The sequence below is a fragment of the Chenopodium album genome, chromosome 22 (genome assembly GCF_948465745.1).
Source record: "Chenopodium album chromosome 22, dcCheAlbu1.1, whole genome shotgun sequence".
Taxonomy (NCBI): Eukaryota; Viridiplantae; Streptophyta; class Magnoliopsida; order Caryophyllales; family Amaranthaceae; genus Chenopodium; species Chenopodium album.
The window spans coordinates 2,250,201-2,360,107 of record NC_137855.1 but is presented as its reverse complement, the minus strand read 5'-3'; the positions used below and the strand labels follow the sequence as shown (position 1 = coordinate 2,360,107).

The 109,907-nt window shown below is 34.3% G+C and overlaps 13 protein-coding genes, 1 long non-coding RNA gene and 1 other non-coding gene across 23 annotated transcripts; 8 read left to right on the top strand and 7 right to left on the bottom strand.

Annotated features, from left to right (window-relative positions):
- Positions 1 to 2,829: 2,829 nt before the first annotated feature.
- Positions 2,830 to 8,135, bottom strand: LOC145604668 (F-box protein At2g32560-like). 2 transcript variants are annotated; one of them, XM_081660579.1, is made up of 5 exons: positions 6,178 to 8,135; positions 5,980 to 6,059; positions 5,485 to 5,663; positions 4,373 to 4,447; positions 2,830 to 3,408 (listed from the first exon to the last, which is right to left on the bottom strand). In XM_081660579.1, exons 1-5 carry the CDS (start codon positions 6,853 to 6,855, stop codon positions 3,218 to 3,220), a joined length of 1,203 nt encoding a protein of 400 aa, XP_081516705.1. In that variant the 5' UTR covers positions 6,856 to 8,135; the 3' UTR covers positions 2,830 to 3,217. The 2 variants fall into 2 exon arrangements, with proteins under 2 accessions (XP_081516705.1, XP_081516707.1); XM_081660581.1 differs by having other exon boundaries at positions 2,830 to 3,405; positions 6,178 to 8,117.
- Positions 8,136 to 12,699: 4,564 nt separating this feature from the next.
- On the top strand, positions 12,700 to 13,809 carry LOC145605808 (uncharacterized). Its single transcript, XR_014105144.1, has 2 exons — positions 12,700 to 13,148; positions 13,538 to 13,809. It is a non-coding gene; the product is annotated as an uncharacterized LOC145605808 (long non-coding RNA).
- A 6,513-nt stretch (positions 13,810 to 20,322) lies between these two features.
- LOC145604789 (heat stress transcription factor B-4-like) lies at positions 20,323 to 33,833 on the bottom strand. 4 transcript variants are annotated; one of them, XM_081660742.1, is made up of 6 exons: positions 33,631 to 33,833; positions 31,659 to 31,717; positions 29,186 to 29,324; positions 25,228 to 26,223; positions 22,747 to 23,051; positions 20,323 to 21,063 (listed from the first exon to the last, which is right to left on the bottom strand). In XM_081660742.1, the coding sequence occupies exons 5-6, from the start codon at positions 22,966 to 22,968 to the stop codon at positions 20,491 to 20,493; spliced, it is 795 nt and encodes a 264-aa protein (XP_081516868.1). In that variant the 5' UTR covers positions 22,969 to 23,051; positions 25,228 to 26,223; positions 29,186 to 29,324; positions 31,659 to 31,717; positions 33,631 to 33,833; the 3' UTR covers positions 20,323 to 20,490. The 4 variants fall into 4 exon arrangements, with proteins under 4 accessions (XP_081516868.1, XP_081516869.1, XP_081516870.1 ...); XM_081660743.1 differs by having other exon boundaries at positions 29,211 to 29,324; XM_081660744.1 differs by lacking the exons at positions 31,659 to 31,717; positions 33,631 to 33,833 and having other exon boundaries at positions 29,211 to 29,331.
- On the bottom strand, positions 30,642 to 30,713 carry TRNAP-UGG (transfer RNA proline (anticodon UGG)). The gene has a single exon. It is a non-coding gene; the product is annotated as a tRNA-Pro (tRNA).
- Positions 33,834 to 35,279: 1,446 nt separating the features above from the next.
- LOC145605844 (uncharacterized) lies at positions 35,280 to 42,986 on the top strand. 4 transcript variants are annotated; one of them, XM_081661906.1, is made up of 10 exons: positions 35,285 to 35,481; positions 35,587 to 35,678; positions 35,997 to 36,068; positions 36,977 to 37,083; positions 37,343 to 37,398; positions 37,840 to 38,014; positions 39,388 to 39,483; positions 40,256 to 40,555; positions 41,323 to 42,218; positions 42,368 to 42,986. In XM_081661906.1, the coding sequence occupies exons 1-9, from the start codon at positions 35,332 to 35,334 to the stop codon at positions 42,186 to 42,188; spliced, it is 1,914 nt and encodes a 637-aa protein (XP_081518032.1). In that variant the 5' UTR covers positions 35,285 to 35,331; the 3' UTR covers positions 42,189 to 42,218; positions 42,368 to 42,986. The 4 variants fall into 4 exon arrangements, with proteins under 4 accessions (XP_081518033.1, XP_081518032.1, XP_081518031.1 ...); XM_081661905.1 differs by having other exon boundaries at positions 41,323 to 42,986; XM_081661907.1 differs by lacking the exon at positions 39,388 to 39,483 and having other exon boundaries at positions 35,280 to 35,481; positions 41,323 to 42,986.
- A 4,534-nt stretch (positions 42,987 to 47,520) lies between these two features.
- LOC145605896 (uncharacterized) lies at positions 47,521 to 56,790 on the top strand. Of its 2 annotated transcripts, XM_081661961.1 has the most exons (6): positions 47,551 to 47,597; positions 47,769 to 47,856; positions 49,619 to 49,791; positions 52,025 to 52,632; positions 54,699 to 54,874; positions 55,996 to 56,790. In XM_081661961.1, the coding sequence occupies exons 4-6, from the start codon at positions 52,030 to 52,032 to the stop codon at positions 56,516 to 56,518; spliced, it is 1,302 nt and encodes a 433-aa protein (XP_081518087.1). In that variant the 5' UTR covers positions 47,551 to 47,597; positions 47,769 to 47,856; positions 49,619 to 49,791; positions 52,025 to 52,029; the 3' UTR covers positions 56,519 to 56,790. The 2 variants fall into 2 exon arrangements, with proteins under 2 accessions (XP_081518086.1, XP_081518087.1); XM_081661960.1 differs by lacking the exon at positions 49,619 to 49,791 and having other exon boundaries at positions 47,521 to 47,597.
- A 514-nt stretch (positions 56,791 to 57,304) lies between these two features.
- On the top strand, positions 57,305 to 62,209 carry LOC145605256 (dihydropyrimidinase-like). The gene is made up of 13 exons (XM_081661302.1): positions 57,305 to 57,606; positions 57,763 to 57,933; positions 58,717 to 58,768; positions 59,089 to 59,358; positions 59,434 to 59,645; positions 60,093 to 60,213; positions 60,308 to 60,395; positions 60,502 to 60,580; positions 60,825 to 60,912; positions 61,015 to 61,055; positions 61,152 to 61,204; positions 61,276 to 61,432; positions 61,810 to 62,209. The coding sequence occupies exons 1-13, from the start codon at positions 57,532 to 57,534 to the stop codon at positions 61,999 to 62,001; spliced, it is 1,599 nt and encodes a 532-aa protein (XP_081517428.1). The 5' UTR covers positions 57,305 to 57,531; the 3' UTR covers positions 62,002 to 62,209.
- A 2,819-nt stretch (positions 62,210 to 65,028) lies between these two features.
- LOC145605543 (putative pentatricopeptide repeat-containing protein At5g06400, mitochondrial) lies at positions 65,029 to 68,418 on the top strand. Its single transcript, XM_081661613.1, has one exon. The coding sequence runs from the start codon at positions 65,108 to 65,110 to the stop codon at positions 68,231 to 68,233; it is 3,126 nt and encodes a 1,041-aa protein (XP_081517739.1). The 5' UTR covers positions 65,029 to 65,107; the 3' UTR covers positions 68,234 to 68,418.
- Positions 68,419 to 68,986: 568 nt separating this feature from the next.
- Positions 68,987 to 72,908, top strand: LOC145605653 (rhodanese-like/PpiC domain-containing protein 12, chloroplastic). The gene is made up of 8 exons (XM_081661726.1): positions 68,987 to 69,370; positions 70,167 to 70,280; positions 70,368 to 70,459; positions 70,751 to 70,851; positions 70,946 to 71,056; positions 71,864 to 71,972; positions 72,067 to 72,117; positions 72,689 to 72,908. The coding sequence occupies exons 1-8, from the start codon at positions 69,055 to 69,057 to the stop codon at positions 72,767 to 72,769; spliced, it is 975 nt and encodes a 324-aa protein (XP_081517852.1). The 5' UTR covers positions 68,987 to 69,054; the 3' UTR covers positions 72,770 to 72,908.
- Positions 72,909 to 73,370: 462 nt separating this feature from the next.
- On the top strand, positions 73,371 to 75,977 carry LOC145604530 (calcium-dependent protein kinase 17-like). The gene is made up of 8 exons (XM_081660418.1): positions 73,371 to 74,171; positions 74,278 to 74,421; positions 74,510 to 74,662; positions 74,772 to 74,887; positions 75,095 to 75,262; positions 75,351 to 75,478; positions 75,616 to 75,715; positions 75,803 to 75,977. The coding sequence occupies exons 1-8, from the start codon at positions 73,484 to 73,486 to the stop codon at positions 75,896 to 75,898; spliced, it is 1,593 nt and encodes a 530-aa protein (XP_081516544.1). The 5' UTR covers positions 73,371 to 73,483; the 3' UTR covers positions 75,899 to 75,977.
- Positions 75,978 to 76,485: 508 nt separating this feature from the next.
- Positions 76,486 to 83,417, bottom strand: LOC145605898 (endoglucanase 8-like). Its single transcript, XM_081661963.1, has 7 exons — positions 83,164 to 83,417; positions 82,051 to 82,461; positions 81,041 to 81,133; positions 80,460 to 80,621; positions 78,293 to 78,404; positions 77,988 to 78,151; positions 76,486 to 76,938 (listed from the first exon to the last, which is right to left on the bottom strand). Exons 1-7 carry the CDS (start codon positions 83,353 to 83,355, stop codon positions 76,615 to 76,617), a joined length of 1,458 nt encoding a protein of 485 aa, XP_081518089.1. The 5' UTR covers positions 83,356 to 83,417; the 3' UTR covers positions 76,486 to 76,614.
- A 2,036-nt stretch (positions 83,418 to 85,453) lies between these two features.
- On the bottom strand, positions 85,454 to 92,142 carry LOC145604534 (protein CLT1, chloroplastic-like). The gene is made up of 10 exons (XM_081660422.1): positions 91,653 to 92,142; positions 89,215 to 89,360; positions 89,051 to 89,088; positions 88,638 to 88,753; positions 87,846 to 87,945; positions 87,679 to 87,714; positions 87,166 to 87,216; positions 86,922 to 87,045; positions 86,093 to 86,218; positions 85,454 to 85,917 (listed from the first exon to the last, which is right to left on the bottom strand). Exons 1-10 carry the CDS (start codon positions 92,075 to 92,077, stop codon positions 85,757 to 85,759), a joined length of 1,323 nt encoding a protein of 440 aa, XP_081516548.1. The 5' UTR covers positions 92,078 to 92,142; the 3' UTR covers positions 85,454 to 85,756.
- Positions 92,143 to 95,507: 3,365 nt separating this feature from the next.
- Positions 95,508 to 100,645, top strand: LOC145606207 (protein HAPLESS 2-like). Its single transcript, XM_081662250.1, has 18 exons — positions 95,508 to 96,029; positions 96,130 to 96,273; positions 96,489 to 96,577; positions 96,720 to 96,759; positions 96,880 to 96,937; positions 97,030 to 97,090; positions 97,278 to 97,356; positions 97,462 to 97,596; positions 97,707 to 97,901; positions 98,132 to 98,212; positions 98,290 to 98,390; positions 98,532 to 98,649; positions 98,748 to 98,780; positions 98,876 to 98,969; positions 99,083 to 99,171; positions 99,301 to 99,416; positions 99,976 to 100,076; positions 100,173 to 100,645. Exons 1-18 carry the CDS (start codon positions 95,781 to 95,783, stop codon positions 100,643 to 100,645), a joined length of 2,256 nt encoding a protein of 751 aa, XP_081518376.1. The 5' UTR covers positions 95,508 to 95,780.
- Positions 100,646 to 100,791: 146 nt separating this feature from the next.
- LOC145605531 (pentatricopeptide repeat-containing protein At1g62350-like) lies at positions 100,792 to 103,362 on the bottom strand. Its single transcript, XM_081661598.1, has 2 exons — positions 102,762 to 103,362; positions 100,792 to 101,555 (listed from the first exon to the last, which is right to left on the bottom strand). The coding sequence occupies exons 1-2, from the start codon at positions 103,182 to 103,184 to the stop codon at positions 101,139 to 101,141; spliced, it is 840 nt and encodes a 279-aa protein (XP_081517724.1). The 5' UTR covers positions 103,185 to 103,362; the 3' UTR covers positions 100,792 to 101,138.
- Positions 103,363 to 104,371: 1,009 nt separating this feature from the next.
- Positions 104,372 to 107,477, bottom strand: LOC145603456 (uncharacterized). Its single transcript, XM_081659369.1, has 2 exons — positions 105,024 to 107,477; positions 104,372 to 104,881 (listed from the first exon to the last, which is right to left on the bottom strand). The coding sequence occupies exon 1, from the start codon at positions 107,251 to 107,253 to the stop codon at positions 105,061 to 105,063; it is 2,193 nt and encodes a 730-aa protein (XP_081515495.1). The 5' UTR covers positions 107,254 to 107,477; the 3' UTR covers positions 104,372 to 104,881; positions 105,024 to 105,060.
- Positions 107,478 to 109,907: the final 2,430 nt, after the last annotated feature.

Sequence of the window (109,907 nt, the reverse complement as noted above, 5' to 3'; positions counted from 1 at the left end):
AAATTTGGGAAATGGGCACTAGAAACTCTCATGATACATGGGATGTGTCAAAGTATATGATTTTGACCAAAATAATTTGCCTTATTATGTTCCAGCAATGAAGCCATAATACCAGGAATAATTTAACAATTTCACAGTTCACACTCCACTAACAAATCACCCACGTACATATTTATTTTTTATTTACTCATCTTACTTCACTAATAATTATTTTGTTTATATTTTTGTAACACTAGTTTACATGCAATTGGTTCAAACTTTTATTTAACACAAAGTATATAATATCCTCCCTCTAATTCAGGAACCTATGTTTTCGTTTGAAATTTCAAAATTTCATGCACTATACTATACTTCTATATATATGTATAACTTTGCACATTTTTTATTGAATTTCATTCCTAGCCAAATAAACTCACAATTTCTAGCAAATGGGAAGTATTTCTCCAAATACAGATGATTTCTACTCTTACTACACGAGTGCACCAACTAGTCCTAGGAGATACAACCGCGAAAATGATTTCTTTTTTCTAAGCATGCCTACTAGCCCCTCAAGGAATTCATCTAGGTTCAAGTCAGGATCAATAACACCCGTGATATCCGAAAATTACTCACCTTACGCCGATTTTGAATTTGAGGGGAGTAAGAGGTTTGACCCCTATGAAAATAATGGGTTTGAAAAGAGTGGAGATCTTTCTATATCATATGCTGATGAGTTGTTTTGTGATGGGAAAATGGTTCCCTTAAGGCTCCCACCACGAGCCCACGACACGAGGGTTGATAAAAGACGTGGTAATCATTCGACTGCCTCGTCCCCCGGGGGAAGAAGCTCTAAGCTCAAGGTGCCATTCTTGAGGCAAAGGAGCTTGTGGAATGATGGGTTTGATCCATTCTTAGCTGCTTTGAACAAGGTTAAGGAAGAAAAAGATGTGATGGGCTCAAGTGAAAAGAAGGCCCAGCTTAGGCGGTCCAAGTCACTCTCACCATTTAGAAGGCCCATTGGCTTAGCAAGATGTGATACCCATCATAAACATAATAAAGTGGTTCTAAGCCCAAAGAAAGATGATTTTGGGCCTTTTGGCCCATTTAATCCAAGTGACTTTGGGCCCGTCCAAGAACTCAAAGAAAATATAGGAAAATTTGAGTCTTTAGAGTGTAAGAAGCAAAGGATAAAGAAATACTTATTAAAGAATGCATCCTTTGGGAAGAATGTAAATGAGGAAAAGAAACAACATAAAACTCCTTTGTTGCTGAGGAAGATGCATAATTCTCAGATATTTGGCTCGAAAAACTCAAACGCAATATTCAGGATATCTAGAGGAATGAAGAGTTTGGTGAAACACAGAGCAAGAATTTTCTATTGTTTGGCAAAGGGTTTTGGTATTAAAGGCACAACAAAGATGAGTTAGATATTTTATAAATAATTATAATATATTTAATCTTGATTAAATTTGAATCTACTTGTGTAAAATGCTAGATTCGCCACTGGTTTAAGTGGCCATGAAAAATTTAATTTGGCTTTTTAAATCGTTTGAATTTAGTGCATTTTTAATTAAAGGGGATAGATTGAAGTGTTCAAGAGATTTAATAATCAATTGAAAAGCATGAGAAAATGTAGTTTTGGAGAAGCTTTAAAAATACCCCTAATAGCGTCAATTAACATAAATGAGAAAGATTTGTCGCGGTGTCTCCTTTTCGGAAAGTCATACTCATTGTATGGGCCAAAACATCCTATTTGTCATGCTATTGATTTGCGAGGCTGAGCGAAAAAGTCTTACCTCGTCAGAGACCCGTTACTACTACTAAGAAAAATTAAAAGAGGTTGTTTTGACAAGGGCGAAATAGATCAACTTAGGTATTGTTGTTATGTTGACAGAGTATATATTGAGTTCTTACCTAAAAAGGGGAAAGTCAAAGTTGATTGAGGTTTGAATGCTCGTGATCTACTAGTTGGTTAGGGTGAACCTTATTTTGCGTATATGTTACAGTGATATGGGTTAGAGATATGTTTATTTGTTTAATTGAAACCTTAAATATATGCATGTGGTGTATACAATGATGTGGCCTTCTTATTAATTATACGTGCGTGTTCTTTTATACACTGTATTATGTTATTTACAGACTTGGTTACAAGTTTGATATCTAATATCTCTGCAAACTGTTGTTTGCTAGAAGAAAGCTTGGGTGACTAATTTTGCTAGCTAATTCTTGCAAAAAAAGAGATACAAATGTCTTTCACCTCACCATTTTTGTGGTAAGAATGAAATTATCTTCAAAGGCGTGAGTGCTAATCCAATTTCATTAATGGAAGCAGCATAGTCACACATCACAAAATGGAAGCAGGCCAGTCATTTTAAACAACACATCTCAACACAGCAAAGTGAACAAAGAAAGGCATCCATACTTCCTTTCCGGACCAAAGGAAAGACAACACAAAACCATTTTATATCCATTTGTGTTGATGCGCTCGCTGCCCGGAAGAGAAGAAAAAAGAAAAATGTCTATTGCAGTCATAGCTTCTATAGCAGAAGGTAGCAGCCAGCAGCTATTTCAAGGGGCTTTAAGAGTATTTGCAACATCACCCGACCAAGCAGAGGGACTAGCAATTCTTTGTGCATATAGCAACCTTCCAAAGCAGAGGACGAGCTAAAAAGTACAGTTAAGGACATCATCAGCTAGGCCAGTAAAAGAGCCTTTGTAATATGTATTAAGGTGGGTAGAAGCAATGTCCATAGAGCCCACTGCCTAGCAGATAGTGTGTTTGTTCTCTATCTTTTTCACCAAAAAACAAAAAATAAAAAATAAAAATAAAAAAAATAAAATAAATCAGTATGATAAAACTAACAACTGTTATTCATTCATCATTGTAAAAAGGTCCTTTATAGCTACAAAAGATTTATGGTATGTCGCTAGTTATAGTACATCAAATTCGCATCCATACAGATGCAATGTGGCATGGAATGAATTTCACAAGAGCAGCCATTCACTACCCCTTATAATTCATCCATGAAAACTTTTGGTGGGAATAAAATTGGAGGCTAAAAAGATGATATTCATCACAGTAAATGCTAGCCTGTTTCTGCATGTTCTCATCACAGCTTTCACAAAGCACAAAAAATAAATTTCATAGCAACTACTGATATGGTTAGCATACTTGTGAGCTGCTTCGGTTGTTTTGATCTGACGCCTAGAGGGAAACAAATTTTCCCGAATACGTTCACTACTCCAAAATTTCCCTAGGCCACAAACTCTTCCAAGTAGCAATTTCATCGTTCGTGTGAAGCTTTCTTATGCCTCCATAAAATCCATCTCCTTCATTTCCTTCTTCTCTGTGATCCTTCCTGTTAACAATTGTCCTTCTCCACCGTGATCCAGGTGTATATTGATTAAACTCGAGCACAACAGTGCCTGCTTTCAACCAAAGAAGTGTGTCAAATGACTAAACCAAACATAGTGGACGCAAACCTCACAAAACTAACATTTGTTAGAATATGCTGAAAGTAAAGACTGAACCTCAGGGCTAGTCTATTCATTAGAGTTTCTAGTTGTCAAGACGCGTATCCATGTATTTACGGGCTCTAAATTAAGCATGGAAGGAAAGCACAAACTTGCCAAGATTAGACTAATTTAGACTTTTAAACTTTATCTAAATAAATTATGCCTCTAGGGCCTAGAGGTATAGGTTTTTGAGGTGATTAAATGGTCCAACACTCTCCAAACACTCCAACCAGAAAAAAATGGTGGTGGAAAGATGTGAAACAACATAGAAGAAGATATAACAAAAGGACAAATGGGTCAGATTGCAACTTGATAAGAAATCATTATGCAACCATTGTTGTCAAAAGGCGAAAAACATGAGATATCCACCCAAGTGGGGATCCGATGCAACCAAACAGAGCCTCAAGGAAGAGGACATCAGTTGCTTTCAGTATGCCTGGCAATAAATATTCTCTTGAAACAAGAGGTCAGGCCATTGCCGGAGAAAATTAAGACACATAGACAATGATATGTCTTGGGGACCAATGACTCGGAAAGAAGATGACCCATATGCTTGATGATCATCACCAAAATAAGTTTCAAGGAGCAACTTATGGCATTAATACCACTAACCTAAAAACAGCATCAAACCACACCCTCCAACCAGATATTTGACATATATCACTTCTTCCGTGTCTAATGAATAGGCCACATTTCAAGTAGTATTCCGTATGGTATATGCAGTAGAATATGAAATGCTAATTAGTAACCAAAACCCCATATTTTTTAAATTGGGAAAGAGCACAATGGATGAAATCCCATGCAGAAATTATAGTTCACGTTACTTGCAGTATGCTTAAAGTAAAGATTCAGTGATTACAGGCATTAATTTACTCACCACTACAATGACATCGGCAATAATTCTCATTCCCATCACATGACTCCAAGTGGCCAACGACACCATACCACCATCCTGCGATAAATATGCCGAACACTTTTGTTAACTTATATAATTTTTGGATTTTTCAATGTTAAACTTCTAAGTTAGTTATCTTCAACCAATGATTTGTTAAAGTATGCATAAAATACAATAAGAAGAATGATTGAAGTATCAGCCAGAACACTGCAAAAGATCCAAAACTAAGCTTAATTATATGGGACAGAGAAAGTATTCATTAACTAAAAGTGCATCAGCAATTTAGTCCTAAGTACGATTTTAAAATAAGCAATTAGGCCTAAAATATGTTCTGTTTTCAGTATCCAGTAAGAAAGGACCAGAGGATCTCATGGCCTCATGCGAATATGGAATTATACACAAACATTGTTCAATGTAGTTAATTAAAAGCGGCTTTAGCATCTGCCCCTGTTGACATAATCGACCACCAATAGAAATTCATAGTTCCAGTATTTCAGCCACATAAAAATACACATTAGTGCAACACTCATGATAACACCCCTCTTGACCATCCAAAGATGCAAAACAACTCGTACACCGTTTGGATAATTTGGAAGGTCATTAACACATTTACTCCACTAAGAAAATTATTTAACTCAACCTGTTTCTGAATAATAAGCCACCTTTATTATTTAGATTGTCCCAAAATAATAGGCCAATCTCTAATTTTGTTAAGTTAAACTGTATGTTTCCGTACATTAAACTTAAACAATCCTATACTCTCAGAATTTCACAGGAAAACTAATATAAATCAAAGCTCAACTACATCTTCATGTTTGTCTGAAGGGGTATTGTTGTGTAAAGTTTCACGAAAATTTCATCTCTACTACGAGCACTACCTTTTCACGTCAAGGAAAGTCTCAGAAGGCCAGCTACCATAAACAAGTTGCTAAACTTTTATTGTTAGACTTGCAAACCTAATTACAACCAATCAAGAGAAAGATCTAAAAAAATTAAGTCAAACCAACCTCTATCTAGTATCCAGCTGCACAAATTAAACAAATAATCACACGACTACCATAATGACACCCAATTAATTAGATTGTGGAACGTACCGTAAGGGAATTCTTTATTCCGTCTCCACTGGATCTCTATGTGATCTCCAGGGTGTAGATCATGTAGGCAATCAGATGCATGAAGATCATGAGGTAGAGTATCCACTGGTGCTGCCCTTAGCCTTTCCCATTGAATACCACTCTCTATCGCCACTGCCCTTCTTCCATGGGGAGGATATCTGCAAGCATAAGTCCTTTTAAACATACATAATTTGACCATAAAACATGTCTATGGCGTTCTTTAAATTTTCCATGTACATGTATGACTCCATTAATATAATATATGTTCTTCAAATCTTCCATGTAAATGCATAATTCCATTAATCAAATGTATGCTGTACTTCGATTTTTCCATGTACAACTTCATTAATTAAAAAGTTTTCCAAATATTCCATGTACATATATTACCTGAAGTTTTTTTCACCTTCCATTAATCAAATGTAGTTTTTATATGGAAGAATATCTAGATTTCGAAGCTTAGATTGAATTCCTTACCTTGCCTGGAACGTGTCTGTTTGGGGATCATAACTAAGCTCAGCATCATAGCAGGATAACATAAAACCAACATGACCATTCTGGCAAAACAATAGTAAAACAGAACTTTCTTCAGTTTCTAAAAGAGAAAAAATGACATATTGATCATAAAAGAAACGTCAAGCACATATTCAGGAAGAATGATTGTAATCAATATACCTCACGGTTGTAAACTTGAGCAGGGAACCAGAATTTGCCACTTTCAAGAGCCAAAAACCAGGACATAACAGTATCAACCAGAGGAGAAGCAGAATCCTTATTATTAGACTTATCAAATTTTGATGCTAACCATGTCAAAGGCCATACATACCAAATATATTTCATAAAACCTTGTGATTTTTTCCCAGCAGAAACACTCGAATTTCGTCTAGAGGCAATAAACCATTGCCATTCGCGGTAAGCTGCAGGACCTAAAACCCTTCCCCATTTATGCTTCATGTGTCTATCCCAAAGGTGATCACTGATGCATCTCTCCCTCAATGAGCTACAAACAGCAGCCATACTACACAAACCGGCAGGCGAAAGCTTCTCAAGAATACAATCCAATGCTAGTTCAGGCAAATCCAAGACTGATAATTGCTCATTTTCATGAACATTCTCAAATTTAGAGCTAAAAGTGCCCTGTTTTATTGCCATAATAATAGATGGAAATGGAATATCCCAAAAAACACCAAAAATTCCTTTTTTAAGAGCTTTGCAAATGGGAGAGAAAGACAACTCTTTCCAGAAGCAGAGTGGTAAAAACCTCACATCACTAGCCCAAGGTGGAAGTGGTTTTAAAGATAAGGAGTTTAGAAAGAAGAAGAAGGAGATGCCAGTCACCAACAAGAAAAGCATTTAGAATGATTTATATTTACTAATAATAATAATAATAATAATAATGGATAATAATCTAATTCAAGGTATTAAAGATAAGGACACACCCAAAGCAAGGAACCCAATTGAGGCAAAAGCAATTACAAGCCAAGAATTAAATTATAGAAATTGATGAAAGGTCTTACTCTTTCTTCCTCAACACCCCCCTAACTTTTTCTTACAATAAAAAATAATTAAATGGGGTGAATGGGAAGAGGATCTTCAAACCTCACACTTCCAAGATATGGGTTTTTATTGGTTTAATAGAGCCCACCAAAACCCAGAAAGTGGACCACCCTCTCAACACTCTAATCCAATCAATATAATGGTTTGTTTAAACACTCCGCTCTAATCTCTATGCAAATAATGATACGGCTTACTCTAATACAAGTTGTCTAACTCTCATATATATCGTGTACTCGTACAATAATACAATTACGAGTACAAGTATACCGTGGTATCCTCTATTATACGCGCTCTCTATTCTTTATTAGTCTAAAAAAGGACATAATAAGGTGGACATTCATTCACCTAGTTGACACCCAAAAGGTTGCTTACTTGAGCTTCTTCTTACCTTAATAATAATAATAATAATGTTTACTACTAAAGCTATCACCTTTACCTAAAAAGCTCATCAGATAATCAAAATAGATACGGAGGAAGATGATCAACAATAATAAAAATGGTTTTTTCAATTCAACTCAAAATCAAAATGGGTGTTTTTCTATTTTATTAATCTGACACCTTGGAATACATATAGGTCCAGATACAGAAACCCTTATCTTCAAAAAAGTTAAATAAGAATTTCAATCTAGCAAGAAACAGATCTTTCTTAAGAACAAAATCCAACAAATGTAGCAACGCAAAACAAAACCCAGATCTGGGTAGTTGAAACTAGTACTTAAGCAGCAAAATTAGGTGTACCCAACTTCTGTAAACAATTAAAAAACAAAAAATTGACAAAAAGATTGAAATCTTTTTAGGGTTAAGGGTAAAAAAGAAGAGAGATTTAATGAAGATTGCTGGCAATGTAGGTGAAGTTAAAGGGCAAAAGTGGGTGCCTTTTTCACCTTAATTTCAGCAAAATCTTCTTCTTGTTCTTCTTCTTCACCCAAAAAACTCCATTATTATAGTATTAGAAGCAAAACCCCATCTTTTTATTTCTTTGTAAATTTGTTAATATTCATTGGGGTAATTCAACAAACAGTTGGTGGGCAAACAATTAGAAATAAGAAATACATTGATGGGGAATGGTGGGCGGTGATTCTTTACCTCGAAAGAAACAAAAACACAGTCTTTCTCTCTCCTCGAATTACAAGTGGGAGAAAAAACCGCGAAAACGCTGTATTTGACCGTTAGCAGATGCCCATAAAAACAACTGAAAGTTGGTATTGGTAGTTGCTCTACTCTACTTGTGAGAGTGGTTGTTGCTCCCATCTTCTTGTTAAGAATTTGAATTTTGCAAATTAATCAACAGTTAAATTAGTTAGCTAATATTCAAGCCTTTAACTTATTGGATCCCAAATGATAAATAGTAAGGGATTAAAGGCGAGTTTAAATTTATTTTGTTTCACTAATTGATCTCATCTTATCTATCTTATCTGAACTAATGATACATAAAATAAGATGAATAGAACATGACTTAAAAGTTTTGATGGTGACTCTAAATAATACAAAACTACAAAAGTGATTGTATAAAAAGGAAGTAATACGAGTTTGAATGATCAACTATTTTAGTTGGTTAAAGTTTTGAGCATGATACTTATAATATTTACAATGATCATCATCCCACATAAGTGACCTAACATACTAGTGTTTCAAATTGAGACACATAATTATGTTAATTTGAGGATAAAAAAAGCTTAAAATATGATTCTCCCTTTTTTTATTACCACCAATGAAAGCAAGTCAATTGGAATATTATTGCAATAACATCATTATCAGAAAATTACAATTGATTCAAAGTTTCAAACCATTTGTTTGAGTGTTCCACAATACAAGCAAGCCAACTGAATCGGATCCAATTAATCAAGTCAATCATCAAGCAATGTTGTGTGTACTAGGTTGGGAATTTACATTGTAATCTTTAAGGCAATAATGTCGAATTTCCTTCCTCTTTCCATCACCTTTAAGTGGCTACAATGTAGATAATAAATCAAAATAAAGTCGTGAGATTGAAATCTGGTGAATATATTTCTCTATCACCCACTTATAAAGTTACAACACGGAGTAGAATCTTTGATTTACGGTGATAAAAAAGGACCACATCCCACACATATTACTTTTACATAATTGGCTAAGGGTGGACCATCTTAATTAGACTTGTAAATTTTTGTTTTGGCCTTTTAAAGACAATCATGAGTTATGGAAATCTATATGGGTTATTTGTGGCTTAAATGATGCTTAAACCTATGTGCGTGTGTGGGGATTCTAAGCCTCGTATTATAGACAACCAATTGGATGTGAAATTCCTTTCCAAAAAAAATAAAATTAGATGTGAAATTAGGAAACTATATACGAGTAGTATGAAACAATAACAATAATGATAATAATAATATTATTTAATAATAATACACTTATTATATTGGTTTTATTTATCTTGGTGTTAAAAAGAATTAAATTAAACAGGGGATCCACCAATGAAGGAAGGATTCAGAAATTTAAAACTACAAAATCTATTTGGCCAATGGCTGGCATTGGGTTGGAATATGGGCGGCAGTTCATACTTGATGGCATGTGGTTCTATAATTTTTTTTAATGCTACATGGCATTTTATTTGGATACTTTTAAAAGGGAAAATGATAAACATAATGGATACGGAGTATGATTTATAAGAAGTTAAAAAGGAAAATATTGAGGAAAAATTAATATTCATTACATCGATTTGTGCGTGATTTTATCATGAATTTTCAACTTAATTCCATTTTAGAAAGTCTATTAAATGCTTATATATAGCCCTAAGGGCTACATATAATATTACCTAGTTTTACATTTATTTAACAATATTTTACACGATAATTTATACTCTCGTGTGATTTTATACACATGTACACGAATAAAATTTAGATAGTGTTGTTTCACTTTTGCACAATCTTTTGTACACTAATATTTAAGCATGAATCTTTTCAAAATGTGTTACAGTGTTAAAAATCATAAAAATACATTCATCGTGCATACGTGAGTACAAATCAAGCAAATTGTCACGTGTTATATTCTTAGCTATAGATTTATGGAGAGAGTATTGATTTAATTTCATTTTTATAAGAATGTATATAATCATTTCAAATAGGACTCTAATTGATTGCATTCATATATTCTCATTTTCTTTTTTATTTGTCTCGTGAGAATTGTCTACTCTACAAATCGACCAAACGATTACAATGGTAAATGTTAACCAAATATGTTCCTAATAAACCAAAACAAATAGACAAAGACTTAATTCTTTGAATTGATATCAATCACATTAATTGGCCTACTAAAATGAAATATGGAAGCCATATTGGTCCTACACTACTTATAAACAAGCTAAGATAAGGGAATAATGCAAATTTCTAGACAAAGGATGAAAGAGTTAAGGGCTAATGATGAGTTAGCACTCAGCCTGACCTCTAGATTTACTCTATTATGTACCCGAGTATAAGATAAAGTTAAAGTGTGCATCTAACTCGAATGCAAGAACTTTCACTTTAACTTGTTGATGGTGAACTTTTATAGTAGTTGTGCCAAACCCAACTTTGAGGGTATACATGTCATTGAGGAAAATTTTAGTGTGACCATTCAACTAATAATATATTTTGTTTAAGAATCCCTACATTATTTTTGGAAATCTAATTAATAAAGAATAATTATTTTTTCAATTGGCCGGTGTCTAACTTTATAATAGATCAATAAGTTTCTCCACAAATTTGACATGATGAGTTGAAGACTTGAAGTACTCCTAAATGAATATCCAAGTGGGGGTAGTGGGTGAGCTCAATATTACAACAATCACTCCCTATCTTCTTCTTTATTTTTGATATTTTTTAAACAATTATATTCATCGATTTCATATCCCAATTTCACTCCGATAATTTATATAAAGATTAAACTCATTTATTTGACAAATCTGATGAATTTTCCCTTTACTTCGACTTTTCTCCTCTTTCAGGTCATTAACGAACATCAATTCTCAAAATGAGTTAAAAGTAAGAAAAAACACATATACGTTACACAAAGTGATGATTGACAACAAAAACATAAATGACGATGGAGCTAGTAATATAAAATTAGAATTGAATAATGTGAGAATATAATCTCAATCCGATGCAATCTGATCATTGTTAATAGAAATCTCAATTATTGACGAGTTCACACTTCACATACATCATTGAGACAAGTTTGTAGGTGTGATAGGTCTACTACCCCAAAAAATTGAAAAATTGATACGAAATTACTTAGCAAATTAAAGCCAATTCAAGGTCCCTACTTGAGATTTGTCAATATATAGTGTGACTTGTGGGCACTTATTAATGACTAGTAGGAGAAACTTGACTCATTTTTATATCAAGAACTCATGGACCACCCTTATTATTACATAAATTATTAACTTGTTAGTTTGGTTTCCTTATTTATATGATTATTAATTAGCGTGTTGTCTTAACCTAGCTAGCCTAAACAAATGTTGTGTTTTATTTGTTTTCTTCGAATTGAAGATCTTCATTTTGTCATACTATGCTACATAGAAGATATACATATCTCACATGATTGAATTGAACAAGTCTTACACTCTTATATTAGACACTAATAATATAAATAATGCAAAATATTCGTCCTTAAATAATAATATATAGCTCATATATATATATATATATATATATATATATATATATATATATATATATATATATATATATATATATATTTGAAAAATCTCAAATAATACACGAGTAATATTTAATAATGTTTAGAAATATTTCAAAGCTAGGCTTAACATTGTTTGATAATACTATGCATCGGGGTAATATATATTTAAAAGTATAAGTTAATAAGGGAATATTTTTTGTAATTGCTACTAAAAGTGGTAGTAACTTTTGAGCAATGCGTGATTATTAGCGTTACAAGCAAAGTTAAAAGGCCTAAAACAAACGATAACCCGAAACAGACATGGAGTAAAGCTAAAAATATATACATCATTTGTCAACCACATCAACATTTAATACGAAGTAGTATGATTTATCAAATTAAAAATAAATAAAAGTCGATATTTGTTAGGTCGTAGGTTGAGCAAACTATGTTCAGTCAACTTACTATATACTTGTATTTATTTTTTCAAAAAAAAAAAAACTTAATATATATTTATTTTCTTGAATAATATATTACCTACAAAAAATATTAGTAAACTTGAAGGTACATATATGCCTAATTCACTAAATACATACATAATAACATAAAAACATAATACTATTGCGTAATTCGTATATTGTTACAATATTTTCAAATTTAATTTTTTTTAAAGGAATAACCAAGGACAGCTAACTTGAAATCATGAAAAATGTCATAAAATGATAATTGTAAGATTAATGTAAATTAAATGTTATGCTCTTTTTATTTTATATATATTATTTTTTTATTATTTTTGAGCTAACACCGTTATATAATTAACTTAATTAATACATTTTTTGCATCACAAGGGCTAAAAATTAAATTTGCTATACATTATGGTCAGCAATAGAGAAAGATGTGACATTTGTAAAGAAAAGGTACAATTAGGGCTGGCAAAAACTGACCCGACCCGAAAACCCGACCCGAACCCGACCCGAAAAAAGCGGGTTAGGGTTGAGAATTTTGACCCGAAAACTTAAATGGGTCGACACGAACCCGAACCCGAAATTAAATGGGTTAGGTTAAGGTTGAAAATCTCAACCCGAAGACGACCCACTTAACCCGAAATAAATTTCAGGTCATAATCAGGTCGGGTCAACCCGAACCCGACCTGATAACCCGAATTAGTTTAAGTTTAAAAAAAAAAAAACGTAAAAAGCTTTTATTAGCCCAGCCCAAATGCACAAAGAGGCTTCCTATATAAATTCAAAACCCTAAAATAATCTCATTTCCCCTCACCTCTTCAGCCGTTTTTCCCCTCATTTCGCTCTCTTTAATTTTCTCTCTCCTCAAAAACTCATTATATTGTTGAATTTTCTCTTTAATTTCCTTCAGTCGTTTACCATTGTCAATTTGTCATCTCCTTCACTCCTTCACAAGACGCGTTCCTTAATTCTTCTCCTTCATCAATCAAGGTATCTTGCTTCTTAATTTATTTTCTGTTTCTTTTTTCGTGTTTTTACATGCTATTTTTGTTTATTTTCGTATTCTTTTGTTGTTAATTTTATAATTACCTGCTTTCGTTTATTTTGTTTTTTTTACATGCTAATTTTCGAGTGTTATTACTAATTTATGATGTTAAATGTTGTTGTTTATGTTATAATACGGTTGTTTTTGCTAATTTTCGAATGTAATGCTAATTTTTATTGTTAAATGTTGTTTATTTAATGGTGATTCTTGTTATTTTTTGTTTTTCATGAGCATGCATGTTTTAATTTAGATCTTACTAGTTAGATCTAGACAATCTAGTCTGATTTAGATTATTATCATGTTTTAATTATATTAGTGTTGTTTTTCTTTATAGGTTTGGCAGCAAGAAGTAATCACCCATGTTCAATTGGAAATGTTGTGGATCAATTTTAAAGCTTGAGGTGGTGAACAAGGATGACAACATGATAGATTGACAGTCTCAACATCGCCCGATCTTAATTCAAATGAAAATCTTATTGCATCTTCTATTATTTTTGAGAACTGTAATTTGTGTTAAAAAATCTTTTGAAACTTGGTTTGTAATTAGTGAATTGCACTTTTTATCGGTTTATAATCGTTAATTAGGATTGTTACTTTGTTAGACTATGCCATTTAATTTTGGTTTGAATTAAAACGCTCAACCTCTGAACAACTTGTGTTTGAAATGAAAAAAAAGTTAATTCAGGTTAATTTTGGGTTAACCCGAACCTGAATATATCAGGTTTGGGTCGGGTCAAGTTCAGGTCAAAGAAACCTGATTTTAATCCAAATAAAAAATCAGGTCAAGTAAGGTCAATTTCGGGTTGACCCGAACCTGAAAATATCAGGTTCAGGTTGAGGTTTTCAACCCGAAAAGTTAAACGGATCAGGTTCGGGTTGGGGGGTAGCTGACCCGAAATTAGGTGACCCGAACACGAACCCGACCCGACCTGATCCGTTTGCCAGCCCTAGGTACAATTATATATTCCTTACTTTCCACAATCCGTATTAAATTAATGATCATTACTAAACTTAGCAATGTCAAAGTATGAGACATATATTATCAGAAATTTTTATGTTCTTCATTTTTGTTAGTGGGGGAGGTGCTAAAATATGTAATCTTAGTACATGTCAATTAATTAATTAATTAATTAATTAAAAGAAAACCTAATCTCTTTTGGTCAATGGACATCTGCACATTTAAGTGCCAAACTAACGTGTCGCATGTTTCCAGAATTTCGTTGTGAGCCCCTAATTAATCTTATCTTGGTATTAATTTCATTTAATTAGCTCGCTCCACATCAAAAAGTTTGCTTTTTTTGTTGGGATGAATTATTTCATGATCAAGGATCGAAATTATATACTCTAATACATTTCTAAAAATAAATAATTATAAGATATGTACATGCATAAAGTTAATGATTTGTTATTTGAATAAATCATCTTAGGTAAGGCGGCTTGACGAAATCTTCTACTTGTATTTTAACTAATGTAAACTTAATTGAATTCTTAAACTTACTTGAATATATTATAATTTATGTTGGTTGAAAGTAAACTTTATAGTCCTTATTTTGGTTGGAAAAAAAAAAGCGAATATAAGGTGAGCAATAATAGGGTGTTAAAAGTGCTTACCTTTCGATATTAACTTATATTTTGCTTAACTTACAAAGGTATATACTAAACTTATAATTGTCATAATTTAGGGCATGTTGATTTGACTTGTATAGACAAAATAAGTCTAAATTTTAAGTTTTAGCTAAAATTTTCACTTTGATCGTTTCATATCTTAATTGACTTTTACCTACCATGAGTCTAGCCTACTAAATCACCACTCTTTTAATTTATTATTGTGTATCCGATCCAAAGAAGCGTGTCAATTATCCGAAAACGAAACAAATAATTACATTATACTTGTATTACATATTGAACTAATTAGGTTTTTAATGGAATGAAATAAATCAACAAAGCATATTCTTATTTCCATTTATATAATTGATTACCAAGTTTATGGAAAGCATTACGTCCATTAATAGTTTGCCCCCTAAAGTAAGAGCATCCCTTGCTATCACAACAATCAAATTGCCCTCTATCTCTCAAGTCCAAGGCCCCACCATTTTGTCCTTTGAATAGTTCTTTGTTGGTAATTTGTCAAATACTAAGAGAGTTGGGACCATTTTTGTATTTGGGCCTATATATGCCTCTAATATGCTCCTACTAAATTAAATTCTTCCAATGGCAAACATACTTTTAGAGTGTGTTTTTCACGTCCTTTCTCCTACAATTCTAAGTGATCATACAAAAATTTTCAACTAATCTATTATTTTAAAGGTGACATTCATCTCATGAGATAATAATAAAGTTTATCTTGTTGGTAGAGAATTGAAATTATAAACTAATTGTAGTTACATATTTTTAGTTCACTTATAAGAAACTCTAAATATCACAAGATCTAAAAACTCTTAAAATCTACTCCGTATCTATAAATAAATTGTCGCTCTTTTCTCCCTTGCTTACGAGTTCACCTACACTGTAGGTCTGTAGATATTACAACTATCTAGATTAGACTAAACTTTCAATCAAGGTCGATCAAATGATCTCTCAAGGGAAATCAATACCAACGAACCTTCTTGCTTCAATTTGTTTTCTACTTGCAATCTTCAATGCTATGCTTCCATAGAATACTAATGAGACACAATATTCATCAACTGATTCAACTCTAATACCATGTTAATTTTTTTTTTCTTATTATGTATTAATGACCTTATTACACAATCACATACATGCACAATCTTAAATTGAAGAAGATTTTGTCCACGTACATATGTAACTAATTTGATAGTTTTATCTCTCATTTTCAACCACGATCCTTGCGAGACAATTCACATGTAAAAATTTCTTGGAACTCTTTAAATTAATCAACATAAAATTGATAAGAGGTAAAGAAAGCATGAATTTAAGGGCCTGTTCACATTTACTTAATTTCAGTTCAGTTCAGCTCTAATCAGTTCAGTTCAGTTCAGCTCCAATCAGTTCAGTTCAGTTCAGTTCAGCTCTTAATTTCCTCTCTCATAAAATATTCATTTTAGCTCAGTTCAGCTCCAATCAGTTCAGTTCAGCTCAATTCAGCTCAGTTCACTGTATGTGAACAGGCCCTAAGTCATGGTCATATAGTTATATTCTCTGTAAATAATAATAAATAAATAAAAAAGTGTTTGAATATCAAACTTATGGCCAAATTCGTCTCTCGGACTCTTATTTGCTGAAGAATTGGGCTCTAAACGGCCAATATTGGATCATTAATCGTGAAAATAGTGCAAAGTACATGGGCTTTTGTTGGACATTAAAGTTTTCCCCTAAAAGGCTAAAAGTCCTTTTTGTTTGGCATGAACAAGTAGGATTATTGGGATTTTTTATATGAGGCGACTCATCCATTTGTTGGCATGAACAACACAAAGATAGGCCCGTTACCCCTTAGACTCATAGTCCATAGAGAACATACAACTATACAAGTAGGATATTAGAACTGAAATATAAACGGAACCGTGTAGGCTAGGTGCTTAGAAGAGAGAGGGAGGGGAAGGGTAAGGGATCCTCACCTCTAAGGCCCTAATCACCTGCAGTTGATTTGGGAGGATTCGACTTTTGTAACCTCAATTTTAAAAGTTTAACTAACTACAATAATCGAGTTTAAACATAAAATACTTTAGACTCCATACTATAATAATTAAGTTGGAACCCCCACCAACTACATATGTTAAAGATTTCCTTACCCCCCCCCCCCCCCCTACGCTCAAGTATTAACCTGCAGTGTTGGGTTAAAGGTATTTGTTCAATAGGGTCTTTTATCTTATCTTAAAAAAAAAACTTCAGATTATACTCTCCATCAAGATATTAGAGAATTTTGCTTTTAGGTTTCCTTTTTTTGCATCTTACTTACTAGTTTATTATGTATTATGCTCACATTGAGTATATATGGCTTTCTTATTGAAACCAAAGAAAAGTTAGGCAAATTGTTATATTACACATATTAATTACTCACTTCTCTTTAATTTAAGAATTAGATCATTTAAAATAGTCCCTCGAATAAACACATTTTTATTCCAATGTTGTGTACTTGTGTACATACGTACTTGCATTATATTGCTCTTAGCTTTAACTATAAATTTAGATCATTTTAAGATAGTGCTCCAAAAAAAACTTTCATATCTTAATGTTTAATTTTGTACAGGTACTTTACATGTTACATGTCTATTTTTTCTCAAAATGCACAAACAAGTTAAATACTAATGAATCCCCACGAGTACAAAGGTCAAAGAGGAGAAATAATGAAAGGATGGCGACATACCAATGACAAAAATAATCCTAAAGGTAGTATTTGCTCTTTTCTACTTTTTTTTTTCCTTCTTTATTTAATTTAATTTAATTTATTTTATTTTTATTTTTGGTAATTCTAAATGACTTTTTATTTTATCATCTTTCAATCTTTCATGCATCCAATCCCTTTATCACCTTTCCTTCTACAATTTTTCCAAATTTTTAAAAAAGGAAAAACAAATAAAAAAGAGAAAAAAAAAAAAAAAAAAAAAGAGGGAAAAAAAAGCTAGGGAAGAAAAAGAGAAATATGAATCTGATTTCACATGATAAGAATATTAAAGGGCAGATGAGATGAAATGATTCCCTTCCATTTGCTTCCCAAAAAGTGCAAAAAATCAATGATTAAAACATCTTGAAGCATAGATATTGAAATCTAGTGGAAGAATTTAGGTAACAATTATAATTTGTTTGAAGCTAATTTTGATATACACGATTTTGGTACTTGAGTTGCTTCCATTGAAAAGGACATCATAAGCTCATCCTTGGCTCCTTGCACAATTGTTGCCATCATGTTCTTTTACATGTTAGAGAGTAATTTCATGAGAAAACTATCTATATCCCATGATTGGTAACAGTTATTATCATTTGTTACAACAGTACGTAGCGAGTCATGATAAAATGATAACTATGGTACGTATGGCCGGCCTTATTTTACGTGGATGAACAAAATCATTCAATCTTGGAATTTTTTTTTAATAAATTTTACTTTAATGGCTTTACAAAAGCATTATTTCACAATAAAATGAAAAGTTATGGTATTAATGGTAATGAAAAATTGTTGAAAACAAGTTTTTAAAAAAATTTAGATTGGTGTACATCATAGTTCATAGAATCATAGCAACACCCCTCTCCCTTCTTACACTAAGAGCAATTATATAAAGGCGTGGAAGAAATTTCTCACATGATTCTTCACTTTTCCTATATTTATTATCACCCATCCAAAATTAAAACGAACAATCATGACTACAAGATTATTTGTGCTAATGGCTTCAAGATTGATTGCAATTACAAATTTACAATTACTACGCCTACATCATTACATCAAGGTCACTAAGGGACTTAATTATATGACTGTTTAATTGGTCAAAAAACATGGATTATACCCTTCAATTAAAGACAATTTTGGATTTTTTCAGATGCGAAATAAAAAGAGGTCGAGGTGTTTTCTATGGACCTCTTAATATCCCAAGAAGCCATATGAGTGGTTGGAATTGTCCATTTTGCCTTTAAAAGCAGTCAATATGACTGTTTTTATATACACCTCCTTTAATTGGCTATAGGCCACCACAAGTCTTTATGTTTCTGAGTAATGGCCGTATATGGTTCAAAACGCTATTATATGACCCCGGTATGTGTCCCTTACAATTCCTTGAGTTTTCAACCTCATGTCCCGGAACTTCTGAAATTGTCTGATTTTGTGTATTCTAGCGTTTAAATTTGGCTATTGGAATTTTTTTTTTTGGCACGACAAGATTATGCGCCGAGGTGCTTTGTGGGGTTTCCAAATGGCCCTATGAGTCTTACTTGGTGCCCAGAATCATCGCATTCATGTCTTACTCCACCTTTAATTATCATGTCTTAATTAAGATTATGCCTTCCCTTGTCTTGCCTTGCAATTGGCTTTGTTAGCTTGATTTAGCCTTGCATTGCCTTTGTTTTAGCCCTAAGGCATGCCAAGACACTAACTTCAATTGTCAAAAATAAGTGTTTTCAAGGATAAGGTGTTTTATGTCTTGTCCTTGTGACCTTGTGCACGTCTTATGCCAGGCCACAACCTACAACATGGTCGTGCCTTGACTGGGATGCACCATCCAATACCCCAACACTTAGGCGTTTGCCTTGGCCCAATCCCATACTTAGCACCTCATTTAGTACGATGTAAGTGCGGAGCAGCGGAGGTTGAGTTTGCAAATAATATTGTACAAGTCCAAGCGACATCGTAGAGAGTCATCGAATCATAGATTGATTGATAAAAGCAAAGGGGGTTGCATGGAGTTTCAGATAGAATTTAAGAAAAAGCAAATGATTCACAACCAGATATTGGTACGTTTAATTGCAACTCATAATGCACTTTTAATTTGAAGAGATAGTCAGCCAACAAAGAAACTTCAAATCAATAACAAAAGAATTGCAAAAGGAAGATAAAAGCATCCCTTTTTTTAAAGTTTTTTTGCCAAAGCAACTTTATTGCCATGATATATGGATAAAATTCAATGAGCTTTCTTTTGGATTTATTTATAAAGCAGGAATAAAATCAACTAAAGCTTTCTTAACACATTTTGACCCTAACATTTTTTTTTCTTTTTGTTAGAAATTTTAAATAAATAAATAAAATAAAATCAGCTTTCACCCTTGAAAACTTTACCAGATACTGGGCCATTAAAGATCTTTATAAGTGGCCCCTGCTTTTGAGGAGGGAATCATGGCATATACAATAGTATCAAATTTAACATACCTTGTAATTATTGCCATGCACAAATTTTGTAAATCCCAATTGAAAGAAAGAAGATGCACTAGAATATTTTTGGACCAACAACAAGATATACTTACATTTATACACCAAAGTCATTGATTAAAGTCATAGAACATTCAAAAAAAAAAGGGAGCTTCATTCCTGTTACAAAAATATAATTATTCTCCAACAACATAATTAGTGAATTAGTTCCTAAGTTTTCAGACACATGCATGCCACTAATGGAATACTTTATCAGATAATACACTCCAAATTTCATGCAGTAATAATCCATGAAAATGATGATGATGAGCTTAATGAATTAAGCACTTCTTTTTATGTAATTAACAAAAACTTCACATCTGATGATCATACAAAGTAAAAGTGAAAACTCTACTAGTTAAAACCTAGCCATCTAGCTAATAACAGTGCTTAACATAATACTAGTACTAATTAATGTTCGTCGTCTTGATCATCATATATCAAAGGTTTCCTTCTGCTAAGTGCATTCTCTTCTTGCTCTGAAGAGGGACTCCAAACAGCTTGATGGTCTCTCTCTTGCTCGCATCACCTTGATTATCTTGATCATCCAATTCTATGAGCTTAGGAGGAGCTGCTGCCATTGCATTATAATTAGGAGGGCGATTTTGGTCATTTCCATTGTTAGGCACTGCTGGTTTAACATGGTTTTGAATGAAGTAGATAATGTCATTGTAAAGGGTTTTCATGTGGTTGAGCTCAGATAAGAGCATGAAGTTCCTCTTCCTTAGCCTTTGGTTGTCTTCCGTTAACGCGGTTAGGATGTCGTTGTTAGGCCCGCCACTTGGCTTTGGAGAGGGTAACGGAGAAGACTGATCAATGTTTATCCAAGATCCATGTTCCTCGGGCGGTGAAGGAAGATACTGTGGTGGAAGTAATACTTGGTCTTGGTAGTGAATTTGGTGGTGGTGTTGTGGAGTTTTTCTTCTATGAATTTCACATAATAAGTGTTTCTCCCCTTTCTTGAAGTACTCATTTGCAAACTCCCACCTATCTGCAACTACCTTCTTGAAACCCTAAAAAACAAGAAAAAGAATGTTTATTACTCAATCTAATGGAATATTAATAGTAATCAATCTCAATAATAGTTAGGAGTTATGCAATTCACTATTTATGAAGAAATATGTATGAATGCAAATTGTTTCTCAAGAAGTACTTTTTCAATATTCCTTTGTCCAAAAATAATTATATCATCATGATAATTTACAAATGTGACAACGGAATCTAAATGGAAGCAGTGCATAATTGTGTCACTTGGAACTTGCAGACAAGAAATACATGTACTGTAGATCCAATGGTTATAGTTAAGAGTTGATGGCTTTCTTATAATGAATTATTGTACTGCACATTTCTTTTTTGTCTTAACTATTTCATACGTTCGTATGTATACAATCCCGCTACATCTCATAGATAGATACTAGCGATGAATGTAGCTGACTAGCCGTGTAGGCAACAAAACTGCCGGACTGAGATCATAGAGGTGCTCCCTTATAGCAGCCTCCACCACTGTGTGGTGTTTTAAAGTGGAACATGGATAAGTTAAAGAGTCAAGAGAAACATAAAGTATAGAAATGTGCATATACTAATAACAGAAAGTTGTACGTAGAATAATATTAGTAGGATAAGATACAGATGCATAAGGGACAGTAATCAAGACAAAGAAGCAAGAGAATCTTGAGATCTCACTAACAGTTCACATGGTATTTCAAATAAATATGAATATACTAACACTAAAAAACTCATTAGTCATTAGTAGCACAAATCTATATGTATATAACAGACATTTCTTACCAAATACCCAGAGAACCAAAAGTCTACATCGATCCAAACAAAATCATCAAACAATTATTCCCTTGGGAAATAAAAATGAAAATAAACCAAGCTAAGTATGTACAAATTGGGTTCATAAATCTAACAAAAATAATGCACCATTTCTAAAGTGAAGTTTATTCAAACTGTGATCAGATCACCAATTCAAAATAAATTATTCTTCTTAAGGCTCTAAATAGAAGTGTACAAAAATATGCAAAACTTAATTTAGTAAAAAATTTAAGGATGAAATAATCTGGTTCATCATACTCCACCACTACATTTGAACTTTTTATTAATCTTTTCTTCGTTATTACTCAGACTCTTCGTTTCACATTGGTTTATCCTAATACATTATTTAGGATACAACAAGACAAATGAAGACTCCAAATTAGACACAGATATACAGACAAATCCCTAAAAGTAACTGAATCTAAACCCTTCAAATGCTTTGATATATGTTTCAAAGATTCCATCAGAGTTCAAGAAACATGGTTATTCACAGCATTTTGTTTCTCTTGAAACACTGCATGACTTAGGAATGCTTCTTAACAAATAGCACAAAAGTGATTAATTCAATAATCTCATAACATATGCTTGAACTCATGTGCATACATTCATGCTACATTACCCAGTATATTCATTTCATCTTAAATACCCATATCAAGCCCTTTGATGATAACTCTAACATGGATATGAACACTACTCGACACTAAAATTTGGACCAAAAACATTGATAGTTTACAAAAATAGCCAAGTCAGACACTACGACATGTGCTCATCTCCGACACATCATCAACTCGAGTTCTCGAGTAACCTAGCATTAATGCATGTGAAATATGTGTGTTAGAAAATGAATGTTGAGTAGAAGTAGTAGTAGTTAAACATACATAGGTGTTAAGCTGTCTGACAAAGCTGGAGAAGTTGTTGTGCTTGAAGTAATTAGGAAGAAGATCTCTAGCAAACTCAGGAGGGCGCCAAACAACAAAAGTGGTCTCATCTTCACCCCAAGATACAATGTGGTCGGTACGAGGATCGTCAACAAGTTGGTAAGTCTTAGTTAAGAAAGGAGCAGGAACTGATTTCTGAGACTCTGACACTGAGAACACCATTTCCTGGTGTTGTTCTTGATTAAGATGATGTTGATGAATGCTGTGATGATGATGGTGGTGAAGAAGAGGATCACTCCTTTCTACTAAAAATGCCATTGTAGTCAGTAAATTCTTTGAAATAATGTAAGATGATAAGATCTTAGGGCATGTACTATGATATAAAGATGATATATGATGATGATATAATATATAGTATGATGGAAATGAGAATGAAGGGGATTATATGATATGATATGATATGCTCTCCAGCTGCTCTACTTGTTGCTCAGCTATTGCACTCACTACTATTACTGCTGCCTAGCTAGTGCTATTTACATACTCCTATTCTCTCTCTATCATCATAATTTTCTAACTTTAAGAAGCAGAAACATATGACAAAAACACTAAAATAAAAGCAGTGATTCTCTCTCTCTCTTTCTCTCTCTTACTCCCCTTTCCCTTCTCTATTTCTCTTTCTCACTGGCTTTCTAACTTTAAGAAGCATATGACCATGTCAGAAAAGTCTAGGGTATTTTTAATTTGGCTATTATGAGATCCAATCAAAGTTATTAAGCTATTGATTGCCCCCCTTGGAAGCTGTAAATATATAGAAGATTTTGTTTTACTGTTAAGCAAAAATAGTATAGAAATTACACTTCCCTTGAAAACTAAAGGGATGGGACCTCAACTCAACTTATTCGTGTTACACTGGCTTAAATGAAATTCGGGTTCAATCCTTACCAACCATAAACTTATTTAAATTTAAGCATATAAAGACATGCTCACCAATATTTGTTCCTCCTGTAGGCCCGTAACTAATAGTTATTGATATACATATAAAAGCATTATCCCCTAATCTTAAATGGTGATTACACAACTTTACCTCACGGTAATAATAAAGGAAAACACATTTTATATTCCTAAAGATACTAAATAGGGGCCTGTATCTTACTTTATAATTTACCCTTTTATATTTTTACCATCACCCTTTTTAAAGTTTGTATCTTTCTATTCTTCTTTCTTCTTCCACTAAAAAAAACTCCAACATATTTTTCACATAACATTGGAGGTAAAATGAATCATTGGAATCTACATATATACACTAGGAATAACAAACTAGCATTATAATTAAGAAAACAAGGTACATTCTGCAATATTCTTTGGGTCATCCTATATTCAAAATAGAAGCAAAGGACAATGGATGAGAGAGAAAGGGACAATATTATTCCAAGTTCTATTAAATTATTATAGCATATAGTAGCTCAAAATTCATTTTTATATGAAAAAAGTTATAATAAGGAACATTCCTATCTCCTAACATATGATATGAGTTTAGTATACAGTAAGTAGATATCCCAATCTTATTATTAATTCATTTGTTTTTTCGTTGTTCAAGGTACACCCGTGACTCTACAAAGAGAAAGAGAAAGAGAAAGGGTTGGAACGTGTTCCTTCTCTCAACCCTTTGCCTTAAAAAATCACTTTTCATCTTCTCTCTTTCGGCCACAACTCTAGTGGGGCGTGGGACTATGTCCTAACAGCTGCTTCCCTATGTGGGGGGTTAAACAGTTCTACTGTAACAAATGAACTCATCTAGATTCTCCTAAGTAGGGTCCATATTACTATTTTGAATATGAAAATTACTTCAAAAACCAACAAAGCATCCTTAATCATAATCCCCATTCTAATAAAAGTTGATAAAAACTAATATGAGTATTTGGTAGTACGTTATAAATATATGATCGACTAGTAGATGTATAGAAGGTTAGTCATGACATAAGAACTCAAGTATTCAATGTGTAGTGTTGTACTTGATCAAGACTACAAGTAATTTAGTGATTTGTACTATTTAACAGCTTTTTATGAATTTGATACAGAAATAATAATGAATTCAGAGAAAGTAGTGAAGAAAAAATATACAGCATGATGAATTACCTAGTTATTGACATCATCATTTGATGGAAATGGTAGGCTATACTTACCCCCTCCTCTTTTTAATCAATAAACAATCTCCCAAAAAACCAAAGAAATACAGAAACAACTGATTACATCACATGCGATTAGTATTCTATTGTTTCTTAATTTCTTTTGGAAAAAGGTTAGAGAAAAAACTAACCATCTTCTTAAGGGTTAAATATGTAACTAACTCAACATACTCAAAAGTAAACTAAATAATCTAAAGCACACTTCAAGTTAGTGAAGTAGTTCATTATAACATTAGTAGATAGGGATTAACTTATGACAACTTCATCTCAAAGAAAGGCAAAATCATTCAAATACCTTAAAATACACCATCCAACCATCCATGTTAATGCCTCCGGAATTGGATCATATCTTCCAGGCCATTCTCTAAGATGGATGTACATCCCTCGATAGAGACAACAATGTAAGATCTTAATGAATAAAAAAACCAAAATACACTATAACTCACACAAGGTATGTATGTTGTTCTGCAAGCGGTTAATGAAGTCATTTTTAACACCCATAGCATATACATACATACACATTAACTTGTCTGAATCAAAAGCCCATCACTAGCTGTCAATGTTCCTTGGTCACCTTATCCTGGAGCCAATCTCACAACAAAACCATATCTAGCACAACTAATAATGTCAATGTCGTCACTCGGCCACACCATCCTTCCATCCTTCCTCATAAACTTATTACTAGGTTCTATCTACCACCTTATTATAACATGAACAAGTATATATCAAAACAATCACTTTTGTCACTTTCTTCTCCGAATGATCAAATCACTAGACTATTAGCTCAAAAAAATTCAACACAAGTAAAGAACGAACATCCTAGATATGTATGTATCCTATTCAAATCCTAATTTTTTCCGTTGAGAATAATTTTGTTTTCTTTCATCTTGTCTAAAAAAATTTCACATCTTGTATGCAAGTAACGTAAGAGTGAGCTAGAAAAATAAGGAAGATTCTATTCTGGATTTGACTGATTCATTGTAGGCTCAGAGAATACAGTGTTAAATTATGCATTACATCACATGACCAATCTCTCTCCATGTGATAAACTGCACTACTTCCATATACCACAGACAAACATACACACACTCATTTACCAGAGTGTGGGGTCACAAGAGAGAAAGAGTTACCTCAATATGTGCATGGATTTGGACACGGACGTGGACCTCAGTGCAGACCTTTTTTTTTTCTTTTCTTTTCTTTTTTTTGGGTTTCCTTTTCTGTTTGTTGCTTTACGTTCACAGCATTTTCTCCACATTTATTGCTGGCCACTGTCACAACTATCTTAAACCTGTATGCATTACACGAACTATAAGTCAATAAAAATCTTATGTTATTTAAGTCAGTGGAACAAAAGAAGCATACCTATAATTAGAAATCTCCTTATTCTTGTAAGACTAGTTGTTCAAATTAATTACAAATTCAATATGCAGAATAAAAGAGAAAGAATACTCAGGGGGAGGGAATATATCTGCATATGACCCAACAATCATAAAGCAAGATACTTTTTCAGACGAACTTTGTGTTTGTGTAATTGTGTTGGACAATAAGTCAAACAAATGCCAAACTTTGGGCTACCTATGTTCAATATGCAACGATAATATGTTTAGATAAGGTGAAAGGAATGTAGCCTAAACAATAACCCGTAGTCTCTTGCATTAGTGGCAGCCATATAGATATGCACTATGTACTCATTTACTAGGGTTTTTTTTAAACCCTTGGAAGTATTTGTTTCAGACACATATCCCATACTTCGAAAGTTTGTCATCATAGAGTAACATAAAGAGTGATTCTATAACACAACAGAGATTCACCTTGTATGCTTTAAGCCAACCGCAATATTGAGTTACTAACATATATGTTAGCAAGCAAGCTAGACTTAGATGCCTAACATGGTTAAAAATGTACATAGATGAATAAGATGGTGCATATGCTGGTCTTGTTCAGTTTTTTACCATTCCTGAGAATCAAAATGGATAGTTGTACAAGACTATTTAAACATTAGGAGTACGATCAAAAAGAGTCAAAAGGACAAATTACAGCAAACATCAAAAGTGTTTAATTTAACCCAATTGTGGTCTATGAACAGAAAAAAGATGTAATCAGACAATAAAACACAGAAATATAAGACAAAATTATTTAAGTTCCTGAAGGGAAAGATTTTGATCAGAGATTCAAACCCATTACACAATTTTTCTTTGTCCTTTTATAAGTTTGTAGTCAAGATTGTATCAATAAGAGTGCAAATTAAATATCTCTAACAGCAACTTTAGAGTTCATTTGCAAAACAACAAGCCCAACAGCTCCTAGTTGATTTCAGGGATCAATAAAAAAACTCAAACCCTTATTTTCAAAGACACGTTAGATTTGTAGGTGCTACTTCTAAGACTTGCCGCGATACATAATTGTGGTGGTGTTTTGGACGGTTGTAGTGATATTTCAAAAAGATCAAGTGGTACTTTAGAGGCTTATAAGTGGTTTAAGAATAACATAATTTTACCAATTCCCGAGACCAACCTATTAGCTCTTAAAAGGTGCCCTGGTTTAATAAATAAGGTTTAATAGTGAAGGCTCCATGTAGCAATGTACAAATTAACAAACGTTCGTGCCAGAGAAATTATGAAATCTCACATGCTAAGGATCTGGTTAAGCCTAACTTTTAAAAATAGTACATATCATAATCAATGTCCATATCATACTCTTCAAATCTAGAATAATGGGACGAAAGACTAAAATTATACTAATAGTAAAAAACAATCTTTCTAACAAGTGTGGATTTGTGAGGCCCACTAAATTTAGCTGTTAGTATATTCAAAGATATCTTTAGTCTTTTCCCCGCTTCTGAAAGTGAGCATAGAGATGCTTGAGTTGAGAATATCAAAGAGAAGGTCAGAAGAAAGAAACAGACTATATGTTATATTATATTCATATAATTTTCTTTACACTTATACACCTTTTATAAATTACTCGTATATTATATAGTTTTCAAAGGAAGAAGATAAAAAAAGATACTCTTGTGGTGGATGCGAGTTTCAAAGACAAAAACAAAATATGCTTTAGAGAAGAACATTTCTTCTTTTTCACTCGTAGGAAAGACAAAGCATATGGGTCAGTCAGTAGCTCCTAACAAGGCATTAGAAAAATTCATGGATTGTTGTGAACTCCGGAAAAGAGATAGAAAAGAGAAATTTTCATATGATTTTCTTCTTCTTCAACCCCTCCTTTTTCCCCACTTCTTCTAGAGATCTGTGGATAATAAGCAGTGGCAGCCTTCAGTTTTTGTTTTTGTATGCATGTATATTATACTAACTACTAATACAGGCTAGCACGTGCAAGCAATTTCATTCACTTTGGAAAGCATCTAGGGATGATGGTATGTTTTTAATAGGGTGTAGTGTTAATTCCCATCTTTTAGCTACTACGGTAAGAATGTCTCTGAGTTACTCTCTCTTTTTTATTATTTTAGGATAAGAATTAGAATCTTATTATAAAGAATAATCGGATAATGTAGGAGGGTACACTTCCAGGGAAATTTTGGGATTCATTTCTTAAGAAATGTAAAACAGCATCATTAATGAAAGAAATTGAAGTTAAATTTATGTGAGAGTTAAAAGTTCCACTTTGGGATTCATTTCTTGAGAAATATAGAAAACAGCATGATTAACGGAAGGAATTGAAGTTAAATTCATGTGAGAATTGAAAATCCACTTATTTAGCTAGAGTTTTTGTCAACACAACAACTTTTCGGTATTCTACTTCCCATGAAGTTACAATGTCTTAACTTGGAGTAAATTTTTGTGCTTGTGGAGTTGTGGTAACTTCTTTTATATGTAAAGAGGAATATAATCTGACTAGGTTGAACGTTGTGGAGTGAAGACAAGATATAGACATGGAAGAAGCTAAGGGGTATCATGGCATACTAAATTTAAAATGTTGGGTGAAGACAATATATAGACATAAGAGAGGGGGTGTCATGACATGGTTGTTTGTTACTTCATGGATCAACCCACTAGAAAAGACCATGGGTAAAACAAAATTCAGCACATTACCATATAAAACGACAGGTTTGGTGAGTTTCTAATTCATCTTGAACAGTACACTAGCTACATCAATCGACTAAACTAGTATATAGCACTACATATAGTTCAATAGATGTGATAATCAAGGAAGAAATCAAACACATCAGAGTGACAGTGATAAATAACAACATTAACTATGCTGGTAAGTATATCAGGGTTAAATTTGTTACTTACTTTAACAGGAAGCGAATTTACATACCCATGTCTCATTTATCTTGACAGCCTCGTCCTTGTTCAATTGGTCCCTTAACCATCATCACAACCATCGCTTGTTTCAATCCCACCAGAATGATGACCCAGGTAGCTATCCGAACTGCCCTAATCAAAAAATGCTTGATTGGATTAGTTAATTTGGAATACAAATCTGATTCTCATATAATCCCATGTCAACGATGTTAATCACACAAAAGTATTCACTTTCAAAATGCACCTTATGATTGAAGAAAATTAAGGAAATACAAAGTAAAAGTTACAGTATTGTTTAAGAAAAAAATGACTGAGACTTGACAGAAACATTGAGTGGTGGGACTACAAGTCCATATTTGCACTAGGTGAGCCAGAATATCCCCTTTGCAACGATTTAGGCAGCCTTAACAACAGATACCACACCAAAGGTAAAGTAAACATAAAAGTGATAAAACCAGTTAATACAAACCCTCACCTTTGGTCCATATGACTTCTTCTATGAGGGTGTTTGATGAAAATCAGATGCACGAAAAGGAGCAGATAGTTAATGTTATTAGTCAATCATAGGAAAAGATTAATACCCAATAAGCCATCATAATTAAATTGTTCCTTAATTCACTAATCAAAGTAAAACATACTAATCTCCTTGTGTATAGCTCCTAACATTCAAATAAACTAGCTCATGATTTGTAGCTACAAGTACTAATTTTCACACACTCTACTACAGAAATTTGGGATCATATCTGCTATGGAGTATTTGCTAATTCTACCTGCCAATAATCAATCAGCTATCTACTCTGCATTTACTAACTGCTAAAGGCCAAACAAGCCTAAAAATGATAAGCACTTGGATATTCAAACTGCCAAGAGAAGGGTCCTTCACATGAAACATGATTTGTTAGGCCTAGGCAGACTAAGATGTGGTACCACACTATATCATGTCTTCTACCATTTACTGAGAGGAGCATACAGACAAGGAGAAGATGGAGTTGGACCATAATATAATTCAGATAAACGTAGTAGTATACTTTCAATTCTACACAACGAACCAAGAATGAAGATTTCCAAATCTAACACGGAGTTATATTTAACAAATTAATACTTTGAATTAACGCAGCATGGGCCCTTACATATTAAGTGAAGTGAACTATAGAAGACACTGCTATCAGCGGTCTGATTCTCAATCTGTGACCTGTTGCTAAACAAAACTCATCACCTAAGGGCCACAATACCCCATAACATGTTAAGCAATATAGCTCCAGACGACCATGGAGAAATTCCGGAAAAAGGAATGCTTTCTGTGGGCCCTCATAGATAAAGTAGCCCAGCTCTATAACGTTAGAAAATGGAAGTTTCAACTAGCTAGTTCGCACTAAAACAAAACTGCCAGATTTTCAAGGCATACAGAGTGTGACTTGAAATTCCCCAAAATATGTGCTAAGTTGGGGCATTCCGAGAATCGAACTCGGGACCTCTCGCACCCAAAGCGAGAATCATACCACTAGACCAAATGCCCACTCTTTTGATTGGTCCAGGGTTTTTTAATCCTAATACAGAATTAAATCATATACAAATGATTCTTCTGTCATCGTTGTTTAACTAGCATAATAGCATCATATATAAAAATGTATTCTACATTATCAAAGCAAAATGACCAATCATCCAAGCAACCTAAGAAAACAAAAGAGGTGACCCATAAAACAAAACCATACTTTGAGAAACGAGTCACCATCCTCAACAGGACACCGAGACAGTTCTTCAAAAAGCCCTTCTTTTGTATTAGCTGACACCTAGCTTAAAACCTTATTAACTATTCCTAAAAATCATTAAGACAGAAAAAGCAGTTTATGGGAAACAGAAGAGCCCATAATACATCGAGAAAGATGAAAAACTATCTTACAATAATAGAAAGGAGTAGAGTTACCTAACTAGCGAGTATTAGACCTCTCTAATATAATTTGTCTTTTACAGTACGCGGAACACAGGGTAATTAGAGCATAATGTAACAGTGAAAGGAGTTCCATATCAATGAATGACTACGAAGAGAATGGTAGAGCCACAGTTAACTCATAGAGAAATTAAGATATCTCTTGTTTGGTACATGTGCTTAATAATTCTTGTTAAGATAGACTTGTAATCCAAAAAGTGGACATTAATAAAGAGACGGAAGGAGTATTAGATAGCAGCAGCAGCTAATCTTAGCAACATCATGTGCAAGTTAAAAAAAACATAATGCATGCAAAATGATAGTTTCAGGCATCTAGTCTCAATAAACTGCAGCAAAGGGACAGGAAGCATCTATTTTTTCACATAATTGTCTTTATCTCCAAGCTCTTAGGCCAATGCTAAACCATTTGATCCATTTGATGATGATAATAACCCAATGATCCCTTAATTAACACTAAGATAAGACTGCAATTTAAGATGTACAGCAACTGATGGGGGTGGGAAAAGTAAATACCTGATTTATCTCAAAACCGATGTTCCAGAATGCTATCTAAGAGTCATAATGCTTTGTAGCTGTCAGTTAAATGGAGAGGTAAATAATTAACAAGTATAACATGACATGGAACATAAACCTTAGATAACTTTCTATGGAGAAGACCATAAAACAAGTACTATTAGATGCAGGCTAACAGCACTATTACGTAACAAGAACAGGCAAAATTTGAGACATTCATGATAAATGCAGAACACAAGTTGATAAAGAAAAAACTTAAAAAAAAAAAAACAAAAAACAGAAAAGAAGTGAAGAATAATTGAACACCGAGCAAAAAATGAATCCAAATGTTCAACATCCTAGGAACAAAAAACAATTTACAAAACAATAAGTGTGGTCAAAGGTCGTGCAGGTAGACATTATGGTACCAAAGCACATATAGAGGTGTATCTTTGTTAGACGAAATCAAGAACCAGATCTTTCCGATTAATGGCTAAACCTGGCAGTACGATGTTTAAAAAACACAAGACATGACAGATAAAAAAAAAATAAAAAAAAAAAAAAAAAAAAAAAAAAAGGAGCTAACCAAAAGAATAAATATAGAGAGTCCAGAAAAAAGGGCAAAGTGAAAGTGGTAATTAACATCATTGTTTCCTTTCAGGCTTTGAGCATTAACATAAACTGCATAGCCTATTTATATTTTGTAATTCAAGAGAAATCAACTAACAGGGAAAGTTAATGATGCATTAATTTTGGACATCACTGTTCAATCTTGGCATAGGTATATAATTTTCCAATAATGGACTAATTCAACTCAATCACTGTTTCTCTGATCATCAGAAAACAGGAAAACCCAGGTGATAAGTCTGCTAAAACATCATGTGACTTGATTTAACAGATTGCCAGACTAAATGGCACAAAATGAGACGTAAAACAAAATGGCTCAAAACAGATTTGCAAAGAGTGACAAAATATACAATCTTTCTCAAGTGAACCTACCAACTAGCAATAGTTAATTTGTAATACACATCACTCAAATAATAAGCATTAGCCATAAAACAACCACACACATTATGCAATCCATTGGAATTTCGAAAGAAGGAACAACATCATACATTTTAGCATGCTGACAGGCTTCACAGAAACAGATGTAATAATTCATTACTCAATATTTAAGTTCATGTAAAGATTGATCAAATTGCAAAACAAGAATAAGTTTCCGCGTCTATTGATCTAATGAGACACAACCAGATAATATAACTCAAAGGGTCCAAGACTCAACTCAACATACAAGTGTAAATTACCTATCAAAGATGTAGCTACTGAACAAACCACATATACCTTAACATGCTCTAGAAAACGGCTATAAAAGCTCCAACAGCAGCATATTATGCATATACTCCGTATTATTCAACTTTAAAGGAAGCAATAGTGTAAGAAATTACAACAAACTCAACTCAACATACAAATATAAATTACTGTACCAATCAAAATGTCTTCACTCAAACCATATACACCTTTTACGTGTTCTAGAGACGGAATTCCTCAACGAGCACGTAACAACAGCTATAAAAGCTTCCGCAGCTTATTTAAAGCATAATTATGCATAAATTTACACAAAAATAATACAATGCCGAAGTACTATATATATGTGCTATGATTATTATAATTCAATTTCGGAAGAAGCAATTAGGGCAAGAAATTACAACAACTCCAAAAATTATCTCAATTGTATTAATCATCTAATCACTACTGAAGCTTAATATAGCATAATTCCACAAATTAAAATTAACACCAAATGATTAACAAAAACCTAAATGTTCCACTGCAAAATAACAAACATATACATGTATAAAGAAATTTTAGATTAAATTCAATGAAATCAAAATTCCTAACAAAACCACATGAAATTCTCAAAACGTTATCCACCGAAGCCATAATTTATGTATAATCAAAGGCAAATTTTCAAATTCAACCTAAAATTGAAAATTACTTGTAACGCATAAATCAACGTGATTCGTGAAAAGTAGCAACGCAATTTAGTAGTTTGAGTATGATAAACCGATAATTCGTCGTCGTAATCAGGGAGAATGATGACCTTCGGTGAGAAACCCAGGTTGTCTCTTCGCATCAGTTCGACATTATAGTGGCGCGCAATTGAGTTCGAAAGGATACCACTAGTAAAATAAATACGACTACTCTGTTTTTTTTTTTTTTTTTTTTTAGGAAATCTAAAATCTATTTTTCACCGCAATCTTCTAGTGTTGATCAAAATGAGCCGGGACCGCTGACCCGGCCCGAATTTGGGCGTGTTTTGGGCGGAGTTGTTATGCATTTTATGCAAATTTAGTTGATTTTTTGGCCTAGTAAACTTGCACGACTCGGCAAGTTTTGGCGGGTTTGGACACATGATTTTTGGTCTGAAGTTTGGCTCGGTCCGGACCTTGAGCTTTATTTGGCATTGGCCAGCCCGATCCGCCCAAAGATCGCCTCTACAATCTTCCAAACTAATACCCAAATCCTAGGCATTTTACTTTGTGTTATTAAAACATGATAAAAAGTTTGTTGCTTAATTCATCTTCAATCACGTTTAGAGCACCCTCTTACCAAATTCTAGTATAATAATATATTGGGTAAAAGTAAATTATAAAACATGTTGCATTGTTGGCTTCCATAAATTTAATTGAAAAAACACACAAAATGAAAACATGTCATGACACGCCTAGATATGAAACCCCATAATCTATGTTTTTAAAGTTGCAATGACAAACAAACTATCACCCTCCAATCTCCCGCTTACCCGTGTATTTAGTCTAATAACTGCTAACCTTATTGATGTATAGCGTGGCTTTGTCTTTTGTTATATCAATTTCTGAAAGTAATTTAACTTCACATAATAGAGTATCGTTACACGATCGATTTATACTTTTTGCTTGGTACAACATACTTTTTAGCCTACATGGCTATACCTTGTGAGCACATGGACAAATAGTGACCTTGTACATACCTTGACTTGTACAATTGTTATTTAATGAATTTTTCCATTACAAAGTTGAGTTCTTTTGTAAACAAAGTTAGGTACTCTGTATTCTATTTGCTTACCTAATGTTTTTTTAAATTCTTACTTTTTTTTATTGTATAGTCTCTTTGTCCTTAATAATTTGTTCCATATCCATATATGTTTTTTTTTTTTTTTTTTCTTTTTTTTTTTGAGTTTTAGTTGAGTGGAATTGATGAACGAAAATAGTAGTGGGACGTAGAGTAATTTTGTGAGAGTAAAGTGATCCTATATACATTTACGATATAGAGCAATTTTTAAGAGACACCATTTTATGAAAAATAGGGCAAACAAATAGAGAAAGAGAAAGTACGTTATTTTGATTTAAGCCGCTCTAAGCTCACCCAATAACCCAACGTGGTGCATGTATGTTTTGAGTTTGTGAATGAGTATTAGAAATTAACTTGTTAAGATTTCGAACGAACATGCTCTTAAAGTGTCTAATCCGTTGACTAGGATTTGATTAACTAATGTAAGAGCCAAAGGATAGTTTTCTTAGATATAAAAAAAAAAAGTTTTTAAGATTAGAGTTTACCGTTTAGGTAAAGAAGGGTTTAGGGTTTAAGATAAGAGAAATTCAGTAAATCAACCAGCTTGAAGCTTGAAGCTCGAAGCTCCTCTTGAAGAACTTCGTCAATGGAGTCATTGCTAGGGTTACAGGAGACGAACTACAACCTCGACGAAAATCACAAATTAGTTCCATGGTTAAATTGGGAAGAATGGGATTTCGTCAGACTTTCTCTCTTCTCTTCTTCTCCCGATTCCATTGCTAAAGCTCTTCGTAGAGTATGAAAAACCCTAATTCCTCTTTTATCAATTTCAAATTATTAACTTTTATTGTTTCTGATTTCAGCATAAATTGATTTGATTGTGTTTATTGGGGAGGAGCAGGTAGCGGCTTGGCGATGCAGAGGATGTTTACTAATTGTGATTGAATTTACGGCTTCGATTGTCGAAGTTCAGCAAAAAGATCCTTATTTTAGGTGATTATGTGTTTCTAATCTTGAAATTTAGTTTGATTTCCATTGTATAATTAGGCTAACTAGCTGTGTTTATTTGGGAAGCTCGTAAATAGGTGAATGAGCAATATAAAATCGAGTGAGGTTGTACCGTGTGTCCGTGTGCGTGGTATAACCGGTTGTACTATGGGCGCGATGTTAAGTTTGTTAGGAGTGTTTGAATAGAAACCGGAATGTAACATTGTAAATTGACAACAATAAGTTATTATTGCATTTGAATATGTGATTATGTATCTTATTGGTGGTTGTTTAATTAATTGCTCTTTGTTAATTGGATTGCAGGGAGGAGTTGAGTAATGGAGCTTCGGATTCAGAGGATATACTGGCCATGCTTTATACCATGGCTATTATGAGGTGAGCTTGATAGGAAGATTAATTGGAATTATATACCCCGAACATTAGTGTCATTTTACATGTTTGTGATTGCTTAGCCTCTTGAATGACATTTGTTGAGAACACTTTTATGTGAAATTTATGGAAAAGTAGAATTGTGGAAAACTCTAGGATATTGTCAAAATTACTGGTTTATCTTGCTTAGGTTTTCTATGTCATGGACGACAGAAAAAGAAAAGTGGTTTATACAATTTTGCATGGTTTGCTTATAAAGAGGAAATCGAAGTCCAATTTTCAGTTAACTAACTATTAATTTCCAAAGTTATGCAGACAAAGGAAGTATAATTAAGTATTCCCTCTGCTTGTCTTGTGCACACATTTTTTATTTTTGTAAAGAGGTGAATACGAAAAGAAGACAGTGGGGTCTGGTTGATTATGAATGAATTTAATAATGGATATAATAAAGAAGACATGATTTAAGGTGAATAATAAAGAAGACAATGGAGTTTGGTTGATCAAATTATTGAAGGTGAATAAAAAAAGACTGTACATAGTAGAGCAAATGTGAATTTTATTTAAAGAAAAGATTTTTGGGTCAAATGGGACCTTAATTTGGGATGGAGGGACTAGGGAGGAGTACCAAATTTCCACTGTTTTTATTCAAGTATGAAACACAGGAAATCCATGTAATTTACACAATTCTTCATGGTTTGGCTTTAAAAGAGAATTAAGCACAATTATACAACCATATGCTAATTTTCTGCTGTTTCCAACTGTCTTGGCATATGTCTATGCTATTCGATGGTACATGGAATATTGGAATTCATGATTTTTGCCTTGGCTCAATTTTTTTAATTGTACTTGCAAATTATTTGCAGTGGATATCCAGTGTAATGGTTGGCTTACCTACTTTACTTTGCTATTATAAGGCTTGTGAATGGAGTTATTGAGAAGACACGTAGCAAAGCTGATATGTCAATAGCTGATGGAGCTGTAGAAATCGGCATGCCACGCATGCTGGTTGATGTTCGTCATGGTAAGATTCCTGTGAGAAATGCAATTTGGCTATAATTCACTATTTCATTTCTTCTGTTGTCAAGTTAATATGTAATCTGTAGTAAGTATGCGATTACCCATTTGTTTTTTGACTTATTCTATTAAACTAATTATGGGTTGTCTTCTAGGCTTGATTGGTAGGTTGTGCCCCATTGGTTGTTGGGCTTGTGCTGTTTTTCTTTTTCTTGTAATGCCTATGAAATCTGACTGATATTAGTTGGTTTTTCCGCCTTATGTAGAGGGTTCACACCGGGAGCTTCCTTCCCTTCGGATACTTCGTTTAGCTTCTACTAAGGTATGGCCTTCCTTCTACCTATTGCATGCCTGAATGAGGAACTTATTATTTGAAAGCTTAAGATGCACTTTTTTTTGGTTTGTTGATGATAAAATAACTTATACAAAGTATTTAATAAGGATGACTTTGGCTGTACATCATGAACTTATTTGTTCCTGGATCTGCATTTGCGTAGTGAGTTTCTGACCTCTTTGTGCTCATTGTCAGCCTTCTGACATTTCAAAAGCTACATTGCACTTCATAGTGTAGGATTCACATTTTATGGAAGCTTCTGTTAAAGCTTACAAGATATGATAACCCAGCACATTATTTATAGTATTGATAAGCCGTCTTTGCTGTCAGATGCTTATTCATGATATTTGGATATGTGTTATAGCATAATCATAGTTTAATATTTACTGAGCAGTTGTTTTAATGTCTTGCCTGTATTAACATATCCAGGCACTCAATTGGTTGAAATCCTTCTATTGGGATCCTCAAAAGAATGCTATTCCATACCTGAGTGGGAAAAGTATTGATGTCAGGAAGGAAATCAGGTCCAAGCTACGTGATCTAGCCGTCAGTTTGAAAGTCAAGCAGAGCTCTGGATCAAATTCTTCACAAGTAAAGGAGAACCGTATGTCATCAACCTTGTAATCTTCTGGAGAATTCTTGTGTACCATTGCTCCACTCTTTTTTTTATTGGTTTTGTATGCTGTCAGGATAATTTATCATATTGTTGCCAACTTTCTATTTTGTGATTGCCGTATTGCCTTGCTTATCTTGAAAACCTTTGTCTTATAGGACCTGAGGTGCTCACCATGTCTTTTCTTAAATCATAGCTTAGCTAGATTCACTTTAACTTTTTTGCCGGAACTGCGGAACTTGGAGATTGTTACCACTGTTAGGTATTTGAGGTCTATTGATTGATTGCATAAGAAAGTATTCCATGAGCAGTTCAATTTATAGGTTTGGTCATACGGGAGCGCTAAAGAACCTAGGCACCTAGGGCCAGGGGAGAGGAACAGACTTATTAAGTTTAATAGTTTTGGATTTTCTTACTGGGTCTTAGATGGCATTTGAAAGGAAATGTTTTTGATTTGCACTTTTGCAGACATGAAAGGTCAGGGTACTTCTTTTGGTCTAAGGTTCTGACTTTTAAGCTCTAATGGAAGAGCTAATGATTGTATATTGGGGTTGTTTCTATCTGATTGTTGTGGTCTTTTTTATGTTATCCCATAGGCATGTGAATTATCAGAGTAAATGAAGGAGGAGGGTGCAAAAGTTAAAGTTGCAGACATTGCAGCTGATAGAAACCTTACTCAACTTCATAGTTAAACATTGCTTCATTATTATCAGACTGCATAGTTATGTACTTGGAGTAAGTTTTTTCACTATCTTTTGGTAGTATGGTTGACACTTAGGCATTTGTAGACAATGTAGTTCATGGGAATTGACATGGGGATTGTGAATTACCAAATGGAGGGTAGGTAAGCCACTTCCCATGTCCCATGGGAATTCCAACCTCTCAAGGATGCTCCACTCCCCATTTCAACCATCTTATGCCAACCAAACAACATCTCATATATGCACTTACGAACTCACAGTCCCCCCTATATTTGCTTGCATCTAAACAAGCACATAGGATATGCAGGTATTTTCCCTTGCAATTTAACTTATAGCTAATTAATTAGCTTTTTGCTGATCTGTACTAGTGAATAGTTCTTTTATGTGACATGATGGGCCTGCTGGTATATCTTACTTCCATCTTAGGTAATCTTCATGCCTCTATCTTCACAAAGCCATGAATACAGCCCTTTTAGTATGCCTCTTCTCGATCCTGTGTTTGGTATGCAATTTGTGTAGTTTGTATTAGATATGGTATATTCTATATTTCTTCCTTTGAAGGAGCGCATCTGCATTGCTGTATATGCTTTATAATGTCTCATTTTGCTTACATACTTTCGTATAGCGGCTAGGGCTTGATATGATATAGCCTCTCTTATATAGGTATTAAACATCGTGAACAAATAGTAGGTGCTTTTCACGGACGCAATAAATTTTTGTCCGTTGTGGCTAAGAAAGTCCAATCCTCTAAATATGTAGGTAAGTCATTTTTGGATTGCTTTGTACTAATGTACTGTATGCAGCCCCTCACCTTTTAGAACATTATATTGCAATGACATGACAAAATAATGTTATGTGTATGCAAGTATGTGATTCTGTGCTGTTGATATTATTTGATTATCTCATCATCTGAAAGTATTTTCTGACTTCTATTGCACACATTTTAATTTTCAATTTTGCCCCTGGCAAAATTCAGAATCCTCTACTTTTATTGTCATGCTTATTTTTATTTTTCGCACTGGTTGTTGCCGAATTGGAGATCAGAGACCATACATACCATCTAATGTCCCAACTTGTGTCACCTTTTTGTGAATTTTATGAATTGTTAACAATTTTGTGTATACTATAATTAATAAAATGAAATTATATCTTGTCATGTATACATTCTTAAACAGGTGATATGCCAGAAACAAAATGAAAGAGAAATTCCCAACTGCTCCCCACAACACACTCATACGCAAATGCACACAATGTTTAATTCCTAGGGTCTATTAATTTGTATTGTAGTTGAACCTATAAGACCTAAAATTTCCCTAAAACTCATCACATGCTTTCCAACTATGAAATTCTTTTGTTAATGGTGTATACACAATCTTATTACTGATTAGGTTGGTTAATTAGCTTTTTTCAGTTAGAATTGGTACTCTTTCAAAAGGTATTTTGGATTTTGATTGCATTTGTCAAATGCTTTAACAATGATAAACTACTACACCCTAGCATAGTATGACTCTTGTTTTCTTGATGTTTTCAGGATCTAAGAAGCAGATAAAGAGGGCTTTAAAAAGCCTTGTTAGATTATATTCTTTCTTTTCATCAGATGTGGTCGCAGTGTTGCTGGAGTTCTTACTTAATGCATCAAACTCAATAGACTTGGTGAAAGCTCCAGAAGAAATTCAGATTAAGTTGAGCTTAGATGTTGCTGAGGCTGTATTTGATGAATGGAAACCTGTGATAAGTAAGGTCTCCAAAAAGGAACCAGAGCTACTTCTGAGTCTCTTAAAAGCAGTTCTTGACATGATTGAGTCTCGAAAACTCATTAGAGATGATTTTGGTAATTACTAAGCCTTTCGTTTAATATTGTTGTTTTGATTTGATGTCCTTTTCTGTGTAGTGATAATAGAGATATCAGCAACTTTTTTTGGATCTGCTAAAACCAAAGTTAGAGTTATACCATTTTGTTAAGGGCCTTTCCAATCCTATTCAGCTGAAACATCCTTATTGCATTTAGCTTGACACCACCTCTTCATTGCAATTATTTTTCTTGGCAGCAAGAGATTGTTTGACCGCCTTATTTTAATCTCGGTACTGCAATACTGCATTATTGTGATCTGTTGTCACATACAAGTGTTTTTATGCAATTATGTCTCTTTGTAATCAAGGTTATCTAGTAGATGGGATTAATTAGATGCCTTCTCTGATGTTAGTACTCTTCTTTTCCTCTGATTTGATTATTTTTATTTATTTTATTTATTTTTTTATTTTTTTTATTTTTTATTTATATATACAAGCCTACTGCCATATTCTGTTAATTTAACAACATTTGCTGGGTAGATCAATTTAAAAGCAGCCTTACTCATGAAATTTAAGACTAGACTACTGTCCCTTTTAATATTTTTTTATTTTATTTTTTTTTATGAATTTTTGCTGTTATACGGTTAATTAACAATGAACTGGGCAACCAGATTAGACTGGGTAACTCAATTTTAGTATAATTCAGTGTATATATGATAGTTATCCGTTGATTTAATACATTACCAAGTTGGTCTTCCATTTTTTTTTTATGGTTGATTATCTAAACATCACTTTATGCATCTTTAGGCAGTGAACATTTCAGCCTACTGCAGTATGATCCAGAGATGCAAAGAATTGGAGTTCTATCTTCGCTATTTAAGTGGCTGGTGCTAGTTCTCAAAGGTCTTAAATTATTTCAACACGAAGTAACAGATGGCGTGGGTTGTCTTCCTAAGATATCGTTGATTGAGCTTGTGAGGAGATGCTTTCACATCGCAGATCCTGAAAACCGGGACCTTCTGGATTCAGCCATGCTGCTGGCAGAAATGGTTCGAGATAGCTATCTGAGTGAGAAGCTTGGCAAATTGTCTTCCCTCACTAAACTTTATCCAAGACTTGCTGAAGATGGTGCTTCAGATGTGAACCCCAATGAGCTTATACATCAAGACAAGTATATTCATGAAGCTGCTGAGAAATTGGAATTGATTAAACGTCGTAAGATTAACAATGCAGGTATTTGTTGCAGTCAAGATGACATTGTGGAAGATTCAAATATTTGGGTCATTGCTAAATCATGGAAACCATGCCCTATAGGAATGTTGCCTCGTGATGTAGGTTCGTCGGGATGTCCACCTGTCCTTGACCATGCTGTTGAATGTGAAAATGAGGGGCCTTTGAACTCAACGGATGCCGAGAAACATCTCGAATTAAAGAGTTGCAGTAAAAGGAAACATAGCGGTAATACTGAGACAATAAATGACTCAAGCAAGGAGAGGATGAGAGAGATACAGAAGTCTGATATCTGCAAGTCAGATAATTCAAATTCTATTGCAACATCTGATGGGATAAAAGGTCTACTTTTGATTGGTGGGGATTGGCAAAAGGTGGGATATCAAGAGCTTCAAGACATCAAATCCCGCATCAGCATTTTAGTGAATACGAGAATGAGTTGACCAACGGACTACTCGTATCCGAATTTTGTCGTAAGTTAATCACATTTTAGAGTTTAGTTTTGGTTTTACGTTGGGTCATTTGCTACCACAGTTTTTTCCAATGATAAATTATTTGTTGTTATGCATGCTCGTCTTTAAAATTACCTTAATTACATGTACTTCTGAAGAAATTATACCAGTTATTGCAGTTTTATGAACAATCAGTACCTCTCAGCCAATGTCAAGTGACGTGGATCTTGAACGCCGGTAGCTGTATTAAATCGTCTGGTGGAAGAAGGCCGGCAGGGGCGACCTGAGAACACATGAGCAGCACAGGATAGCAACCTCCCCAAGAAACGTGAATCCAAATCACCCATATATTGGTGATCTGGTTTGGGAAGGGGCAGAATGCCTCATTCATGTGTTCTCATATCGCTCCTGTAGGACTTCGCCACCTGTAACTCGAACCTCTTACTTAATCTTGTGATAGTGTGATGAAAGGTTGCTGGTGATTATAGCTGAGGATTTGTGTGTTGAATTTATAGTGCAACTAGGAAATCTAGTACATGTGTACTCCATTAGTCCAGTGTACTGCATGATATAAAATGGTACTTAGTTTAGGGAGTTGTACAACATAGTCATCTTTCAGTTTGTACTGCTGATGATGATATGGTACTAGCTTTGGAAAGTTGTACTCATGTTATCTTTCAGTTTGTACTACTACTGGTCTACTGTTGCTTTTGTAACTTGTACTTTGCTGACTTTGAAGTTGTACAGGCACTGTACTTTCCATAAAAAAGGGGATTGTTAGTTTGTTAATGTTGTTTTCCCAAAATACCCCTCGACTCTCTCCACAGACTCCACCTATTTGCCTTCCATCTTATAGGCATGTGCAGTGTACCCCTTTTAATGCTCCAAACTAATGTGTGTTCCAGATGATGTCGCAAGTTAGATTAATGTGTGATATGTAATCACATAAAAGTGTTTGGAAATTAAAATTAGCTTCAAATTACTCCGATATTTCCAAGGAATTGGAGTAGAATAAGTCTATAATACTATCTCAAAATTACGAGATATACTTGTTTGATACTCGTAATTGATATTTTGAGGGGCTCAAGTAAAAATCACTAGGAACAATTGTATGCGAGGAGATTGTCACACGAGACATAAACTTTATTTCTTCTAAATCATTTTTTTTTTTTGGTTGTAATTATGTTTGTTTTTCATCTGATAATGTTAGACATCATAGCTCACAAATTGGTTTGTAAATTGAAACTAGTTTCAAATTTATCCCTATTATTACAATTTACATAAGTAGTATAAATTAAATTCAAATTCTACTTAAAAAATTACAAGTTCTAACTCTAATAACCACCACCCTGAAAACCGCCATTGTTGCACTTTGAGCTTTCTCCTATCACTCCAACTAGTCTCGTGGCGCTCTTCCTCGCTTCTTCTCCAAAACCCTTCCTTCTTCCATGGCACTCTCTTTCTTCAACTTCATTTTTTGCATTTTTATTCATGCTATAATCAAATTGCGTTTCAATTTTCATGTTTTTGGAGCTAAAATTGGATTATGAAGTGTCAATTTTAGGGATTGTTTATTTCACTTCAATATTGACTTAATTGGTACGACATTGTGCAATTAAAATGCTTAATTGTGGAAAAAAAAAATTATATTAGTGCATATAAGTGTAATTACCCAATTTTTGGGCTAAATTGTCCCAAAATATGGTTAGAACATAGCTTGACGAGTGAGCGAGAGTGCGAGCTCTAAAGGGAATTGGAGTTGCCATCCTCAAGGACCTCAACAGTTTGACTCGTGCTGCTTCTCCACTTGAGTTATAGGTCAAAAGGATTGTTAAAAGGGCATTCATATCAAATGAGGGATTGTTTTGGAATAAATTTAAAGTGAGATTGTTTTCGAAAGACTGGGCAAAGCTTTTTGGTTGTGTACTGTGTTCATGATGCAATTGTACTAGTATTCCAATTTTGACTAGTTATATCTAATTTTATTGTCAGAGGTGATACAATATTTCCGAATCTGCCATTTAGAAAAAAAATGTCTAATCTTTGTAGACTAACGAAAAATTCTTTCGGTAGTACCGTACTCAACACATACTACCACAATTTTTTTTTTGGAAAAATTGCTCCCATTAATCTGAACTTTGCCTCGTCCGCCGAAAATAATCCCAACTTTCGTTTATTATCTATTGAACCCAACTTTAGGGGTATTAATTTCTATTGCACCCAAATGACCTGCAACTGGTAAATCAGGTAAACAAATCTGATTTTTTTTTTGCACACGTGTCAACATGTAATTGGTTGAAAAAAATAGGAAAAAAAAATTAAAAACATAATTTAAAAAAAAACCCTAACAGCCACCCTTAGCTTCTCTACCAGCCACCAGCACCACCATCACCAGCCTTCCTCTCTCCCTACCCCACGGTGCCGGCCGCACCCACATCCCCTCCCTCGACGCGGACCCCCCTCTCCTGCGTATTGTCCCCTCCCTCGCTCTTCCTGATCGGACCAACAACCACCCTCCCCGAAACTCTCCCCGAAATCCTACCTCTCCCGCAAAACTACCTAAAACCCATCCCCCACCCTCGAAAACCCTAATTGGACCTCCCTAGCCATCGCTAGGGGTTCAGTCAGGGTTTTTCGAGGGTGGGGGATAGATTTTCAGTGGTTTTGCGGTGGAAGGAGATTTTCGGGGGTGGGTGAAGGGAAGGGGTTTTCGTGGGTAGGGGAGGGGTTTTTGGGGGTGGGGGAAGGGAAGGGGTGGGTTTCAAGGGAGGGGGAAGGGTTTCTGGGGGTGGGCGGTGGTTTCCGGCAGCAGGGGAGGGGTTTTTCGGGGGTGGGGGTGTGGTGGCAGCCGCTGGGTATGGGTGGTTTGTGGGGGTTTTTTTTTTGTTTTTTGTTTTTTTTTTAAAATTTTTTTAAGCCAATCATACGCTGACACGTGTCCAGGTAACCTGCTGCATCAGGTTAGAAGACCTGTTGGGTGCAACGAAAATTAATACCCCCAAAGTTGGGTGCAATAGATAATAAACGAAAGTTGGGATTATTTTCGGTGGATGAGGCAAAGTTCAGATTAATGGGAGCAATTTTTCCTTTTTTTTTTTTTTCCAGGCAGTTTGTTTGTAACTTTGTATACATACCAGCTGATTTCACTACTCAATAATTGCTTATAAAAAATTTATTGTGGTAGCTTATTATCTTTCCTAGTTCATTATAGAGACCGCATCGATTTGGGAAAAGTTATGATGCAACATATCTTCAACAAAGCTCTCTACATTTATAGATAACAAGCTTCTGCTTGAATAGAACAATGGTGAATTGTGCAAGTGTTTGTGTCACTGTCACAAACCTCATAATTCAAGTTTATATTTGTTCGATGCAGCGTAACAAGTACTTGAAACCGAGTATTAGGCTATGCCGGGTTGGTCCATGGGCCGTTATTCAACTACCCGATATAAGTGAATATTTGATTAATCAATTATATAGATACGGACACTCCTAGCCGTCACCTCCCTTTTTTTTTTCTTTTTTTTTTTTTTTTTTTTTTTTGTGTAAAGACAATCTTCTTTTTATCGTGACATAGATTAAAAACAAACATATGTAGGGGACAATTATCGAAATCTAGATATTATTATATCTTTTTTGTGTATTCAATCTTTTTTTTTGGTTGAGAACTTAATACTCGTTGTGATAATATGATTCACCTCCTTCTTCACTAATGTACAAATAGAGATATAAAGCATAACTTTAGAAACTTAAGAATTTAATTTCCATTGCTACGTTTTATGAAGATCAAAAGTGTTGGTCAATAATTTTAGGCAAGTTTCCAAAAAGAAAAATAAAGGCAAGTACATACATCCTTGCAAGAAGAGTGAAGCGAAAGTAACTCCAAACAATGAATACCCTTTATTTTTTTTATTTTTTTTGGAGGAAAACAATGAATACCCTTTAATTTACACGCAAAATTTATTACTTCCTCCGTTCTTTTTTACTTGACCCGCTTTGACTTTTACACTATTCATCACCTCTCATTTGACCGTCGTTTGTGAATAATATGTAAGGAAAAACATATTCATGTAAGATCTTTTTGGATTCGTCTCAATAAGTACTATCATAATATGTAAATTTTATAATTTTTACTTATGAAGAATTAAAGTTATTGTTCGTTAAAGTTTTGCATTGGCAAGCGTGATAAAAGAAATAGGTCAAGTAAAAAAGAACAGAGGAAGTAGTTATTTTTTTTTAAAAAAAAAAACCCACAAAAAAGGATTTTTTTTTTTTAATAAAAATAAAATAAACGCAAGTACTAAATGCAGTACAAAATAACCTAAATGCAAAAATTAATTAATGATATAAATATAATAAAATGACTTAAACAGCCTTTTTTAAAATGTATTCGCCATTTCACCAGGCTTTTCGTTTTTACATTTTTTTATTTATTTTGCAATTCATTTTACTTGCCAATTTTTTTCATTTCGGTCACCATTTTTTTTTTTTTTGCAATTCATATCATTTCACCATTTCTCTTAAAATTCTTCAATCTGAGCCCTAGAGATGAAGAAGTTGTTCATTGCTCATAAACCATCCGGTCTTAGGTTTTTTACGTTTCCGGCTATGTTTTTCGGGGATACTAGAGACCCCCGGAAATCTTAGTCGAGGGGTACTAAAGACCCCCGGAAATCTTAGCCGGGGGGTACTTAAGACCCCCGGAAATCTTAGCCGGGGGTTACTTGAGACCCCCCGAAAATCATAGCCGGGGGTTACTTGAGACCCCCGGAAATCATAGCCGGGGGTGCTAGAAACCTTCAAAAATCTTAGCCGTATAAGATGGAAAATTTATTTTGTTTGATTGTTCATCTATTACATCACATAATTTTCATACCTCAAAAAATAACGTAATGCACTTTATTATTGTCTATGAATTTGTATAGTATTGATTATAAATAGGATACAAGAATGAATACGTTAGAGTATGGTTGTAAATTAAACAGTTGGGATGATTATATAGTTAGAAAGGTACAAGATTTAATTTTAATTATTTACAAAAAGTGTAAAGGATTAAGTCAAAACAAGGACAAAATTGAAATATAATCTTTTTTACAAAAATAACTTATTCTGCATTTAGGTAAAAATTGTCCTTGCATTTAGTACTCCCAAAAATAAAAACCCAAGTTTCATGGGGTCTACTCTTTCTTTGTTTCCTATTCTACATCTCCCTGATTCTTTTCTTCAAAATCTTAAAAATAAAATTAAATCCCAATAAATGATAATAAAAATAATAAATATAATTTTATTTATTTATTAATTTATTTTTATATATAATGGGGTATAAATCCAAAAATCTCATGTCACAACAAAGCTTTCTTCTTCCTTCTCTGTGGCCTTCTCTCCCCACAATCGTAACTGGTGAGCAAAATTTCACCAATTTACTAATTTTCTTTGTATTTCCATTAGATTTTAACACAATATTAAGAAATTATAGTTAATACGAATTTGATTTTATGGTGTAATTTGGTTGATATTTTAGTGGGTGATTTCTTAAAAAGGGTTTTTGTTAAATTGTTGGTAATTTTACAGGTTTAGAAATATTTTTGGTGGGAGATCTGATGTTCGCGCTAATTAATCTTTTTGACTCACAAGATCATGATGGCCCTTGATAATCGAGGTTAGAAATTTTTATATTTTTCTTATTTGTCATTAAAATTAGAAATTGTGTTTAATTTTTTTTTTTTTCAATTTTATTGGAATTTATTGAAAGTTGGGATCTTTTTACAGTTATGTTTGTGACAATGTCAGTGTTTGTGGTTTCTAATTACATGGGTTTTTGATTTTTCTGGGGTTGGAGTTGGAATTACTATCTGGGTTTCTCACTGATCAAGTTTCTCTTTTATGTTTACTTGGATGTCACCTCAATTATCTACGTGTTAGATCTTTGACACTCGGACATGGATATGGACACTTTAGACACTTCAAATTGGACTTATCTTTTCATAATATAGTCGAGTTAGATGCTTGGACACTTTCCCGTGTTTTACATAATTCAACTGAGTTATATTGCTTTTATTTGTGTTTGAGTTAAGTGACATTGGGCAATACTCAAAGGAAAAATTCCCTTTCTTATCTTTGGAGTTTAAAAGAATTGCATATCTATGTCTCATTCTCTATATTAATTGGAAGTGAATTGCCTTCTCTTGGGGTTCGAGGTTGTTGAATGAGTTATTAGAAGCAAAATTGATTTGATTTTTTTGGGGTGATGAATGCTTACTGCAAGGATGGAATTTGATGCTTTAGTGTTAGTTGGAGTGATGAGTTTATGGCGGAGGCTAGAGGTGGCTGTATAGATTTTAGTTTTGCGCATTTCATAGGGTCATCATTGAAGGTTAGCTATGTGATTAAGATTATATCCTTTGCCTGTAAGTGTTAAGTTAAAAAGATGAGTATGTAGCTGACATAAGTAGACTTGGATTTGATTAGCATTTGTTAATTTGTGAGCTTGCATTGTGTTCTGGATGAATGATGTCTTGTTTGTCATATGTTGCTGGCTATTTATAAACCTTATAGGTATTTTAAAGGATGGCTAAACTTTGTTCATCATTGACTCATCGTTTATAGATTCAAGCCATCAATTATTTTTGGGGTTGCTGAGCATTTTGCTCACTGAAGAAATTGTAGCAGGTGTAGATAAGTTATTATACGGCTTTCTATCTTGATGTACCTATATCCTCAGTCCTCACATCAACACATGCTTAATGAAGAATAGTTTCCCGAATGTAGGCTTTTTTGTGTTAGGCCTTCTATCCTTTTTTTTTTTTAAAAAAATTTATTCATAGTTTTTTGGGGTGTCCCAAGAGCTGTCTATTCTTCAACATTCATAATTGGAATTAGAGCACCTTGGAAATGCATTACCGTCCACTTCCTGTTCAATGCATTAGAAACGTAAACTTTTTCTTTTGGATGATTTGGGTACAAAGTATTGGGACGACGCTGGTTCAGCATGTGGATTTGCAGACAATTCACATGGTTAGTTTATATTTATAGGATATAGTTATGCTTTTCTTACAATGATTTTTTGTGGAACTTTTGTATTTGACATTGATGACAACACCCGCTAGCTAGACCTTCACAAATTCTGTGTGAGTGAGAGGGCTGTTTTTGATTAGAGGTTTTTGATAATTGCAGCGACAAAATAGTGCAGCTGATGACTGATTTGGATCTGACCAGTTGTTCTGTATAATACTAAGATCTTTGTATCACCAATAGAGAAACAAGAATGTTAGAGCTTTATTTTACTATTATAGTTATGAGAAGAGTGTCAAAGTTATCTCTCAAAGATATATATGACTCAGTAATTAAATACCAGAATTAAGCTGCAGTAGACGGATTGCTAATGTACTGTCACAATTTGTTGGCTATGTTTGATGATGAAGGGAAAGAAGCGCTAGGAAGCTGAAATATGGGCTGAGTTTATCATCATTCACTTTACTGTGACAAATTGACAACCTAAATCTTTTAGATTTAGTGAAAAGCTGTTAAATCTACCACAACCTAGGCAAGAGTGAAGAGCTTCATCGGAAGCACTGGAGTATTGGTATAAAATGGGGTGAGCAGCTCTTATTTAATTTAACTCAATCTTTTCCTTCCTCCCTTTGCCCTATCTAAATTGAAACGGAAAAAGGATCAAACCACTTGTTTAATGCGCTTTGGAACCATGGTTGGGTAGTGTCTGAACTTACAAGCATTTGTAATTACCCACTTCTCTGTCTCTTTATTTTGAGTTTGAAATCACCAACTTTACCATAATGCCAAAACCATTGAGGTATTTTTTAAAATTCTTGAATATTTTTTTGGGGGTCCTAAATGGTTCGGGTAATTTTTTTTTCTTAAACAATATCTTATCAGCCAAAACAAAAACAAAAATAGTAACTTTGTACTGTAATTTAATTAGCTTTTGTGATTGACTTTTATGATGTAATACAATCATGTGGGGATCTTGTTTAAAACATCTCAAAGTATGCAGCAAATAAGCTACAAACATGATATTAATTCACTTGTATATCCGTCAACATTATCTTATATCTTCTGAAATTGGACGAGATCCTGCATTTCTATCCGAAATCTCAAAAGGAAATAAATCTACAATAATTAGTCCGGGAATCTCATTTTTTTTTTCCCGTGTTTTGGAGTGCCCATCTGTCGTGATGGAAGCTTTAATTGGTTTGGTTTGGACAGTCTTTCATGCATCTTTGTTATATATCGTTTTTGTCATTTTTGTTCAGAATTCATCTCTAGTCTCAGGTTCTATGGGCAGAATCAGCATTGGTAAGTGGCTATTGCATACCCATTAAAGTTCATTTATTAGAAGTATTAGATTCGTAGTGTTTGGCCTTGATTTTTTGAAAGGCCATTCTACTCTTATTTGTTTACTTAATCTTTTGAAAAAAAAGACTTGTTTTGTGTATCCGTAATTGTTATATATGTGTTTTTTAGCATTAAATTACTTCCTTGTGCATCAATTGCCAAACTGAATTTGACGTTTCAACTTTTTTCCGTTGAGCATTCACCCTGTCTTATATAGACCTAATATCCGCCCCGCACCACTTCATCCTTTACATTACCCTCTTTCTCTCAAGATCTATAACAATCTGTGTAAGTGATAGATCTGTTGAAGATGAAGAATTTTCAATCCTCAATTCCGCAGCGTTTTAAACTCCAAGATGACTTTAAGCTTAAGTCTGTTGATCACTTTCCTGGTGAAACTTCAGGTGTATCGATTGTTTCTGTTGATTTCTCTGTCTCCCCCCCCCCCCCCCCCCCCCCCCTCCTTACACCTATTTATGTTATCTTATTTGATCGTCAAAGGACATACTTTTTTTTTGATGTTTGAATCCCATAAACAGTATTTTATTTAAATTCCAAATGATCTGTGTCGCTTTCAATGTTATTAGGGTTTAATTTAATTGACATTTCTGCATGATCTGTTAGCCTTTTTTCACCTATTTATGTGATCTTCTTTGATCGTCAAAGGACATACTTCTTCCTTGATGTTTGAATCCCATAAACAGAATTTTATTTAAATTCCAAATGATCTGTGTCGCTTTCAATGTTATTAGGGTTTAATTTAATTGACATTTTTGCGATCTGTTAGCCTTTACACCTATTTATGTGTTCTTCTTTGATCGTCAAAGGACTTATTATTCCTTGATGTTTGAATCCCATAAACAGAATTTTGTTTAAATTCCAAATGATCTGTGTCGCTTTCAATGTTATTAGGGTTTAATTTAATTGACATTTCTGCATGATCTGTTAGCCTTTTATCGTTTAGTGGCTTTGCCTTTTCTGTTATGTGTAACCTTGATTGAAGTTATTGGTTTTCATTTGATAGCCCAACATACAATCAGGATATCTATGGTTGTCTAAGAAGTATTGTTAGGGCTCTACCATAGATTGTATTAAGTTCGAGACTTTTTCTTGTTGGTCGTTCTATCTGTCGCTCTATCCATTGATTGATGTTGGCTATCCCCTGAATATTTGCACCAATTCTATGATTCTACTTCTGATGCCTACCTCCTGTTATCGGATTTTCCCTTTCTGAACACAGGACACAATTAATAGATTTGAGTTTATTGATATAAAAGGAAGTAAAGAAATTTTAAAAGTTTTTAGTTTAGATGATACCTGCTTGTTTATTGCCTTAGTTCTTTCCTGTATTAAATAATAGCTTGGCTAAGTATTATATCTTGCCTTACACTATTTCAAATAAGATTCAACTAAGACATGATACTTATTGTCTTCTTTGTATTTGTTCCATGGCTGACTTTTGTGTTTCCCTGCAGACGCTATGCAGAAGGGCCTTGAAGCATCCCTTGGATGCGTACAAGCTAAAAGCTTTTTGTATGGCCCTACTTTTTCAAGGAGTTTCAGTGGACAGACTATGGAGTTCAATTATACTTATGGTGGAAAGCAAGCAAATGCTGTCTCTGATTATGGAGCCTTGAGTCATAATAAATTAACAATCCCGAGTGATAGTTGTGGTAGATCAGTGAGACAGGAAGATCATTATGTTTGGCCAGCAATGTCACCTACTATTCTGAAGGATGTGCATGGCCAGTCCCATCCATTTGATGGCTGCTTTTACCCAGCATATTATGGGCACTACTTCCAAGCTCACTTGTTTCCCCAGATCCCTTTGCAGATGTTTCCACAGAGCTACTCACCTGATTATATGCTCCAAGATTTTGAGTATTTTGTGGTCATCGATTTTGAGGCTACTTGTGATAAAGAAAGAAACCCTCATCCGCAGGAAATAATTGAGTTCCCATCTGTGCTGGTGAACAGTAGAACTGGACAACTGGAGGACTGTTTTCAGATTTATGTGCGTCCTACTCATAATCAGCTTCTATCTAACTTCTGTAAAGAGCTTACTGGCATTCACCAGTCTCAGGTTTGTTTAATAACACCTCTTGTTACTATGTTTATACACTATCAGTTCTTATCACTTGAATACTCTGTATATGATTTGTATTTATGTGAATTTTGATTTATCTTAAAATCGAGTCTTCTAGTTGGTGTATTTTTGTATGTCAGCAAAAGTGATAGCTTGATGCTGTTCTCATCTTGGTAATGGTTTTGGCAATGAACATCTTTTTTTTGTATGATGCTAACATTAATGCTGATGAAAGTGTATCTGTAGATTTTTGTTGTCCCTTCAACTTTCAGTGGAAACTGAATAGTCATTTGGCAAAAATGCATCTTTTCTCTGTATGATTCTAACATCTTTTTAGAAGCAAAAATGCATTGGTGATTTGTGGATGTAGCTGCATTTATCAAATACCTGATGGCAATCTCTTTAAATTTAGGCCTATTATGTGGAATAAACTAGTGTAAAATATCACACACCTTCGCACATCCTCTCATGTATACTCACATGATTGTACTATTAATATTATAGCTGTTGGGTTTTGACTGGCCATGAGTTGCCTTTATACTGCCTTTATAATGTAATCATATGTTGGTTATTCCTATTAATGTATTCATATGTGGAATCAAGAAAGTATGTATTTTCTGTCTATTGGTATTGGTAATCAAATTTGATTAAGTTAGGAAGTATTATACTACTAGTAATATACTAATATGGAACAAGAAAAGTAGGATAAACAACATATGTTAAAGATAGCAAAGAATGCCTATTCTGAATTTTTAAGTTAAAGATCAGTATTTTTTTTTTTTTTTTTTTTTTTTTTTTTTTTATTATTATTTTTTTTATACCATTAGGATCTAGTAAGTCTGTTCAATTGTCCACTAGCATGACATACTTAGTTGATTGATTCTTTCTTTGGTTAACCTCCTTGAACTTCTCATGTTGCCACCTCAAGAATAATAGAATGTGGGTCTTGTATCTTTTTCTACCCTTGGTTCTTTCACATCCGGTGGTCTTCCAAGTAGGATAAGATGATGAATATTTGGCTATCTTTTCACAACTGGTATTAATGTACTTATGGCTATATATTAGTTAATTTTGTGCATATTGTCTATATTAGGATGTATGCACTGGTGCAAACTTAGTTGATGCGTTTAGGTGATTTACAAGGTTCTGGAAAACAGTTGGTGAAGCAACTTCCAAACAGCTTTTAGAACTGAATTGTTGCACCAATTGATGTGTCTTAGGCCAAACAAAAGTAGTTGCATCACCAAGGATTTGTATTGATGTGTCTAAAGGGGGTTTATTATAGTAAACTGTTTACCAACTTCTAAAGCTAACTAAGGAAAGCTAGAACACTTGGAATTAAGAGATTTAATTGGTTCATATTTTTTATAAGCAAGCAATTCTCACACTTTATTAACTCCGGGCTTAAATCTCTGCATAATTCATGAAATATTCCCCCTTGTTTGTTCGTGAAAAAGACCTAAGCAAACTTAAGCTGAAATATCTCCTTTTAGTTTTGAAAAAGAACTTACTGTGCACAAATTACAATAAATTCCTAAGAATATTAGTTATTAATCTTCTAATTTTATTGCATAAAAGAAAATATTTTCATTGGATTCTTAATCTTACCAAAAGTGTAAAATGATTGCGTTTTGTTCCTAAGACAAGCTCCTTTATGCTATCATTAATGTTACTGAGGCTCGGCTGGAAGTGTAAGTGTTGGACCCAGGTATATGTACAAGTGTTAGCCTAAACATACCATTATATAATATTTCTGAATGATTTTGGTCTGGAACTGGTACGAAGTATATAAGTGGGAGTGTGGGACAACGATGTCCAATCCGACACGGGTATTTGAGGTGAATTGAAGAAAAGGAGTAGCTTAGCTTGTGCACCAATTTTTTATAAGAACTTCAAATTTGTCAAAGGATTGCCTTTTGGCCTATTTTGAATATTGCAGTTTTTTAATTTAGGATTATAATGATTATTATTTATTCATTAGCATGCCATGATGATTTTAAATGATGCACTGGTTTGAATTGCTTGTATCAGTTGTGTGACTGAATTTTATAAACTGATTTCAGGTGGACAAAGGTGTTATTTTGAGTGAAGCATTGCTCATGCATGACAAATGGCTTGAAGACAAGGGCATTAAGAACACAAACTTTGCTGTAGTTACTTGGTCCAGCTGGGATTGTCGAGTGATGTTGGAATCAGAGTGCCGATTCAAGAAGATAGAAAAGCCACTATATTTTAATCGGTAAGAAAAGAAGTTGAATTTATCGATTACATTCATTTTGTTTTAGTTAAATCTCAGGCTTTTAATAGATGAAACAGAATTTTATGGTACAGTTTTTAGTTTGCTCTTTGTGTAGACTGTAGAGCCCTGCATGGATACATCTCTCTTTGATTTTCTAGCTGAAATCATCATCATAAGCTGCAAACTTCAAATTATGGCTCAACCGCTCAAGTATGAGCTGGCTAAAGAAGAAAGTATATAAAATAAAGGATAATGATACAAATATAAGAATTAGAGAGAGAGAGTTAGATTTTTTTTTTTTTTTTTTTTTTTTTTTTTTTTTTTTTTTTGAGAGGGGGGGGGGGGGGGGGGGGGGGGGGGAATGAGTGTGTGTGATATCAATAAAAGTCTAGCCTTGGAATGAGTTAATGAGCAGCTAGGACCTCTATAACACTGATTACAGCCGTATACAATTTTTTTTGTTGATAGCCCCTTTAGCTTAACCATCTTTCTGTAAATAAGTATCTTTTAGATTGTTGGTGACAGATCCCATTGAATTTGCTGAAGACACTATCTATCTGATTGAAAAACCTTATTTAGGTAAGATCAACCTGCTTTGGGGGAGTCACTTTCTAAGTCTCTATTCTACTAGCATGCTCTTCCAAGTCTTGACATGCTTAACCAGTGTGTTGCACAAATACTAAACTGATTACAGGCTTAATATGAAGACAGTGACTTGGCATTAGTAATCATTCAGCCTCTTACTGTGTTTTTCTACTTTGAACCTATTAATTTCGTTAAGTGTCTTGCTAACAACGGTTGTCCCTTAATGAGTCAATGTAGTTATCAGTATATACCATCACCATAAACTTGAGTTTTAAAGTGAATTGAAGAACCCATATCAGGTACTCGTAATGTATCATAACTGGGTGTGGATTCTTGGAGATGTTTCAATTTATATCACGAGCATGCCAAGTATTCTGAAACTGAGCAAGTCAATCTTCTATAAATAAACTTGTTGGACAGAATGTTACATTTATGAATACTATGGAAGCTGTATAAAAAGATGTAATTATTAGTTTGATGTTTGGACTTGGATAGCATTCTCCTTTGTAATGACATTTTGGTTTGAATTTTCTCAGGTGGATTAATTTGAAAATCCCCTTTAACAGTATGTTCGGACCTGCTAAACGTAACTTGAAAGAAGCTGTGGAGCTTGCTGGGCTCACTTGGGAAGGTCGTGCCCATTGTGGACTGGATGATGCTAAAAACACTGCTCGCCTGCTGGCTCACCTTATGCATTTGGGACTGAAATTATCGATAACAAATTATATTTGGTGGCAAGTTGCTGATGAATCTAATGCTGTTCCCCAGTACCAGCAGATGCCTGCTCCTGAAAGCTATCTAACTTATCAAGCCCAAATGTACAATACTTCCCCTTGGTTCGCTGTCTTTCCTTTTCAACCGCTCCAAGCCGGCAATCCTTTGAAAGAGCCTTATGTTTACTGCTATTGCGGGGCAACAAGTATGAAGCGGATGAACCATAACCCTGGACCTAATCATGGTTGTTTCTTCTTCGGTTGTGGCAACTGGACTGCTAACAAGGGACCTGCTTGTCAGTTTTTCAAGTGGGTTTCTGCTTCTGATTCTGCTAAGCCTGCCTAAAATCAATGTGCCCTAGGGATAAACTGAAATCATGTTCAGCTTGCTGGTATGAGGAGAAAGTTTAGTGTCATCATCTCATGTGGGAATTCATGGGTCTTGACAGTAATGAATTTGATACCGTAGCCTCTGCTTGTTAGATTATGTTAAACGCCTTCGTTAGTAAAGGGACAATGGGCTTATACAGGACAATGTGCAGAGATAATGCAAATTAACATGAATTTCAGTTTGATTCTAAATAGTTTGATATATGAGATAGCGTCTATTTATATGCATCCTTTACCTCTATATATTGTTTATGGTCTTAAACTTGCGTTTTGCAAGTGAATTGCAGGCATATCTTGTTGGCGGCATGATACCGCCATTCACTCAAGGGTAAGTATTGGTGTTTGCGACTTTGCTTGCGTGCCTTGTGTCTTTGTACCATACATCATTTGAGTATTATGAGTTTGGATTTTTGCAAATCATAATTGAGAAAAAATGAAAAAGAAAAAAACAACTCTCATCAAATGAGAGATTGTCACTGTTTACATTACAGCTCGGATGTACTAAATCAATAATAATTTCAACACCAATGAACCCAATTTCAACACCAATGAACCCAATCATTTTTGTTTGTTTTAATATAAATTTTAAGGTTCGGTAAAATCATTAACGGTATTAGCAGTTCTATCATGAACGGTCCATATTTTTGGCCATTTATTTCTAAGTTTGCCATTTAATAAACAAACCCGTGTTCATAAATTATCAAGTGGGGCTCAAAAATTATATTATACTCGTAGAATAAAAAATTAGGAGCAAATTCCAGGAATCAATAATATGATTGGCTCATTAACCCAGAAAGAAAACGTCAACAAAGCATCAAAAATCCTCTTCCCCAAAGTCTTAACACTCAACGTCAGTTACTCAATTTAATTGAAATCAAATCAAATCAAATGAATTCACTATACTAACAAAAAGAAATTCCAACTTTTCTCAAAATAAAAACTTCTCCAATCTTTGGGTGATTAACTAGGATGATCACTCAGTTGCTAATCTTGGTGAATCTCTTTGCAACTTTCTCTTTCCTACCTGCAACAGCCACCAATCATGTAAGTTCCTCATTTTTCTGCTAATAAAATTGTTAATTTATTCTGGGGTTTTGATAAGTTTTATGATTTTTGTCAACTTTCATATAATCTATGATTTAGCAGCTATTTATCATGTTTTACAATATTAAATTTTGATGGGTTTTAATTTCTGGGTAGTTTTGTGATGCTGGAATTGATTATGGAGAAAGTGGGTGTCAATTTTCATCATCATCATCATCATCAAAGATATTGATTAAAGGAGGAACAGTTGTTAATGCCCATCATCAAGAAGTTGCTGATGTTTATGTGGAAGATGGTTTAATTATTGCTGTCCAACCCAATATTAAGGTAATTATTGTCAACCCATTTTTTACCCTTTGTTTAATTTATGGAGTATTATTTTGTAATATAATCACCAATTAGTGACCTAGATGATGTTCTTGTAATTGTTTTTGTTGTGTGCCAATCTTATGGTGGGAGGGTGGGACATTGGGTTCTAATTTTTCCAGTGATCATGTTGTTAAGTTTGTTGGCCTCATTACTACATTGGGAATTTTATTTACATATGTTGAGATGTTCGGAAAACGTTGTCATATATCGGAAAGTAGTGATGGACTGTTGTTGATGTCTCATGGGTCATGACTATTTCACTTGTAATGAGTGAGGGTTAGAGAGTGCAATAATGCATTGATCATAGCTGAGGAGTGTTACAAAACTTATGTAGTATCCATGATTATGATTTAAATCGGACGAGGGAGTTGTTAGAGCAATTGGTGAGTAAACAAAGAACAATTGAGAAATTTGAAAGTGGAGAAGACATAAAAGCGTGGAGGTGAAAAAATTCAGTCTTAAGTATTGATACAATCTGACAGACACAAAGAAGCTATGTCATATAACATGCACAAAAACACAGTCGTAGATCTGGAGGCATAACCAGTGCAGAAACTCTACGAAAACTATGAGAGGCCTCTCCACTGCGTTAGGGGAGTTCCTGGTAAAAACAAATCTGAAGGAACTAGGAAAGGCCTCTCCTCTTGACATAATTGGTCTTAAGTTGTCCTGCCTCAGAATGTAGAAGTACTCTTTATTTTAAATCTGAACTGTGAAATCAAATTTTTATTCTGCAAACAGGTGGGTGATGATGTCGTTGTGCTTGATGCAACTGGAAAGTATGTCATGCCAGGTACTTCAAACTTATCACTCCTTCTATCCTTACATAATAAGCCACATATGAGCTCATTTAAATGAGCTAAAAATACTACAACTTTTCTTTACTAATTATTTTCTTATGTCTCCATCATACCAATCTGTTTTCTCTTTGGAATTCTTTTAAGGCATTAAGTATAATGTGGACTTTAAACTTTGTTTTGCTAAATTTATAATGTGACCTGTTATTTTAAGAGCTAAAGTGGCCTACCATTTTGGCTCAGAGGTAGTGTAAACTGTATGATACAGGAAATAACGTGTATCATTAGCTTACTTCATGTATTAAACACTTAACAGGAGGCATTGATCCTCACACTCACCTGGATATGGAGTTCATGGGTACTCAGACGATCGATGACTTCTTTAGTGGTCAAGCTGCTGCATTAGCTGGTGGTACGACAATGCATATTGACTTTGTCATACCTGTTGATGGAAGCTTAACTGCCGGTTTGAAGTTGTACAAACAAAAGGCTCAAAAATCATGTATGGATTATGGTTTTCATATGGCAATTACAAAGTGGGATGAAGTTGTTTCAAAAGAGATGGATTTGATGGTAAAGGAGGAAGGTTAGTGCTTCAGTTTCTCAGGTTTATATCTTTCATAGTCAATGATTAAATTTTAAAATGCTTTGCAAATTTCAGGTATAAATTCTTTCAAATTCTTCATGTCGTACAAGGGGTCTTTCATGATAAATGATGAGCTTTTGATAGAGGGGTTCAAGAAATGCAAGTCTTTGGGTGCCTTGCCTATGGTTCATGCAGAAAATGGTGATGCTGTTTTTGAAGGACAGAAGCGAATGATAGAACTTGGCATCACCGGTCCTGAGGGACATGCTCTTTCAAGACCTCCTCTGGTAATTTCTTAGCATCTATTCAGTGTTTACGACTTTTGAATGCTTTCTTATTAGTTGAAGAGCCTCTTGGACTTCAAATATCTGTTTATTATATTTTTCTGTATCTGAGTCTGACGGAGGGAATTGCAAATTTTAACCTACTTCTTTCACCTGTTTCTCATTCACCGATCTTTTTCCTTCCTGGAGTTATTCTGTGCATCAACTTTCTATTTCTGAAGAGTCAAGTTAAATTGTTATGAACTTTATGAAAGCTAGGAGTTTGTTTTATGGTTCCTCATCATTCCTAGAACATTCTATACTTCTCCGTGAGGCATGGGTTGATATATTTGTAGATAAAAAGTATAACCAGCACATTATAGCTAGTGGTTACAAATATCATTGGGATTCTTTCTCTGAAGTTGCATGAAGTTTGTTTTTCAATTTGTCATATCTTTCATGGTCATTCAGCTTGAAGGAGAGGCAACAGTTCGAGCTATTCGATTAGCGCGTTTTGTAAACACACCTCTATATGTGGTTCATGTGATGAGCATTGATGCCATGGAAGAAGTAGCCAAAGCTCGAAAATCAGGTTCACAGTTTATGGTTATTTTTGAGGATCAGGTGCTGTCAATTTTTACAATCCTCTTATACCGACTACTTATTGTCTCTCTTCTTGGTTACAGGGCAAAGAGTCATCGGCGAGCCTGTGGTTTCTGGATTAATCCTGAATGATTCCGTGCTTTGGGATCCTGACTTCTCCATTGCATCGAAGTAAGTACCACTTTTTATCTGCTTTATTTTCGCTCTGTCAAACTACCAGTTTTATTCACCTATTTTTTGTTCTGTATTTTTTTTTTTTTTTTTTCGTGGGGATCAGATATGTCATGAGTCCTCCTATTAGGGCAGCTGGTCATGCTAAGGCGCTTCAGGGTGCTCTTTCATCTGGAGTCCTTCAGGTTTCTTCCATTGTTAGAGAAAATTTGATATTGATTCCGTGGGAAAAGAAAAAAAAACTCTGCCGTTTAGGAACATGTTGACTCAAAATTTCACAAAAAATTTCCAATTGAGCATCTAGACTATTTTGTTGGTTATTCTATATTTTGGATGATGCTCATCCTAGTAAAGTTGAAGACATCTTTTCATTCTGGATATTAATTTATAAACATAAGATGATGAACATTGTAATTTACCATGCTGCAGCTAGTCGGAACCGATCACTGTACATTTAGTTCAACACAAAAGGCTTTCGGAATTGATGATTTCCGAAAAATTCCAAATGGTGTTAATGGTAAGCGCAAGATTGATACTTTCTAGTTTCTACTTTTCTAACAGTAATCATATTTGATTGAATAATTCAAATATGAATTTCTCGCTGTTATCTCATCCTTAGGACTTGAGGAGAGGATGCATCTAGTCTGGGATACAATGGTGGTAAGCTTCCAAAGATTGTAGCATCCATGAATATAATTTTGCTTAAAAAAAGCTCAAAGGTTTCAATTTTGTTTGATTGTGCCTTTGTTTATTCAGGAATCTGGGCAGATATCAGCCAGTGATTATGTTAGGATAACCAGCACAGAATGGTATATATCTTGACACTTAAACATACGGTTCCTAATTTGTCCGTTCATTCTTGATAAGTTTCTTTATGCAGTGCAAAAATCTTTAACATATACCCAAGAAAAGGAGCAATACTCCCAGGATCTGATGCAGACATTATAATACTCAATCCTAATGCAAGTTTCACAATTTCAGCAAAACTACATCAATATAGGACTGATACAAATGTCTATGAGGGGGTAACGGGAAAGGTAAATCTGCTGCTAATTTTAATATCTTTATGTTTTATACTTTCTATACTATCATATGGATATTGAGAATTATTTTTGCAAATCACAATCATAAACAATTTATCTTTTTATTGCTTTGGCTGTCCCTCTGCTGGCCACTATTTTATTTGTCTGCCCCAATTCAAAATTATATCATCTGGATCTTGTGAGTTAAAAGTCAAAATTCGCATACTACACTAAATGATACACATCTCCAAAATTTTAAACATATCGGTGTAGTGATGTAAAAGTGAACCTCATTGAAATATGAACTGTTATATAGGGATGGAGGAAGTGTTATGTATAAAAACCTTGCATTTTTCTGAACCTTTTCCTGTTGGGTTTGCCTATTTTTCTAGGGAAAGGTTGAAGTGACTATTGCGGGGGGAAAGATTGTCTGGCAGAATGGGGAGCTGAAAGCCTTCCCAGGTTCTGGAAAATACGTAGAGATGCCTCCTTTCAGTTATGTTTTCGACGGTATTGAAAAGGCAGATAGCAATTATCTCTCTTCTCTCCAAGCTCCGGTAAAACGATCCAGATCTTCCACTTAAAATTGCAAATACTTTGTACATAAAGTTTCACCTTTGTTTTACTTGCATCAGTTACATGAACTGAATTTAAGCATGAGCAATACACGTCATTGTTGAATTTTTTGGATCATGCAGGGGAAAAAAAGTTCCTGTGGCGTGACACAAACTGCAAATGCATTTTAATTTTTCTGAATTTATCTAAGTAAACAAAATTTAGTGAGATAAAAAATGACCAAGCCTTGATTTCAGTTGCATAAAAATATTATTTACTGATTCATATAACAGATGTCTGCTTTTAATCACCTTATAGTAGCTATGATTTTACACGAATTTGACAATAATTGCAGCAGGGATTCTTCTTTTTAGTAAGGCATTATGCAACAGTACGCCATAATTTTGTTTTTCTTCTGCAAAAAAATAGTGTTTAGTATCAGATTGGGAAATGCAATTTACACTTTATGATCATAGAGTGTGTTTTTATTTACAGTCTTTGTTAGGGTCATACTTGATTTTTGTATTGATCTAAGGACACTATTGATCAATATCAAAATCAAGTACAAATCTAATTTCTCTAATAGTTGATCATGGGTCGGGTCAGGACAGGCTCCTAAACGGCTAGCTGGTTTTTGAGCCCAGCCAGAATTTGAGCTTGAAAACAGTGGCCAAACCCTGTAAAATAAGGCTTGGCTGAGCTTACTTGATCAGCTTACTACCCAACTAGCCAACCCTATGTCAGTAATGTTACTGCTGCTGCAGCATTAAAATTTCTGTGAAACCTTGCACAATTTATATGTTTGGATGAGAGAGTTACCATGGATGTAGAATCATCTTGGTGTGTATTTTGGTGATTGTGGTGGTGATGGACATGAGGATTCGGTGGAGCTTTAAAGATCGGTTCATTTTTTAGGCCCACATGCTTAACATCCATCTTGGCTTGTTTTCGTTGAGCTCGTGCTTGGCCAAAGACCATGGAATAGTTTGGACTTATCTCTCCTTTTTGATCCCAGGCTCCGAACTGAGGGACTGATTTCCACTCCTTTTCCTGCATGTTTCATTTGTTTAGTTAGTGGAAAAAAAGTTGAAGATAATGTAATTAAGTGTATTGTAAATTTGTAATGCATCATAATTCATCTTGTAAAATATGTTCATTACTTAGTTACTTGGGACTTTGTAATGGTTTATACTTAATACCCCTTTAAACCATAAAATGCAGATTAACCGATACAAACAGAACACGCATCTATTGGCCTATATCATGACATATGAAGCATAAAGCTTATTTTCTTGCATCATGCATACTAGAGATGGTTGATGTATCGATAATTATGTATGGCACAACCTGACCGACAGATTTTTACATGGAATTATTCTGATTCTGTTTGATTCGGGCTAACATTTCTACTTGAAAATTAGCATGGCATATGTATAACTCGATTCTACAGCCCGACACATAATACTCTGCATGACATATATTCAACCATTTAGCGAATAGAGTTGCCAGACATCACAGGAATGACAGACAAACAGTTTCATAAACATAATACGTGAAGATCAGGAAAATTAAAGAATTTTATAGAAGGAATGCAAGGAAGAGGAAGAATGATGCAAAGAATGTTGGTATATGTTGATGGAATTTACTTACTTTACCACGGCCTTCCATGGCAAAGCGGCGAAGAAGAAGAAGAAGAAGAATCTGTACATTGGTTTCATGTCATCAATGATATTGGAAATCTTACTGTCTAAATTTGGTGATGATGATCTGTGTGTTAGCTTGACAAGCGGGATTGTTTTTCTCCTTTTTTGAGCTTTACTATTGTTGTTTCTGTAAGGACTGGTTATTTAATTACCCCAAAATTGTAGAGATTTACCGCCGTTGTTCCTTAATGTTGTCTTATAAATTTTTTTTTAACCACATTCAATGCATATCTTCTATTACTCCGTAGTTATATCTTTAATTACGTATATATACTCGCATTTTTTTTCTTATTTACTATGTATACTCAACGAATAATCGTGGTCAAAATTTCTCTTTATTAAATGGAATAGACAAAGAGAAGAAATTCTAACTAAGTTTTACTGGTTTTTATATATATGGATTGTTCGGCATAAGAAAGTATGTGGATTGTTCTCTTTATATATATGGATTGTTCGGCATAAAGTATAACATAAATATACATAAACGACATCGCACAAAATTAAGGAAATATATAAAGTACTAAGGAAATTTTATGAATTTGCAACACAAATTGTGAATTTATAATCAAACTAATTGTGTTTCAAAAAAAAAAAAAAACATCAAACTAATTACGGAGTACAAAAAAAATTAATACTTTGTATCTCATTAGCGGATTGTTTGAGCTTCACAGCTCACACTCACAATAAATTGACACAAGCTAGGCATGTCACCTTTTTTTTCCCTTGGCTTGTTCTATAGCTCAACAGTCAACACCAAGCACGAGGTTTGTTGGCACAACACGCGAGCTTATCTTACCCGACCTGGCCTGGGTGATCCGTAACTCTTGTGTAGGCCTTGCGCTTTGAGTGCATCTCATACAAATTCTTAAATGAACCTAGTTCACACTAATTATTGTGGACCACTAACATTAGAGATGACTGTTTTATTAATAAAAAAAAAGTCACTATAATAAAATGAAGGTCACTATGTTGTAAATAAAAGTCATTTTGATAGTATATAGGCTATAAGAGGTTAATTTTTTTAATAAAATATTTTATAAGGTCAATATAAATAATAAAAGTCACTATGTTAAAATTAGGGTCATAACGTCGTATTTCAAGTTCACACTAGTATTAAATGTTATACAACTTTAATAAAGGTTACTATGTTAAAAATAAGGTTACTATGTTAAAATTAAGGGACACTATGTTTAATATAATGTCAGTTGCGTGTGTATAAACCCCGGGTCCACAATAATATTATTGTGGACCAGGTCCACGCAAGTATTTCTGTACATCTCAAGCTCTTCTCACTATTCCCTCAAAAAAAAAAAAAAAAAAAAAAAAAAAAAAAAAAAAAAAAGCTCTTCTCACTATTGTTTTTTATACTGTACTCAGACTACTCACTAAGTATATACAGTGGCTGGATCTTTTTGGTTTTCATCAAGAAGAGATGTCAATCACCCGCGTATCTCAATTCAACAAATTAGCCCAATCACGCAACTCTCAAATATACCTCAAATTTTCAACAATTTCACAGAGAAAAACCCAATCAAAATCTCAGAATACCCAGAAACCTAGACATAAGAAGCAAGCATTGTTGAAAAAAGATGATCATGATTCTTTGTTTAGTGAAATTACTGAGATATTGGGTACTGGAAATCTTGCCCTAAGTAAAATTCCATCTGGTGTTTCTGTCCCTGTTGCAATGACTCTAGATCTTTCTGGAAATGGGGATTGCACACAAGGTGTTTGTGAAAATGCCCAAGAGAAAATTGAGGGTAAAAGTGAAGAAGTGTTTGTTAATAGTGATAAAGTAGGAAACTTGACTGGAAATGATGATAACAGTTTTGTTGTACAGAAGATAACAGAGATTGTAAGGCAGGGTAATGTTGGGATTTCGATGGAACAACGATTGGATGATTCGGGCAGTGAATTTAGTTCCGATGTTGTTGTAAACGTGTTAAAGAGGTGCTTCAAAGTCCCACATTTGGCTAACAGGTTTTTCAGTTGGGTGAAGTTGAAGAATGGGAGTTGTCTTACCACTGCAAGTTACAACACAATGTTGTATCTAGCAGGGGAAGCTAAAGAGTTCGAGTTAGTTGAGAGGTTGGTCGAGGAAATGGAGAGTTTTGGTTGTGAGAAAGACATTAGGACTTGGACCATCGTATTAATGCATTATGGAAAGGCAAAGATGGTTGGGAAGGCCTTGCTGATCTTTGAAAAAATGAAGAAATCGGGTTTTGAACCTGATGCTGAAGCTTACGGATGGTTGATTCGCGTACTTTGTCAATCTAGGAAAGGTGAAATTGCGTTGGAGTTTTACAAAGAGATGGTCCAAAAGGATTATAGGCCTGATATTAGACAGTATGCAATGCTGCTCTATTGTCTTGCTGGTTGTGGAGATATTGATGGGATTTACTTAGTTGCAAATGACATGATTAATGTCTCTCAGATTCCGGAGCAGAATGTCTACTTCTTTGTCTTAAAGAGCTTCTGTATGTCAGAACGCATAAGAGAAGCTTTAGAGTTGATTCGTGATCTTAAGACTAAGAATTTGACGTTAAACTCTGAGCATTTTGAAATCCTGGTGAAGGGACTTTGTAAGGCTAGTAGGATGGATGATGCCTTGGAGATTGTTGATATTATGAAGAAAAGAAATGTTGTTAATGAGGTGGTTTATGAAGCTTTGATTAATGGGTACTTGAGAAAAAATGATTTTGCTAGGGCGTTGGATATGTTTCAGGGGATGAAGGATGCTAATATTACACCCTTGACTTCAACTTACACAATGTTGATGCAGCATTTCTTTAGCTTGAACGAATATGAGAAGGGATTTGCTCTTTATAATGAGATGCTAGATAGAGGCGTGAAGCTGGATTCTGTGGCTTACACAGCATTAATTGCAGGTCATGTACGCAACGACTCTATTTCTGCTGCTTGGAAACTATTCGAAAGTATGGAGGAGGAAGGAATTAAGGCCACACAAAAATGTTACTTTGTAATCATCAAGGAGCTCTGTAGGAATTCAAAGACTGATGAAATGATCAAGGTTTTGTATCAAATGCAGGATAATAAAATTAAGATTAGTAAGGAAATTTCCCATTGCGTTGTATCTTATTTGGAGAGGAAAAGGGAAACTAAGAAAGCAGAAGAGGTGAAGAAGATGCTAAAATATTGGGGGGATTACTATGAAGCAGTTGAACCATCTGAAAAAGATGATTTTTCTGAGACGAAGGTGCATAATCTGGAGTCGAATAACATTGAGCAAAATGGGGACTCTCTGTTGTTAGAGCCTTTACCACGATCTTTCAATAGCGAAGATCTACATAAAGTCTGTGCCATTTTGTCATCACCAAAGGGTTGGTATGATATGCAAAAAGCCTTGGAGGAGTTCCAAATTTGTTATACACCAGATCTTGTGACTGAGATCCTACGCATTTGCAGTCAATATGGTTATGCTGCCCTACAATTTTTCTCATGGGTTCGAAATCAGCCTGGTTACAGACACACAACAGATTCTTACAATGTGGCAATGAAAATAGCTGGTAAAGGAAAAGATTTTAAACACATGAGAAATCTTTTCTTTGAAATGCAAAGAAACGGTTGTTTGGTAACACCTGATACATGGACAATCATGATATTGCTATATGGTCGAGTGGGCCTGACTAATATTGCATTGATGAACTTCAATGATATGAAAGCCAGTGGTTTGAAGCCAACAGCAAGTACATACAAGTACTTGCTTTTGTCACTCTGTGGGAGAAAGGGTAGGAAGTTGGACGAAGCCATCAGCCTGTTCAAGGAGATGATTAACACAGGGTTAGTGCCAGATAAAGAATTGGTTGAAGTTTGCTTTAACTGTTTCTGTCAATCAGGTAAATTGGAAGATGTGAAGAAGTGTATGGAATATATCCAAAAGGTTGGTTATGCTAAGCCTCTGAGCTATTCCTTGCTTATCAGGGCTCTTTTTCGGTGTGGGAAAGTAGAAGAAGCTTTAGCTCTAGCAAATGATGTCAAAGAAGAGCGCTCTACACTTGACCGTTACATCTATGGGAGCCTAGTTCATGGTCTCTTACAAAGCGGAGAGTTAGACAAGGCATTGGCTAAAATAGATTCTATGAAACAGGTAGGCGTTCATCCAACTGTTCATGTTTATACATCGTTAATTGTACATTACTGCAAGGAAAAGCAGATGGAAAGAGCATTGGATATTTTTAAGACAATGTGGCAAGAAGGCTGCTATCCTACCGTTGTTACATATACAGCATTGATACGTGGGTATATCAACTCACAAAATTTTGAAGATGCTCGAAAATTGTTCCTTCGTATGAGACTAAAAGGACCACTTCCAGATTTCAAAGCATACTCTATGTTGATCACGATTTATTGTGAGATGGAAAAGTCTGAAGTTGCAATGCAGTTGTTATCTGAAATGTTGGATGATGGTATTGTTCCTAGCACTGTTAATTTTCGGACTGTATTTTTTGGTTTGAATAGAGAAGGTAAGCAACATTTGGCACAGAGAATTATGCAACTAAAGCATGCCGTTGCAAATAAACGAAAATTCTCAACATAGTAGTGCCTGAAGGATGATGCAGCTTTGTTGATATATCCTTGTTGGAATTGGACTCCTAAATTGTACGGAGTATGTTACATGGAACTGATGGAAGGTATCAATTTCCATGCTAAATTGCTAATGAACGAGCTATTCAATTCTTTTTTTCACTCCACTGTGATGTCCTCTATGTATATTATGAAGTAACTCAGTCTTTAATTTTAAATGCATATGGCATTATGGCATATTCCAATTTCGTACCATAAGCGAGATTTGAATCTTTAGATGATGTATTTTCGGCTTTTTGCTAATCTAAACGAGACACTTCTCTTCATCCCACACTTGACTGTTTTAAACTTTTAACCACTTTTAAAAACATGTGCCCAAAGACTGCAATTGATGAATGATGATAGATGCCACAATAACCACCAAGACCCACAACAGTTCTTTGGAGTGAGCCTTTTAGTCTTATAGTTACAATAACCCTTATTCACTTAATCATACTTCATATCAACTTGATCATTGTTGAGCGCAACGATTAAGAGCTAACACGTCTATGATACTCTATTACAATTTATTTATCCAATCAATTATTTCTTCTTTCAAGGTCAAATCATATAAATATCATAATCGTCAAACACCATGTTAAATGAGACTTAGCTCGAGTTCAAATAAAGTGTTGCGAGTCGAACCCAAACTAGCCTAGCTCGGTATCTCCTCGGCTAGTTAACACCCCTAATAGCCTAATTACACTCCTTGTCTCCTGTTCTTCTTCTATTGCATTCGAACACAACAAAAAGAAGAAAACCATCAAAATTTGAGCAGCAAAAAACGCAGACAAAATGTTGAGCAGGGTATCTTACTCTCATCATCATCATATACCCTCCTTCGCATTTTCATCATCTTCCTCGCTTCCCTTTTCTGCATTTAGACCTTCTTTCAATTTACTCCCCAAATTTTCACTTTCCTCAAAACACCCTCAAAAGTTTCAAATTGAAAACATCCGATTTTTCACTTCTTCAACTATCACCAGTAAATTCAGTTTTTCTAGGTCTTTTGATCGTAATTCCTACAAACCCAGTTCAAGAATTAGTGTTTCTTCAATTTCTGGAATTTTTAGTTCATCCCCAACAATGCTGGGTCGTCCTTCTTTCAAAGGTATAATCTTTGTTCTTCATTTGAATTTTTATTATACTTTATAATTGTCCAAATTTTTTTTTCGGGGTCTTATTTTTCAGTTCATTTCGATTATTTCCTATTGCTGTTATACTTAATTAATTCCTGTGTTCTCAAGTTCTGAAAATGGGCCAGTGGAAAATTTGCAATCCATTGACAATTTTAGGTTTTTTCTTACATATTTTGACATTTCTAATAATAAATTAATAAAATTTGTAGATTTTAGCAGTTGGGTTTCATTTTGAGGACACCCAGAATTGTCTGTACATTGAGAACTGCAATCCTTTCCTGATGGCAATGTGCTAATGTAATGTGTCCACATTTCTTCTGCTTGTACTGTGAAACTTGAGTGTTTATTGTTACATTAGACCTTTACTGCTGAGGTATAGGTTCTTCAGAGGGGGAAGTTGCCCCATTGGCGAATCTGTATCGTATATGCCAGAATTACAGAAACCTTTGTCTATTGTTACAGTGCTATCTACAATGTTTTGGCAACAAGATTAAGACAATAATTTGTTCGAGGAGTCGGTCTCTGCCATTTATATACATTTTGCTTCTTTATGGTTTGAATTGAAGTGTCAATGTCCATCAATATCCATGTCTGAGTATTGAGTATCCAACATTAGTACTTGAGGTGTAACAAGTAATGATGAAGATGAATGTTGGTGATGGAGTTACATATATTAATTGGATCCTTTTTTTGATAGACAGCCTAGTTTATGTGATGTGATGTAATGTGAATAGATTTGATGATGATGATTTTGAATGCATTTAACAGCATTTACAGCTGGAAGTAGCTCTGGAGGTGATAGGGAACTATTGGTGCAGCACTTGCTTGTCAAAGAAAATGACCTTAACCTTTTAGTGGAACTTCAAAAAAGGGTCGCAGGAGGTATGCTTTTGCTGAAATTGTTATCAAGTGATTGTGTATGTGGATATGATTGATGGGCTTATGATAATTTCTGTTGTCAAATGCTAGGGGAGGATTTAAGTGATCTTGCTGTGGAGTACTCTATTTGTCCGTCAAAAGAAGAGGGCGGAGTGCTTGGTTGGGTCAGAAAAGGACAAATGGTATGCTGATTGTTTAGGCACTTGTTTCTTGCAAAGCTATCAGATAAGTTGTTGTTATGGATATTGCTTAAGAAATTTGACCCCTATATTATCAATTTGTGATTGTTCTTCACCTCCCTTAATACCCTATGTTGTTTGGAAGCAATTGATACTTTTCTGTATACAGAAAACTTATCATGTTTCCAAATTATTTATTTGGAGAAAGCTTTTTATGTTTCTGAATGTTTTGTTAAGAGAAAGCTATTTATTTTTCCGAATGAAAGCTGATTTGAATCATCCTCCTCTTACTAGGTACCAGAATTTGAAGAGGCTGCATTTTCTGCACCATTAAACAAAGTTGTAAGATGTAAAACAAAGTTTGGATGGCACTTGCTGCAAGTTGTATCTGAGAGGTTAGTTCATTAAAGATATTACCTTTTTTTGAGCTCCGAAAAGTTACTGATTTACCTTCTTGATTCTGTACCTTATTATATGCAATTGCTTTAGGGAAGGGTCATTGCTTGGTGAAGTTCAACCAAGTGAGTTGCATGAGAGGTTGCAAGATCCCAACTTCATAGAAACAGTACAGCTGATTGATGTTCGAGAGCCAGAAGAAGTGTATGTCTTTTTCCTGCTGCTCTGTTTGATGATTTTATGTATTACAGTTTGATCAATTTCTCTTGGTCCCTGAGCTGTTTTTCTATTATAGACTTACCCATTAAACTTCGTCATAGACAATGCTTTGGTTTTAAACAATTCTGAGATTATGATGTTGGTGACACACAAAGGTATCTATACTTGGTCACTGAAAAATGTGAGGCAGTGATATGTTGAAATTTAAAAGTTGAGCTTGTGGTTCGAAATTTCTTTTCAGGAGTTGGGGTAATGGGAATCTTGAGTTGAGCTTGTAAGATCAGAAAATAGATCTAGTCACAAAGTAAAACTGTTTTCAGGAATGGTTTTGTCTATCAGGATGGTTGTAGTTTGAACGGGATCCCTAGTCTATACCATTTAGAATCTTAGGACAAAGCAGCTTTCTGAATGCCAATATTTTTTACTCATTCAAGGTAAAGAGGGATATACTGTTAACATAGAGCAATATTTGGCATGTTATGGGATCATCACAGTCATCTTGCTGTTTAGTATAAATGCTCAGTGGTTTAAATTATCTGTTAATTGCCGTTTTGGGAAGTATGATAACTGGTGAGAGCATAGCTTGCAACTAGTAACTTTGATATCTTTGGAGTAAAATCCTTAGCTTCCATTTACTTGAAAAACTAATACTTCGTGCTAAATAATATCACCCTTGTTCCTTCAAATTTCACTCCTTCACCTACTATGATGTTGGGTGCTTGTATCATTGTATACACTGATCTGTTCTTTAAACTTTTGTATTCATTGACAACTTTGTTGCAATGGTTGCAGTTCCAAAGCATCGTTACCAAGTTTTCAGGTTCTTCCTCTTCAACAATTTGGAACTTGGGGACCCGAGATTACAACCAAGTTTGATCCTGACAAAGATACTTATGTTATGGTTAGTAGAATAGTAGTCTATTTCATTCACAAGTACCCATCTTAAATTTTTATTATCTGCGTCTAATGCACTAACACTTTTTAATTGGATCCAGTGTCACCATGGGATGCGATCAATGCAAGTTGCCAGATGGTTGCAGTCACAGGTAACCTCCTCTTTAATTAGTTTTATATGCTCCCTTCGTTTTGTCTTATCTATCTACTTTACAGGAGTAATTATTTTAATTTTGTATTATTTGTCACTTATGATATCAAAATTTCATTACTTGTCTGTTTAAACTTTATGATACCAATGCAATAGTTTCAAATTCATGAAAATAACTCATAACTTTAGTATATAAGGCACTCATTTTGGAACGGAAGGAGTATATTTGTTAGGCTAATTTTATGTGATTCTCGATTGATGCTGCGGTTTAAGTCTGATAGTCTTTAAGCATGTCGTGGCGTATGCTTGTTTTCCTCTTGTTAACTTGTTGGCTTAGTGAAATTGGTGCTTGTACTCTCAACTACCATCTTTTTTTTGTTTTGCCATGGCCTTTAGGGATTTTTTAAAAAAGCTTTTACTTCTTGCTATTGATTACGGGTCGTATCTAATTGAGATATTGATTTCAAGTAAAATTGAGGATTATTGTATCTTTTCCTTCTTAATCCTGTTTGTATCTTTGATTGTAAAGCTTACGAAAAGTTTTAATTAATTTATTAATATCTCTTGTTCAGGGCTTCAAGAGAGTGTTCAATGTAGCTGGAGGTATTCATTCTTACGCTGTGAATGTCGATCCTTCAATTCCAACCTATTAGGAAACTAAGAGGTAGCAGTAGCACAACCAAAGAAATCGCGAATTTTGTTTTGGACTTCTAGTCCTTTTCTCTTAACCATCAAAATTTTCCAATATAATGCGCATAGTTTGTTTATTTGTGAACCCTTACTTTGATAGAATTGTAATGTCACTGATCATGATCTTTTTTTTTTTTTTTTTTTTTTGAATAAATTGGATAAGCAGTAATTTCTTTTGTTTTATGATACAAATGATTATTAACTGTCCAATAATTCGTGGTAGTTAATTACAGGGTATTTATTTGTACAAAACTATGTATGTTCCCAAAATAGGGAAGAAACAAAATGAGTAAAATTTAAGCTTAAATATGTTGATATCTGAAAAAACAAACATGCAAAAAACAGTCAGATTCCCGCGAAATCCTCAACCAAAATTTAAGGGGCTTTTTTCTCAAAAAAAATTAAAAATTGCTTATTTTTTCCTACAATTCCTCAGCATCAACCCCTTCTTCCTTGCAAAATTTCCTTGAATCCAACCTGTATCTTCCCTTATTCTTTCGCTACGCTTTCTCTCTCCTCTTCCATCCTCTAATCTTTCGACGTCTCCCTTCAAAAAACGCAGTTTTCCATTAATTCTCTTACCCCCTGCCCCCCAAAGAAAAGATTAAGAAAGAAAAGCAACCCCTCATCTTATTCCTAAGCATCCGATATTCCTCTGTTATCTCTGCCTTTCTCCCATGGGCAATTGTTGCCCTCGAGGCAACGCAGCCCCTACCGAACCCTTGGATAATCAAAAGGGTGTCACCTCCACCTCCGGCAATGCTGCTAATAACCATAGCCCCCATAAGGCAGAGGCTTCCACTAAGCCATCTGTTCCAACATCTTCCTATAACAAGCACTCCAAGCCTACCCAAGTCGGGCCTGTCTTAGGCCGGCCTATGGAGGATGTCAAGTCCACGTATAGCTTTGGGAAGGAGCTAGGCCGAGGGCAATTTGGGGTGACCCATTTTATTACCCACAGGCAAACAGGTGAGCAATTTGCATGTAAGACCATTGCCAAGAGAAAGCTGGTGAATAAGGAGGATATTGATGATGTTAGGAGAGAAGTTCAGATCATGCATCACCTAACAGGTCAACCTAACATTGTGGAGCTTAAAGGCGCGTATGAGGACAAGCATTCGGTGCATTTGGTGATGGAGCTTTGTGCCGGTGGGGAGCTGTTTGATCGCATTATTGCCAAGGGTCACTTCACTGAACGTGCTGCTGCTTCGTTGCTTAGGACCATCGTTCAAATCGTGCATACTTGCCATTCTATGGGTGTTATTCATCGTGATCTCAAACCTGAAAATTTCCTACTCTTGAATAAGGATGAGAATTCCCCACTCAAGGCCACAGATTTCGGTCTTTCTGTCTTTTACAAGTCAGGTAAATGGATCTTGATGATCATGCCTTTGCTCCATCTAAAAAAATAACAATGAAAGCACAAATGTTCTGCAGTATTTATTCTTACATAATCTTGTGTTTTCGGCAGGTGATACATTCAAAGACATTGTTGGGAGCGCGTACTACATTGCACCAGAAGTTTTGAAGCGAAAATATGGGCCAGAAGTTGATATATGGAGTGTTGGGGTCATGTTATACATTTTATTATGTGGTGTTCCTCCCTTCTGGGCTGGTAATTTTACCTATATGTTTTATTTTTAACACCTTTTAATGTGCCATTAGAAAAATGAATTGAATTGTGAATCTTCTGCTTTTACTAGAAACCGAACATGGTATATTCAATGCTATCTTAAGGGCTCATATTGACTTCACAACTGATCCATGGCCATCAATTTCATCTCAAGCAAAAGATCTTGTTAGGAGGATGTTGAACGCTGATCCAAAACAAAGGCTTACTGCTTATCAAGTTCTCAGTAAGTTGCTAGGACATTTTATTCTGCACTTTCTCAAAATCTTTTCATAAATTGGCATCCTGTATAGTTTTACACAAGTCCTAACAAATTTTGTGTTTTTCTTCATTAGATCATCCATGGATTAAGGAGGATGGAGAAGCTCCTGATACTCCTCTTGACAACGCGGTCCTTGATAGGTTGAAACAGTTCAGAGCAATGAACAAGTTCAAGAAAGTTGCTCTAAGGGTCAGTTCATTCTCCTAAACCTTTTTTTTACATGATGAAAATCTTAATGATAAAAACAAACTTTACTTTTATAAAATATCTTTATTTTTTCATAGTCAATTTGCTAGTACAAGAAAGAAAAGTGTAGTTCTGATGAATTTTCAATTGGAAATGTTGTTAGAGCTCTTGAGAAATCATAGGGACTGAAAAACATGTGTAATGATATAGGTTATTGCTGGATGTTTATCGGAGGAAGAAATCATGGGACTTAAAGAGATGTTTAAGAGCATGGATGCTGACAACAGCGGGAGCATAACTCTCGAAGAGCTAAAGCAAGGCATGCAAAAGCAAGGGACTAAGCTATCCGAGTATGAGGTCAAGCAGTTGATGGAAGCTGTGAGTATTTTTTTTGCTCTAAACTCATGCATATTGCTAACTTTCTCTTAAAGATGAGGAAATGACTTAATGTTCTTTAAAACAACAGGCGGATGCAGATGGAAATGGAACTATAGACTATGAGGAGTTTATCACAGCGACAATGCACATGAACAGAATGGATAGAGAAGAGCACTTGTATACCGCGTTCCAGTACTTTGACAAAGACAACAGCGGGTAATGATATAACATTTGACATTTTTTTAGGCCTTGTTCTTAGCAGTTAATGTATTCATGATCATATTGAAAGGGAATTTGATCATGTTCACAAGAAATGATACATTATTTCCTTCTAAATTTTTATGTTATCTCAGGTACATTACAATGGAAGAACTCGAGCAAGCTCTACAAGAGTTTGGCATGCATGATGGAAGGGACATTAAGGAAATAGTTTCTGAAGTGGATAGTGATAATGTAAGTAAATTAAGAGAAGATCATCAATGGTTTTGTTCTGTTTATAATGTATGAATTAGTCTAACAAATTGTGTTCTTTATTTGTAGGATGGTCGAATAAACTATGATGAATTCGTGGCTATGATGAGGAAAGGAAATCCCGAGGCAGGAAATCTGAAGAAGAGACGCAGTATGGCAATTTAAGTGTTGGAGGCTATTAGTGATTGAGCTGCTCAACATGCATCGTTACATGTACAAAAACCTTCTGAGAAGTTGGTGGTTGTATAAATGCTTACTGTATATTGAATGTCTGAGCCAAAGAAAGGAGGGGTAGGGGGGGCTAAGAACAAGAAGCAGAAAAGCTCGTGGGCTGTCATGTGGCTCGTCGAGGTGGTGTTGGGGTGCTGCTTTTTTTTTTCTTTGTTCATTCCTTTTCTTGTTTTTGGGTCATCCTTTTAATCTTGTCCTGTTCAAAGTGTATATTAGTGCAATCTAACTCTTTTGTAACTAATGCTTAGAACTCACTTCCTTGTTCTTTATTGTTGTTGTAATTGGTTCATTATGATGTATTCCTTTGCTTCAAAGTTCTAACTCCAAAAACAAAAGGTTTGATATTACATTATTGTTGACAAGATTCCAATGATCTGAATGTATGTGGCTTGTCCTATTTCGATTAATAAGACATAGATACTAGCAAAAGCGATGAAATAAAAGTACCAATATAATGACACCGTTTTTTTTTTTTTTCCTTTCGGCGGGTAAGAATAATATCATTAATAATTAGGATGACATGACACCAATGGAACATCATTGATATTTTAGCAAGAATGTGATACATTACAATTTTCCATAGGGTGGCAATTTGCTCACCTCTATACCTTGCCCAACTTTCCATAGAAAAAACTTTAATAATTTAGGTATCAAGGATGGGCTGAAAAGTAGGCAAGAAGGCCCACAAGAGGGGCATTGATGTAAGTAGTGGGCTCGGACTCTTGAAAGTAAGGCCTGGAATCTGGAAAGGCATCAGTGACATTAGGCCCACCAACAACTGCTCCAACAAGCTTATTTGGGTTAGGGTTTGGGCTGAGGAAGTATCGAGAGCCCGCTTTACAGCCGATGTGGGCCGGATGAACATGGACTGATGGAAGCGAACTGCCCCTGTGGTGTATCCTTTGTGGATATCGCGGCCCGTAGCCCACCATGTATGACATCCTTATTGGATTATCCCCTAGTATGTAATCCACCTGCCAATTCATTCATTACCACATACGAAAACAATCCCGTTAATATCCATAAAGAAAATGTCACGTTTTTTAAAACAGTAATGGTTTGTGACTTTATGTCGAAACTACAATTATGATATGAAAGTGAGAATAGTCCTCGTAAGGACAATGTGTGACAATCAGTTTCGGACAAAGGAATGCGTTATTAACCATCCAATTATTAAGTTGAATGATGATTTGTAACATTGTTGTTGTTTTCATTCCATGTCACATGAAATTGTGCTGTTACAGCAAAGTGATGGCAAAGTTCCAAAATTAAATCAGAAACCTAATATGAAGGGCATGAACATGATAGATCATGAGAAGTATATAATAAAGTCAAAAAATAAATCCGTTGTCATGTGATATAAAGTGTACTAAAAATGAATAAGCAAATTATACAGTTGGATAGTAGATAGATATAGATAGATGCCTTGACTTTGTAGGATTATCATTGGATTTAATGTACTGCCTACCATTTTCAGTCCAAAATTATTCTCTCTTGTGGTCCTCTTTTTTTTACCTTAACTATTTTACTGTGCCTTTGGTAGTTAGGGTTACGGTTAGACCAAACTGTAATTAATTAACCATGATGATAAGTGAAACAAGCAATAATAGCTTATTTCGTGCCATAATTGACTCCGTAATACTCATTACGAGCTATAGTAATACATTAATCATATCTATGACATGTCTTAAAAAAACAAGTGAGGTAACAATTCATTGTAAGATTAACTAACGTTATATGAAAGTGTTACTCAAGTAACTCAACTGTACATTGTTACATACTCTGCTCCCTATCCTTACATGAATAAATACTCGTATGTGAAAATGAATTCAAGTGAAAGCTACATTCATAGAACGTATTCAATATTCATATGCATTTATTCATGTAACGGTAAACTTATTGTATGGTTAATAATATTGGTCCCCAAACATTAGGTTATAATTTTATCTATGTATGGTTGGTATATGTACACCATAATGTAGGAAGATGAACGTTAAAAGAATCCAAGAATAATTATACATACCTGACGTTTGGCAAACTGTTTTAGGAGAGCAGAAGAAGCTACGATTCCGCCACATGGCACTTGGTGATTGGAGTGGCTTAGATAGTTAGAGTAAGCTAGAAGTAGGAAAGATAGGGACGTTACATGTTGCATGTTACTTCCTCCAGTCTTGAAGATCAACCCGCCTACAACATCAATTGCAACGATTGATCATGTGTTATGTTATCAGATTTTGTACAATTCATATTCGTTATGCATCGACGAATCGTGCAATGCGTAGTGTTATCCCGTATGATTAATTGAGTTAACGTGTGTTTATAGTTTACCTGGAGAGTATTGTACTTGTGGATGAGCAACACCGGGAATCACTGAACATATGAAGTTATCCGCGTTGTTCTTGAAATTTTCCAAGTCATTGGCTCTCCCCATCAACACTTCCTATGATAAACAACATACGACCCAATACATTTATGTTAAACTTAGTTTGTTTACAATAATATTAAAAAGGTACTCCATCCATTTCAAATTAGTTTTTAAAGAATGACGGTATTGAATGGCATAATGATGAACATAAACCCCACACTTCAATTATTTATTTTAATAATGACAATTGATAATTAATAAAGTTTAAAAACATAAAAATAAAGGAAACTACTACCTCCGTTTCATGTTTTTTGCAACTTTGGAATATTTTATATCTCACAAATAATGGCCAAAGTTGCAAAAAACATGAAACGGAGGTAGTAAAATAAGTCAAACATAGCTATTATATGAAGCAGAAGTTAATGGCCAGAATGGGAAGCTCTGCATTCTCTACTGCATTTTTCAGCCTTATAGCACATGCATCTGCCAATAATTCCTCCACTATTTTTCCACATAATTACAAAAATAAATACTCATATAATATATGGTAATAATTTTTGAATTAGACCAATTGGGAAATTCGACTTTTGGGTAGACCAAGGTATTAATATTAAAAAAATAAAAATTACAGTAAAATGCACTGTCCTCCATATATCATCACAATATATAACAATGTATTGATTCAATCAGTTGGTCAGTCCATTTCACTTCTTTTCATTTTTTTCTTGTTACTTTCAAGATGTTTTTTATCAAATGGACAAAAACTTTTAGGCACCCAAATTAGTGGCATAAGAAATTATTAAAGCCCTAAAGAGCATAATTTATTCAATAAATATTAAATTATATTTTTACACAATTCATCATCCCTTTTGAATTATTTACAGTTATTTATATGTAAAGAAAAAACGTAGTTATTTGAGATGTTTCATCTCGATAATCTTTTATAATTTTCATATATGTTAAAGAATTACGGAGTAGTATTGTAACAACTAACAAGTTTCTCAACATGTGTTATTGATACATCAATTATTGTTAACTACGGAGTAAGGACTAAGGAGTACATAACATTAAACTAGAATTTCGACCAAAGAGTATGTAGTAAGCAAGAGTATAAGATATCATAGTGTGACATTATTGTTATTCTTTTTACATGTTGGAAAAAACCAATAATTATGTATTTCACATGTTTAAAGAATCAAAAACTTTACTAATCACATATTTAAAATTAGAAGAAAACACAAACATAATACTATGCTTCAAAATCCAAGCTGTTCACTTTACACTAAGATCTAAAATCACAATATCACAACTAATATCATGTGCAATCATATCATATCTACATAAATTCTTCTCCTCACATTATTTTATATTCGTCACCTTTTGACTATTTTTATACTCCAAGATGTTAATTTCATGATTATAAAAATCTTAGATTAGAAGTAATTGGATAACAAATGGGTTGGGCCCACAAGGTTGTAGCCCATAAATAGAGACCCAAACCCGAAACGAAACATAATCAGATAGATATTCCACAAGCACGTGATTGGCTAAGAGGTGGGTCCCTCGTAATTTAGTTCCCCTAGACCCTAAAATTAGTCACAGGACAAGAAGAATAATGTCTCGTTACATTAGGACAACAATTCCGTAGGTCCAGCATGGATTTAGGACTATATTACTCGTAATTATTATATACTTCATTTAATTAATACTCGTACTAATATGGATTACTCGATATAAGGCAACAGCCATGGAGAAGGGTAATGAAATAAACGAGATTCATCACAGATATTATGTTTTACTAGAGCTAAGATCGAGGTATTGATTTGAGTAAATGAGCTAGATTCAGTCGGCTCATATCTAATTTAAGTTTGAGTCATGTGAAATCATAGAGTTAATGGGTCTGATTTAGTCAAGTCATATCATATCTAGTTTAGATTCGAGTCATGTAAAATCATTTAGCTTATGCTAGTTGAATTTTCGATCGAATTTGGTCAAACCTAATCGAATTCATTCAGTTTTTGACACCTCATGGACATATACAATAACTACTACGGAGTAATCCGTAATTGTATTTTACACTATAAATTGACACCTTAAACTTTAATCAAGGAAAAAAAGATTAAAAAATACCTTGGAAATGAGGACATTGATACCAGCATGCTTATTATCCCATCCAAATTCATTAATAGTGTCTCCAGCTCTTAATATGACCTCGTTCTTCACTATGTATTCTCTATATTTGCGCCTTCTTGTGGCCTTGTGCAACCATGCAGCTCCCCATAGCAACTCATCCTGCATATCCCCCCATTCCAAGAATTACATACAATATCATTTTTAATCACCGTCATCTTAATTTAATTATTACGGAGTACACTATTCGTTACATTTCGACTTCTAATTACATTATATTTTACTCGTATATGAATATGACAATTAATTTCGAATAAAGAAATTATAAGTAGTAAAATATAGATACAACCTTAAGCATTGGATCACATATTGTAACACAAATCTTTAAATTATCGATATATGCAATTTACAATTATTTAATATCCGTATTTCGTAGCAAATGTAATAAGTAACGATAATAATAACGGGAAAAAGATTTGGAAATGCCTAAAAAAACAGAAAAACGGGAATAAATTAAAGAGTTGACATGTACACTACAAGTCTACAAGTACAAGTATAGGAGTACAAATTAAGAAGCCTACCTGGTAGCCGTTATTATCACAGTAAAACGGGCAAACTGCTCTTTTTAGACTCGAGCTGTATGCACCTCGATGTTTGTCTGCGAAATTGAACACCTATACATAGCACCAAACCCGAACATTATTATCGAACAATTTTACTCTTCAGTTCAGATATACGTAAAGAAAAATATAGTCATATCATATTATTACACCCGAGGGTACATAAAGTAGGACAATTATGTGCTCGGGTGTACAATTTAATCTTCGTAGTTGGATAATTTTGTCAATTTTATTCCCCGCTATTAGTGGCCATGACCAAAAAGAGTGAGCCGTTGATTACGCGCCAAAGCAAATTATATTTTCTTGGCTCTATATATATTTATTTACTTTGTCCTTTTTTCCGGTTTGTCAGTTTTGTGCTATTCTACTTTTATGTTTGTATCAAGTAAACTTTACTCAAAAGAAAAACAATTATCATGGTTGAAATATTAATTGGACACTATTAATTTGCACTCCGATAATCCTGATTTTTGACACTAATTACTCCGTAGTTAGCTAGCTTGATTTATTGATTACATAATTATATGTCGTCTTGTTTATTTACATGTTACACTGTAATTTTACCGGCTTAAAAATACATTACAGGGTAACAATCTTTTCTTTTTTTTTTTTTTTGAAAGAATACGGGGTACAATCTATTTCCTCTATTGGAATTTAATAATCATGTTAATTAGACTAGTTAAAACAAAGATTTTTATAATTCTCCTTTCATACAGAGTGGCATACCGCAACAAATCAACCATATGTCAGAAATCAGAATATCATTTAATTAAACACCACCTCCCCTAATGCAAATTGCAATAATGTAAACAAATTACAAATTGAGATAATAACTTTAAAAAATTGCTTCCTCCGTCCCTAAATTACATTTCTATTTAGGAATGTAATTTAGGGACGGAAGGAGTACTCCGTAATTAATAAATTAAAGGTGAAATAAATGTATTTGATATACCCACTTGTACAATACTTACTTTGATGGCGCGACTAAGGAGCAAACGAGAATAGGCACGATCACGAGACCTAAACACGATCGAGGCAGCAGCCAATGCCGCGGCAGTCTCTCCAGCAACGTCGGACCCTGGATGGTTACGATCAATGGCATAGACACTCCTTAACGTGTCCATATCCTCGGGCCTCTCCCAACAATTATGGTCCGAGTACGGGTCACCAACTTGAACATACATAATGTTTGGTACCTCGGCCGTGGCCTTTAAGAGGTAGTCGGTTCCCCAACGCACTGCTTTGAGCGCGTTGGGGAGCTCACTCCTCATATTTTTACCAAAATCTATCACACTCCATGATAGGAGTGTGACACTAAATGCCATTGGGAATCCAAACTTTATGTTGTCCCCCGCATCATAATATCCCCCCGTTAAATCTTTCTGAAATTATATACACAAAAAAATTCGTTAATTAAACATTGGATAAGATAACTAAAAATTTCCTAAAAAAAAAAAAAAAAAAAACTAAAAGTAAAAATTACTACATTAACATTAAAAATTTCATAATGCACGACAAAATGTTACGGAGTACTCTTTTATACTACTAGTATAAGGTATTTATTTTATTATACAATGTATATTAAAAAAATGCACGACAAAATCATAAAGTATAGAAAGCGTGATTAATGTTAATTTATCACAATATTTTCAGTATTAGCACTTACGGTAAATATCATTTCCTTTAAAATATTTTTGATTAACATCTTTGATTTTGGTCATAAAGAAGCTTTAATGGTCTTAAATTAGCAATTTATAAAAAGAAAGAAAAGTTGGTTACTTTATTTAATTTATTGATTGATGTGTTCTTTCTTAAGAAGTGAAATTAAAACCAAAATGCAGCTATCCTAGGAAGAAAAACTTACTAAATTCAGTAAATTGAGTCCAAAAAAAAAAAAAAAAAAATTCAATTATCATTAGTGAATTTTCATCTACATTTTAACACATAATGCTAAGTCAATAAACTATATTATAATACATGCAATGTCACTACATTCACTCCATTTAGAAATTAAAATGACTTGTGCCGTTAATAGTGTAATTTAAACTAGTAATGCGACAACTAAAAAAAAGACGGGAACATACACCAATAGAGTGACCGTCACGAAGAGCGGAATCACGGCGCCAATGAAGGCGTTGATCAGGGGGAAGTTTACCAGAGCGTTGGCCTTCAAAGAAAAGAATGCTCTTTCTAAGAGCATCCATATAATTATGGGCTGAAGAGAGAGAAAGTAGAGAGAGAACAATTAAGAGAGAGAGTGTAGAATTTTGCGCCATTTTTTTGTTTGTGGGGAAAAATGTGAGAAAGGGTTCGATGTATTTATAGTGAATTGCTAAACCACGCCCGAGTTCGAGTATTTTATATAGGGAGTTATGGAGTGGTAAAATAGGGGCCGGGGGAGGGGAATGTAGGGAGTTATGGTGTAGTTGTATAAAGAGAGTTTTAATTCATTGGATTCTTGTAACAAAGTATGGTTTCAACTGCGGTGGACACGTGGTTAAACGTGAATGGATAAGGTTTTCAATCACTTGTTTGGTTGACTGATTCTATTGGTTGTTTGACTCTATTGTGGGGCTTCGAGTTTGCTTAATTTCTATCAATTTGTTTAGGTGTTTCTTAATGCTAATTTTAGTACCTCATATAAACTTACATTAAGTAGGTTTGTGAACAATTCTGGTCAAATTGAGGCTTAATCTGTTTGTGCTAAGCTTGATACTTTATAAAAATTATTAGTGTTGGAGTTAACTTGAGTTTTTAAAAATCTCATTCAAGCTTGGCTAATAAGAGTTAAGCATGGTCAGTCTCTAGCTTAAAAATAACCTAAACATGTAATTGGTTTATGCGATTTTATTCGGATTCAAATTTATTGTCATATATGATGTAACTCAATTTTTTCAGATCGGATATCCAAAGATAGTGCGAACTTTAAAAAAATTTCTAAGAGCTTGTTCTCATTGTCATCGGTTCATCAATCATCACCCACTCCGTTTTAGCTAGATGTAAAGTTTACAATAAATCTAGTTCCTAACAGAACATGGGCCACCGCCATTTGGGAATGCCAACTCACTCCACACATTGTAGGTGGACAACTGAATATCCAGATCACTATCAACCTTATTTCTCTTGTCACTCTTTCACACCAATTTCGATCTCAATGTATTGCAAATTTGAAAGGAAAACTCTTAGGTTTTTAAGTTTGACTTGCAAATTTACAAGTTCTTAGAAATTTTTTAAAGTTTATACTATCACTAATATTGCTTATATAGTCAAAGTGAGAGTGTTTGGAAGTGGGGGTCTCCACCTAGTTTCAAGTATCTAGCCTGTAAAAATTAGACAAAAACATCTTTCAAAAAAAAAAAAAAACAAAAAAAAAACAAAAAAGACAAAAATAAATCGTGAGAGTTAAGGTCTGATCAAGGTCATACTTACCATTAAAAAATTAAAAGTTACTCCGTATTACATATACCCGGGTGCAAAGTGTATCAAATGTTATTTTTATTTTTTAATTATTGGATGATTAAATGAGCAATAATCATTTTAATGGGAAAAAAAAATATATGGGGTAGCTTTATGGCTTTACTGCACTTTGATCATGGTGTATATAAGAATTTCTTTTTTGAAAAATGGCTATATAGCTATACACAAAAGGGTTTAATGGTTTATATAGGGTATGTTGGTAATTTAATTTTTAAAAATTTTAGTTTGTTGCAACTAATATATAGAACTTATTCTCTTCACCTGAAATAAGAAGATACGGTATGTTTTTAATAAGATCTAATTTGATCTGATCAGATTTAATAATTTGACTAAATTTTGATACAACTAAAAATTAACCAAGATAGTATATTTTTCGCAATTTTAACAGCTACTCCATAGCTCCATACATGAAAAGAAATATTTAATTTTTAAGAAGTTGAGCCCAAATTCACGTATGAGCTAGGTCCATATATAGTGGGCTGATCACATAGCCTCATTTATGACATACAAAGTGGCCCATTGCACCCAATTTTCCAAATATTGACCTTCACCTTGCAACTTCAACTTGATTAATGTGGCTAAAGGTCTCTGATCTTTGGAATTCATTGTAGTATCAATTTGAGTGTAACAATAATTTGGTTTAAATTTGCAGATCTTCACTACTCATCAATTTTGACAAGGTTTACCTTCCAAGGGTATGGAGGACCATGCAATCCTATGTGCAACTTATTTGATGCATATGCTCACACCTCAACGACTATAGCCAAAGCGTATTACATACATCACGACAATCGGGTAAGCAAGTGTAGCACAATATATTGCATTTTGTGCACCCCTGTATAGCATATCATACATTAAAATACTTGTAAACTGTGAAAATAATGCAAAGACAGAAGATTGTCAACTTGATTTTGTGATAGACTGATAGATGATGATTGGCATAGAATGTTAAGTGTTTACACTTCGTAACACAGTTGATGAATTGAATGTTTATATGTGCTCTCCTAGATCTCATTAACCAAACTTGCACATGAAGCATCAAAATTTCTTGATGCAAAGGAATAATCTGATCACTAAACATATGCTTATTTCTAAATAATCAGTAATCCCCCTAAGACTAAACAAACAACAATCGCTACAAGCACATCGAAGCAGCTACAACAATGATAATTTTCTCCTCACTACCTAGCTAAACCTAAATCACGAAGTGGTTGCACTGGCAGGCACCATCGCAGGCCTCCATGAGTAGAAAAACAATCCCAGCACAAGGACGACAGCACCGGCCACAAAGCCTGGTGGAAGAGCAGTACCAGCACCAAGATATGGCAGAGGCAAAGTGAAGACAAACACAGACAAGGGCACTGCATTCAAATTACAAAGGACATCAGCATATCAATGTCATAATCTTGAAGACTTTCGTGGAATAAGCAAAAGATGAATTTTGCATGGTACAAGTGATTAGTGTTTCCAGAATCAGGCGAACAGAATATCAACGCCTGTTTTAAAGCTTGAACTAATTATACATGTAATGTGTACCTGAAACTGTAGAGGCAAGGCAAGATACCACTGCTGAGGAGATTTTAAGAAGATGCAACAAAGATATATTGTAACCCATGTTCACGATAATAAAGAGCAAAGGTAACAAGGGAGCACCATTGCATCCTGCAGAGTAGCCAAAATCACCGACTGTTCAAAAGTTCCACTCTATAGCAGTGTCAAGACAAAATTGAACAAAAATTCCATGGACGAGCATTAATTTGTAAGGTTTTAAAAATGCAAGTCGCCCAATTCCTACACACTCAAAATTTACATGTACTACAAATTGTCTATAAATCTGCTTCAATCCAATCCTAAAAATGAACATGTAACACTTGAAAGGATAAACTTCAAAAAAAGTATCAAATGTACATAATACCAGAGCAGGAAATGAAAATGGAGAACTTCGTTTACTAGTTCCACAAGACACTCACCCCATTCCCAAAGAAAACAGTTTTCCTCTTCCCTATGCATATATGCTCCCTTGGCCTCTAAGAGATGCATAATATGTAACTGATGACCCAAAACTAAATTTGTGGCACAATAAGAAGAAAATTTCTAAATGTATCAGCCTATGGAATTCTCAAACATTAATACAGTTTTTACTTTGTTAGATATAGTGATATAATAATAAACCAAATAAATAGACAAATTTGCAAGGGCATGTTGCAAATGGTATAACTTTAAAGAACGACGACTATAACCATTTTTTTAAGGATCCTGCCGAAGCAGAGTCTGAAAGCATGAGATGCCACACTCCACTTCAAACAGAAAGACTGCTTTCACAAACACTCCAAGGTAAGAGAGGTGAAAGTAAATTTAGCTGTACCCGTTGAGAGACCATTGATATTGAGAAAGCATGCTGCTCCATCTTTAAGGTATGACGGAAGTTGATTAAATGGTATGCCCCACAATTTTGACAGGAAGGGTAGAAGAAGGCATATAAAGAGTGCCTGCATGACGTGAGGAAAGAAATTTCAGGTACAGAAATTAAACATGAGTAATGTAACCCATGTAAACCACTTGCGGCACTAAGGATTCATAAAAATGTCTTGATGTTATCAGATACTTACTTGATAAGCAGATCCAAATGAATTTACAACAAATAGATCAACCGAACCTCCCTGTGACAAGGACCAGCATTCACTTTTACAATTTATCACAAGATAACAGATAGCAAAATCCTTGGAGAAAGAGATTTAAAAAAAAAAACAGAATCCATTTTTTTCATTGCTTCGCACAGTGACCTGAGGAGCTTGATGACACGTGCAAATATCATTATAATGACACATGGATGAAGTAATACGCCTAAAGTAGCTAGTAAACCATGGTTGCAAAATCTGTTAGGAACGTTCAACTTATTCAAATATTAACTTCTTTACTCAAGGACCATTTCTATAATTTATTATAACAAGTGCCAACATATATGAAGTCAAGTATCTGGGCTACTCCCTCAGTATCCACTTCTTTCATTTTCCAACTTCTAAGCCGCATAACGCAACCATTCACATTACAGCCATCAAGAGATCAGAATCTTAAGGTGAGCAAAGCACTTATAAATGGTACAAGCCCAGCAACAGATATACCTTTAATCGCTCAGTAGCATCCAGAAAAATTACTTCCTACAATATAATGCAATTGTCCATCAGATATTGCATGATCATAGAGACATAGAACCAACAAAATTGACAACAGGAGGCACACAATGATAGAAATAACAAGTTCAGCATATCCATTTGTAGTTTGTAATTACCTTCAAAATCGTATCAGCTGCTTGTAAAAAAAATGAAAAAATCATCAAAAAACTCCAGAATAGGCCGGTGTCATTCAAGGAGGGTCCAGCACCAGATCCACTGCAATACAATATCAAAAGTATTCAGAATCTAGTTATAATTAACAATAATTTAAGTCTGAATCCACCAAGTGGCAAAAACCATATTCTATCTCTACTAACAGAATAGTGTAAGTGGTAATTGATCATCTTAGTCTACCTTCCTCTACATTTAAAAAAGGAAAGTAGGGAGCAAAGACAACAGTTCAAACGAACAATCAATACTCCAAATGGAACGGCTTCCCATGTAGAGCTCTTTCAAGGCAAAATTAAACAATAGAATAATCATTATAACTAGTACCATCAAAAGCAGATATTAATTAAAGGAAAGTTACTGCAGAACATAGTTGAACTTAAGATGTACAATCCATATAACCAACTTGGGAGAACATTTACTGTAATGTCTCCAGTCCTCCATTTTGGGAAATGGAATCCACATTTTTATGACAGCACTACAGAAATGCATGAAAGGAGACAAGTTCTACTACTGGTAGGTCAAGTAACATACAAAAAAGTATCTTAAAGTTTAAACCAGAGTGTGACCTCAGTTTTCTGTTAACAGAATTTCTATTACTATCAATTCAAAGTTGTTTCCAAACGTTTATTGGCAACAGGATTCTACACTCAAACTTCAGATCCTAAATGAAAAAGGCTTCCAAAGCTCGAATAAAAAATCAGGATGATAATGTATAATACAGAAGGAATGCAACTCACCTAGCTACAGTTATTATTACGCCCAAAGAGACCAATAAGCAACCCACTAGTTGATTGACATTATACCTCCTTCCAAGGAATATAGCAGATAGGAGAAGTTGCCAAACAAGAAAAGTCTGCAGAAAAGATGGACAAATTAGTTCTTTCACCGCCACTGCGAAGTGGATTGACCAACCATCAACCATGACTTCTGATATATTGCTGCTTGCAACTGAAGCTTTGCTTCATATGTCAAAAACCCGCATGTGACAGACATGTTGATGACCATCTCATACTCATAAAGTCAAAAAATCACGAATACAATAATGCATTTTGATATGTATATATATTATGGTTTAAAATTTATACAAACCTATATTTGCAACTTTTTTGTGAGTTTAGCCACATAATCTGGATATTTCAAAAAATTATACCTGAGACAAAATGGGAATTGATGCACCAGAAAGCATTGCTGTTCCAAACCACAAAAAAAATTGAAATTCATCAGATCAAATTAAACCCTAAACATTCAAGATCTTCTAATGCAACTCCAGAAGAACAAAAATATGATTCAAATAGAGTAACACATTAACCTTACTTGCCGCTGCCATTCCAGATACCGCTGCTAGAGCCTCTAATAATCCAACTCCGAGAAACGGAACTTGAGGCAATGACAACATCTCCTTAGTGACAAAGCCCGCACGATGTCGAAGATACAAGATAGAGAAATATACAAATACATATCTGTATAAAGAAACACAGCTAAAGTCAATATAAATGTAACATAGCAACAGCCTAATATCGTTATAGATCCAACTCTAAGAAACTTATGCCCTGTTCTACAAACAATCAACAAAACACTTTCACATTTAATAAGCTTAGATAAAGTCTTATAAGTTTGCTTTGCAACAAAGTTCAGAGGTCAAATTACTTCAGTTAAGTTCAGAAGTTTTCAAGTGAAAAGAACATGGCCTTAATATGCACCATACTATATTGGTTAACAAATTCAGTAAACTATCCTGAGTAATTGACAAGCGCAGAATCTAGTAGATATAGCAATCTTAAAGCTCTCATAGAATGCTACCTTTCATTTCAATCTCCTATGAAGATAGTAATCAGCTATAAACAAATGCCCAGGGGAGCAAGCAAAAGAGTTCAGAGTAACAGTTGAATTAGAGTTAGCAATTCATGCTAAGTAATTGTTAGTAAAATTATTTGTATTTAACCTTGCACACCCTTCTTAAGGAATCTACATACGAAGAAAGCATTTCTCTTGGTTCCAGGCATTATTTGAACTTTTTGCAAGTTAAAAGATCAATTCAGATATAAAACTCATAAGAGTAATATAAATCATGAAGGTGGTGGACAGCGGGACCATATGACCAAAAATAAATGAAGTTCCTAACAATCATAAGCCCTGAAAAACATAGCAGATTGTAGGAGGTTAGATTACTACAAACAGTGTGCAAGCAGAACAGTAGAAGACTTGTACTTTGTATAATGGATCTAGATGCTAATTGCTAAAAATGCACATTGTGCAACTTTCATTCACTGATTCTCATTTTGACAATTTGAAAGAACTTTCATAGCCAAGTTGTTAAGATTTCAAATAGTCCTGTTTGGACCACACCAAAATTGATTTTGAGCCGCTCACTCGAGCAGTTATTTTCATCATTTTCTATTACCAGAAATGCTTTCAAAAAACATACAGAATCGCTCTAAAATTAGTATCAACCACACCAACCAGCCACCTCCACCATCAAATTGTCAACTACATAAAATAGAGAAAAAATTCCTTTCTATCAAAGGACAAAGGTCTTGTAAATCATTACAAGTATACTTCAATTTTAACTTGTTTTATAAAGCTTACTTTTCCACTTTCTAAATAATTCCTACTGTTGCTTTGGGTAAAAGTAATCTTAACAGATCATAAAGAATCAACCATGCACACTCTCTCTCTAGTCCCCACATGGCCAGTTGGCCACACATTAGACACATACATTATGCTCCCGTAAAAAAATAAACATCTACTCGTACTTCATTAAATCATTATGCTCGAGCATAAAAGGGCAATGCATTACCACTCCATAGCATTTGAATATATTACCAAAGGGTCTGGGAATTCAAGACAAATCAAGCGTTGTTCGGTGTATTTAAAGGGTTCCCTATAAAAAGTTAAAAACTCTACTTCATTCAATAAAAGAGGACTCCATATTAATTCATCAATTATATTTTTACAAAGTTAGGAATTTAACCCCAAAACATTCTAAAAGCTATTTAATTGAGGAGAACCATTTTTTTCACCACAGTTCATGTTCTTGGTCATTTTCTATAAGAATCAGAACATCACTTTATTTGACCCCACTACAAGATAAAGAATATTACCATGACCCCACAAATAAAGAAACTTGAGCAAAAAAAAAAAACATCAAATTAAGTAAAAAATCACCATAAATAACAATTAATTAGCATAAAAATTACTCCGTAAAATGAATAATTATTACATGAGCTGATATTATGTAGTCTTGCCATATATAAACCCGTTATACTTCATATTTGTAATTTCAATTACTTCCACAAAACGTAAATTATGGGTACCACTTAATTTAAGTCCCAACAAAACGTAAACTAAATAAACACTACATTATTCTCATTTTATACTCACTAGTCCCTATTGACAATAAATCACGACAAAACATAAACAAATAAATACTCGACTTCCTTATTAGATTCGCCTCAATAATTACTTTTACCACGGAGTAATTCAACTTCATTTATATCGTGTAAACACGGGCATTGCAATTAAAAAAATAAATACTCGACTTCCTTATTAGATTCGCCTCAATATTTACTTTTACTACCGAGTAAATCAACTTCATTTATAACTTGAAAACACGACCATTGCAATTTAAAAAATAAATACTCGACTTCCTTATTAGATTCGCCTCAATATTTACCTTTACTACGGAGTAAATCAACTTATTTAATAACGTGAAAACACGAGCATTGCAATAAAAAAAAGAACGGAGGAAGTACCCGAAAGTGGCGAGTTGAGCGAGGAAAAAGGGGTAATGTTTCAAAGGCACCAAAGCCAACTTATACAAAACCCGATTCGCTACACCCAGTACTACCGTAGCTCCAGCTGCAACCATCACCTTCACCGTCCGATCTCTCTCTTCCTTCTCATCAACTTCTCCTACTCCAACCCTACACCGAAACGACGTCGTCTTCTTCCTCTTCCATCTATCCTCTCCACCGTCCGATCTCACCTCAATCCAACGGTTCACGTTGACCTGATGATGAACGCATTCTAACCGTTGATATTGATTAACATTTGATGTCGGCGAATTTCGTGATAATCGGAGAGTTGTAAGTGGTTGTCGGAATTGCGTGTTGAATCGCCGGGATTCCAGTGGTGGTATTCCGGCGCCGGCGGAAATTCGCCGGGAAATCGCCGACATAGTTCACTCACTATTTTCTTTGTCCTCTTAAAATTGTTTTTTTTTTTTTTTTTTTTTTTTTGGGAATTGAAGAAAAATGATGATAAATGTAGATATTTATAGAGTGAAAAGAAAAGAAAAGGGAAAAGTGGGAATTTATTTTAATGGATAAAAACAAAAGAGATCGAAAATGCTTTAATTGAGAATAATTTAATTGATTAGGAAAGTGAGGAGAAAAATGAATTGAAATGTTTGGCGGCTTTCTAATTTATACATTTGATGATGACGTAATCAGTGATTTATTTGGGGATATCTATTTTACACATTTAATTTGCTACTTAAATTAAGTTAAATTGATCCAATAACTTAAAGATTTTGTACTCGTACTTACTATATTGTTGGAATTAGATCGGATCAAAAAGTATTCATATAAGTATGTTGGATTTGATGGCAAGTAGTTATCTACTAAAATGAATTGTTATATGGAGTAATTTTTTTAGGGAAATTCTCAATGGTAGCCATATAGTTTTGCACATTCTCAATGGTAGCAAAATATTTGACAAATTCTCTCAAGTAGCATTATTTTTTAAAAATTTCTCTAATATGACAATATTTTTACAATTAGCAGTTGATTAGCTTAATTAAACAAGATATCCTAAAAAACAGCTTAATTAAACACAAATATTTTTTTTTTACACTTCACCAACCACCCATGCTGCCACCAGAACCCACCACCACCCCGTAAATAACATAACCCCGCAAACCCACCCCATCCCTTGCCGAAATTCCTTATTGCGTCGGAACCCTAAAACCTTTTGTCTCCGCCGGTACAACCACCCTCATTCTCTCTCCTCCCTCATTTCAAAAGCTTAATTGAGTTATCTTCCTTGATACAATTGAGTTAACCGATCTCGATTCTCAATCAAATTATGTGGTCAGGTTTGGGGTTTGAGATGGGTCAGGTGGAGTTTTGGCATCCAGTGAGGAGGGTCTAAGAGGTTTCAAGTTTGGTGAGGGGGTGGGATTTGGTGAGGGATCAGGTGAGAAGGGGTGGGATTCGGTGAGGGGGGTCGAAGTGGTTTTGGGTCCGGTGAGGGAGCTCAGGTGAGAATGGGTGGGATTTGGTGAAAGGGGGTTGGTTTGGTGTTCGAGGTGGGGTCAGGTCGGGTTTTGGGATCCGATGAGGTGTGGGTCAGATGATGGTGATGGTCATGGGCGGTGGTTATGGTGGGGTTTCCATGGGTTGTGGAGGTGGGATGTAAGAGGAGAGAGATTAAAAAAAAATTATCTTCTTTAATTATACTAATTAGAACTAATTATAAAAATAGTGTCATGTTAGAGAAACTTTTAGAAAATAATGCTATTTGAGAGAATTTGTCAAATATTTTGTTACCATTGAGAATGAGCAAAAATACATTGCTACCATTGAGAATTTCCCATTTTTTTATAACTAAAATGATCTTGCTTAATTGAAGTGATCGAAACTAATTTGAATTAATTGGGTTAATTGTAAATTGAATTATGGCCGATCAAAATCAAACTTTGGGCAATCAAAAATTGAACACTACAGTTAAGTAGAATTTAAGGTACATAGAAGTTTTACCATATGAGTTATTAATTAATTTTTGTTTGGATAAAATTCAATTTGGCCAAACCGAGCCTAAATTTAAATCTCGTGCCTAAAATCCCAAAAGAGTGTCTAGATAGTTGCCTCAAAACGGAACTTATCCAAACCCGAACATATTTCAAATCATGACATTATTTATCACGTACCATATTTAAATTACAACGGTTTCAAAAGTATATATATATATATATATATATATATATATATATATATATATACATATATATATCCGGTGAGAATATGCCCATATGTGAGAAAACATACTTATATGAGAACTGATTTTAAATTTAGAACATGTGAGTAAAAATTTAGAACATATGAGTAAGAATTTAGAACATATCATAAAAATTCAGAACACATGATTTAAAATTTTGAACACGTGAGTAATAATTTAGAACTTCTACGCGAGTAATCATTTAGAACATTTGATTTTGGATTTACAATGCGTGATTAAAAATTTGAAAAGCCTGATTTGAAATTTAGAAAATTTGAATAAATTTTAGAACATGTGAATAAAAATTAAGAACACCGGATTTCAAACTTAAAACATATGAGTAACATTTAGAACATGTGAGTAAAAGTTTGGAAGATACTAGTAATACTTTAGAACATATGATTAAAAAATTTAGAACATACGAAGTATAAAGTTAAAATTTAGAACAAATAATTTAAGATTTAGAACATTTATTTGATTTAACTCATTTAAGATTTAGAACACGTATATTAAAATTTAGAACATCTAGTTTAAAATTTAGAACATACGAGTAAAAATTTAGAACATGAGAGTGTTCTCACATATGAAAGATTTCTCACATAAAGAGGAATTCTCACATGAGTCTTCCCCTATATATATATATATATAGGGGAGGGATCCGGTGAGAATAGGTCCATATGTGAGATTTCATACTTATATGAGAATAGATTTAAAATTTAGAACATGTGAGTAAAAATTTAGAACATGCGAGTTAAAATTTAGAACATGTGACTCAAGTTAAAATTTTGAACATATGAGTAATAATTTAGAACATTTGTGTGAGTAATATGTTTAGAACATCTGATTTAAGAGTTAGAACAAGTGATTAAAAAATTATAAAATTTGTTTTATGAAATTTTAAACATATGAGTAAAATTTAGAACATCTGATTTAAGATTATGAACATGTGAATAAAAATTTAGAACAAATTGATATAGAATATAGAAAGTGTGAGTAAAGAATTTAGAACATACGCTTTAAAATCTGGAACATATAATTAAAAATCATAGAACACACGTTTTAAAATTTAGAACATATAAGTTAAAATTTTAGAACAAGTTATTTAAAATTTATGACATCAAACTTAACTAATTTATGGTTTAGAACACGTGAGTACTAAATTAGAACATTTGATTTAATTTAGATTACCTAAGGAAAAATTTAGAACATCAGGTTTAAAATTTAGAACATACGAGTAAAAATTTAGAACATAAAGAGTGTTCTCACATATGAAAAATTCTCACATAAGAAAAATTCTCACGAGAGCCTTCCCCTATATATATATATATATATATATATATATATATATATATATATATAAATTACAACCTTTTTTGTTTTTTTACAGATAATTGTAATTAAATTACAACTTTCCCAACTCTTCAAATATCAAATTCCCCTATAACTTCCCAATAATAATAATAAAAAAAAAATGATAAAAAAAAATAAAAAAAAAAACCCCTATAACTTCTACTCCTACGTTAACTTTTTTTTTTAATTGCACCTCTTTTATTTGAATATTTCAAAAAGAAAATAAAAAAAATCTATAATATAATTAACCAACTCTATTCTATTCTCCATCATCACTCATCATATACATTCTTTTTTTTTTTTTTTTTTTGACAAATCACTCATCATATACATTCATCTAACAGGTTCTTCTTCATTTTTCTTATTTTTTCTTTTCTTTTGCTTTTTATTTATTAATTTTGGATTGTAAACGAAACTCTGACATCTCTTATTCATAAAAGTAATGATTGCAGGGTAGTTGAATACTTGAATGTATACGAAAACATTTTAAAATCTGCTAAAAATTTTGGAAACCCTTGGAGTATGGTGTAACAATGCAAAGGGTTTTTAGGATGATGTTGTTAACGTTGCTCTTGTTAAACATCCTCCCACTTTTTGTAAATAATCGCGGTGGTGGAGGAAGATTTGGATTTGTATATGGAGAAGCAATTCAAATACTTTCAAAATCGAAACTCGAAAAATGTGAGAAGACTTCTCTTACAGATGCAAATGGTTCTAATAATAATGGTAACCTTAATTGTACTCGCAAGATCATCATTAACATGGCTGTTCCTAGCAACTCTGTAAGTTGGTTGTTTAAGTTGTTGTTGTGTTTTCCTACATTAACTTGTTGATATTATAGGTTTTGTTAAAACATAATATTGGTTTTTTTTTTTTTTTTAGAGTGGAGGAGAAGCGTCAATGGTGGCAGAGGTTGCAGAGGTGGAGGAGAATTCGACGAATAAGATGCAGACTTTGCGATTGCCCCCTGTGATTACTGTCAACAAATCTGCTGCTTACGCCGTTTTTGATCTTACTTATATCCGAGTATGGCTTACTAATTAGTCTTTGTTTTGTTGTTAGGAAGTAACACGTGTCATTGCTGATGTGTGTTAAATTTAGTCTATTTTCCGATGGCCTAATATGGTGCTGAAACTTTAAGCAACTTTCTTGTATAATTAGGAATGTTAAGTTTGTTTCTTGTGTTTTTTGTAGTGAAAAATTCGATGGTAATTTGACATGTTTTAGCATCAAATTTTCAGGATGTCCCATATAAACCCCAAGAGTATTTTGTCAAGACACGAAAGTGTGAGCCGGATGCTGATGCTCATGTTGTGAAGATATGTGAGAGGCAATTTCTCTCCCTTTTTTGTCTCCTACTTGCTCTGATGGTGTTTGTCCTTAATCCCATATTTCGAGCTTTGATACAAATGTATGCAGCTGCTTTGTATGTGTGTGTTTGATGACTCGTTCCTTTTGTCATTGATTTACAGGTTGAAGGATGATCAAGGTCACGTTATTGAGGCCACTCAGGTAAGGCTATTTGTTGATCTTGAACACTCTAATGTGTAAATTCATACACAAATTTATAATTTTGTTAGAAATAATCAAATTACTGTCCGGTTTTGATTGTATCTAAATGCCCAACACCAGCCAGTTTGTTGTCCTTGTGGTGATAGAAGACGAGTACCTTCTTCATGTGGAAACTTTTGTAAGTTTCTGAAACTAATCGAACAAGTTCAGTATTCGTGTCAAAAGGAAAGGATTAAAATTTTGTGTTGTCATCTGTGTGTTGCTTATCAGTTGACAAGCTTGTAAAGGGGAAAGCGAATACTGCACATTGTCTACGATTTTCTGGTGATTGGTAAGCCAACTGACTCCTTTTTGCCTCTGATGAGCCTGAATTGCTTCAAGATCAAGTTTCTTTATTGACTATAATCTTATAGTCTTGTGAATTTATGTGGTAAAAAGAGTGTTCTAGTTAAACTTTTACCTTTTTTCGAGCCTAATCAATTATCTAGATAACATAATGAACTTGTTAATATTTTTAGGTTCCATATATTTGGCATTGGGCAGAGAACTATAGGATTTAGTGTTCGGATTGAAGTCAAGACTGGATCTAAAGTATCAGTAAGTCACATCATAACAATTTTTGTGTTATGTGAATGTGTTGGTTTCTTTCTCCTTTATTGTTAATCATATGGCCTTTATGTTGGATTCTTGGCTTGCCTTCAGGAAGTGATTGTTGGTCCTGATAACCGAACAGCTGTGTCCAGTGACAGCTTTCTCAGAGTGAATCTTGTTGGCGATTTTGGTGGTTACACTAATATTCCATCGTTTGAGGACTTCTACCTAGTGATACCGAGGGTGGTATGTTGCTTGCCATTGTGCAACTTTAATTTTGGCTATGCTGCCAATGAATTTGGACTGACTGAGAGAGCCTTTTTGTTTTATTTTTTTTTATTTTTTGGTGTCTGAAGCATGGACCAGGCCAGCCTCCTGACCTAGGACGTAATTTTTCTATGTATATGCTACTTGAGAGAGTGAGATTCACATTGGATGGCCTCGAATGCAACAAAATTGGAGTCGGTTATGAGGCTTTCAACGGTCAGCCAGATTTCTGCACCTCCCCATACTTGAGTTGTTTGCACAACCAGTTGTGGAATTTTTTTGAAGTTAGTATCTCAAGCTTTAAAATAGAAGTAACTGTACTACTGTTTTTTCATTTTCTGTCCTTTCTCTATTCCTGAGTTTTCCGAATTAATTTAGTATAGGCAATATTTTTGCACAAAACTGTTTGTTTTACAATTTGTGCTCGTCTATCTACAGTCTTCTCTATATTTTGGAATGTTTTAACTTAAAATTGTCTTGTGGACTGAAAGTGTTCTGAGTAATTGTTTCACAGGCTGACCAGAATCGAATTGCTAGGCATCAACCACCTTTGTATGGTGTGGTAGGAAGGTTTGAACGGATAAATGAGCACCCAGTACGTTTACAGATTCTGCATTACATATTCACCTATAAATATATTGTTAGTCTGTCATTAACTGAAAAGGCATACAGGGTGCAGGGCCTCGTACGTTTTCCTTTGGGATTTCTGAAGCTATCAACACTAATCTTGTGATAGAATTAGCAGCTGATGACGTTGAATATGTTTATCAGAGGTTAGTATATGTTTTTACTAATTATGCTTGCTAAGTTGCTTGCTACATTTGCAAGATTGTTCTGATGTCTTTTGCTGCTATATTCTGATATGACAATTTTTTACTGTAATGTTCTAAAGTTTATTTCTTATGTAATTGTAGGAGCCCTGGAAAGATTTTAGGTGTTACTGTCCCTACATTTGAAGCGCTTGCACAATATGGGACTGCAGATATAAAAACAAAGAACACCGGGAAAGTGGAAGCATCATACAGCTTGACGGTATAAATGATACTATAATCTGTGTTCCCAACTTTTTCCTCTTTGGATTCTCATACTTCATTAGACAGTTTGTAAATTTATTTTTGTACCTTTTACAGTTTAAATGCTCAAAAGGTGTGACAATGATGGAGGTACTAGATTCGAAATTTTCATTGTGATCATTGATCTTACATTTTCATGAATACTTTGATTTTCTGGATGTTATGTTCACAAACATAAATTGCAGGAACAATTTTTCATCATGAAGCCTGAAGAGGTTGGTAATCGATCATTCAAAATCTATCCAACTTCTGATCAAGCTTCAAAATATGCATGTTCTGGTACAGGATTGTTTTTTTTGCTGATTCTGATTGGCTTTGCTTTCAAGGTTGTCCTGGCTTTGGTTTAGATTTGTAGTACATATGATTCAGTTTAAATGTTTCCCTGAATGCAGCAATTTTAAAAGATTCGGAATTTAATGAAGTCGATAGAGCTGAATGCCAGTTCACCACCACTGCCACAGTGCTTGACAATGGAACACAGGTAAAAATGTTCACACTGCACTTTAAGAGGTTAACTTCACAGTGCCAATTTTATGAACTCACACTCGCGTTTACACATTATAGACTGTTTGTGTGCGGACTATAACTGATGCAACGTAAAATACTACAGGGAGCCCCCTTTCAGCCACCAAAGTCTGAGACAGCAAGTTTATTTGGATTTATCAAAGACATATGGAACAAGTTTTGGGCTGGTTTATTAGACTTCATCACAGGAAAGAATTGCAGGTATTTGTATGGAGAATGTCCGTTAAAATCTTGCTGATATTACATAATTTTGTAATAGTTGTTTAGTTTCCTATGTTAAAAAAGAGTAACCAAACTGAATACACTTCACTACATGAAAATATTGATACTAGCAGTTTTTTTTAGAAAGCCAAGAAAATGCCTAAAACTAATATTGGAGGATCTCTGTGAGTTTTATAACTTCAGATTTTAATGTCTCGGCATAGACTGATTAACATCAAACAAAAAAAATATCATCAGAAAATATACAAAGCAAGCCTAAAAGTCCATATAAGAGGATTCCTGTGAGTTCAAACTTCAGACTAAATTGTGTTCGAACTGTGAGGAACGAAAATTTTGACAGTTCTGCCAACTTCAACAACAGTAACCCATGTCTCTAGACATTACCTGCTAGATTTTATCTTAGATAATTGTGATGGCTTCAAATTATGAAAACTAAATATAGTAGTTGTACTGCTGTAGGCAAAAGTGTTGGATTCTGCTTTCTCATTCCATGTTCTAATGAATCTAAACATTTATTTTACATTTTTGTTTTGAGTAGAAGCAAGTGTTCAGGGTTCTTCGACTTCCACTGTCACATTCAATATGTGTGCATGAGTTGGGTCGTCTTGTTTGGATTATTTTTGTCCATCTTTCCTACAGGTAACCAAATTGTTTTTTCTCTGCATCATTTGTTCAGCACTTGAATCCAATGACAATTAACGAACCTTAATTGCAACGTTTTCTGTTGGCATTTAGTGCTTGTGCTTCTATGGCTTTTACATCAAAAAGGACTGTTTGATCCTCTTTACGACTGGTGGGAAGATCATTGCTGGGAAGGTACGCCGAGGCACAAAAAAGTACCAAGGCATAGAGCTCAGCATGATCATCACCGAATTCATCACAAGAGACACCGACCTCACCATCACCGAACACACCATCATCACAACATGCATGAAGTAAAGCATAGGCACAGGAAGAAGGACAATGAACAAGATCATCACCATGCAGCACATCAATCAAGCGATTATAATCAGTATTTGCATCATGTCCATAAAGATAAGCATAAACATAGCAAGCATCGAAGTAGCGCCGGTGTAATCCAGCATTTGGATAATCAGGGTGATTTGATTCGGCATCACAGGCATAGGAAAGGAAGGAGAGCCAATGAAAGGACATCCAATTTTCAAATATATGACAAGGAAGATATTCATGAGCCTTATGAAAAATGAACCTTCCTTTCTCTGATGATGAGAACATTTGTATCAAGAGAAGTATACATCAAGTGAAAAACATGATTGAAAGGTTCTGATGAAATTCTCTTCAGTGCAAGCAAAACTCCAAATTTTATTCTCTGGGAAATGAGAGTCTCAATTGTATTATCAAACATACACACTGGTGGATGGGATTGCGGAAAATTTATGTAAAGTAGTTAATATCTAAGTACAAAATGGATTGCCTTTAGAAACTTGAAAGAATGTGTTCACCAGGTGTATTGTATTACAGCAGTCTCAATTGTTTGGCATATAAACAGTACCTTTTAGGCTTAATTTTTCTCATGTAAAAGGTAGATACAAATTTGTCTAGTTACAGATTTTCAGTTGAGATTTCAGCCAATCAAAAAAACTTTTTTTTTCCTTCAGAACATAAACACACACTGTCCCAAAGACTCAAAAATCTCCCCTCTCTCTCTCTAAAACAACTAAGGCTGGAAAACTTACCTTACTAATCCAAATCACTCTCTGTTTTCCAGTCTTGGTCTTCAAAGAGGTCTTCAGGAGGGTCGTAGACAGAGTATCCAGGGAATAGCTCCAGAAAGTCAGCTTTGATCTTCTCCCTCAATTCAGGATATGGAATAAGCCCTTTCAGAATGACTCGAAAAGGAAGTGAAAGAGGGGGATCGGGGGATTGCCTCATTTCAGCATATATTTCCATTGCCTCATCTGGCAGTTCATTGTCCAAAAAGGCCCTCATAATGTCACCGAAAGTGTGCTGATCAAATAAAACTTCTTCCCTCTTTAAGTCTTCCCACACCCGCTTTGTTTCATCTACCTTTTTGTTCCTTGCAAGCATCATGAGCATGTCCCTGTAGAAGAACATGTCTGGACGGTACCATATCTCTTTCCGCACCACATCATACAACTGTGGAAAGGAAAACCAAAAATTTAAATCACAACAGTTGTTCTACCATATGCATATTTCGCTTTTCTAATAAAGGAAGCATGAATTGCTGAACTCTTACATATGCATCATCAGGTCACTTTGTTTATTTTTCAAATCATAGATCAAGCAAATATAGAGAACATATCAGGCTGAAAACTAGAAAACTTGAAAACCAGCACTTAGTAGTTGGTATGCCTGATTACAGATAAATCACAATGAAAACCCTTTTAGTCATAACCATTACACCTGAAATCTGAGAGCAGCTTGGAAGGCACTATCCCTTTTTAAGTTTTTAGTAAGAACCTAATGAATCCCACCTACGGAGTACTTATCTTCAGATAAACAACTCATTAATCTATAAACTACAATTGATGGTTTACTTAATTATATTAATTTATGTCATTTCGACAATACACAAACCCATCCCAACAAGGAAATCGATCAAACTCTCCAAAAGTATCTCTCCAACATAGAATCAGACCTTTAACGTCTCCAAATCTATGATGGATGATCCTACAAGGCTACAACCATCTAATTCAAAATCTCTCCAACATAGAATCAGACCTTTAACGTCTCCAAATCTATGATGGATGATACTACAAGGCTACAGCCATCTAATTCTAGCCAACCAAATACTGTACCATACATAACTTAATTCTTAAATATAATACCAAGAGCATTCTTTAGTTTTTACACCAATATTACCAAAATGTGTAAGCAGTGTAACCTATCTTGATCTGACTACATCAAACAGGAAGAAATACCAAACCAACTCACAATGCAGGCATCCACCCTACAAACCTACATATAGTCATCAAACTTTGTCCAAATCATGTAATAAATGCCTAAAATTTCGCTCTTTTCGACTGATATCTACTAAGCTCAATTGATTTTTCTTATTAAAAATGTACTTTGTATATTACTACACCAATCAAACCAAATTTTCATTATTGAATTCGAACTATACTGATAATTTGCAAACGAAAACTGATTAATATTGATCAGAACTAATTAAAGGTGCAGCTAATTCTCATTTCATACAAATTGCAGAGATTCTATTCCAAAATTCCAAAAACAATACATATTATCAAACCATAATCAACAAGAAAAAACCACAACATTAATTCCAACAAATTATCAAATTCCTAAACCCAAAAATAATAGAAGAATATAAAAAATTCATACTTTCATGGAGAGAAAAACTTGATCTTGTCGTTGAAACTCAGCAAGAACAGAAACAAGATCAGATTTAAGGAGTCGAGAAACTTGAGATTGAATACAACGTTGAAGACGAACAGGGTTTGATTGAAGACGCTTCAATTCTTTGGCAACAATTAAACCCTCTTTCCCAATTTCTTTCTTTCTCCTCCATATTGATATACTATTAGGGTTCCGCCACACTCCTCCTCCTCCTCTTGGCGCAGATGAACTAGTGCTGATTTTCCGAATCAACCATTGAAATTCGACGTCGAATTTGTTGGTGTTGAAATTAGGGTTTAGGGTTTTAGGGAAAAGAAGAGAAATTGTTTCTGGGTTTGATGTTGAATTTGAAATTGAAATTGAAATTGCTCGGAGAAGTGATTTTGCAGAACGAGTATGAACAAACATGGATTATGAATCAAGCTTTGATTTTTGTTGAATTCCCAGAATTTTAGTAGTCGTTTTGTTCTAGTTGCAGACTCATTAATGGCGGCAAATTAGCAGAAATTTGATGACTTCAATTGTACGAGGCTCTAGTCTAACTTTAATTATAACCCGACCGAGTCTGATTGACTTGTGCGAGATTATGAGTAAATGCTTCGGTAGGGTTCTCTAACTTTAAACCAAAAAAAATGACTTAATTATATCTAGCCAAGGATTAGCCGATTAGGGATGACACCTGAGATTTGGAGTTGTGTCTACTATGCTAAGATTTGGATCGACTCTTATGTACATCATTTCTCCTGATATAAAATTATAGTCATTTGTGTGATTTTAATCTTTGCTCTAATTTACTTATCTCATTTTATTATTTAAAGTGTCCAAAGTTACTTGCGTTGTTTATTTTTATGAAAATTTTGCTATCGGTTTTTTCTATTGAGTTGGGTCTCACACTCACTCACCTATTCTTTGAAATTTAGCGATGTAAGAATACACCGCACATTAATACGGGAATTTTTGTCATGGAGCTCTAATTGATGACATTATTTGGATAGTCCTTACATTTGCAGGTTTCTAAGCAGGCCTGTTGATTTTGCTAGGATATTGTAGCTTTTTGTTAGGACCTAATTGATTCATGAATCTGTTGTTAAGGAAGCTTCTTAGGCTGACATATCTATTATCTAAGATGCTTGTGTCCTGGAAACAGTAGTGTAATGGAGTTTCCAAATTTTGCACATCAGTGGACTTCGCCGATAATCTAAAGTTAAAGTGAAGTTATACCAGATTGAAGCATTGGCATAAGGTGATAAGGTCGGATATGAAATTTCTCAAAAACTGAATTAATTAAGATGGGTATTTGCATACATGATAACATGAACATCTGCTAGTTAATCATCTCCCTTCGCCTCTCCAGACTCTGGAGGGATGGCAGATAGGCAGTTGTGTAATTAAATCTCAGAACTAATTATCTTTCAGTTCAACAATTCTAATCTCAGCAAAAATCAGCTGTTAGTGAATTTGTGTAATCATTTTATGTAATATCTGTCATCAGATGTGTAACTCTTTCCGTAAACAGAATCATGTCTTTTACAGCTAATATACATAATCAATATGATGGATGTAAAAGCTCAAAGAAATATCATCATGAGCAATATTCTGGACCATAGGCTATACTGTGTACTAAAATTGATCTAGACAGTAAAGGTCAATGGTATAAATAATCTGACAACTCCTATGAAACAGTTTCTGCTTTACTACCCAATAAGATGGTTATTTTCCTGTCCAAGCTCGCGATGCGTGAACCTAGTCCTGTAAGCCTAACCAATCAATTCGGTATACGTATAATATCAAGATTTAAATTCTGGCTCATGCCATTATTGATCATTTCCCCCAAACATTATATAGCTTCAACAACAAGAGCGCTGTGTTGAGTTTCATGTACAACAGCATTTTTGTCAATCGATGTGGAGCAGCGAGCAGCAATTTGTGTCTCCGAACTCTCAATCGATGCCTCAGCCATGTTTGGATACTGACTTATACTAATCTTGTTTCTCTGTCAAAACTTTTGATTGTGTTCATCTGCATGAGTGTTGCGCTCAGTTTCAAGAAACACCACGTCATTTGCTGCTATTTCTAGTGAAGAATGCAATCAACAAAGAGCCCACCTAAAGACCCAAAAAAAAAAAGGTGAGTTCTGTCTGTATCCGCAGCCAAGGCAGACAACTGTATACAAAAAAGAGAACCATAGATGCAAAGAGGTTTATTGACATTAAAAATAAACATGACAGAATAAGAGAATGGACTTACTAGCCATCATACAAGCAAAAGTTTCTCCAGGAAGGCATTAAGAAGCAAGCTTTGGAATTTTAGAATGGAACTTGTGAAGATTTTCAAGAAAATCATTGCAAGGGATGCCATTTTCTTTTAGAGCTTCTTGAGAGAATGTCGGAAGAAGATCCACCATATTCAAATCAGTGCAATGACAGAGACATGTCAAGATTGTTGCTCTCATCTCTGAGTTTAGCTCAAGATTCTCAGCTGCCATTTTATGAAGCAAATTAATAACTTCATTCATATCACCCTTTAAACAATACCCCATAAGCAAATTCTGATAAACATCACTTGTAGGTGTGAAGCCTTTAGCAACCATCCTTTTAAAAAGTTGCTTGGCCTCATCCATCAGTCCAACATCTGAGAATCTCCCAATTAGCGTGGAAAACAAAATAGCATCAGGAGCCAAACCCCTTTGAAGCATATCGGTGAGTAGTGTTTTGCCATAATGGAAATCACCAGATATAAGGGCGCCTTGAATCATCACCATAAATGAGATAATACATGGTTCACAGTTTGTTTCCTTCATATTTTTGAATAACATCCTTGCCTGATCCACGCTGCCTTCTTTACACAATGCTGTCAACAACGTATTATAGTCCACACCTCGGGGACTAAGACCAAAGTCTTTCAATTTCAAAAAAAGACCTTTTGCAATGTTAATCATACGCAACTTGCAGAAACCATCGATCAAAATGCCATATGTGTATGAAGTTGGAACTAATCTCTCCCTAAGCATCTTTTTCCATACCTCCAGACATTCATGAACATTTCCTGCCTTCAGATACCCCCCAATTAGTGTGGTATAAGTGACCTCATCCCCACAGATTCCTGCTACAACCATCTTACGGTAAAATTCTTCAGCCTTACTAAGGCAACCTTCCTTGCAAAGCCCTATGATCATTGTATTGAATGCCATAGCATCTGGCTGAACATAAGCTTCATCTTCAAATACTGAATTAAAAATCATTATTGCATCATCAACTTTACCAATGTCAAGAAGACCTTTGAGCAATGTAGTGTATGTAACCAAGCCGGGCTTTTTCCCCGTATCCATCATCATTTTCAATGTATCAAAAGACTCAGATACCAAACCATCTTTGCAAAGAGCACTGATCACATTATTGTACGTTGCAGGAAGTGGTTCTTCACCCTTCTCTAGCATCAACTTCAACATGGCAATAGCTTTTGTAGTCTTCTGATTTCTGCAGAGTCCATCAATTAGACCTGAATATATAGTTGCATCAGGATGTATCCCCCTTCCCGTCATCTCTTTTACCATTGCTGTAACTTTTTCCCACCGGCCCATTGTAGAAAAAAAATGCAACACACACGAATAAGAGATCACATTCGGAGTCACTCCTCTTTCCAACATTTCATGAAAGAGCTCTTCAACTTTATCAGCATTTCCTTGTATGCAAAAACCTTTGATGAGAGCACTATAAGCAACAACATCCACATCAAAATTGTTTTCCTTCATCTCTTCCATCAATCCCATCGCATCTTCCACCTTACCCATTTTACACAAGCCATCTATAATAATAGTATACGATGTCACATCAGGACAGCAACCTGCTCTCTTCATTTGATCCATCAAATTCGACGCATCCACCACCCTCTTTGCCTTACAAAGAGCGTTGGTTACTGTATTGTAGCTAATATTATCAGGCATTATAGAGTTGTTCGACATGTCTTGCAAAACCTGCATTGCTCTATCTATTTCCCCGTTTCGACACAAACCCTTCAGTACAATATTCATGAGGTATACTTTAACCCCAAAACCGCGCTTCCATAACAGCGCAACAGCCCCTAAAGCGTAAGCAGGTTCGGGCGATCTCACCAAATACTCAACCAGGGCAGCCAGTGAATAGAACAGTGGCTGAACACCAACATGGGTCATTTTCTTATACACAGAATATGCCAATTTATGCTCCCCTGCATTCCTAAGCTCATTAACGAGAAAATTACATGTTTGGGCAGAAGGGGTTGTCCCTAAACTAAAGGCATTGTCAAATAATGCAGCTGCTGCTGCAAAAGATTGGTCTTTTCTGCATAATAATACTATTTGGGCATCTATATTATCACTCTGAACTGAATTTTCCCCAGAAAAATGAGTTGAGAGAGATGAAATTGTACATAATAAGTTGTATTGGGCATAATTACGATAATATGAACGAGGATTGTCGAAAAGCAGTCTCTGAAGCATTTCAACAAACAGTTGGTGGGCATAAACTTAAATTGATTCTTTTATCAAACAAGAAAAGTTTATACAGGGTGATTAAGACGAAATTGAAAGGGGGAAACTCATACCTTTAGAATTTCGAGTGTTATAATCCAGATTACAGGGGAGAATTCCAATTTTGATGAGGAAAATGTACTTGGTGAATGATAATGGTTGAGTATAAATTTATACGAGTGACCAGAGTTTAATATTTTAGTATACGTATACCCGAATAGAGTATAAAATAAAGGTCTCTTTACGCTTTATATTATGGGTATGTTTTGTCAATTTTTAAATTTTTTTTTAATAAACCGTGCATGGCACGGGTCCTAAACTAGTTGAGTATAAAATAAAGGTCTCTAAGTTCGTAAAAGAATACGGAGTATGACATACAAGTGTCTTTTTTTGAGGGAAACATACAAGTATCTTTGATCACCACTCCCTCCCTTTTTAAATACCTTTCTATTTCTTCATATACGAAGTTTTTGAAGAAATTGGAGAAGTCATACGAGTAAATTAAAGAGGTAGCAAGGTTGGTGGAAGGTAAATTAGAGGTGAGAAAATCTAAATGTAATAAAATATAATTCTATTGTAAAAGTTTTTCAAATAAGAAAATAGAACAATAAAAACGGCTGGAAATGAAAAGTGGAGCAACAATTTAAAAACGGAGTGAGTAATACGGAGTAAAGTGTTGAGGGTGATAGAGGTGATCAAAGTTAGCCTGGCCCGGTTTTGGGTGGGTTTTGGACATAATTTTTTCAGCCGAAAATTAATATTTTGGGTGAGCTTTGGTTTGCGTTTTTATGCATATTTAGTTGATATTTTAGGTATGGCCCGTATGGCCCGACCAATTTGAACGGGATTGGACACAAAAATTCCGGCCTAAAGCTTAGCCCGACTCGAGAAGTGGACTTATTTTTTTACTTCGACCCGGCCCGCCCAATGATCACCTCTAGCTAAGATGATGGAGTAGTAGCATTACTCTCACTTTATATACCTAAGGTTTGATTCCTATACCTTAGGGATATATTATTTTTTTCACCAAAAAAATGATTTAAAAAAAAAACCCCGAGGTCTAGGAATCAAATCTTATGGGATTCATGAAGAGGAATCAGACCATATATCATAAATTCATAATCGATGTTTGACCAACATACTTGCTTAAAACAAAGTAGTTTTTCATCATTTTGCTACCCAATACATAAAGTAAAAGTTCGATTTTACTTGTATTTGGTACTCATATGTTGTAATATTAATCACACCTTTATTTTAATTTATATACACTTGCTTAGAATAAAATAGTTTTTCAAAATCCAATATAAAGTAAGAGTTCGATTTTACTCGTGTTTGTTACTCATATATATTATTGCAGATTAATACATTCCATACTTTATAACAAGATACACTCTATATAGTCTATGTTATGTCTAAAGTCTCTATTAACCTCCAAAAGCTATCAAGTCTCTCATAATTTTTGCTCTGTTTCTTTTTTAAAATAACAAATAAAATACATACGGAGTAGTTACTTGGTACGTATATTAGACAGATAATAATCCAGATGAAACAGATAGTTTTACTGATTAGCCGGTGACTAGATTACATTCTCAAGTGTTAGTCAGTAAAGTGGGTCCAACATTGTACAACTTTCCCGGTACCCGTGAAGCCAAGGCATGGAATTTTGGCCCCCCCTCCTAAATTATAGTGCTTTTTAAAAATTATAATTAACACTAATGCAACCTTTGTCTATTTTGTGTTTTTCTTCTCCCACCTTTTTTTTTCCCTTGATTTTTCTTCTTTCTTTTATCATTAAAGTTATTCATTCATATTATGATGGTAATTGTCTAATTAAAAAAGTCAAAAAAAAAGTAATAATACTTCAAATTCATTAAATTGCTACGTGTAATGTACGGGTAAATCATATTGGGAAATGTGAATTTATAAATTCCTTATTGATTATTCTTGCTAGTTTGTAGTGTGAACTCGTGTATCTATGATTTAATAGTGTGAAATCGTGTGTAATCTTCTTGTATAGCTGGGTTAGTTTCTTGCATGCAGCCTATATTTCCTATCATGTTTTAGTTTTCATAAATAAACATATGTTTTGTATAACTAAAGAGGTTTTATACTTTTATTGGCATTTTTTTAAGTTATATTGCCATTAGAGTTAAGATTATTCGAAACATGACCAAGTGATTTATTTCTATCACTTGTACACAAAATGTATATGCATGTTGTGCTTCTGTAAAATATTTACAGAGTATGTTTTAAGTAGTTTAAAAGCTGGATACTAATTTTTTAAGAGTTATCTTACTTAACAAAACTACAACTTATATTTAGCTATATGCAAAGAATCGTTGTTTGTATATCCATCTGCTCAATTGAAGCAATGAAAATCATGAAAGAGAGAGAAAAATTAGTGAGAAGTGATACTTTTATTTGGTAGGAAAGGAAAAAATGATGGTGCAATATAAATTATTTTTTCTTCATTTATCTATTAAAGATTTGAAGTACACAAAGTTGTTTAAAACAATAAGCTAAAATCACATAGTAGGAAATCTGGTCACAATGCTAAATTATTATGATTTATTATTACAAATATGCATTGTTTAAAAACAAATATAAGAAATCTATCATCTATA

Bases quoted from the DNA above. Each gene is read 5' to 3' on its own strand.
- LOC145604530 (XM_081660418.1), top strand. From the start codon at position 73,484: ATGGGCAATTGTTGCCCTCGAGGCAACGCAGCCCCTACCGAACCCTTG. The intron at 74,663-74,771 runs GTAAGTTGCTAG...TTTCTTCATTAG, and splicing joins TACTGCTTATCAAGTTCTCA to ATCATCCATGGATTAAGGAG. The intron at 75,479-75,615 runs GTAATGATATAA...ATGTTATCTCAG, and splicing joins TTTGACAAAGACAACAGCGG to GTACATTACAATGGAAGAAC.
- LOC145605896 (XM_081661960.1), top strand. From the start codon at position 47,835: ATGATGGCCCTTGATAATCGAG. The intron at 47,857-52,024 runs GTTAGAAATTTT...GTTTCCCTGCAG, and splicing joins GATGGCCCTTGATAATCGAG to ACGCTATGCAGAAGGGCCTT. The intron at 54,875-55,995 runs GTAAGAAAAGAA...GAATTTTCTCAG, and splicing joins AAGCCACTATATTTTAATCG to GTGGATTAATTTGAAAATCC.
- LOC145604668 (XM_081660579.1), bottom strand. From the start codon at position 6,855: ATGCTTTTCTTGTTGGTGACTGGCATCTCCTTCTTCTTCTTTCTAAAC. The intron at 5,664-5,979 runs GTAAGGAATTCA...TTATGCTTGCAG, and splicing joins ACAGACACGTTCCAGGCAAG to ATATCCTCCCCATGGAAGAA. The intron at 3,409-4,372 runs GTGAGTAAATTA...TTTGGTTGAAAG, and splicing joins TTGCCGATGTCATTGTAGTG to CAGGCACTGTTGTGCTCGAG.
- LOC145605543 (XM_081661613.1), top strand. From the start codon at position 65,108: ATGTCAATCACCCGCGTATCTCAATTCAACAAATTAGCCCAATCACGC.
- LOC145605256 (XM_081661302.1), top strand. From the start codon at position 57,532: ATGATCACTCAGTTGCTAATCTTGGTGAATCTCTTTGCAACTTTCTCT. The intron at 57,607-57,762 runs GTAAGTTCCTCA...ATTTCTGGGTAG, and splicing joins CTGCAACAGCCACCAATCAT to TTTTGTGATGCTGGAATTGA. The intron at 61,433-61,809 runs GTAAATCTGCTG...CTATTTTTCTAG, and splicing joins ATGAGGGGGTAACGGGAAAG to GGAAAGGTTGAAGTGACTAT.
- LOC145605531 (XM_081661598.1), bottom strand. From the start codon at position 103,184: ATGTTTGTTCATACTCGTTCTGCAAAATCACTTCTCCGAGCAATTTCA. The intron at 101,556-102,761 runs GTATGAATTTTT...TCCTTTCCACAG, and splicing joins AAGTTTTTCTCTCCATGAAA to TTGTATGATGTGGTGCGGAA.
- LOC145605844 (XM_081661906.1), top strand. From the start codon at position 35,332: ATGGAGTCATTGCTAGGGTTACAGGAGACGAACTACAACCTCGACGAA. The intron at 35,482-35,586 runs GTATGAAAAACC...GGGGAGGAGCAG, and splicing joins TTGCTAAAGCTCTTCGTAGA to GTAGCGGCTTGGCGATGCAG. The intron at 40,556-41,322 runs GTAATTACTAAG...ATGCATCTTTAG, and splicing joins ACTCATTAGAGATGATTTTG to GCAGTGAACATTTCAGCCTA.
- LOC145606207 (XM_081662250.1), top strand. From the start codon at position 95,781: ATGCAAAGGGTTTTTAGGATGATGTTGTTAACGTTGCTCTTGTTAAAC. The intron at 98,213-98,289 runs GTACGTTTACAG...AAAGGCATACAG, and splicing joins AACGGATAAATGAGCACCCA to GGTGCAGGGCCTCGTACGTT. The intron at 100,077-100,172 runs GTAACCAAATTG...GTTGGCATTTAG, and splicing joins TTTGTCCATCTTTCCTACAG to TGCTTGTGCTTCTATGGCTT.
- LOC145603456 (XM_081659369.1), bottom strand. From the start codon at position 107,253: ATGCTTCAGAGACTGCTTTTCGACAATCCTCGTTCATATTATCGTAAT.
- LOC145605653 (XM_081661726.1), top strand. From the start codon at position 69,055: ATGTTGAGCAGGGTATCTTACTCTCATCATCATCATATACCCTCCTTC. The intron at 70,281-70,367 runs GTATGCTTTTGC...GTCAAATGCTAG, and splicing joins TCAAAAAAGGGTCGCAGGAG to GGGAGGATTTAAGTGATCTT. The intron at 71,057-71,863 runs GTATGTCTTTTT...CAATGGTTGCAG, and splicing joins GTTCGAGAGCCAGAAGAAGT to TTCCAAAGCATCGTTACCAA.
- LOC145604534 (XM_081660422.1), bottom strand. From the start codon at position 92,077: ATGTCGGCGATTTCCCGGCGAATTTCCGCCGGCGCCGGAATACCACCA. The intron at 87,715-87,845 runs GTAATTACAAAC...ATTATATTGTAG, and splicing joins CAGCTGATACGATTTTGAAG to GAAGTAATTTTTCTGGATGC. The intron at 87,217-87,678 runs GTATATCTGTTG...TCCTTGTCACAG, and splicing joins ATGCTACTGAGCGATTAAAG to GGAGGTTCGGTTGATCTATT.
- LOC145604789 (XM_081660741.1), bottom strand. From the start codon at position 23,064: ATGGCATTTTTAGTAGAAAGGAGTGATCCTCTTCTTCACCACCATCAT. The intron at 21,064-22,746 runs GTATGTTTAACT...CTTGTTTTTTAG, and splicing joins TCAGACAGCTTAACACCTAT to GGTTTCAAGAAGGTAGTTGC.
- LOC145605898 (XM_081661963.1), bottom strand. From the start codon at position 83,355: ATGGCGCAAAATTCTACACTCTCTCTCTTAATTGTTCTCTCTCTACTT. The intron at 82,462-83,163 runs GTATGTTCCCGT...ATATAATTTCAG, and splicing joins GTGACGGTCACTCTATTGGT to AAAGATTTAACGGGGGGATA. The intron at 78,405-80,459 runs GTATTTTTTAAT...TGTTTATCATAG, and splicing joins TCAATGTCCTCATTTCCAAG to GAAGTGTTGATGGGGAGAGC.